General features: G+C 49.1%; 2 protein-coding genes and 1 long non-coding RNA gene across 3 annotated transcripts; 2 read left to right on the top strand and 1 right to left on the bottom strand.

The window, feature by feature from the left end:
- The first annotated feature begins 16,036 nt into the window (after positions 1-16,036).
- On the top strand, positions 16,037-19,293 carry LOC309834190. The gene is made up of 3 exons (XR_014297847.1): positions 16,037-16,295; positions 18,047-18,220; positions 19,171-19,293. It is a non-coding gene; the product is annotated as an uncharacterized lncRNA (long non-coding RNA).
- A 29,575-nt stretch (positions 19,294-48,868) lies between these two features.
- POMC (proopiomelanocortin) lies at positions 48,869-52,121 on the top strand (the record flags this gene model as incomplete). The annotated part of the gene is made up of 2 exons (XM_082672435.1): positions 48,869-49,000; positions 51,296-52,121. 2 exons carry the CDS (start codon positions 48,869-48,871, stop codon positions 51,950-51,952), a joined length of 789 nt encoding a protein of 262 aa, XP_082528561.1. The 3' UTR covers positions 51,953-52,121.
- A 6,207-nt stretch (positions 52,122-58,328) lies between these two features.
- EFR3B (EFR3 homolog B) lies at positions 58,329-104,287 on the bottom strand (the record flags this gene model as incomplete). The annotated part of the gene is made up of 21 exons (XM_082671944.1): positions 104,160-104,287; positions 95,329-95,479; positions 82,802-82,923; positions 77,922-78,071; positions 76,588-76,722; positions 75,854-75,932; positions 74,970-75,105; positions 74,529-74,690; positions 73,679-73,790; positions 73,245-73,296; positions 71,119-71,291; positions 70,521-70,596; positions 69,894-70,055; positions 68,339-68,470; positions 66,845-66,912; positions 65,601-65,728; positions 64,754-64,845; positions 61,534-61,582; positions 60,250-60,356; positions 58,877-58,926; positions 58,329-58,434 (listed from the first exon to the last, which is right to left on the bottom strand). Exons 1-21 carry the CDS (start codon positions 104,264-104,266, stop codon positions 58,329-58,331), a joined length of 2,349 nt encoding a protein of 782 aa, XP_082528070.1. The 5' UTR covers positions 104,267-104,287.
- Between the last annotated feature and the right edge of the window lie 33,062 nt (positions 104,288-137,349).

Raw genomic sequence — 137,349 nt, 5'->3', positions numbered from 1 at the left:
TTCCCCAAAGAGCACGCAGGACTGCTTTGCTTTTGAGACGGGCCTGGGAGTGGCGGCTGGCGAAGATGCCTGTGGGTTTTTGGTGAGTCGCTAGAGTGCAGACTGGGACAGGCAGACCCAGCAGGAAGAAAGGCTGGTGGTGGACATCGGACTGGTCTAATGAGGGCCGGCTCCCCTTACTTCCTGCATAGCTGGCAATTCTGGGGAAGCCTGAATTGATGGGATGGGAATTAGGTGGGAATAGCCCACGGTCTCCAGCACAGGAAGGTCTGTAACAGGAGCAAGGGAAGGAACTATTTCAGCAGAGCCACCTGGGGAATGTTCTTAGCCTTCATCTCGCTGATGACATCATTATACATAAAGTGGATCTTGGAGGCGCTTTTGAATTCCTGTCGCTGTTCTGTTTGGGGCAGAGAGGCTGTGGCACTGGTATTTTTCAGAGGTGTCGTTTTCAAGAAACTTGCAGGGTTAGGGCCGTGGGTCCTGCCTCGCACTGTGATCTGATGAGGGCTGGTCGTTGCCTGTGGTCAGGGTAGCAGCAGAGCCAAGATGCTGGTGAGAACTGGGTTTCTAGCCAGGCCCCGTTTTGATCGCAGGAGATGAGGAATCTGAATTTGTCATCGGGCGTGGTCTAGTCTGGCCCCTCCCAGCGCTTGTGATTAGCGATGACACTGGAGTTGTCCTGCCCTCTTTCCTCCACCTCTGGAGGGCTGGCGTGGAGCTGGAATGGCTCTCCCGGCCATTCCTTGCTGAGGCAGGGATTAACCATGAGTGTTTGGAGGATCTAAGAGGAAAGAGAATAGATTTCTATCCAGGATGGACTCCACTGTTCTAGCAGAAGCTCTCGAGTCTTTACGTTTTGGTAAAGGAAGGCTGGGGTCTTCAGGAAGCGAGAGCAGCCCCTCTTGCACCGGTGTGTTCCAGAGACCCGGCTGAGTGGGCCTTGGGTTGTTTATCCAGCTGATCCTCAGCAGTGGAGCCTGGGGAGGGGGAGAAACAAGCAGGTCAGAAGCAGTGAGGGCAAGGATGGAAGGTCCTTAGCTAGTCGTGGCCGGCCGAATCGCCCGAACGGAGGCCCGCAGATTCCTGTAACTCCAGTAACTGGAAAACGCCCCGCAGGGGCATGGGAGGGCGGCTTTCTCAGCCTCCAGTCTCACGGCCTCCAGCCCTGGGCCTGAGGACATGAGCAGGGATCCGAAAGCATCACCTGAGTCCCATTTCACTTCACAGACTGATCTGGTTGCACAGCCCTAGAACCCAACCAACCACAAAAATGCCGAAATTCCTTAGAATACGCAGAGGGAGGAGGTGACTCAACAAGGTGCTAAAACATTTTATTAAAAATATATATTGTTAAATTAAGTCTGCTGTCTGGACAATGACTGTTTGTTTTGTTTTCTTGTAGTGGAGTTTAAAAGAGACTATTATTTTACTCTGATATATTATTATTAAAAAGGCATTTTAACTTTGTACTTGAAAACTAAATGAGCGATTTCATGTGTTTTAGCTGAGGCATTGAAGTAGCGGGTGCTTACTTATTTGTGGGAAATCATGTATTCATACTGAAGAATAAACTCCGTAGCTGATTTGGTAATAACTTTTACTGTTACAGACGATTTCGCTTTGACCCCGGCGGGAGAGCACTTTTACTGCACATTCCACGCAGCTAAATGCAGGACTTAACTCCCCAGACCCTTCCCTTCCCAACCCTCTTTCCTTTCTCTTCAGTTCCTCTTCTGACTCTTTGTTGTCGTTGTTTTTTTTTTTCTCCCTGGTTCCAGCATCCTTTCACCACTGTATTTTTTTTAGGGTTGCTTCTCTATTTATTGACAATAATAATGTACATTTCACAGTCTGGTTCTGGGACATCGGGGAGGGGCAAGTGTGAAAGGGCCCTGCACGGGTCCCCACCCCCATGCCCTGGTGTTCTGTTGTATCTCTGTGTAAGTGATGCTCGTGACATAGCTGTTATGAAATAATTATAAAGAGGTCAGTGCGTACAGCAGATGTAGAAAGTCTGTCAGTTCCGCCTTCATCACGTTTTTTTTTTTTTTGGTTTTTTTTTTTTTTGGTTTTTTTTTTTTTTTTTTTTTTGTGCCCAGAAGCATATAATAAAGCTCCTTTCTAATGTACTTGTGCTGGAGAACACTTGAATAAATGGACTGTTTTTGTGCAAAAAAGAAAAACGGAAAAAGCACCGTAATAATGTCCTTTTGTCTTGCGTCTCCTTTCCCCTGACATGACTGTTGGCAACCTTCTTCAGAGGGGTTAAGTGCCCAAACCGGGAGGTCCTAGCACTGGGTCTAGACAGTGCAGCTCCTCCCTTTAAAAACATCACCTGCATGAACATTCAATAGGGACTGTAAACTGGGTGCAAAAAAGGGTGGTTTGGTTGACAGGAAGCTCGAAGATAAGTTAGAGTGAGGCAAGGTTGCAGGAAGAGCAGATTCTGTCCAAGGCTGAGCTATAGAAATTTTCAGACTAGAGCCGGGAGAGGAGTGGGCCTCGTGCCTGTGTCAGACAAGCTAGAGGGCTTTGGTTACGGGCACCGTTCCTCTCTGTGTGGGGTTTCTCCAAAACACAAGGGCATCCAGAGGAGAGCAGCCGGGTGGTGGACAGTCTAGACTGTGCAAGGGACCCTGGGAGACACAGGTGTTTGGCCCCCAAAATGGGAGAATTTAGAGAATGGTGCAGACAATGACAGGGAGAGCCCAAGGGGCTGGGATGATTCGGGGCAGTTCCACGTGGCAGGCGGAAGTGGGGCCAGTCGGCCGAAGTCGGTCTATTTCAGCTCAGCATAAGAAGATCCTTTTTCACTACTGGCCAGCAGTCCGAGGGCTGCCCTGAGTACAGTGAAGCCCTGGTCAGTTAAGAGGCGCTGGACAGCCACTGGGGCTCCTGCTGACCTTCCTTGAGACCCCAAGTCTGGGTTATCCTGGCTGACCCACCCCTCCTCAGCACTATCTTGCAAGTGGACGGTGCCTTGCGGTTGGAAGAGCCCGTTCACACATGATGTCCCCTTTGTCCTCGTGACTCTTTGCCTGGCAGTTACTAGTTCCCTGTTGTCCCATCTAAGAGACTGATCTGAACACATAGAAGAACTGGGCTTTTCCCATCACGTCTCCTCTCTAAGACCCCTGGCATTCCATGCTGCATTTCCATTTCCTAAGTGCCAAGCAGATCCCGCCAATGATTTCTTGTCTTCAGGGAGGATTATTCAAGGTTTCTTTCCTACAGCAGATTTTGGGGGAGGTTTAGGACTGCACCACTTTGCTGGCAGCTTTGAAAGAAATTATAAGGGGGAAATTTGAGAAAAAGGGGAAAATAACAGGCTTTTTTTTCATGGGCACTTTTTATTTTCTTTACAAAATTGTAAATGTATATTTAACTGTTATCCTACTTTTTTCTCAATATTTTTCAATGTTGATGTAGAATTCTTTTTTAAAAAATGGCTGCATGGCATTTTCTTGTTGGATGTTTGTTTCTATATATATATATGCATTTTATTTTAGCTATAAATAGAGCTGCAATAAATATCTTTATGTGTTGGCTTTCCCCCCTATATTTTGTATTTTTTTCTTTAAGATAACATTACCAGAAATGAGACTTACTGGGGCAAAGTAGATGAGCATTTTGGTTGGCTCCTGACATGTTCGCCTGATCTCCTCCCAAAGGTCAGCCAACAGTGTATCTTCAGCTCTGAGACTCTCAGTTCAGAAAGAAACAAATGTAGTCTTTAGTTTGACCAATTCAGAAATGTGTTAATCTCAGTGGGAAAGTAAAGGCTCAAGACACTTTGTGTGTGTGAGAAGCTAAAAATCTGTAGCGAGAAGCCAGAGGTGGAAGCAACACTATTTGGTCACTTAAGTTTTGAAAATTAGCTCACCTGGAGTGCCGGCCTGGAGGAAGCATGGTGGGGGGTGGAATTCGGACTGAATCCCTGAGACTCTAGCTCCAAGTCTAAGGAGAAATGGGAGGGTATCTTTGGTGTCCTTTGGCTCTGAGAGCCAAGGCTGAGCACCCCAGCGTCGTCAGAGCTGAGGGTGGGAGGTCTGGCTAGAGCTTATGGGAGGGAGCTGCTAGGGCCATTTCATTAATAAAAACCATCCTGTGAAGTTCCTGGGTTTAAATGAGGTGTCACTTGATGGTAGAGGGGTTGGGAAAGACAGGGAAGGGTCAGGGCTGGGCAGGAGTCAAGATAGATGGGGAGTGACAGGGTTGACTGCCCAGGTGGGTCGGCCCCAGGCGGGGAGGAGATGCCACACACCACCAGGCCCGGGCTGGCTGGTTCAAGAGAACCTTCCCTGGGCTCACCATGTTTGACTCAGTGGATCTGGGGTGGAATAGAGGAAGGAGGGAGAGAAGAGGCTGCCTGGGGGCGCTGGCTGGTTGGGGGAGCCAAAGCCATAAGTAGCAGGGCCAGAGGCGCAGGCATGGGCACTGGGTGTAATTCCTGGGGGATGTGGGTGTTGGAGGAGGGGCTGCAGTGAGGGGAAGAAACTGTATGTTGGAGATGGGGACGCGGGGAAGTCACGTGCAAGGGGCACGGGGGCTCCCCTTGGACAGTCTCCTGGCATCAGCCCAAAGCTCCCTTTCTCTTAAGTTTCAACACACCTTCTTAAAAGGCCATGGCCCACTCACCTCAGTGTACCTTTTCCTCCCCTCAGCTAGGATCCTAGGAGGGGGTGCGGCTGGGTTGGAAGTGCCTGGGGGCTTGGGGGCGAAGGCCTCTGAGAGGTGGACAGCTCACAGCAGTTTCCAGAGATGGATTCAAACCTCAGAGAGCGACACTGCCAACCCCTCACCCCTTCTCGACCCCGAAGCCCCCAGTGCCCTGAACTGTCTCAGAAGAAAGACCACCATTCAGAACCCACGGATCTGGATCCTGTGTGGCCTCGGGCAGGTCAGCTACCCATCCTGAGCCTGGGTCTTCTCTTTGGAAACCTGGGTTTTGTCTTGTGGTCAAGCATGTGGCCTCGGGTGCCCTACCCCCAACCCCAGCGTGGGTACAGCACGGGCGCTGGGTGGGGAGGGCCCTGCCCGTGGGACGCGCCACCACGCAGCCCCCCTGAGCCCAGGGCTTTAGCCAAGGTCAGTGCACTTGGCTGGAGGGAGGGAACCCGGGGCCTTTGAGAAGCTTCGCCTCTGATGGAATCGCAAGGCCTCCACTCCATCGGAGGAAGGAAAGGTACCAGCATAGAGAAATATACCCCGATCTCTCACAAGGCGTCCCTCCCTTGCCTGGCCCTGACTTGGCTCATGTAACAGCTACGTGAGCCTTAATCCATCACTGAGGTCCTGCCTGGCCCAGTGTGAGGACTTCTGTTATCTCCTGTCCTCGCTCCCCCAGCCCACCGCTCTTGCCTGTCTCGAGAGGGAGCTGACCTGCTGTGCTGCGCCGCTTCCCTCCACCCGGCTCTGAGTCCCACTCTGCCCTCCTGCTCGGGCCACAGCTCCCTCTGTCTTCTCCGTTTCTCCCCAGGCATCTCCTTAATGCCGCCCATCATCTCACACATGCACACTGTCCCTTGACCCCCATCCAGATGCCCTGTTTCTCTGCTCCACTTTACAGCAAAACTTGAAAGCACTCCCGGCCCTTGCCGGCTCTGCTTACTCACTTCTGGTTCCCCTCCAACCGCCCCGGCAGGGCCTTCACCCCCATCCCCACGACCTCTCAGGAGCTGGACCGACGACTCCCCTCCTCCCTGAAACCTTCTACCTGGGCTCCTGACATCACACCCCGCATCTTCTTATGCCCCCGGGTCCCTTCCTCCTCCTGTTCTCTGCATGTGGGAGGGTCCAGGACTCCCACACCCGCCCCAACCCTGACTTCCCTCAGAGACCCAGCTTCATATATCCAGCTGTGATAGGCGCCCCCCTCTTGGAGGTTAAATAGGCACCTTAAATGTGACCTGAAAATCTGAATTGTGACCTGAAAACCTGAATTCTTGGTCTCCTCCCAACTGGCTCCTAGGCTTCTACATCTTAGTAACCGGCGCTTAATTGGCATCAAAACCCTGGGGCTCATCCTCGATTCCCCCCTTTCTGTCACTTCCCGTATCTGGTTCGCCGGCTTGCTCTGACAGTCCTCACCTCTAAATATATCCTCCGTGCAGCCATCTTTCACTACCCTGCTTCTGCCGCTTTAGCCCAGGTCCCCATCACCTGTCTCCTCACTGGTCTCTGGCCCCATCAAACCACAACAGGTCTCTTTGCTTCTCTTCCTGTCCCTTCCGGTCCATTTAATACACAGAATAATCTCATGAAAAATCAAATCCTCAAAAACTCCCATCAGCTGTGTGCCATTGCAGCTAGAATAAACCTTCTCACCCTGGTCTCCAAAGCCCCACCAGCCTCAGACAGCACCCCAGTCACACTGGCTTGCTTTCCCGTGAGCGCGCCAAGCTCTTTCCTGTCACAGGGCCTTTGCGCAAGCTGCACCCTCTGCCTGGAAAGCTTGTTCGTCTCCCTCCTCTGTTTCCCCTCATTCGGGTCTCAGGGCAGAGAAACACTCCCTGACTACTCTCTGTCTCAGGATATCTTGTTTCTACTCCTTCCTATTTTATTCCTTATCTTTGTAGCTATCACCCTCTGAAATTCTGACTCATTATTTTGGCTTACCTGTTCATTGTTTATCTTCCCTGCTAAAAGGAAAGTTCCGCAAGAGCAGGGACTTTTCCCTGTTTCAGCAGGATCCCTGCGGCCCAGACCAGGTCTGGTACGTAAACGTTCTGTAGTTATTATAATCGCTGTTATCATTAACATGTGTTGAGTGCTCAGTATGTACCGGAAATCATTCTGTACTAACATCTCCACAACCCTCTGTGCCAGGTACTATTATCCCATTTTACAGACGGGATACATACTCTGTCATGGTCACAGGGCGCATAGTGGCAACGTCCGAATTTCAAAAACTTGTCTGCACACTCAAGGCTGCAGGTTGCAGCCTGAGTTACCTGCCCCCGCTTTGCCTCTCACATGTCTTGGGCTGGTCCCCTAGGGTCTCTGTGGCAGCTCCCCACTCCCTCCTCAAGGGTCTGGGTGTGCAGCCCCTCACCCTTCCCTGCTTAGTCCTGGCTCCTTCTCCACCCACCGCCCCAGGGGACTGCCTCTTTGGAGTCAGGGGCATGCAGGAGCTGGAAGCCAGGGCATAGGGGTACCTCAGGGAGAGATCTCCTATTTTATAGTTCCAGCTGTGTGCAGACACTCCCACTGGTACCTCCTCCCCAAGAGAGGCTGTCCAGGCTCAGATTTGGATGCCCTCCTCCCTAATTTTCTGTTTCAGCCCCTTATTTCCATTGTGGTTCTTACCACAATTGGTAATCGTTTTATTTACTCATTTATTGTGACTCCCTCACTAAAATGGAAATCCAGGAGGGCAGAAACAGACTCTGTTTTGTCCTCTACTGCAGCGGTCCCCAGCATTTTTGGCACCAGGGACTGTTTTCGTGGAAGACAATTTTTCCAAGGACCGGGGAGGGGGGATGGTTTCAGTATGACTCAAGCGCATTACATTTATTGTGCACTTTATTTCTATTATTATTACATCAGCTCCACCTCAGATCATCAGGCATTAGATCCCAGGGGGTTGGGGGACTCCTGCCCTAGAGAGTGGACCATGGGTTTTTTTTTTTTAATTAATATAACGTGACCCTTTTTCTCCTGCAGCCTAAAATTATACTAATTGCACCAAATTTTTAAATAACCAAAAAAGGGAAAAAGCAAAAAAATTATTCATCATCTTATATCCCAGAGATAATTGCTGTTGGAATTTGTTTCACTATTTTTCTTTTGCATTAGATACATACACAGTTTACTAATTTAAAATTGTATTATTCATTAACATACCATTTTGTAATAATTACTAACATTTTTTGAGAGCTTACTGTGTGCCAGATATTATTTTTCTGTCAACATTTTATTGTGAACATTTCCCCACATCACTAAATATTATTTGAAAATATCATTTTTAAAGGCTGCATACTATTCTACCTGCTAGATATACCATAATTTATTTAATCCATCCTCTGTTTGGGCATTTAGATTGTTTTCTTGTCTTTTATTTGGAGGGTGCTAATTTTATCAAACTGTGTTGGAGTGAGCATTCTATCGTGTTCCCTCACTAATCAGCAAACTTTTACATATATTTTTGTAAAACAAAAAACACAGCATAGTTACCAGAAAAGCAGCAGAGCGTGATGGGAGGGGTGCGGTGCGCTCGGGTATCTGCAGCTTGGCTGGGTCGGGGTGCGGGGGGGGGGTCCCCGGTGTTGCCTGACGATCCGGACAAACCTGGCAGCTTTTCCTCCAGCAGGCCCCGGACGCCGCTCCGCACAGCCTGGGTACTTCCGGGAGCGGGGTGGGCCTCTGCCTCGCACGCATGCGCGCACCGCCTTCCATGCCTGCCGGCCGCCCTACTTTCCTAGCTCTGGCTTCCTTGAGAGCAGAGAGGGCCCTCCCTACCTGGGTGGGGCTTGTGCCCGGGGGTGCGGGAAGGTGGGGGAGGTAGCGGAGGTGGGCGTCTTCACCTGCTGGGATGCCCCAGGTTCCCCTATGACCGAGACAAATTCCTGTCTGCAAGGGACACGCAGTCTAGTGGGATCATGTTCAGCCTTGTGCCCATAGCTGGCCATTTTCTAGCATAAACGTTTTTGTGGTTTTTTTGCCCACCCCCAGTCCCCCGCATGTGGAATCTTAGTTCCCTGACCAGGGATGGAACCTGCGCCCCCTGCATTGGGAGCGTGGAATCTTAACCACTGGACCGCCAGGGAAGTCCCTCTAGCATTAAACAGTTTGAAGTGTAATTTCAGCTGAAAGGGCTCACGTCCTATGTTAGTAAACTGGCCCCAGAAAGACCGCGCGCTCCCATCTGCAGTGAGTGAGGGTGCGCGAGGGCCGGCCCTCTGAGCTTGTGTGACAGGTGGAGCAGCAGCTGGAGAAAGGGCAGAGGCGTTAGGGGCTCACCTTTCCTGGGGGGGCTTGGGGCTGTCTCCACGCAGTTGTCCGAAGAAGCACTCTTGGATGCCGCCGCGTGTGGTGATGGGGACGGGGTCTCCGGTGGTGGCCGGTGACAGGAGCGTAGTGGTTAGGGCCCCTAGAGGATCTGGGTTGCAACCCTGGCCCTAGGAAGGTTATTTCATGCTCTGAGCCTCGGCCACTTAGGAAAATAGGGGCAATCACGGGGTTATTGTGAAAATTACAGGTGATAACTGTTGTGTAAATGCTCAGCACAGGGCTGGGCTGGCCTATACAGGAGCACAGTAAATGCTGTCTATACCAATCGTGTGTGTGTGCGTGTGTGTGTGTGTGTGTGTGTGTGTTGGGGGAAGGGGTAGTGTCCCGGAATGGACAGTTTGGGATGTGCACAGGTTGCCCTGGTCCGCAGCCTCCTCCCAGGGAAGCCTCAGGTTGCGGTGCACTTTCCCCCATGTTAGTCCTCAGCGCTTGGGTTTCTAGGTTAACTGAGTCAGAGGAGGGGGCCTTGATGACTCCTGGGTGTGCAGCCTGAGGGGAATCAGCTGTGGTGGGATCGCTCCCCGGAAGCGGAGAGGACGTGTGTGTTGGGGTGCGGGGGTTAGGGGGTGCTGCTCTCCCTGTCCTAGCTGCCGTGGAGCAGAGTTCTGACCGTGCTGGGGACTGGGGCAGGAGGTGGGTCCTCCTGGCAGGTGCTCACCTGTTCTGAGTGTGGATGAGGTGTCAGTGGGTTCCCAGAGGAGCAGGTCTCCTGATGTGGGCCAGCTTTCACCATCCCCCACCTGAATCAAATTGGTGACTAAAGAGAGGGGGTCGTTGTCCTTCAGGGCCGGGCTCTGAGGCTGCTGTCTCTAGACAGGCCGATGGCCTCATTCCCTGCAGCTCTGGGGAGCCAGGGACCCCTGAACGCACCTGGAGAAAGTCCAGTCAGGCTCCACACACCTAGCTGAGTAAGGCCTATGGAAAGAGGGTGGGACTCGGGGTCCAAGACCATCCCTTATTGGCTCTGACTCTCCACATAGTGGGGGACAGAGTCGCTGACCCGAGCTGTGGTTTATTCATCCAAAAAATGGGTTAATGTTCTGCTTTAACCAGGTCCTCAGACAGTGGCTGTGGAGAGCCCTCGGGAGCGATGGTTATTGAGACCCCCAGTCAACCTGCCCCACCCAAGGGCTGGCTTCCCCTAGAGCGCAAGGCCAGAGACCTGGGACCTAGCTCTCTCCATCTCTCTCTCTCCCTCTCTCACAGTACATGTTTTTATCCAATTACTCAAGTCATACTTGTCCACTGAATTAAAAACATTAGAAATTAAAGAAAGGCACAAAGGAGAAAATAAAAATATCATGTGGTAGTTACATGGGTGTATATTTTTGTCAAAACTCATTTAGCTGTACTCTTAAATACAGTGCAGTTTATTGTATGTAAATTATACCTCAATAAAGTTTTTATTTTTAAGACTCCCACCATTATTGACATTTTAGTATATTTACTTCTAGATTTTTATTTATATATAGTATATATTCTATTGTATATACATATGTAAATGTGTGTATATGTATAAACCTATGTACATAAACTCTAAACAACCCTCAAATTCTAAATGTATGTGTGTGTGTGTATATATATATATATGTATATATATTTGTCTTTTAAATAAAAATGGACCGTGACGTGTGTGCCCTTCGTGAAGAAAGGCTTTCCGTGCAGGTGGCCGGCAGCTGGTGTTCTCCACCTTCAGGAGGTCTTGCCCACTCTGTGGAACTGGGCTGTGCACGCTGGGCCCCCGCCCAGGCCACGGTGCCGCCTGAAGCAGTCACTCGGGGTGGGCAGCCCGAGAGCAGCTCTCCCTGGACTCAGCCAGGCCTCTCTCATCCGCATTTCTGGAAGGGCCTCTCAGGCCCTGTGAACCCCGGGCAGACGAGGTGCCAGGCCTGTGTATGAGCCTAGGGAAGGAGGCAACACTGACCAGAGGACTTTAAAGTGAGAACGTCCAGGAACTTGGGGATGGCCCAGGCAGGGAGGGAGGCCCACCTGAGGGGGCAAGGGATGGCAATGGGGTAGGCTAGGTCACAAAAAGAAACAGAATCCTGTCTGACTGACAGAAGGGGGCTTGGCAGAGCTTGGACTAGGTGTGAAGGGTGGAGGGTTGGGAGGCGAAATGCATGGACTGACATGGGGTTTAGGAGAGAGGCAGGGCCCCAAGAACTGCTATCCAGGTTTCTGTATGGCTGCAGCCCACACTGGGAAGGTCTGATAGGTGTTCTGGATCTCCAGGTCTGGCTGTGTAGAACACACCGTCTAGTTCCAAGGGCAGAGAGAGTGGACAGATCAAACAGTGGGGCAGAGCTCCAGGGGCTGTCTTTATTTCCAACAGGAAGATGTGGCCGGCTGTCACCACGAGAGAAACTTTCTGATCAGCTCATTCTCCACCCCTTGAACCTCATGGGGTGAATCATACTGCCTTCGTCATGGTGACATATTACAGAACCATGTGCTTAACAAAAAGGAAACAGACCCTTTCAGTTAGGTAGGATGCGGGTTGATTATTCACAGCGTTGAACAGACCTCGAGACCCGGCGCCAAGGCTTGGTGCCTCTGCTCTCTCTCTGTCTCTCTCTTTGGCTTTCTCTCTCCCAGCTCTCTCGAGCTCTCTCCACTTCTATCACTTGTTTTTGTTTGGCTGTGTCTGGCTTCCCTCTGTAAACAGACTGATTCCAGATGGGGGAAAGATGGCCACTGACAGCCCTAAATTTACATGCTCTCAGCTGACAGCCATCTAGCTCAGGGAAGAATTCTGATTGGTCCTGCTTAATGCTGTACCATCTCATTACTGGGTACAGTCACTGTGTCCAAGGAAGCTGGGTACCTTGATTGGCCAAGTCAGAGTGATATGGCTGAAGGGTAGTGGGGTGGGGGAGGTAGACCCCCTGGTACCAGAAGGACATGGAGTTGAAAGGGGCCGATCAACCCAAAACAAGAGCCACCAGATGCCATCACACATGGTTTCCAGGATGGAGAGGGCAGAGGGTCTACATCACGGAACACACAGTCTACTCAGGCAGACGGGAAGGCCAGAGAGGTCAGTAGAAGGTACCCATGGCTGGTTGCCCTCAGACCGCCGGGAGACTGCTCAGCTTCTGGAAAAACTAGAATAGAAACACTGACACCCCTATCCTGCAACTGACTGACTCACATTTCCAAGGCCACAGAAGCTGGAGGAATCAAATCTAGAACTGTGGATCTTAATAATGGTAAGGATTCAGGGCAGCAAAGCAGAAAAGGCAGACGGACCAGAGTCAGAATCCCAGCTCTTTACCAGCTGTGCGGCAATCAGCTCAACCTCTTCAAAGACTCCGTTTCCTCACCTGTAACGTGGGAACAACGGATAGCCTCCTTCCCAGGGCTGTTGTGAGGATTAAGACGTGTACGCCAGGTGTTCAAGAGGGCACGTGTATGCGTTCTCAGTCAACGAGATCTAACGTTATGGTATTAGTCTTTGACCTATGCTGCCACCAGTGAAATTGCTGGAATCCCACCTCCCTCCCTCTTTTCTGGGGGATCTTTGTTTCCCAGAAGTCACCCCAGATGCCTTCCTCGGGCAGAAGTAAGGCATCCCAGCCCGAGAAGGCAGGTGGGACCTCCCTGGACGGGGGCAGGTGCTCTGAGGACCTGCTCTGGGCCGCCCCGTCCCGCCTTCCCTGTGAGCCTGCCTCAGGGCAGCCGGTTTGGCGAGCTGCAAGCCCCCTAAGCTACTTAACATCTAGGGGGCCCTGGAATCAGCAGTCAGGCATTTCAGGACACCCAGCTGCAGGAAGCAGAGTACGGAGGGACACCCAGACAGCGGCCCCCTCCAGGATTCCTTCCCTGGGGCCATGTGCATGCTGCCCGCGGCCCCTCCTTGTCTGTTTCCTTCCCTTACCTCTGCCGTGGCCCCTCTAGAGGGCTGGTGTCCCAACCTTCCTAATCTTCCGTCCAGGCATCATGCCTGGTTGACCCAGTCTCTCACTCCACACCAGGTTTCTGGGACAGAATCTGATCGCCCGGCTTGGATGGGGGTCGCTGCTAATCCAATAAGCTGGGATGGAGAACGGCTGTGTGGTGCTGAAGCCTTTATTTGTTTTAGCAAGGGGTGTGGCCGGCTGTCTCAGAGGCCCTGAGAGAGGGCTCAGTGGAGAGGCACGGTCTTTGGGGGAAAGGCCAGACAGCCCTCGTCCCAGGCTCTTACCTGCCTACTTGTGTCTGGGCCAGATCCCGAGGCTGCCTTGTGTTCTAGCTTGACTAATGACACCTGGAGAAGAAGTATTTGGTGACATGTGAACACTATGTCAAATTCAAATTTCAGCTCTCTATGAGTTTCTTAGGCCTGCCATAGGAAAGTACCACAAACTGCATGGCTTACAACAACAGAAACTTACTGTCCCACGATTCTGTAGGCTTAGAAGTCCAAAATCAAGGTGTTGGCAGTGCCAGGCTCCCTCTGAAGCCTTGGGGAGGATCCTTTCTTGCCTCTTGAGCTTCTGGTAGCCCCAGGTGTTCCTTAGCTTGTGATAGCATCACTCCATCTTTACATGGCCATCTTCTCTCTGTGTCTTCAAATGGTGTTCTCTCTGTGGGTATGTCCGTATCAAAAAAGTCCCTCTTCTTATAAGGACACCAGTCATAGTGGATTAGGGCCCACTCTAATGACCTCATCTAAACTTGATGATATCTGCAAAGACCCTATCTCTAAATAAGGTCATACTCACAGGTACTGGGGAGTTAGGACTTCAACCTATCTTTTGGGGGACACAGTTCAACCCATAACAAGTGTCCATAAATAAATGTGGCTAGCGGTGACAGAGACCACATGCCAAGTGTGGAACACTTACCATCTGATCCTTTACAGAAAATATTTGCTGTCCCCTCCTTAAAGGATCAGGGGTGGGGGGGAATCCACAGGAGGAGAAGGCCAGGGCTGTGGGGCGTCCTGGGCTGAGGGGACAGGAAGGCTAACCGTGATGAAAGTCAGGACGTCTGAGGAGTTGTGAGTCTGGAGCTGTCTCAGAAAAGGCATTTGAAGGAGCTGGAGTTAAAACACAGAGCATCTCCTTTTGAAACACCTTCAGAAACGCGCCTTCGGTTCTTCTCCCCAGTGGAGAGGGTGTGGGACCCCTTCAGCACAAAGCAACACAGGGCACGTCTGGACGCCTTAGGGACCCCCCTGGGGAGAAAGCCCAAGTCAGGCGACTTTCTCGGGAGCATCGGAGGAGGCCAGTGGGCACTGTTTCATGAGCTCCTTTCCTATCAGGCGTGTCTTCCTCCAGCTGCCCCACGGGAGTTGCTCTTGAGCCTGACAGTCCAATTCTACAGACAGGGCCTCTTCAGCGGTAAATATTTGGGAAGCCCTTCAGCACGTTGTCTGCCTGCTGGAGAGATGGAGGGTGACGAGATCTCCCTTTTTGGTAGCAGCTGGGCTGTGAGTGGTAAGAAGCCTGCGGGAGCTGCCCTTGCCACCCCGTCCCAGGCTCATCTTCTGGCCGGGCTGGCGAACTGACTGTGCTCAGGCCCTGGATGACATTGCCTGAGTTTGGCAAAAACAACCTCACAGCAGCCCTGTTAGAGAGCGAGGGCCCGGGGAATGTGCGCCACTCGGCTGCTGACAACTGCAGCTCCAGGGATGTTGCTTGATTTGCCCAAGATCACAGAGCTAGGCCAGGCCCGGCCAGGCCCGGCCAGGCCCGGCCAGGCGGGCATCTCAGCCTCCTGCAGCCCTGGCCCAGGCCCCCGCCTCTCTCGACCTGCCTTTGCTGTCCACGCCTTCCTCTTAATTGATAACATAGCAACATTAATGAGAAACATTGAAAAGAAAATCTCTCACATCCCACCACCTTCACACAGTTCTACACATGGACACGTTCTTTAAAAAAACCATTCCGATGTGCTAAAATTGTACAGAATACACACACACACACACACACACACACAGACAGGAGTATAATAAAATTGGGGAAATCTGCATGAGGTCAGTGGATTATATCACTGTCAATATCCTTGTTTTGCAAGATGTCACCAATGGGGGAAACTGTAAAAGTGGTAGCTTTTTGTATTCTTTCTTTTTTCTTTTTCTTTTTTTTGCAGTACGTGGGCCTCTCACTGCTGTGGCCTCTCCCGTTGCGGAGCACAGGCTCTGGACGCGCAGGCTTAGCGGCCTTGGCTCACGGGCCCAGCCGCTCCGCGGCATGTGGGATCTTCCCGGACCGGGGCACGAACCCGTGTCCCCTGCATCGGCAGGCGGACTCCCAACCATTGTGCCACCAGGGAAGCCCTTGTATTATTTCTTACAACTGCACGTGAATCTACAATTATCCAAATAAAACATCAATTAAAAACAAAGTACTTCTAAGGAGCTGAGATCCATGAGTAGCATTTCATGTTACACTATTTTACACTAAGATGATATTGTAAACATTTCCTGTGTTTCTGCAACCCTGGCAATAATCACCTACTAGCTGTGTCATCTTGAGGGTGTAAAATCGTTTTCTTAACCATCCTTCTTACTAGATCTTAAGTTGTTTCCAATTCTTAGGCACCGTCAATAATGCCGTAACGAACATTGCTATGCGTATAGCACTTTTATTCTTTTGAACTATTTCATTAGCATAAGTTCCCAGGGAGTGGGAGCATCGGGTATAAGGAAGGCTGGAGCTTTGTGGCTGTATTGTGTTTTATTAATTTAATGTTATGATACCTTTATTATTGTCTTTTCCAACCTACAGATTGGCTTTCTCCCAAGTGAGTGAAAATTCTCTGCTGTGCCTTTCGGCATTCAGATTCGTAGGAAAAAAACAAGGACACCTCCACCTTTTTCTACCTACACAACTTCACCTGGGATGTGAGTGGCAGAATGCAGGGGCAGCAAAGTTCAGCGAGAAGAGCTGTCACCGGCGTCACCTCCCACGGGGCCTTGGCGGGCGTCCTAGGACCTCGCCAACCCAGCTGGCGCCCACCACCTTCTCCCCGGCGAGACAAAGCAGCAGAGGCGAGGCGGAGCCTGCGACTTTCCGGAAAACGGAGCGGCATTTGCTCCCTCTTCGGGCGCTTCTTTCTGAGCGGCAGAAAGCCATTTCTAGAACACACTGGATTAGGTTAAAAAGCGGTTGAAAAACCGCCGCGTCCTTCGGATGCCGTGTTGGGGGGGTCCTGAGTGACAAGCCCCCACTTCTCCGGGGCGATCGCCGCCTGGGAGGCGCAGCAGGGCAAGCCCTGGGCAGCGGCTCTTCCAGAGCTTTCTGCGGGCCCTGCGTCACCCTCCGGAGTGAGCCGCCGCCTCGGGTGGGCCGCAGGTGAGCGCTTCAAGGGCGGGGCGGGCGGCCCGGGAGACGCCAAGGCCACCGGCTAGACAGCCTGCGGGGCGCCAGGGGCCAACCTTCGCCCGCTGGGGTGTGTTATTTTATATTATTTTATCTTTATCTTATTTTATTAATTTATTTTATTATTCAAAAATTTGTTATTTTATATTTACTTAAAAATTTTTGTAGGGCCTCCCTGGTGGCGCAGTGGTTGAGAGTCCGCCTGCCGATGCAGGGGACACGGGTTCGTGCCCCGGTACGGGAGGGTCCTGCATGCCGCGGAGCGGCTGGACCCGTGGGCCATGGCCGTTGAGCCTGCGCGTCTGGAGCCTGTGCTCCGCAACCGGAGAGGCCACAACAATGAGAGGCCCACATACCGCAAAAAAAAAAAAATTTGTATTATATTTTATGTTATTAAAAAAATAATTTTATCATTTCACTTTCTTTTTTATATTGTACTTTATTATTATTTGTTTTGTTTTATTTTATTCTTAATATAATTTAAAGTTTTCTTAATTTAATTTGATTGAGGGGGCAGTTAAGATGGCCAGATAAAATACAGGATACCCAGTTAAATTTGAATTTCAGATAAGCAACAGATAGTTTTTCAGTGTCAGTATATCCTGTTTAGTATGCCCTGTGTAGTATATGTATGTCCCAAATATTCTGTCTTGTATTTTTATTTAAATCTGGCAACGCTATTTGCAGTAGAACGCCTTTCTTTGGAGGGAATCTGACTGAGAGCCCCAATAACTCACACAGAGAAAGTGACATATTTTGTGTGGACTTGGGGTGGGCAGGAGGCAGGAGTGTGTGTCACCCAGAGCCTCTGTGGCCGGCCTGAGGAGCCCCACTGGACAGAACTGATGTGCCCAAGCTCTCTGTAGGGGCCAGAAAGCAAGATAGCAGGAATCACAGCAGGAACCCAGTACTAGCCTCTGCGGTCACTGTTTCTGTCCCCTCAGATTTTATTTTATTTTATTATTATTTTTTAATTAATTAATTTATTTTTGGCTACGTTGGGTCTTCGTTGCTGGCGTGGGCTTTCTCTAACTGCAGCGAGCAGAGGCTACTCTTCACTGCGGTGCAGGGGCTTCTCACTGCGATGGCTTTTCTTGTTGTGGAGCATGGGCTCTAGGCGCGTGGGCTTCAGTAGTTTTGACATGCAGGCTTCAGTAGTTGTGGCTTGCGGGCTCCAGAGCACAGGCGCAGCAGTTGTGGCTCACAGGACCAGTTGCTCCACGGCATGTGGGATCCTCCCAGACCAGGGCTCAAACCCGCGTCCCCTGCATTGGCAGGTGGACCCATAACCACTGCGCCACCAGGGAAGTCCCCCCCTCAGATTTTAGAAGAGGACTAAGTGGCACTGCAGAGGGAACACATTGGATTTTCCCAAACACAGCCTCTGAAAATGTCCCTCGGGCTCATCTCCTGTGAGCCTTAAGCTCTGAGGGTGGGGCCCAGGTTGGTGACTGTGGGATCTGGGCAAGAGACAGACACCTCGGTTTCTCCATCTGTGAAATGGGGCTATGGCCGGGATTACACGAGATGAGTGATGGGAAAGTGCCCGGTGAACTGCAAAGCACAGGTACTCTGCTGTTCGCTTATACTTTCTCCTGTCAGCTTTACTGTGGTGTAATTTACAGACAGTAACATTCACCAATTTTAGGCATACAGTCCACTGAGTTTTGACCTATGTTTATAGTTGTGTGATCACCACAATTGCAAATATCCCTTCCTTTTAGGTCATCAAACATTTGTTGTGCATCTATGCCCTAGGGCGTGCGAGGTACTCTGGACAGAGATGACAGTCCTTTCTGGAGGAACTCAGAGTCTGGTAGAGAAGATGGATCACACATATACCTGTGTGAGAAGCACCCTCTGAAGGGAGCACACCAGGGCATGGGGGGTCCAGCAAGGTATGAGGTTACAATTGTGACTATAACTCCCTAGAGCATTTAACAATCTGGCTGCCTCTAACTCAGCCCATCAAGCTCTCAGTCCCACCCTACAAGAAGCCTGCTGGGTCTTGAATACCCCGTGCACACCTTTTTGTCCTTTTTTATCTGCCAGAAGCTCATTCCTCTTCATGCTTCAAAGCCCAGCTCAAATGTTGCCTCCTCTGAGAAGTCATCCTGATTTTCCCGGTGGTTGTAGGGCAGAGTTTCGACTCCCTGCTCAGTGGATTTGGGGCCTGCAGGTGTTGAAGGTTAGAGGGAGGCCTAGTTGGAAGGGCAGCAGGGTAGGCCAGAGGATCACTTCCTCTAAACGGCAGGTGCCGAGGGCAGGGAGTGTGGGGACCGGGGCTCAGGGATGTGGTGGGGAAGGCTGAGTACCCTTCCTCCTGGACCAAGTCCACCCAGCCAATAAAGTCATGCTTCCCGCCGGGCAGGAACCAGGGTTCGGGCTGTGGGGAGTGAGTGGCGGAGGAGGCAGGTGGTGTACCTGTCAGGAACGGCCTCTGCTTACACACCCTTCTGAATCTAGGGTAGATGGTACCCATGCAAATACTCGTTCAGCAGGTGCCGAAGCTCGTACTTGTGAGGATGTGTAATGGGGGTCGATGGGCAGAGCCGGCTCAGACCCTGCCGTCTTCCCCGAGGTTCCCCCGTGCTCTGTGCCTTTCCCTGCACTAGCTCCATGGGGCGTCTCCCACTTGGAGGCTCTGAGCTCCTAGAGCCAGTGCTGGCACACCGGCTTCCTGGGCTCCTCCAGGCTCTGTCCTCCCAGAGCTGATAGTCTAGTGGCTGTAGGGCAGAAAGGTGAGACAGGAGAGTTGCTGTGGGAGCGCAAAGGGGTTCATTTCTCACCTTCCTTCTGGTCGGCATTGCCTTTTAAGTAAATCTGGAATCCATTTATTTCTTTTCAGCTGCACCGCCGCCATCCCAGCCACCATCATGTCATATCTGGATGGCCAGATGTCTCTCCACAAGCCATGACTTGTGACTTTGGTCAGTTCACTCCATGGCAGCCTGAGTGATCTTAAAACAACAACAACAACAGCAATGAAACAATTTGGTACTATTACAAAAGCTAATACACACTTATGGTAAAAATTCAAATAATAAAGGATATATGGTGAAATGTCCAAACCAGATCCCTCTTTCCCTCATCTGCAACCTCCAGACCTACTTCCCAGAGGCAACCGGTTCCTTCCGTGTACTTCCAATTTTTTTCGAGGCATATAAATGCTTTTTTATATGTGTGTGTACATAATTGCCTATGTATGTATACAGGTGTGTATGTATGCAACCTTAAAAAACAAACAATGCGGACTCCCGTACCTTGCATTTTTCACTTGCAAGTGCGCCAGAGCTTTTTCCTACCGCCAAATCCGAGGACTGCTGCCCTATTGTTCCCAGTGATTTGCTCTTATAAAAATCGCTGCAGTGCAATCAGTTCCTAGAAGTGGAATTGCTGGCTTAATGGAGATGTGCAATTAAAATGTTGATAGCTATTGCCTCTCAGAATGGCCTTCTGATTTCCATTTCCAGAGTGCGACTTCTCCTCACCCTCATCAACACTCCCCCATATCTTTGTCACGTGGATAGGTAAAAATTGGCAACTCCTTTTAAATTGTATTTTTAAAATTACGAGTTAGGCTGAGCTTCCAGCATATCTGTTATCCACATGAATCTCTCTTTCTGCTGAGTTGCCTTGCCTGTTCTTTCTGCTGCGTTCTTTATCTTTGGCTTTTGAGTTCCAAGCATTCTTTGTAGTTAAGGAAATAGGCACATTGTCTCTCATATTGTTGCAAATATTTCTCCCAGTTTTCCAATGGTCTTTTGACTTTATTTTTGCCATGAAAGAGTTTTATGCTTTTTAGAATCAAATTAATTAATCCTTTCCTTCTCAGTTTATGGAATTAGTACCATGATTTTCTACTCTGCTGCTGCAGAAGAAATCTATTCATGCTTTCTTCTCATGCTTTCATGGTTTGATTTTTACATTTAAATCTTTGACCCATCTGTAATTTATTTTGATGTGAAGGAGAGAGGTATAGATCCACATTTAATGGTTTTCCAAATGGCTAGCCATGTTCCCAATACCATTTACTGAGTAATCCATTCCCCCCGTGTAGTTCCGGCTTTATCATATTCTAAATTTCCATGTATAGTTGGGTCTACTTCTGGGCTCTGTATTGTGTTCTATTGATCTTTCTGCCTATTTTTGTATGTGTGCCAAATTGCTTTATTTACTCCAGCTTTATCATGTATATATTTTTACCTAGTGAGGTTCTGTTTTAGAAATTTATTGGCCATTTGCACTCGTTTTTTTTCCAGATGAATTTTAATGTTATTTTATCAGTGTAGTGGGTAAGCAGCCTGAAATATGTAATTACAAAGTAATTTAATCACACTGTGGTATGTGGTGTGGAGGGAAGGTACTAGGAGTTGGGGAAGTGTAATATACTGGCCCTATAGTTCAGAAGGTTATATTATACGTACGTGGCAAATGTATAGATAAATTTAAGGAAACTTCACATTTTCACAATACTGTCTTTTTGTTCAAGACAAAATGTGTCTTTCCATTTATTCGAGTCTTCGTTTTTGCTCCTCAGTGAAGTTTACAGCTTTTCTTTAGAAACATATTACCTACATCTGGGTAAGTGACTTTCTGAATAGTTTGCTCTTTGTGTTACACTTATGAATGGACTCTTCATCCAGTGTATTTTCTTTTTTCTTTTTTCTTTTTTTTTTTTTGCGGTACGCGGGCCTCTCACTGTTGTGGCCTCTCCCGTTGCAGAGCACTGGCTCCGGACGCGCAGGCTCAGCGGCCATGGCTCACGGGCCCAGCCGCTCCACAGCATGTGGGATCTTCCCGGACCGGGGCACGAACCCGTGTCCCCTGCATCGGCAGGCGGACTCTCAACCACTGCGCCACCAGGGAAGCCCCTGCCTGCCTTTTTCATGGCTGCATCCCCAGCCCCTAGAATAATGCCGGCAGGTGGTATTTAGATAGAAGTCGTGTGCCCTGACTTCAGGTCTGGAGCACTCAGACGTCCAGGACTGAGGACTTGCAGACAGTAAGAAACCCACGAGGGTGGCATGTGGCAGCAGTTCAGCCAGCAGCACCTGACTCTTGCAAAAAAGGAGACTTATCTGCCTCATTCTAATTTCAAGAAGAAGGTGCCCATATACTGGACAAATGGCTGAAGACATTAACTCAGTGGGCTGGCAGAGATTTTTATGAAGTGTGTGTGGCAACATAAGTTATGATAGAAGTGAAGATATCAGGATAAAAAATACAGACTGATTACAGGCAGGGTGTAAGCAGCACAAATACAGTGACTGATTTTTTTTACTTGTTTTTGTTCACAGCCATTGCCTGGAACAGTGCCTGGGACATGGTGGGTACTCCGTAGATACTTGATCGAATGAATGAACTAGGCATAAAATTGGCATAAGATTGGAAGTTCCAGTAGCATCAAGGGTATTAAGGTGATGTGATTACTTTTTATTCTCTTGTTTGATGTCTTCCCCGTTGTCTATAACGGAGTTAGGCAACTTGTCGATGAAAAAAATTTTTCTTACGTTTTTTGGGCAAAGCTTTTCCGAGATGGCACCACACTAGGTGGCCACCAGAGGGCAGGGTTGCCCTACTGTCGGGGGCCGTAACCACCAAACCAAGTTTCTTCTAAAACCCTTAAGTCATGTGGAGGTTTAGTTACACACCTGGGGACCTTCCTGGTGACAGGATTCAATCCTATTTCTCCCTCACCCAGCTCTCAGCTCCCCAGATTGGAGGCAAAAGCTTTTGTGTGAAGAACACAACCTGTCCCATTGGGCCCTGCACCTTCTCTGAACCAGCTTTTAATTTATTGAGTGCTGAGCCCCTTCTGAGTGCCGTCTCTGGGATGAGCAGTGAAGAGGACTTGGTTCCTACACTCACAAAGCTTGTCCCAGGCCTGCTAACCTTCAGATTCACACAGGGAAACTCAGGCCTGGAAAGATGCCAAGCTTGGCAAAAAAAAAAAAAAGTCTAGAGCTTAATTTAGCAACCTGTCTTATTTATTTGTGTGTCCATTCAAAAAGAGAGTGGTACTGGTGCGTGTGGCTGGGGCTGGTGGGAGGATTCATTCATTCTCCCCAAATATGCACCAGGTCCCTCTTCTGCACAGACACTGCTCCAGGCACTGGGGAAGCAGCAGACCCTACCCTCGTGAAGCTTACAGTTTGGTGGTGGTGGTGATGGGGGTACAGACAAATAAATACAGAGTGTGAAGGTGGCGATGAGGGCTGTGAAGGAAAACAGGCAGGATAAGGGGGTTGAGAGTGATGGGCTGGTGATGCTGTTTCTATAAAGAAGTCAGGGAAATCTCTGATGAGGTTAATTTTGAGCAGAGACCTTAGTAAAGTGAAGGAGCAGAACTAGTGGCCATCTGGGAGAAAGCAGAAGGGACAGAATGTGCAAAGGCCCTGAGGCAGGAGTGTGCTCAGGTGGGAATGTGTATGTGTGTGTGGGGGGGTGCAGGTTCTGGAGAGGTGCAAGATCCCACAGACCCTGTGGGCTGCTGTAGACTTTGCCTTTTGCTCTGAGCTGCTGCACTGAGAATAGTCTGCAGAGGCGCAAGGTGGCAGCAGGGAGACTGGTCATCTGGGTGAGCTGATGGTGGCCTTACACCTGGGACCCTCAGTAAACGCTTGCTGAATCGAACTAAGCTATTCTTATCAGAGCTTGCTTGAAATCATGACCTCCTGACCTGCTACAGAGAATGGAAAAAGCACCACAGGAACAAAACCTCCAAAGGAAAAACTGCCCCAATTGTGGTGGGATAAAAAGGAAGATTTTTTTCCTATTCTCCATCAGGAACCAGAATTCTGAAGGGGAAAGGCTCCTGGCCAGAAATGCCTGGCCAGACCTCGAATTTGGCAGAAGAGCGATCTGAAGCCCAGGGTGGTGAGGTGACTCATCCAAGGTCACACAGCAGCTTAGTGGCCACCTGGGATGCTGGAATGAGGACTCTTGCCCTGCACTGTGTACCTCTTGCTGCTTTGTTCCTTTTCCCAGGCTCTCAGACAGTCCCTTCTCTGCTCCCACAGTATGAATCGCCTCTCGCCTGGGGCTCCGCTCGTGGCTCTGGCTACTCGCCAGCTCAGCCAGGTTGCACCCAGCAGCCCCAGCCTCGCTGTGTTCTCCCAGGACCCTGAGCCGGCTCTGGTCCTCTTTCCACTTGGCAGGCCCCCTGGTTCTCTCACTCCGAATCCAGAACAGAAATAAATTTGATCTGTGACTGACGCTTTCATGCAATGTTGGTGAGAGGGAGAATTTGCAGTATCTATCAAGATTACAAGTGCCATGCCCTTAAACCTAGAATTCCACCTCCAGGGTTTATCCTGTGGAAACGCTGTGACTCTGCACTCTCCTGGTGGCCTCCTCTCTGGCCTTTCCCTCTGCCACCCAAGCTCTCGACGTGGCTGTTTCTGCAGGCACTAGACCTTTGAGGCCTCTCCCCCTCTGTGTGCTCTCCGGGTGTGACTCTCCGTTCCCTTGGTTTTAAATGCCGTCTCTACGCTGACTCTCCCTTGGTTAAGACATCTCAGTGGCTCCAGTCTCATTCAGCCAACTGCCTTTTTATTTTTGAGATGTAATTCATGTACCATAAAATTTGCCATTCTGAAGTGCGTATTTCAGTGGTTTTCAGTATATTCACCAGGTTGTGCAGCCATCGCCACTGTATAATTCCAGAACATTTTCATCACCCCAGAAGGAGCCCTGCCTCCACGAGCAGTCACTCTCCGTTACCCTCTCCCGTCAGCCCTAGGCAGCCGCTAATCTATTTTCTGTCTCCATGGATTTGCCTATCCTGTACACTTCCTGTCAATGGAACCATGCAATAGATAGCCTTTGTGTCTGACATTCTTTCATGTAGCATAATGTTTTTGAGGTTCACCCATGTTGTAGCGTGTATCAGTACTTCATTCCTTTTTGCGTCCAAATGAGGGTTTCATCATATACCATAGATGTAGACCATATTTTGTTTACCCATTCATCAATGGATAGATATTTGGATCGCTTTCGTTTTCTGGCTGTTATGAATAATGTTGCTGTGAACATTTGTGTACAAGTATTTGTGTGCCTATGTTTTCAGTTCCGGCCCATCTCTCTAAAGTTGTAACCCTTCTTCCCCATCCCGCCCTTCTCTCCTGCTTCCTCACCCCTCCCTACACCACCCCCATGGCACTTAGCACTCTGTATCCCACTTTGGATTTTACTGATTTGATTGATTGTCTCCCTTTCTCTCAATAGAATATAAACTGCATTTTTGGCTGTTTTGTTTATTTCTGTATTCCTAGTGCCTTGAACAAGGCCTGGCACCAAAGTAGCTCAGTAGATACGTGTTGAATGAATAAATGAAGGAAGGAAAAACAACTGTTCTGCTTCTCATCTCTTTCTGCTCCTCCAGTTCTCTAACTAACTCAGGGGTAACCACTCACCATTGTTTCCCAGGTAGTTAACTCGGTTTCTCTAAATAACATGCCACTGCTGCCTTGTTTTGATTTATCCATTTTAAACTTCTATCAGCTTCCTCTGACCCTGCTACCTCTTTTCCATTATCCCCAAATTGATGTTTTACATTTAGTTAAATCATTCGGACTATGGAAATATCGTTCGGCGCAAAGACAAATTTGCACTCTCATTATATTTCCTTCCTTGAACACCTTTTTGCTTTTCTTAGAGCTTCTAATTGCCTATGTCATCCCCTGCAATGTTTATTATTATTATCATCATAACTCTGATCATTTAAAAAATTTTTATTTATTTATTTTATTTTTGCCTGCATTGGGTCTTCGTTGCTGCACACGGGCTTTTTCTAGTTGCGGCAAGCGGGGGCCACTCTTCGTCGTGGTGCGTGGGCTTATTGCGGTGGCTTGTCTTGTTGTGGAGCACGGGCTCGAGGAGCGCGGGCCTCAGCAGTTGTAGCACGCAGGCTCAGTAGTTGTGGCTCGCGGGCTCTAGAGCGCAGGCTCAGTAGTTGTGACACACGGCCTTAGTTGCTCCGTGGCATGTGGGATCTTCCTGGACCAGGGTTCGAACCCGTGACCCCTGCATGGGCAGGCAGATTCTTAACCACTGCACCACCAGGGAAGCCCCAACCCTGATCATTTTTGAATGGTGTACCATATTAGAGAGTCTTAGCAGGTTTTTTTCCTCCATGGTGCTTATCACAACTTGTAATTATGCATTTACTTGATTGTTCACTTTCTTAAATGTCTCTTGTTGAAACATAAGCTTCTAGAACAAAGCCTGCTTTGTTTACCAGAGCATTTCCAGCACCCGGCACTAATAGATCCTCAATACATATTTACTGAATAAATGAACAGCAAAAACTGGCAACATATATGGCCACCAGTGGCTGGTTGGTTCAGCAAATTGTAGAATATCTCTATAATGGAATAGTATTCAGCATCTGGAAACAATGAGCTATGAAGGTTGAATACTCTCCTGTATCACCACTGTTTTGTTCTTATCACTGCTAAATCCCCCAAATTTTGCAGCTTCAGAGGAATCACTATATTATATTATGCTCAAGGATTCTGTGGGTCAGGACTTGACCTCCACATTTGTTTTTAAAACTTAACATAGGGACTTCCATGGTGGCACAGTGGTTAAGAATCCACCTGCCAGTGCAGGGGACATGGGTTCGATCCCTGGCCCAAGAAGATCCCACATGCCGCAGAGCAACTAAGCCCGTGCGCCACAACTACCGAGCCTGCGCTCCAGAGCCTGTGAGCCACAACTACTGAAGCCTGCGTGCCTAGAGCCCGTGCTCCACAACAAAAGAAGCCACCACAATGAGAAGCCCACGCACCGCAGTGAAGAGTAGACCCTGTTTGCTGCAACTAGAGAAAGACTGCACGCAGCAACAAAGACCCAATGCAGCCAATATAAATAAATAAAATTTTTAAAATGGTCAAATGGTAACTTAAAAAAATTAACTTGTGTTTTGTCTTATAAGATCGAAACATAGTTATTACAGAAAAGTCAGAAAATATAAACAAAAGATCAAATAGAAAACACTTTGTAATGTAACTCGTCTAGCAATGAGCACTGTTAAAATCTCCAACGTGTCCTTTCCAGACCCTTTGTGTTCTGTTTTCTCGTAAATCCTTCCAGGCTTAAACAAATGTATATACAACTCCATCGTGCTGGGTTGTGATCTGTATTTTCTACCCACCAACACATTGTGGCAGTCTCCCTGTATCAGTGATACCAACCTCAGCCTCTTTCTTCCAAAAGGCTTTATAACATCATATTATGTTTGTTCATTTGTTCTTCCCTTCATTGAACAAATGCCTGCCATGTACCAGACACCGTGCTGTGTTGTTAGGTGTATAGTGGGGGGTTTTTTTAAGTGGATTTTTTAAAATTTATATTTTATTTATTTGTTTTTGGCTGCATTGGGTCCTCCTTGCTGTGTGCAGGCCCTCTCTCCTTGCGGCGAGCAGGGGCCATTCCTCACTGCGGTGCACGGGTCTCTAACCACAGTAGCCCCTCTCATTGCAGAGCACAGGCTCTAGGTGCGCAGGCCCCAGCAGTTGTGGCACACGGGCTCGGCAGCTGTGGCTCGTGGGCTCTAGAGCACAGGCTCAGTAGTTGTGGCGCATGGGCTTAGTTGCTCCGCAGCACATGGGATCCTCCCGGACCAGGGAGCAGCTCAGAATTTCACTCGCCGGTAGGGCTTCGTGTCACCTGTAGCCTTGAAGGGCTGATGTCATTTGGCGCCCTCTCTTCAAGGTCATGGATGAGAGTGTTTCCAAAGACCAGTCCTTGCACAGATCCTGGAGCCCGACCATGGAGGCCAAGCCCTTCTTGCTGTCATGCCAGGGTCCTGTCTGTGACCACACACTCCCCCCCAGATGGTGACACATCTTCACTGAGTCACCTTTGGTGGAGAAGCCACACCTCAAAGTCCCAAAGTATGATGAAATGGGACTCAACTGCTCCGACACATTTTCCTCAAGGCCGCGTCCCTTACTCCTTAAGGCAAGACCTTGACCTGAAGGATTATTATGGGATCTGGGGGTATCAGATACTGCGGCTGTGTGAATGTGAAAGAGAGCTTTATATTTATTTTCGTGTTGTTCATTTAAAATTTATTATTAATAAAAATGCTTTCTTACAAAAGGGCTATATGTTTATTTTAGAGAATTTGGAAAATTTAGAGACAAATGAAAAGAAGAACACAAAACGCCCCAGTAATCCCTGGATTAGCACTGTTAGCATGTGGGGCACGTTTTCCGGAGGATCTAGTTCTCTTCTGTGTACTCTGTTAAAACAGCAAAAATGGGATCACACCACAGATATTGATTTGCCACTTGCTGTTTACCACTTAATAACAGCAGGAATGTCTTTCCACGGGATTACACATTTTTCTACTGTGGGAGAGACTTCTGGGTGCTCAGGTCGGCAGCAACCTTCTCACCCACGTGGGACGCTGGCCCTGCCTTGCCCTCTGGGGGTGGTACAGAGGAGACCCTCGCTCTGGGCCCTCGTGCCCCCCGACCCCTCTGGGCCCCATGCTATGGCCAGTCCAGGACAGGGGGACGGTGCGCATCCTTTTCCCTCCCCTCCCGAGTATAAGCCTTGAGGTTTTAAGTCTGTTGTTTCAGATGGCCAAGCAGACCCCCGAGTAGGCAGCAAGGGAGGTGGGCTGCGGAGCAGAGACCTCAGGGAGCCTGAGAACTTCTGAGAGGCCCCTGCACCCCAGCCTCCCGCCTCCCTTCCTCCACCCCTGCCCCCACCCGCCTGCTCTTCACATCCCATTACCCTGGTCTGACCATCATTAGCGTCTAAAACATTTGGGGGGCCGAGAGTCACTGGGCTCTGGGGCCTTTGTCATCCACCCACTTGAGTGGAGTACAGTGGGCTGAAGGCCGCAGAAACAATGGCAAATGGCTCCCCTGCCGGTGCTGATGCAGCCCCTCGGGCTCCCCTGAAAGCCTCTGCCTTCCCCAAGCTCCTCTCCCCTCCCCGAGCTCATCCCTTTCCAGCTCCATCTGGGAAATCGACCTCTTCAACTCAGTGCCCAGCAAACCACTTCTGCTCTCAGCTCCTGAGCTTTTTAAAAGCAGAAGGAGAAGATGAGACTCGACTACTGTTTTTGTCTCCCTGCTCCCTCCCCACTCCCCATCTAGGCCTGTGCAATGGAGGCAGCAAGCAAGCGGCTGCCCAACGAGATGCCACGACTTTGTTAGGGGAAGACAGGGCCTGGGGGACACTCTCTCTCCCAGGGGCTTCAGCTGAAAAGCCAGGGCCCCTTGACCACATTTGTTTCCCCTCAATGACAGTCCCCGGGCCAGTGGTCTCAAGGCCAGGCCACCAGCAGCCCTGGGGCGCAGTCACCACAGATGGGAAGTGGGGGATACGTGACTGGATGTGCAGGGAAAGCTGCCCTGTTCTGCCAGGGCTGGTGAAGAATTCAGAGACTCTTTGAGGGCAAGCATAGCCACCATTCTCTTCTCTTTTAAACTGGGGTATAATTTACCTAGAGAGAACTGTGCACATGGTGACTATAACTTTTGTTCTCTTTTGATACACCTGTGTGACCCACACCCATCAAAATATAGAGCATTTTCCTGACCCCCGAAAGTTCTCTCATATGTCTTCTCAGTCAACCCCTCACCACCACCCCCAGCCCTCCCCGCCAGGGGCAACCACTCATCCAACTTCTCTCACCTGAGATGAACTTTGCCTGTCCGAGGACAAGGTATAAATGGACCCACACACACCGTGTAAACTCTTCTGACTTCTTTCACTCGATCTCATGTTTCTGAGAGTCACCCACGTTGTTGCGTTCACCAGTAGTTTGTTCCTTATGAATACACCACAAGTTTTCATCCGTTTCCCTCCCAAATCACCCCCTCTTTTTTTTTTCTTTTTTGATGTGTATTTCTCTTCTTTTCTTCTTGGCCGTGTCACACGGCTTGTGGGATCTTAGTCCAGGGATCAAACCCAGGCCACTTGCTTTGGGAACGTGGAGTCTGTGCCGCTGTGCCACCAGGGAAGTCCCAGTTATCTCTTTATTTAGATATTTAGATATTGTCTCTTGATTTCCTAATGATCCCTAGTGACATTAGTTATGCATTACTTCTCTCTCTCTCCTTTGTCAACTAATTTGTTGCTCAGGGTTTTATCTCTGTAATCTGAAATAAGTATCATTCGATATTTTCAGTTTCAAAGGACATTGTTCTATTCTCCCCTAGTAACCAGGGGCAGTCAGAAGCCTTATTCTGGCTTGTACTCATCGCCTTTCTGGTTCTCCCATTTTCAGTCAGTTGAATTATTCCTGCAGTGTCAGAGCATCTGACACTTACCTGTAGCTTCGTCTCTTTTAGTTTCAGTTCTTCAGTTACATTTAACATCACCCCACCCCACCTGACCAAGAGTTAGGCTGAAGCTTCAGAACAATTTCACAGTTTCCTTAAATTTGGTCTGTGGTAGGTTCCTGCATGTTCATACCTGGTTGTTTGTGGCCTTTATACTTGAAGAGTAGTTTAACTTAATATTAAATCCTCGGTTCACACTTTTCAGTGAGAATGCTGTTTCCATTGAAATGTTACTGCCAAGAAGTCCGAAGCCAGTCTGATTTTCTTTTGCTTTTCTTTGATTCGTACTGGATTTGGATTTTTTGCATTATGATCAGAGAATATTTTCCTTAATACTCAAGCCCAATGATTGTATTGAAATTTTGTCAGTGTTGAACATTTTGAGTCAACTTTTCAAGTTATGAAATGCCCTTTTAATATAAGCATTACAATATATGTATGTCTATATTTTTTAATCTTTTAGTATAGCAATGTTTCCTTGAATTTTATTTATTTATTTAGTTAGTTATTTAGGCCATGCTGCACGGCTTTTGGGATCTCACTTCCTGGACCAGGGATTGAACCCGGGCCCTGGCAGTGAAAGCCCAGAATCCTAACCTCTAGGCCACCAGGGGACTCCCTTGAATTATCATTTTAAATGTTAGTTTGTTCTTTTCTGGGGGTTCCAATAAAATGTGGCTCAGATCTCCCTTGTCTAGCTGCTTTATGTATCATTTTCTCTAGAACCCTCTTATTTCTCTTTTTTCTATATGACTTTTCTTTTAATTATGTCTTTTAATACTTTATTCCTTTTCTGTGCTTTTAATCATGTTTATTTTCTCTTATGGTTGTGTTTATTTTTTCGTGTATTTCTTCTAGCTTAATCTTTATCTCTGAAACATCATTTTTTTCCTAATACATTTTTAAATTCAATAAGAATTCTTTCACATCTTTCTGTCCTTACTGCTCCACCCCCTTGAAATAACTCGTTAATTCAAGTTATTAGACCATATCCTCATTTTCTTTTGCCTGTTTATTTATTTATTTATTTATTTTTTGGCCACACCTCTCGGCTTGTGGGATCTGAGTTCCCTGACCAGGGATTGAACCTGGGCCCTCAGCAGTGAGAGAGAAGAGTCCTAACCACTGGACCGCAAGGGAATTCTCCTTTTGCCCGTTTAGATGGGATGGGTTTTCTTAGGCTACTATAGGAGGTTCCCATGGAAGGGCGTGAGATAATAGAAAGAAAAAAAAAAAAAAAATATATATATATATATACTGGCCTCTGCCCCCCAGTACCTGGCCAGAGCTCCTAAAACGCTTGTATCTTCCTTAGTGATAAGAGCACTAACAGCATCTCTTGTTCTACTGAGGCGACCCTGGCTGGGCTTCTGGATGATTCCTGGATGGGGACTGGTCACCAGAAAGACCAAGCCATGATCAGAAGCTTGGAAATTTCATCCCTGAGAGAAGGGAGAGGGGCTGGAAATGGAGTTACCTGCCTACGTGAAGAAGCCTCCGTAAAATCCCAATAGTGCAGTGTTCTGGAAGCTTCCAGGTGGGTGAACACATCCACACTGGGAGGCGACTGCACTCCAGTTCCGTGGGGACAGGAGCTCCTGCGCCTGGAGCCCTTCCAGACCTCGCCCTGTGTATCCCTTCATCTGGCTGTTCATCTGTGTACCTTATCATATCTTTTAATAAACTGGTGAATGTAAATGTTTCCCTGAGTTCTGTGAGCGGCTCCAGCGAATTAAACCTGAGGAGGAGGTCACAGGAACCCCCGTTTTTTAGCCAAATTGGACGGAAGTTGTGGGAAACCTGGGGACCCACTACTTGCGATTGGCATCTGAAGTGGGGTGGCAGCAGTCTTGTGGGACTGAGCCCTTAACCTGTGGGATCTGACACTATCTCCAGGTAGAGAGTATCAGAATTGAGTGAAATTGTAGGATGCCAGGCTGGTGTTGTAGAGAATTGCTTGATGTGGGGAAAATCCCCCCACATATTCGGTGACCAGAAGTGTCAGAAGTGAAGTGTTCAGTGTGAGTAATAAAAGGAAACACACAGGAAAGAAAGAGGAGGGGAAAAGTGGGTGATTTTTCTTGCACAAAGGGGTAAAATGTCACATCTTTGTATCTGGAGGATTCCCTCCTCTTCTGCTATGTTGAAAGACAATGCATGGCTTTCTCAGAGAAGTAGTCACTTTTCTGTCTCTCAAAAAGTCACCCCCTTTTTAAATAACAGTTATATTGAGATATTATTCACTTCCTATACAATTCATCCACTTAAAGTGTACAATAAAATGACACTTATAATATTCAGAGCTGTGCAACCATCACCACAATCAATTTTAGAACATCTTCATCACTTTAAAAAGAAACCTCGTACCCATTAGCAATCGCTCCTATTCTTCCCAACACGCCCAGCCCCTGGCAACCACAAATCTACTTCCTGTCTCTATGGATTTGCCTCTTCTGGGCATTTCATATAAATTGGATCAGACAATATGTAGGTTTTCATGTCTGGCTTCTTCCAATTAGCATAGTGTTTTATTTATTTATTTATTTATTTATTTTTTATTTTTATTTTTTTAAGCATAGTGTTTTTAATATTCATCCATGTTGTAACATCTATCCATACTCCATTTCTTTTAATTGCTGAATAATATTCCATTGTATGGATATACCACATTTTGCTTATTTATTCATCAGTGGATGGACATTCGAGTTGTTTCCACTTTTGGATACTATGAATAACGCTGCTACGGACATTCATGTATAAGTTTTGGGGTATATACCTAGGGGTGGACTTGCTGGGTCATATGGTGACTCTATGTTGATAATAGATAAGCCGAGGCATATTAAAATCTTTAAGAGCTTACCTGAGCAAAAACTGATTGGATTGGGCAGCATCCAATCTAGCAGATAGAGAGGAGCTCTGAGGAGCTGTGCAAAATAAAAGACTTTTATAGGCAGAAGGGATTGGGAACAAGGAGATTACACTAGCAAAAAGCAGGTTGGTTATTGCAAAGTTACTTTCCTTTAGGGGACGGCAGGGGTCTATCAGGCAGATGACCTAACTAGTGCGGGTCAGGTGATTCCTGAATTCCTGATTGGTTTGAGATCCCATTTCCGGGAGATTAAGTCTTGGTCTGGTGATGTGGGGCTTAGCATAAGAAACTCCATTTCGGGCCTGTTGTCTTGTTTTATTTATTTATTTAGTTATTTAGTTATTTAGTTATCTATCTATCTGGCTGTGCCGGCTCTTAGTTGCAGCACACGGGATCTAGTTCCCTGACCAAGGATAGAACCTGGGCCCCCTGCATTGGGAGCATGGAGTCTTAACCACTGGACCACCAGGGAAGTCCCTGTTGTCTTGTTTTTAACAATGTTTAACTTTGGGAAGAACTGCAAACTATTTTCCAAAGCGCTACATTATTTTACATTCCAACCAGCCACAAAACTTCCTTTTAAAAGCAAATATTCTGTAAGGTCTAATTTAATATATTGAAATGAAATTTATGTATAAGATGACCTTCCCACGTCCATCATAAATAGAAAATGTTTCAAGATAAAGACCTAACTATAATAAAAAGGAGAAATAAAAGGAACATAATTGGGGCTTCCCTGGTGGCACAATGGTTGAGAGTCCACCTGCCGATGCAGGGGATACAGGTTCATGCCCCGGTCCTGGAAGATCCCACATGCCGCAGAGCGGCTGGGCCCATGAGCCATGGCCGCTGAGCCTGCGCATCCGGAGCCTGTGCTCCGCAACAGGAGAGGCCACAGCAGTGAGAGGCCCGCGTACTGCAAAAAAAAAAAGGAACGTAATTGATACATTAAAAAAAAATGTGACCCAGGACTCAGAAGACTGGTCTTCTCTGGTGACTTAGAAACTGGTCCTGGAGGTGCCTCCCCAGAGGGTCCACCAATGGCTTGAGCCCCAGGCCCATCTCTGGCATTAAAGACACCTGCCCAGGGGATGTTTTGAAGGAAGTCACTTTCGTCTGACATAAAGGTGTTGGCCATTTTGTTAAAAACCAAACTACCTTCCAGATATCCTTGCACAGCTCACATCACATGCACACGCGTGTTCAGGTACAGATGCAGAGTCATGGGCTTTGGAGCTGCTGCACAACAGGTCACTGTGCACCAGCTCTGCCCGGGCCTGGCGTCACTCTCCCAGGGCAATGGGGCATGAGGGTGTGGTGTGGGCTCTCTGGACCTCAGGCCGGCTGCTTGAGTTTGCTGTCCTGGTTGCTTTGAGGAGGGCATGGAAATGGAAGTCAGGCACCCAGCAGGCGGGGCTCAGAGATGGCCCTGAGCTGAGTGCTTGTAAAAAGGCCACTTCAGCCCCCTCCACGCAGCCATTGTTGGCTCTGGAGGAAGGACAGTCTGGGGCTGCTGAATGCCTCTCCCTCGCTGCACTAATGGATGTACATTATCAGCGTCCCTCCTGGCCACGAGTCACTCTCCCTACCTCCACCCTTGGCTGAAGAATTCTGCATCCTTCTGGAAAAGTGGCTGTCATGCTGGCAGCCCTCACAAAGGCATTTCCCCACAAAAGGACCATTATGACCACCGCAGCATCAGAGGGTGGCTGCTGGTGCCTGGGCTCTGGAGAGTCTGCTGTGTTCTTAATGTCCACGATGTCTTCAGCAAGACTCCACCTCCAAGAAGTCTGCCCTGATTGCACAGGAACAAACCCTCCGTTTGAAAAAAAGGGATCAGGATAACGGAGTAGCTCTGGAAGAACACTCACGTGGTTCCACGTGGCGATACACCCGTGTATAGAGCGCAGGGGAGGAGAGCTTGACATTTCTAACACAGGACTGTAAACACAAACTCACAGTCCTGGGGTGTTGCACTGTGTAGAGAAGCAATCACAGGGGGCTCTTTGCCTGGGGCTGGCCACCTGCAGGTTCCCTGGACCCCCGACGTAGCTGCCTTCAGGGCTCTGCCCAGTAGAAGAGAAGGTTATCGGTCAAGTGACCCCACTGGCTTCCTTTGGAATTTGTAGTGGAGAGAACAGAGAACTGGTTGACTCATGTGAGGGGACTCAAGTAGAAATTTAGAGAAAAATAGGGCATGAGGGAGGCCCAAGAGACCGACGGACAGAGAGGGCTTAGCTCCTTGGCCCAGCGGGCTCTGCTCTCTCCACTCTAGGCCACATTCTCTAAGACTAGTTATTCTCTACTACAGAGTTTGACTCTAGATCTGAGCTTAAAACTGTTGCAGGAGGGGGACCCCTTCCAGGGGACACACGTGATGACAAAACAAGAGACTTTATTGGGAAGGGGCACCCGGGCGGAGAGCAGCAGGGTAAGGGAACCCAGGAGGATTGCTCTGCCACGTGGCTCGCAGTCTCAGGTTTTATGGTGATGGGATTAGTTTCTGGGTTGTCTCTGGCCAATCACTCTGACTCAGGGTCCTTCCTGGTGGTGCTTGCATCACTCAGCCAAGATGGATTCCAGCGAGAAGGATTCTGGGAGGTTGGTAGGACATACGGACTGGTGTCTCCTCTCTCCTTTTGACCTTTCCCGAATTCTTCCCATTGGTGGTAGCTTGTTAGTTCCTCGTTCCTTACCAGGACCTCCTGTTCTAAGACGACGCATGCAGGTAGCTACTATCTTGCCTGGCCAGGGCAGGCGGTTTCGGTCAGTGGTTCCCCTAACAAAACCATAAAACACCAGACCTGGAAGGACCTGAGGGGCCATCTCGTCCACACCCTGCCTCCAGGCCACCGTTCAGATACGGAGACTGAAGCCCGGGGGGAGGTGCCCCTCGGCAGCAGAGCTGGGGCTGGAACCCGGCTTGTCTGCCCTCCCACTGCCTCTGCCTGCACTCTTGACTGTTTTGGGCCCTCAGGGGGCTGTGGACCAGCTCCTGGGAGGGGCATGGACTCTGGTTCCCTGCCCCTCTGGCCTTGCACCCTGCTGCCCCCCCCCACCCCACATCCAGGGCATGCAGACGGAGGCCCAGGCTTTGCACTGGTGCACACATTAGCAGATAAAAGCAGTCTCAAGGGTCTCTTCATGAGGCCCCTCCGGCTGTAACAAAGCAAATTAAAACCCCATTCAAAGGTCAATTGAAATCTCTTCCATTCCAATTCTCTGCACAAATTGATTCCTCTTTGCCCTTGGGGTCAAACCGAAAGCCGTTGAAGTGGCCTGGCCACAGTGCTGAATGGGGTGTGCAGTGAAAGGGGTTGCAGATAGGAGTGTGTGTTGCAGGGGATAAATGGGGCCAGTGGGACCCTCCCCCATTCCCTGGGCCATCTGGGGCGCCAGAGACCTTCTCCTCCGCTGTGCTCCAGGCTTCAGGGTCCTTTTTTGGAGACTAGGCCTACCTCTGCCCCCCAAACCCCATCGGGCTCCCCTCGGGGGAATTTGTAGTTAGCTTTTCTATTGACAAGAATCTAATGGTAGTTAGGATTTCTTGCACCTGCTCATGAGTCTTAAGCACTGTGAGCTGGGGCTTTGGAGGTGCCCAGAGAAACTCAGAGAGGTTAAGTTACTTGCTCAAGGTCACAGAGCTCATTGTTTCCACCTCCAAACCTAGCTACCCCTCAGTCTTCCCCAGATCACTGAATGGTACCACCCCTCATCCAGCAGCCAGAAATCTGGAACCATGTTTAACCCCCTCCCCTTTGCCTCACTTGCACGTCTGCTCCAAGTCCTATTGGTTCTGACCCCCCAAAAGAGGCTGTTCGTTGCTTGCTGTCTGATTCGTTCTCCAGACATTAGCCAGAGCCATCTTTTCAAGAAATTCCACTGGATCCTGCCATTCTGTTGCTTAAAACCCAGCAATGGTTTCCCTCTGCACTTGGCATAAAATCTAAGTCGTCATCTGACGACCTTCATAGCCTCCAAGGCCTGGCGCCTCCTGTCCCTCCTCCCAAGGATTGCTCCCCTCCCCTGCTGCCACTCCAGCAGTGCTGAGAACCTCTTCTCTGCCCCAGGGCCTTTGCATCCTCTTCCTTCTGCTAAGAAGCCTTTCCCCTCCCCTCTCCCACTCTGTTTCCTTAATTGTATTTATCACAGCGAGTAATGACTCGTGGACTACCTTGTTATAGGTTTCCCTAGAGCTGAAGTCCTCTTGGGAGCACAGACCAGATCTGTCCCGGTACATGTAGGGGTCAATAAACATCCGTCGAGTGAATGAGTGACGGAACAAAACCTGGGCCCTCCAAGCCGGCACTTTTCCCACCTCCCAGTAAGCCCTGTGTGAGCACCCACTGGGGGACTGGCGCTGGGCAAAGGGCGCATTGAAGAGCAGCTGCTTCAAAGTCACTGTGTCTTAGCGATTCTGCACCCGACCCCACACGGCTTTCTAGCCCTGCCCTCTGCTCCCCCAGCCCCACGCCTAAATGCCTAAATCCTGCCTGACTTCCTTCTCTCACCCCCTCTCCCCGGCATCAAGTCAGACCCCAAGGCCTGGCCGTGGCCCTTTTCTGCCGCTCCCTCCCAGGGTCCCTCCGCTTGTCCTTTCCTCTCCAGGCTCTCTCCCTAGCTTGCCCTCCCTTCCCTCCTGCACCGCTGGGGCAGAGAGGCCCTGCCCGAAGCATGCTCACCTTCCCACCCTTCTGTGTGCCTCCCACGGACCTCCTCTCTGCAGCGCAGGGCGGCCCCGGGTCCTGCTTCCCGCCCTCCTCGCCCACTCCAGGCCCCACATCTGCTTTACTCTCTCACCGGGAAGCCCCTCTCCCCGGCACCCATAATGCACCAGGCAGGAGGCTCCCCTGTAGAAGGACACTGGTGTCCTCTCTTCTTGTCTCTGAAAGCGGAGATGCCTGGAAGGTGAGAAGCCTGCAGTGACTTAGGTCGGGGTCATGGGGGGCCAGAGCCACCCCAAAGCTGCCCGTAGTCCCTGGGCTGCTGCAGCCGGGGAGCGGTGAGCGTTCCCCGCCGTCCCCAGCAGGCACACACATAAAGGGGCGGGTGCTGGGCTATTTCTAATCCAGACACATTGTGTGCAGGGAGATCACCTGTCAGTTTTAGGTTCATATATCGTGCAGAGGAGGTTTGGAGAGAGTTTTAGAGGCTCATGCATGAGCTTCTGCAAATGCAATCTTCAGAGGGTCTCCCTTCCGCAGTCACTCCCTCCAACCCTCTCTCTGCAGAGCCTCTTGAGTACCCGTTCTTCTCATACACTGACTTGGGAGCTGTCCCCTTGCCGGCAAGGGGCACCAGCGGAGCAGGCCTGAGGCCCGTGCGACCCAGACAATAGCAGGAGTGAAGCACTCCCTCGGGCAGAGGCCCTGGCTGGGCCCGAGGAGCCCTGAGAAGGGACAGTTGTTCTGACCTGAGGCAGGGCTGGCAGCCTCCCTGGCTTGTCCCCTGAGACTTGGAGCGGCCAAGATGGAAGGCTCGGATTCCCTCGCACCCCACCTCCACCCCTCACTCCAACCCTCAAGGCTTGAGTGTTGGCTTGTCCCAGAGTCTGCGGAACACAGGCAAAGGGCAGCCTCATCCCTAAGTCTTCTCTTTCCCCAGTGAAATGTCCCCTGTTGCCCGGCCCCAGGGCCTGGAAGCTGAGGGCTAGTCTACCCTGCCCGTGTCCCCTCCCGTGAAAGCTCTCAGCCACCCGGCCTGCCCAGCACTTCCTCTCCCCCAGGAGTCTGCCTCCACACCTGTCTTTGTAGTGCATTCACACCCTGGTGACATTGCTTTTCCAATTAAACCCTCAAAGGTGAAAAGCTGGGGTGACGAGAGCAGCCGTGGCCCTGGCCCGCAGCCAGGTGTGGATGCCTCACCCCGGCCCCAGGCCCTCAGATGAGCACATCAGCTCCCTGCCAGAGTCATGTCTGCTCCTGTCTCCTTCCTCCTTTCCCTCCTTCCCTTCCCCCCACCCCGCCCCTCTCCTTCCCTCCTTCCTTCCACGCCAGGTGGGCTCTCCTGGGACCAGCACTTCCATGATAAGAAGAACAAGGGCAACCATAACTAAGGCCAGGCCCTGCTCTCCCATCTTTACATGTATTACCTCATTGCGTCCATATGGCAGCCGCAGTCATTTCCCTCATTTCACAGATGGGACAACTAACACAGAGAAGTTGGGAATTTGCTCAGAACCACACAGCTAGGCAGTGGTTGAGCAGGATGAAGACCAGCTGTCTGGCTCAGAGCTGTGCTCTTAACCATGACATCACACTGTACCATCCACGCAGCCACGGTAACCTCAGATGGGGAAGTGTTCACGACACCTTCCCCCACATTCATGCCACCTCTTTAGTAGTTCATGAACCTGCCTCTGCCTCCTCTCTTGCCTCATTGCTCCCACTGTTGGCTGGACTGGCCTCCAGGCCCTGGAGGAGAGCATCGGGCTTTGGGTCACCCCGTGCTGGCTCCAGGCTCCCTCCCCTCTGATCATTCTCCTCACTGCTGCAGAACGCTGGTCCTACGGCCCCTCTGACTCAGTCCCTGAATGGTCCCCACCTCCTTCCCTCTGACCTCTGACTGTTTCCAGTCTTCTCTCTCTCCCTCTACCACCTGTACCAGCATTCCGTGAACATAAGGTTTTTCCTGCCTTGAATCCTTTGCACATGCTGTTCCTTCTGCCTGGAATTACTTTCCTCTCTTCATCCTGGTGACCTATTGTATCAAGACTCAGCCCAACTCAGCATCCCCTTCTCTGGGAAGCCCTTGCTCACTACCCACCCCCTCGACCTGGAAGAGTAAGTCGCCTCCAGATGCATACATAGACCTGTGCCTATGTGTAAGAAGTCTAGCTCCCCTGAGGCTGCATGCTGAAGACGTCACGTGGCCAGGCTGCATGGAGATAGACAGAAGTGTCTGAGGAGCCCCAGCTCTCCTTGCCCCCCGCTGAGTCTTCCCAACCAGGAGCCAGTCGTGTGAGTGAGTGGCTTCAGATGATTTATAGATGTCGGCCTCTGAGCTGCCCGAGCCGCTGCCAAGTAGAGGAGGGACGTGTTGGCCATACTTGGACGTGTTGGCCAAACCTTGGCCATACTGCAGATTCATGAGCAACGTAAATGCTTAAAACCATCAAGTTTTGGGGGTAGTTTGTGATCTAATATTAGATAACCAGAACAACCATTATTAACACTTTGGTATCTCTTAATCTTTTTCTCTATTTCTATCTCTTTCTGTATTTACAGTATCCCTCCATACTCACGAGAGATTGGTTCCAGGACCCACCTTGGATACCAAAATCCACAGACGCTCAAGTCCCACAGTTGGCCCTCTCTAGCCACAGTCCCACGTCCGTGGTCTAACCATGATCATGTAGGACAGCAGTATGTATTTACTGAAAAACATCTGAGTGTAAGTGGACCTGTGTAGTTCAAGGGTCAACTGTATATCTATATTTTATCAGTGGTCATTTTTTATGTCTAGAAATAAACCTCTATTTTATTTTGAATGGCTGCAAAATATTCCGTTGCATAGCTTTACCATAATTTTTATGAGTATATTTTACTGTTTTTATAATTACACTCAAGATGTTTAGTTTATTTCATTTTACAGCTACCATAAACTATGTTGTATGAATAGTCTTGAACATTATTTAGGGTAACTGTTAGATATTTCCTCAGGAAATTCTGGATCAAAAGGTAAAGGCTTTGGTACAGACAGAAGTCACTCATCTTCCCATGGCTTATCCTGTGTCTATACCCCCTTCTTTCTTGGAAGAGGAAAGCTTTCCACTGTTTGGAGGCCAGGTTCTTCCTCTGGACCCCACCTCACCTCTACTTAAGACTTGGATCATTTGGTTTCAATTTCCCCTTCTCCACTGGATTATTTCCATCAGCATGCAACCATGCTCTAGTAGCTTTCTGCCGTCTTCATCCTTGATTCTATATTACCCTCCACCACTGCCCCACATTCACCATTAGATTTCTAGAAGGAGTTGTTTTTATGCCAGGACCAAAGGGAGAAGTAGCTAAATTTACGAAATGAACGGGGAGATTTAAAAAACATACATCAAAAAAAAAAAAAAAAAAAAAAAAACATACATCTATTAGTAACTAATGGATTAAAATGACAAATAATCAGAAAGGATAAGGGTATAGAAAGGATATAGAATATTTGAGCAATCATAGAATACATATTCTTTTTAGTTTACAGGAAGCATTAATCAAAATGGACCATATGTGCAACCATTAAGCAGTCCCGCAAAATTTCAAAGGACTAAAATCAAAGTATGTTCTTTGACCACAGAACAGTTATGCTAAAATTTACTTTCAAAACAGAACTAGAGGGCTTCCCTGGTGGCGCAGGGGTTGAGAGTCCGCCTGCCGATGCAGGGGACACGGGTTTGTGCCCCGGTCCGGGAGGATCCCACGTGCCGCGGAGCGGCTGGGCCCGTGGGCCATGGCCGCTGAGCTTGCGCGTCTGGAGCCTGTGCTCCGCAGCGGGAGAGGCCACGGCAGTGAGAGGCCCGCGTACCGCAAAAAAAAATAAAAATAAAAAATAAATAAAAATAAAAATAAAGTGTTTTAAACTCAATGGTAATAAAAATATGACATATCAAAACTTGTGAGATGCAACTAGAGCCATACTTAGAAAGAAATTTATAGCCATAAATACACATGTCAAAAAGAATAAAGGTTGAATATCAATTATATAAGTAAAAGCATTTATTTACTATCCAACTCAAGAGAATAGAAAAAGAATAGCTAATTAGAAATTAGGGCTTCCCTGGTGGCGCAGTGGTTGAGAATCCACCTGCCGATGCAGGGGACACGGGTTCGTGCCCTGGTCCAGGAAGATCCCACATGCCGCAGAGCGGCTAGGCCCATAAGCCATGGCCGCTGAGCCAGCATGTCCGGAGCCTGTGCTCCGCAACGAGAGAGGCCACGACAGTGAGAGGCCCACATAACGCAAAAAAAAAAAAAAAAAAAAAGAAAGAAATTAGAAGGCAAGAAATAATAATACAAGTAGAAATTCTGGAAATAGAAAAAATGTACATGCAATAGAGAAAATCAACAACATCAAAATTCATTCTTTAAAAATACTAATAGGACTTCCCTGGTGGCACAGTGGTTAAGAATCTGCCTTCTAATGCAGGGGACACGGGTTCGAGCCCTGGTCCGGGAAGATTCCACATGCTACGGAGCAGCTAAGCCCGCGCACCACAACTGCTGAGCCTGCGCTCTAGAGCCCATGAGCCACGACTACTGAGCCTGCGTGCCACAACTACTGAAGCCCGTGCGCCTAGAGCTCGTGCTCTGCAACAAGAGAAGCCACCGCAGTGAGAAGCCTGCGCACCGCAATGAAGAGTAGCCCCCACTCGCTGCAACTAGAGAAAGCCCGCGTGCAGCAACGAAGACCCAATGCAGCCAAAAATAAATAAACAAACAAACAAATTAATTAATTAAGTTGGTAAACCCCTAAGAAAATCAGTCAAAAAAAAAGAGAGAGGACATAAATTACCAATATCAGCGATAAAAGAGGACCATAAGTACAGACTCCATAGGTGCCAAAAAGATAAGAAGATATAATAAAAAATTTAAGCCAATAAACTTTAAAAATTTAGGTGAAATGGACAAATACCTAGAAATACACATCTTACTAAAACTGACACAAGAAGAAAGAGACAATTGGAATAGTGCTATTTAAGTAATTGAATCTGTAATTTAAAACCATTCAACAAACAAAAAACCTTAAAAACCTAGATAGCATCGCTAACAAATCATCCCAAACATATAAGGAAGAGATAAACACCATTGTACACAAATTCTTCTACTAAATTAGAAAAAATGGGGGTGGGTGGAGGGATTTCCAACTTGTTTTATGAAGGCAGCATAATTTTGATACCAAAACCTAATAGGAATTCTACAAGAAAGGGAAATTACAGGCTGGTCTCATAAACATGGAAGCAAAACTATTAGATAAAATATTAGCAAATTTAACCCAATGCTATATAATGGTAGCACATCATAATCAAACTGAGCTCAATCCAGGAATGCATGGTAGGAAAATCAACAATGTAATTCACCACATTATCAGAATAAAGGGGAAAATCATATTATCATCTCAATCAGGGGCGCCTGCTCCAGGCTTTCAAAGAGGAGCTCGTGATATAATGAAGCAAGGGCAGTGGTCAGTCCTTTCTGGTAATATCAGCCAAAGTGGGAATGACAACCTCCCAACCTGGTTATAGAAGTGACATCTATGTCCAATGCCTGTGGTGTTGACAGTACAGCTTGTGGCCTCTTGGTCCCAAGAGTGGTCTGGTTTTCTTTCTCATTGGATCCAATCAGTGACCATGATTCCAGCCACCTTTTGTCTCTGCCCATTTTTGGATCCTGGTTGTCCAACCTTCCCAGTGATTCTAAATGTGGTTCAATGGAGCTTCAATTCACATGGGCCAAAGTCGGTTTTGCTGCATGTAATTAAGAACTCGACTGACAGAGGAGGACAGAGGCTGGGTCAATCTGAACTTTTCCTGGTCTGGCTTTTCTGCTACCATCAGCTGCCTCTTAAAGTTATAAAAATAATACGGAGAAAAATGAGATTAAAAATCACAATCTGAGAGGGCTCGTAAGCCTGGCAGTGGTAGGGGCAGTAGCGGGTGGAAGAGGGAAGATGGAAGACCGAGTGGAATTTGTTCCAGCTGTGAAAGCTACGTGTACAGGTGAGATGGGAATGGGCTTCTCTGGAAAACAGAGATTGCCGTGTTTCATGCCCTGGTCGGACAAGTGACCAAGGAGGGCTTCAGGGAACAGGTGATGAGGGATGAGCTAAATCTTAATGCAAGAGTCTAATTTTCCCAGGTGGCTGGAAGGAGAAAGGGTGTTTTAGTTGAGGGAATAGCATGGACAAAGAGATGGGGTTTTGAGAAAATAGTGGTTATGGGAATGGGAATGTTGTGGATGGTTGATGTGCCAGGACACAAAATGGAGAGGTTGGAGATGACCCTGGAAGGAGGCCAAGCCCAGGTAGTAAAGTACCTTATTTACTATTAAGGAGAGTGAATCTCTCCTGTGGCCCAAAAGAAAAGGATTGCTGAATATAAAGCCAATGTCACCAGCCAGAAATTCTCAAGGGAGTCCTGGAGTCTAAAAGGGCGTCTGATTGGGAATAAAGAAAGTTCCTGCAAATGACAGGTGAAACAAGCACCTTGAAGTTGTTTAGTCCCAACACTCCTGCTCACCCCTGCCGCTCCTCACAATTTGCTTCTGCTTCTTTACTCCAGGTTAAGGTAGAGACTCTTCCCTTGCACGTTTGAGCGCTGACCTCTCCTCCCTGGCCTGACGTGTGAGACTAGCACCAAGCCAGACCTCCAAGACCGGGTTTGGGGAAGACTGAGAATCCCCAGACCACTCTGTTAGCTCATTGGCACAGGGAAAGTACTTCAGCCGCTCTTCACAGAGGACTCTCTCCTCCCTCCATTAATAGGCTAAGGTTAACAGCACTTTTTCCTTGGGGTTTAGGGCACAGGAGGGAGCCTGCCAGGGACTAGGCTTCGCAGAGGAGGCCCCAGTGGGACAGTGCAACACACCTTCACACCCCCAAGAAGGCAACGTGTCCTGGGTCTCAGGTGAGGGACTCCTGACCTTCTCTGCCCCTGGTCTCTCCAACCTGTAACAGAGGGATTGTGACTGCTTGTGACATTTTCACATCACAGTTTCCAAATGCTGGGGAAATCTGAGGCATCACAGACGTACTCCCTGGGCGGTGGTATTTACCTCCAAATGCGAAGGAGGCAGATGCCAGGCCAAGCACGTACACAGGTAACTTCACCCTCTCCTCAACGACCTCAGCGGGCGCGCTAGACCTGCCCCACACCAGGGTGCTAAGCCTCCCGCTCGTCCTAACTACAGACCCAAAACCATCCTTAATTAAGTTCTTACCTGCCCGCTGCCAGGTGTGCCCTTCAGCAGGACAGTGTTAATTCCAGCCTCCGGGGGCAGGGATCCAGCCCCCTTTCCGGGCACGTCTGCTCTCGCGCTCAGCCCCTACCTGGAAACCCCCTCCTGCGCCCCACGGCCCCCCTTCCTGTGGACGGGGGAGTTGCCTGTTACGCTGCCGCTGCCGGGAAGTTCACTCACGTCCAGCGCCCACCCAGGCGAGCCCCGCAAGTATATAAGGACCGCGGAGAGCGAGCGGGACAAGGCGGCGCGAAGGAAGAGAAAGAGGGGAAGAAAAGTGACCGAGAGGCCGCCGAGCATCCTCGCCCCGGAGCAGCGGGAGTCGCCCGAGAGCAGCCTCCCCGCGACAGGTAGGGGCGCCACGCCGCGGAACCTCGCTCTTATTCCCGGACCCCTTGCCCCTGGGGTCTCGGGATGCTCTCGCCCAGCTCCGATCTCAGAGGTATCTTTGACTTGCCGCGGTCCTGAGTTCTTTGAAAACTTTCTGTACTGGGTGCAGCGTGGGAATCCGCCGGCAGCGGGGCGGCGAAGCCCAGCCTCTGGACGGTGGGAGAGCGGCTGCGACGGCTGAAAGTGGCGCCTTCCTCGAGCTGGCAGCCACATCTCCCCCGGGGAGGGGGGCTGCTAGGGTCCCTGAGGCTCCTACCGCGTTCTGGGGAGATCTCGGGACACCCAGTCTTTCGGGTTTTCTTCTGCTTTTCTGGGTAGGTGTCACTTCTTAAAAGATACCATACGATGTTGGAAATGGGGGCAGAAGAGACGAGGCTAAAAGTCACAATAAACTCCCTGCATTCCAGACTTTTTTGGATTCAAATTTCTGAATCCTCGTTTCCCTGTCCGCCTCAGCGCACCCGACGGGGCCGCGCTCTGATACAGACATGGCCTCCCCTACGAAAAGCAGCTGGTGTTAAAAAGAGGTGGCCCGGACGGGAACTGTCCACGGTCCTGAACCATCCCGTCTCTTCCCTCAATAGGACCTCAGAGTGGACCTTCTATCTCGCAAACCCTAGGTTGCAGGGCAGAAGCGGCCGTAGGAGCCGATGGAAGCCCAGGCAAGATGGAGGCTCAGGCGAGGTGGGTTCCCAGGAGGGAGAGAGAGTCTGCAGGGCATTTGGATTCCCCAAATTCTTCCTGAATAAATGGTGATGTGGTGGTTCCCACAGAATGGCTGGAAGGAGCCAAGGAAAGTAAAAGTGTGCATTTGTTCTGTCCATTGTTGAGATATCTACAGACTATGGCTTATGTAATGACTTAATGTTCCTTTGACATTCTGTTTTAGGACTTGATACGTGTGTATCATGGTGCAAGGACAAAGCTCTGCGCCTCTGGTCCTCTAATCTTTACAGAGGGCATGGCCAGTGTGCAATTTTATACTAACAAACAAAATGTTTTGGGTGGTGCGGGAGGGAGGGACTGGGAGTTTGGGGTTAGCAGATGTAAACTAGTATATACAGGATGGCTAAACAACAAGGTCCTACTGTAGAGCACAGGGAACGATGTTCAGTATCCTGTGATAAACCATAATGAAAAAGAATACTTTAAAAATAAAATAAAATTTAAAAAAACAAAAAAAGTTTTGTTTAGCTCATAGAGAATTCACCTACACAAATGAATTTCTAATAAGTGTAGTTCTATTATAAAGTTAATGTCAAGATTAGCAAATTCCAAATTTCTACTTATTTTTCCAAGCTTTCAATTATTGGACACTCCCTACTTACAGAAAGCACTTGACAGTTCCCCCTTGACAGTTCCCCCTTACTTTATTGCTTTAAAAAATAACACAATTATTGGACACTCCCTACTTACAGAAAGCACACTTGACATCTCCTCCTTACTTTACTGCTTTAAAAAATAACACAATTATTGGACACTCTCTACTTACAGAAAGCACACTTGACAGCTCCCTCTTACTTTATTGCTTTAAAAAATAACACAATGTAATATTTGTTTTTTGTTGAAAAATAGAAAATATACAGAAGCAGAAAGAAGACAAGTTGCTTTCAGGGAGCTATCTAACTTTTTAGCAGGAGATTGCAGCTCTGAGAGGGTGGGGAGTGAGAATGTCACCCTGTTGTACACATAGCCAATGGAGCAGGAGAGGAAATGCTCTCTGAGGCTTTTCAGGAAGGTCTGAAATCATGAGGTAAGTTTTTAGAAAATGAAATCATTCCAGGGCTTCCCTGGTGGCGCAGTGGTTGAGAGTCCGCCTGCCGATGCAGGGGACACGGGTTCGTGCCCCGGTCCGGGAGGATCCCACATGCCGCGGAGCGGCTGGGCCCGTGAGCCATGGCCGCTGAGCCTGCGCGTCCGGAGCCTGTGCTCCGCAACGGGAGAGGCCACAACAGTGAGGCCCGCGTACCGCAAAAAAAAAAAAAAAAAAAAAGAAAATGAAATCATTCCCGAATGGCCAACTTTGAGAACTGAAATATAGTTGAGGGTACTGTCAGACCTGCATGATTTTACTTCCTTCTTTACTAATATGTTATTTTACAGTTGCCCATAGTGATATAAAACTGTCATTTTTCTGCTTCTCTTGTAAACCTAGGCGTTTTTTTCTGACCAAAATGCGTTGTGTGGTCTCAGAGCTTTAACATAAATTGCCTTGTCCACCAAATTCAGGCTTTGTACTTGAACTGGAGCACCAAAAGTCTACAACAGGAGCAGCCTGTCCCAGGTCTCAACTGGACACCAAGGTTGACCAATGTTCTCCCAGTTGCCCTGAGACGCTGATAGGCTAGGCCACTGGCTGCCAGCACCACCTAATGGCTGCTCTGAAAACACTCAGGCTGTGCTTGGCAACCACTCAGAAGGGAGCCCTTTTGGCTCAGCTTTTGGGGGAAGGAGTGGGGTGGGACAGAGAGAAGGAAGTGGCTTCCTGAAGTAGACAATGAGAGCCAGGGGGAACTTTCACTTCCAGAGCCTTCCCTATAAAAAAGATTTGGCCTATGCCTCCACAAACAGGAGATTTCTTTAGGCAGATATTTTTAAATTACGAGAGAAAATTAGTCATCCACACCTTAATGTGAATTACTTTTCTTATCTAATTAGGTTTCTTCCTAACAGCTGGTTGAAAAGATCTTCTGAAATCTAAAATGGTTGTGGAGCTGTTGGTGAGCTGATGACAGAACTCAGGGTCATTTCAGAGGGCTGACCTTCATGACAGGGGACAGGGCAGTGTGAAAGCTAGAAAGCTGGGGAAAGAGTCAGATACATGGGGCAAAATGCAGCCTTGATTCTTCCCTTTACTGCATCCTGACCCCTTGAACTCAGCATCTGACCAGAGGTACTTCCTGACTTCTCTGAGAAAGAGTCTTTGGTAGGTGTTCACAATAGGAGGTAATTCCCTTCTGCCCTGTGTGACCATCTCCTTCCCTTCCACACCTACAGCATCTTCAAGTCCAGCTATTTCAGACTACATTTGAGAGACTCATAGAACAAGAGGAGGTCTGACGTGTAATGTGTTCAGGAGATGAGCCAGTTTTAAAAGAATGGGTCTGATTTAAACATAAATCTCGGGCTTCCCTGGTGGCGCAGTGGTTGAGAGTCCGCCTGCCGATGCAGGGGACGCGGGTTCGTGCCCCGGTCCGGGAGGATCCCACATGCCGCGGAGCGGCTGGGCCCGTGAGCCATGGCCGCTGAGCCTGCGCGTCCGGAGCCTGTGCTCCGCAACGGGAGAGGCCACAACAGTGAGAGGCCCGCGTATCGAAAAAAAAAAAAAAAAAAATCTCTTCAAAGTTACAGGGGCCTGAGAAATAGTGATCCCCTGAGTGATGTGTGTACAGGACATCAGATTGGGTCGGCTGAGGTTTTGGCTTAACTGGACAGAGATTTTATTTGCCTTTATTTAAACCTACTATTCATAGGAAACAGGGTTTCTGAGGAATGATAGAATCCTGGTGGAGAGGAGTAGACCATCTCAAGCAGGAGTTTCAGAGTGCTTTGCCTTTCCCAAGTTACTCCTTCGATCTGGAGTGTTAGAACTATAGTTTCCTGAAGATGGTAAAATAGAAAAGCTCTGTGCTGGATCAGGAGGACTTAGCCTTACCTTGTCATGAGCATCTGAGTCACTGTCTCTCCCTGGGCCTTAGTTTCCTCATCTCTCAAATAAGGGGCCAGACCAAATGATCCCTAAAATACCTTCCAGCTCTAACGTCCTTTGGGGTCTGATTTTTAATAGGAGATAAAGGAGAAATTGTACATAGTTTCCCCAGGTCCCACTGCCCTCCTCTCTATCCCAACTCACACGACCACCCTGCACACCGCCTGCTCCTTGAGCTTGTCCTCGAAAGGCCTTGAGCTCCACAGATGAGTATATTGTTAATGTTGGCTCACGGTCCTTTCTGATGAGTGGCCAACATTGTTCTGCTCCTTGCAGGGGTCCCATTAATCTTGTTTGCCTCTGCAGAGCCTCAGCCTGCCTGGAAGATGCCGAGATTGTGCAGCACTTGTTCGGGCGTCCTGCTGCTGACCTTGCTGCTTCAGGCCTCCATGGAGGTGCGTGGTTGGTGCCTGGAGAGCAGCCAGTGTCAGGACCTCACCACGGAAACTAACCTGCTGGTATGTGGGCTGTGGTCGCCATCTTGGTTTGGGTATCAGATGGGACTGGGGCTGGGACAGCACAAAGAAAGGGGTATGGGGAAGGGGAAATTCATTCCCAGAGATATGGGTAAGTCATCCAAGGGCAGGAATAGACCTCCAGAGTGAAGTCAGAATTGGGCCAAGGAAGGGAGGAAGCAGCTTCAGGGAGATGGGTCTGGTCTCCAAGTTTTGATTATCTTTACTTCCTGTCCTGTCTTCTTGTATAGAGACCCACTTCATTTAAGCTATTTAGAGACAGTGCCATTAAAGCAAACAATACTAACAATGATGATAACAATAATTGCTCCCTCAACTGATCCTATACTTTCAATCTTTTAGCCCCCAAATTATTCCTTTTTATTTTATTTTTTTTGCGGTACGCGGGCCTCTCACTGCTGCGGCCTCTCCCGTTGTGGAGCACAGGCTCCGGACGCGCAGGCTCAGCGGCCATGGCTCACGGGCCCAGCCGCTCCGCGGCATGTGGGATCTTCCCGGACCGGGACACGAACCCGCGTCCCTTGCATCGGCAGGCGGACTCTCAACCACTGCACCATCAGGGAAGCCTCAAATTATTCCTTTTTAAATAACCTCATGTCACTTGACATTTCCATTCCATTTTTCTTCCCTTTCTATCTACTACAAGTTACAAAGCCAGGAAGGTAGTACTATAAACCATCTCTAGAGGGAGAAGGAAAAAACCCTTCAGCAGCCTTTCCAGAAGCATATAAAGGCCCTTTTTGCCAGGCTGGAACTCCCTCTAGGTCACCACAGTGTGTGTTTGTGTGTGTGTGTGTGTGTGTTTATGTGTGTGTGTGTTTATATGTGTGTGTGTGTTTATGTGTGTGTGTGTGCGTGTGTGTGTGTATTTGTATTGGGAGGCATACATGAGAAACAATACCAAGTCAAGGCAAAAGACACACTGCTAGTGTCTGTGACTGAGTTCCATCCTTCTGCCTGTAGCTGCCTGGTGAGGGTGCAATGCACATCACTACATTCTGTGTATTTTGTCAGTAGAGAAGCTGAGTTTAGGTGAGGAGAGAGACTTTCTCAAAAACAGAGCAGGTTGCACGTGGAATATAAAATAGAAATAAAGAGCCTAGGGAATCCTGTGAGCTCTAGTTCAGAGACCCAAGAGACTCTTGACACCCATTGCACAGCCTCTTCCATTGAGAGCTCACCAGGGAACGAGCTCTGGCCGTGGTCAGGCCCATGGGTTCTAGTCCCAGCTCTGTCACCAATGGGCTGTGGAACCTTGCCAAGTTCCCTTCTCCTCTCTGAGAAATTGGGTGTCATTATGTGTCCAGGGGAGAGGAGTATGAGATAATTTTTGTTTTCCACTGTTAATATTCTGCAGTGTTATAATTCTAAATCCCTGGAGTATGAAATCCCCAACTCAACAGAGTGGGTGCGATCATTCTGTTCCCTCCTTTGTTGTTCCCAGTAACTAAAAACTCAAGGCTGCAGCCCCAAGGTCATTTTCCTAAGCAAATGTGTGCCACAGTTGTCCAGTTACAGGGAGAGGAGATACAGGCTCCATGACCCCTGCAATGGAAATAATCCTGACTTTCTACCCTTCCCTCCAGTCAGAAGGTGACAGGGAAGTGAGACACCTCTTCCCAAAGCTCACTGATTGAGGAAAGTATAGGATCAGCTCAGAAGACTTGAAAGTGCGTGCCAGATGGGTGTGGGAAAGTTTGGAGGGAGATGGCTAGGGGAGGGTATGAGGTAGGTTTGCAGACCACTGGGGTAAGGTGGAGGCATTATGGAAAATACAGGCCCTAGAAGCCTGGACTTCTTTTCCCACGTTGGGAGATTCTCTCCCAAATTTCAACCCGATGCCCTTCCCAGACCAAACTGAACCATGTTCATTTATTCAGGATTCACTAAGTGCCAACAACTACCACCCACCTGCCGTTTACTGATGAATTCCTATATATCTGGCTTATAAGGTTTAAGACGTTGACCCTGCCCACAAAGCTAGGGGACAAGTAAACCACCGAGTGGGACAGGATTTTGTTGTAGCTGCCAGGCAGGGGTACCAGGGGACAAACGAGGCGCTGCCCGAGCTGAGTCTCAGATGTCCGTGGGTGCCCAGAGGCGGGGGTGGGCAGACGTCCTCGGCAAGGAATCCACAGGGCACTGGGGCCGCTTGTGCGGCCCGCACGTGCGGAGGGAGCAGAGGCGCAGGTGCGGCTTGTCGGTGGTGAGGGCGCCGCGACGGGGGATGGGGGCCGCGGGGAGCGGGGTCCTGACGCGCTCGCCGCTCTCCAGCAGGCGTGCATCCGGGCCTGCAAGCCAGACCTCTCGGCCGAGACGCCCGTGTTCCCCGGCAACGGCGACGAGCAGCCGCTGACCGAGAACCCCCGGAAGTACGTCATGAGCCACTTCCGCTGGGATCGCTTTGGCCGCCGGAACAGCAGCAGCAGCGGCGGCGGCGCGGCCCAGAAGCGCGAGGAGGAGGGGGTGCCAGGGGGCGAAGGCCCGGGACCCCGCGGCGATGGCGCCGAGCCGGGCCCGCGCGAGGACAAGCGCTCCTACTCCATGGAGCACTTCCGCTGGGGCAAGCCGGTGGGCAAGAAGCGGCGCCCCGTGAAGGTGTACCCCAATGGCGCCGAGGACGAGTCGGCCGAGGCCTTCCCCCTTGAGTTCAAAAGGGAGCTGGCCGGGGAGCGGCCCGAGCCGGTGCGCGGCCCCGAGGCCCCGGCCGAGGGCGCAGCCGCCCGGGCCGAGCTGGAGTACGGCCTGGTGGCGGAGGCCGAGGCGGCCGAGAAGAAGGACGAGGGGCCGTATAAGATGGAGCACTTCCGCTGGGGCAGCCCGCCCAAGGACAAGCGCTACGGCGGTTTCATGACCTCCGAGAAGAGCCAGACGCCCCTGGTCACGCTGTTCAAAAACACCATCATCAAGAACGCCCACAAGAAGGGCCAGTGAGGGCGCAGTGGGCAGGGCTTCTCTCCCTGGGAAGTCGACCCCAAAGCCCCACCTCCTGCCCTCCTGCCGCCTCGCGGCCTGGGTGAGGCCTCGCCCAGGCGGTGATGGCGCCAGGCATTCCACCTTTTAAAGCTGTCTGTAGTTAGGAAATAAAACCTTTCAAGTTTCGCATCCGACTCTGACTTTGAATAGTGACTGGGCGAGTAAAATAAAAATGCATAGCCATCAAATAAAGAGCAACACATATTGAAAGAGCGATAGTGGTTTCCATGTGACCAAGTGGTAGTATGTTTCATAGGATATAGTGGGAATGAAAAGAAAATATTTCCCACCCGTGACAAATGGGGCTTCAAGGGGTCAAATAGTTTGGGTGATGGCTCAGTATGGCTACATTTCCCACTCTCCATTGGATGGGGAAGGACTGCTCAGCTGGCTGATGTGTCAAGAGGCAGGATTCCTCCAAGTGACCCTGCTTCCCATCCAACTCCATGGGCCAGCGGGAAGCCGATGAAGCCCAACCAAAACTGGGAGGACGCTCTGGGCTCAGGTGGCAAGCTGTGGTAATGCCTCCGTGAATCTAGCCATCTGGGACCTTGGGCAAGTTTCTGAACTTCTCCAAGATTTAGTTCTCTCATCTACTCCTTTCTTCCTTGCTACTGTGAGGGTTAATGAGAAAATGGATGGGATCATGTTATCACTGAGAGGCTAAATGTGAGAGCTGAGGGTTGGTATCAGTTCAGATTTGACTGCCTTATCAGACTACTCGCAGATATTCTCAAACACAGGGTCTCACCCACATAAACACACACCCATGGAGACACATCTGTCTAAATACAACACAAAATGCACAGATGCTTCTTCCAGTCCCTAGGGCTCAAGCCTTGAGGTGTGACTATCTTTTCCCCCTTGTCATGCCCAAGCTCTCTCCTCATGTCCAGCTGCAGCCTTCTCTTCATTCTCAGCGCTCGTGGCTCAGGCCTTAACTATCCTAACAGCTTCCTAACCAACTGGTGCCCTTGTCTCCAGTTGCCTTCTTCCCCAACCCATCGTACACATTCTTCATATTAATGTATACAAAATCTTGCTTTCTCCATATTCCCTAACTGGACACAAAACAATCGCCCCACCCCCACTCTTCCATCAATTCCAAACTACTGGGCACGGCACACACAAGGGCCCTTGTCCATCAGTTTCACTCTCCTTACCAAACCCCACTTCCCCTGGTCTTCTCACTCTTCTACCATCCTCCTCCACCCTCTGCCTGGAATTCCCCACCTTCCCCCTCCATTTTGAATGTTACCCTTTTTTCAACATGAGCCCAGGCTGAATTCCACTTCCACTGGGAAAGTTGGGATCTCTTGCAGCTGAACCTGCTCATTTTCAGGGTTTCTGCAGTCAGCCCCTCTGCATTGGGGGGGGGGGGCATGCAGACCAGCTCAGATGGCAAGTTTCTTGCTGCACATGTCTTGTGCTTTTCTCTCAGGGAAACTCTAAGCTCCACAAGGGCAGAGGCCAGGGGTTGGGCTTCTCTTGTACGTCCCCATGATGTTTTCACGATGTTGGGGCCCCTGGTTTGCAGTCACACACATTTACAATCCACAAGAGACTCACAGACACTGATGCACAGAGATGCACATCTCCACATCAATTGCATCAGACATACCAGGGGATGATGCAGATCAAAGCCAGCTGGGGAACGCTTCTGTGTGGCACTTCCATATTTACTCCCATATATATATATATATATATATATATTTTTGGTACGTGGGCCTCTCACTGTTGTGGCCTCTCCCGTTGCAGAGCACAGGCTCTGGACGCACAGGCTCAGCGGCCATGGCCCACGGGCCCAGCCGCTCCGCGGCATGTGGGATCTTCGCAGACCGGGGCACGAACCCACGTCCCCTGCATCGGCAGGCGGACTCTCAACCACTGCGCCACCAGGGAAGCCCTACTCCCATATTTTGATGATCTTAGAAGTTCACAATTAAAGAAAACTGGAATGCACCTGGGAAGTCCTGATGGAATCAGAAAGCCAGACTTTTAAGATAAAGTCTCCCTCAATGAGGGTTATATGAAATGGGGCTAGATTCTAGTCACTGTAATGAAGAAATGGCCCAGGCCTTCCCATCTGAGGATGCTCCTATGCTGGGAATCCTGGGCCTTGTGTTTACATCTTGGTAGCATCCTTTCCCTTACCCTCCTTCCTTTTGAGGCAAGTAAATAATGCTAGGCGGGGGTGGCTAAATGTCAGTGATTAATACTGGTGGCATTTTCAGATCCTGTTTGCATCTCAAAAAACCATTTACTTTAAAGAAATCAAATAGACAACCGTGTGGTGACAACATTAACATTTATTTGAAAAGGGCATCATGAAGGCTCATTGGGAAATCACGACTAATAGTCCTAAAGAATAATCTTGCTAAGAGTCTTTCTTCCTACGTTCCACCCCCGCCCCCCCCATCCTCCTTCCTATCCCTTAAACTAATTTGATTCAATGAGTTCAAAATACAGAAAACCGCCACAGGCACTAATTCTGCACTCACATATAAATACGTCAGCTATTATATACATACACTGTCAACTATGAACTACACTATACACACTTGCACGCGCACGGGCACACACACACTCAGCCAGGTCATGAACGTCTAAATGGACACAGACATGTCACAATGTATGTGTAATGCTGCAGCATTTGTGGATTTACAGCTCTGCTCTCCACAGGCCAGAATCAACAGCCATGGAGGAAGAGCTCAAAAGGGGAAAGTGATGGGCTGGGGTCCCAAGGGCTCCTGAAGGAGAAAAGACCTGGTCAACCTGGTTGGTGCTAAAGGAGAGCACGGAAAACAGGCCGCAGAGCCCCCTCCCACAGGCCTGTGTCCCCTCCCTACTTCCCCAGCTGGCAGGCCCCACCAAGACCATCCTTCGGCAGGCTTCAGCCCTAGGCTGGATTTGGGATACGGGGTATTTTAACTAGAAGATTTCTAGGCTTAGCGAGATGAAGAGGCAATACACTGCCCTAAGCCTTCTCCCCAGACATAAGGAAGGTGCCTCGTTTCAGCACAACTGCCTGCCAGGGTCTTTGGGTCTGGAGAAGTGGGCGTGGCCTGCTCAGAGGTGCCCACTTCCCTGTCTACCATCAAACTTACTATTCAGCCTGACAGCTCAGGTCTAGTCTTTTCCCACAGGCCCCAGCAGGCCAGCTGCCATTTCATGGTCATAAAGAGGAACTGGGAGAAAGTCTCACTTCTCAGTGAGACTCTCTGTACCCAGGTGAGAAGCCCCAGGGACAATGGAATAGCAACTGGAAGGTGTCATGACCCAAGGGCCCCTAGTGAAGCCAGGAGGTCTGGCCTTTGAGGAGTCTAAACAACTGCAAGGCTGTTCTGATTCTTAGGCCAGTTGAAACATATCCTCTGGGACTGAGAACACCCAGGGCAAAGGACAGTGCACCTGGGACCCCTGCACTTCAAGCACTTCACATGGTCCCAGCCCCACCTTTTCACTTCTCATCCATCTATGCTTATGCTTGAGGCGGAGGGCTGGACAGAGGGGAATGTCTGAGGACTTCTCTCCTTCTTCTTCTGACCCACTCAGGCTACTTCTCTGGGGAGGAGATGTGTAGCAGCCAAGAAATCACTTATTTCTACTTTTCAAAAAGAGGAAAATGGGAACAGGCACAGGCCATGGGGGACCACTTTGCAAGGAAAACCGTAAGGAGCCTCCAGGGTCACACTGGGGCTCTCCTCTCATCTGCTTCTTATGCATTTATGTGACGCAACCAAGTTCACTGAAATTCCAAATATATCCATGCTACTGGGTTCTGTCAGCAGAGTGCTAACCGACCCTACCCCTTGCCCACGAGGAAGAGTCTTCAGCAGTTTTGGGGAGTGACTGGCTTGGGTGGCCTTGCTAACTGAAATTCACAACAGAGGGGGGAAAGCAAAAAGGGCTGGTTGCTTGACACGGTGACGCCAGCGGGCTTGGAAGGCAGGAAGAGTGGTGCTAGGCTGAAGGCTGGGGCACCCACCAAACTCTGCTTGCCTTCTCTCCCAGGGCTCGGGAGGGCAGGGGTGGGGTGAAGGAGGCTGCTTAATTTACCAGGTAATTGTTCCAGTTAATGTTCATCATGAACTTTCTGATTCTGAGGCATCTTTGGCCAGAATCCGTATTCTACTCCATGTCAGCAGGCAAGTTAATACTCTACTGAGTGTAAGTTTAAATTGAAACCGAGAAGGAGGGCACTCAAAATGTGGCCATGTCTCCAAAGGAAGCACATCTTTGCTATGTAGCGGTGACACAAAGAAAAAGCTGCTTCAGACAGAGGAAACAGCAGTGAAGTATATGAAGAATGGGAATCCTGCACCTTGTTTCTTCGATCTGTTCCCAGGGTGGGGATGAGGGAGAGACAGCTGATGGACATGTAGGTCTCTGGTTCTAGTGCTGGTTCTAGAAAGAGGCTCCAGGGAATGACTGCCAAGTCCCAGAACCAGGGCCCCAGGGCAGTGCTCAGGGTGCAGTTGCTATGGGGGTGGACCCTACAGTCAGAGAAGCACTAGAGAGAAACAGGGCTTCGCGTCAAAGCTGAGCAGGGAAGAAAGATGGGAAGATCCAGTGAGGAAAAGACATGTTTGTGGCTCAAGATTTACATTTTCTCTGAAGCTCCTTCCAAAGGTCATTTGTCTTCAAGTTTGTTTCTAGTTATTTTATTTTATTTATTTATTTATTTTTTTCAGTACGCGGGCCTCTCACTGTTGTGGCCTCTCCCATTGTGGAGCGCAGGCTCCGGACGCGCAGGCTCAGCGTCCATGGCTCACGGGCCCAGCCGCTCCGCGGCATGTGGGATCTTCCCGGACCGGGGCACGAACCCGTGTCCCCTGCATCGGCAGGCGGACTCTCAACCGCTGCGCCACCAGGGAAGCCCTGTTTCTAGTTATTTTAAATTTGGTTTCTTAATAAAGAGATATTAAAGTAAAGAGAAATCTCGGTTCATGCCTGTAAAGTTGGGTTGAGTATTAGCCAAAAGCCATAGAGCAGAGCCAAAGGCTGTGGTGGAGGGGCGGGAGCCGGGCCCCCTCGGCCCTGTAGTCATGTAGACCCTCTGGAAGCCACAGGCCCACAGCACAGAGGCAGCAACCAAGGGGGGAAACTATAGGAACGAGGGTCAGGTAGCCCCCACACCCAACAAGATTATTGCACACGCAACAGGAGAGTTCCATGTGTTAAGATTCTCCTAATTTGGACAAATACACCTATCAGCCCTGATAATCAGGCTCTCACAGTGCATCTGTGCAGGGCCACGCACAGAGGTGTGACCCGAGGGTGTCCTGAGAAGACTGCCCTCCCCTTAGCAGAATCAGCCCGCTTCTGACCCCACCCCACGCTGCCGAAAATGGTACCCTCAAAAGGGGTTCCTTTGGGTCAAGAAATCTACTCACCCTCCCTCTTTTCAAGAGCAAATTCTCCAGGAAGGAATCATGTGACTATTCTCACCTTCCTGTGAGTCATATCAGCTCAGAAAAGTTATGGGAAGTTAGACTGGAAAAGAAGAAGGAAAGGGCTCTTCTTGGCCAGAGGGAGCTGCCTCAGGAAGAGGCCCAGGTGAGGTTCTGCCAGCTGCTCCTGGACAGGAGGCTGGCCCGTGCTTCTGCTCCCTGGCCCAGCCGGCCAGCCTGGGGACACGGGCTCCCTCTGTCAGCGGCCTGCTGCCCCCCACGGTGTCTCTACCCCAGCTTCCGTTATACAAGCTCAGTATTAATTAACAATAGAAACAATTCACGAAGAGGCAATTGGCAGGGTGAGCAGGGGAGTGGAAAAGACACCAGAGACTTGAAGGCCTTTGGACCCTCAAATGGGGAAGGAGGAGGGGACACTCTGGAGGAGATCAGCGTCCCATCTTCCAGCTCTCACAGGCCACTGCTTTACGGGAGGAGCTGGCCTTGCCTCCTCCTGATTGCAGTCTACGGCTTCCTTTGACCAACTGTGTCTCTCTCTAGTTCCCTCCCGGGGGAATGGCAGCTGCACACCCACCCCCGTGAAAGCCCTTCACTTACTACACTAAGCAGGAGTTTCCTGGGACCTCAGCCTCTCTCTGGAGACCCCCAACGACTCCTGACCCCAGGATGACACAGAAGAGGAGACAAAGGGCACAGGTAGGATGCTTATTAGCCCCAGCGTGGCCAGATCTCCCTCAGGGAAGACAAAGAGGAAGCAGGGAGGCCGAGAGGGGGGCAGGGGGGCCCAGGGCTCCACCTTGCTTAGCTGTCCAAGGTGCTTTTTCTCTGAGATCCCAGTTAGATCTCCATGGTGTCGGGGTGGGCGTGAAGGCGAGCCCCTCCCTCAGGCCCCACCCCTCCGAGAAGCTGTGTCTTGGAATTCAGTATACGCACAGATCGGGAAACTTCATCTCATAGACGGGGATGGAGTGGCTCTGAGGCTGGCCATAGGCTGCAGTGATGGTCCCTGATGGGCTTGGTGGGGGCCTGGGACAGAAACACAAGGAGGGGAAAGGCATGAGGACAGTTCTGGGATCCCGCCCCGTGCAGCAGAGCAGCTGATTGAGGTTTCTCTTTGAATAGGGACCAGAGATTATGTCACTCCGTGGTTCCCAGGTTTCAAGTTGTTCTAGAATCTTCAGCTTGAAGTCAAGCTTTATTGCAGGCTCTACAGCGACTCTGTTGCTCTAGAAAGTACCAGCTTGTGACACTAGGACCCCCGGCTCTTTTCCAGGGTTCACTGAGCTGTCTCTTTCTCCCTTCAGTCTCTGTTTCCTTATCTGGGGAGACTTGGTGGCCGACTCCAGCCCTGGAGACAGAGGCTGGGGGCAGGGAGGGCTGAAGACAGGTGCAAGAGGAGGACTTGGGGGGAGGGGTACCTACACTGGGCCACAGAAGTGGGGATCCCCTGCCCAGGGCTGCCACTTACCGGATGGTGATTTCAAAGATCTGATTGAGTTTGCTCTGCAGCAGTGATGCCTAGACACAAACAGAGGGAAAGTGAGCCAGGGGTTGACTCCCAAGCCCCCCTGCCCACCATGCACTGAAAGTGCTGGGCAGTTGCGGCCTTAGGAAAGAAACCGGTGTGAGCTTGTTTCCAGCACTTATCTGTGGACCCTGGCGGTGGGTTCAGATCAGAAAGAGCCGCCCAGCAAAGGCCTGTCGGGGACAGCACAGAGGCCAGGAACCCCAGGAAGGACTTCAGCCAAAGTTCTGGAAGAGCCCTTAGCTCCTCCAAGTGGGGCAATAGGGCCTGCTGGGCAGAGTCAGGAGGCTCAGAGCTGGTTCCAGCTCTTTCCTTAGCTCCCAAGGAGCAGTTGTACAAAGTTGGTGCATTAGGGAAGATGTTCTCTCTGGTCCCTTCCGGCTCCACCTAAGTCCACGTACACAGAGAGTGAGATTGTGCTCAACTCTGAGCTCACGAAATGAGCAGCCTCTACCTCTCAGGATGGAACTAGAGGTCAGCATAATATAGGCCCAGAAAAATCTATATTATACTTACATGTATTTTTATATATAATTTATGTATTTTTTATATATTACTATATATAATTATTATAATATATGAGAAGTTTATGTATATATATTTGAAATATATATAATAGAAAATTACACGTGTTTTTATTGAGAGGAAAAAGTACAATAAAATGTAAGTTATTTGTAGACTTTGGATGTTTACAATTATGTTTCATTGTTACGAAGATGGACACTGGGGCTAACAAATCCTGGAATATCATTTTCAGGGAATGTTTGTGCTCTTCCCTTAGCCATCTACTCGTCTGGCACCCTCTCATTCAGATTTCTTTTCCAAGGCCAGGCCGTTCCATTCCACCTGCCGGGGTCCCCCAGTTGGAAGCGGGCCCTCTAGCAAACGCTGGCCATCTTTCCTGTGCCCTGGCCCCTTCCCCCATCACTCCATAATGTGACGACCCTAATGGCAACAAACTGGCAGAGTTGTCATGAGAAGGAGATAAGCTGATAAATATAAGATGCTCTGATGAACAGCAAGTGCTATTTCCGTTCCTGCTCTGATGATTATAATTATCATCATCTATCTATTTGGTACAGGAGATCCTGAGGTCAAGGTTTCTCCCTTATATGAAAACTGTGACCTCTGGAGGGGTGTATGACTAATAGCCTTAGGTTCATGGGAAAACAATGTAGTGCCAAGGCACTGTTGGGATCTAAACCCTAATTTCTGGATGACAACAGAACCACGATCTCCTAGAAACTCAGTCCTGCCCTGGGCCCCCATCCAGGGTCCGTTTGATCCCGGGAGGGGCACCGTTACGTCTCACTTACCCGGGCCCCGCAATGCGCTGCAATCTCCTCAAAGGGCGCCTTCTGGAACTTCTCCACCACCTGTCGCCGCCGTTCACGTTCCTGCTCCTCGACGGCCACGCTGTCCACTGCGCCACAGAGAGCCAGGTCAGCCCTCAGGTCCTACCCCAGTGATGCAGTCTGAGATTTCCCCCCAGATCTCCACTCTGCTGATGAGGGGCAGGGTAGCGTGGAGGGTGCGATGCCATCACTCAGCCCTGGGAGGGCTAGACCCTTTTCTGATTCTGCCTGGGGGCTCAGCCCCCTTCCTTGCCTAAGAGTTTGAAAACTAGTTGAGTGGACCCTTAAGTGGGGCTAAAGCCCCATGTAGCTGCATTGACACTGGGACTCTTAGACGGAAGTTCCTGGAACAGGAAGTACTCTGGGGGAATATGAAAAGGGACATCAACAGTGGAAAAGCCACAAAAACAGCGAAGAACCCCTACGGCAGAGCAGTCGGAGGCCATTAAGTTTAAGGCTTCTGCGTACTCCTCTTGGTAGCCGAAATGAAAAAAAAAAAAAGGAAGGGTATGAAATATGTTCATCATGCCCAGTTTAAGAAGGCAGAGCAGTGGGAACATTTAGAAAGTGTACCATCAATGACAACAAAGATAAAGACTTGTTATCAGTTATCGGAAAAATTCTCTAATTCGGGATACTTCATTGCCCAATAATCTAGACGAGGTAATACTGCATTTTAAAATCTATTGCCATTATTAAATAAATATTAATAGGATTTGTTCTTAATGGCTTTCACTAAGAACTTTTTCAACTTTTTCTTTTGTATCACACTCCACCAAAAAATTGTCAAGGTATTTATACACATTAAAATTGCAGGTGGGAGGGAGGGAGACGCAAAAGGGAAGAGACGTGGGAACATATGTATAACTGATTCACTTTGTTATAACCAGAAACTAACACACCATTGTAAAGCAATGATACTCCAATAAAGATGTTAAAAAAATAAAAAATAAAATTGCTTTTTACTTGTCTGATTGGCTGTAACCCTCAACTGACCACTTTTAATGGCAGCAGTCAGTAGAAAAAGGGTTCCTGGCATAGGACATGGACACCCCCCCAACCCGTTAAGAGAGGGGGACTTTTAATTGCAGCTTCAGTAGTTGTGAAGAGTTTAGAGGAAGCCACCAGCCTCTCCCCTCACACCTGTGTGAATCACACTTGCGAGGGCAGCAGACAGCTGCACACACCCACACACCTCTCCAGGACCCAGCCCTGTGATCCCCTCCCTGGGGGGCTCCCACTTACCAATGGCCTTCTTCAGCGTCTCATAGGTGATCTCCTCGGCAGGCACGCGCTGAGGGAGAGGGAACAGAAGTGCTCAGAAAGGGGGAGGGGGGAGCGGGGGGTGGGGAGGCAGCCTTGGCTTCCTCAGTTACCTGGCAGCCACTTCACTTCTCAGAAGAATGTCCTGAAGGGAGAAACTCCCTGAGGACACCCACATTCTCACTAGGGTCACTGGGAGCTGCCTGAGCAGGCACAGAGCCTCCAACTGAAGGAGAGCAGGGAGAGAGAGAGGAGGGGAGGCTACTGCCTCATCAGTCACAAGTCTGGCCTGAAAGAACTCACTGGCCCCTCCCCCCCTCGCCCCCCAGCGGGTCCTGTTAAGCTCCCTGGGAAGAAAACACTGTAATTCAAACAAATCTTCAGAGGACTTAACAGAAAATATTCGAAACAAGAGAAGGCAGTTAGCAAATATAATCTCATATGAAAATTTCAAGAACATTTTTTTTTTTTTGCGGCACGCGGGCCTCTCACTGTTGTGGCCTCTCCCGTTGCGGAGCACAGGCTCCGGACGCGCAGGCTTAGCGGCCATGGCTCACGGGCCCAGCAACTCCGCGGCATGTGGGATCTTCCTGGACCAGGGCACGAACCCGTGTCCCCTGCCTGCATCGGCAGGCGGACTCCTAACCACTGCGCCACCAGGGAAGCCCCTGACTAACATTTTTGAAGACTCCTGATATTAAATTATCCACCAAGGTGATGTGAGTATTCAGTAAAGGTAAGGCATACTGAGGTTGGTCCAAGGACCTGGGTCACAGGATCTCAGTGTCCTGGGAACCCATAAAAGGAGGTGGAAAATAATAAAACCCAAAGCAGGGTGTTCTATGGATGTGTGGCCTTAGGTCAGATGCTGAAAATTGTGAAGGAGGTTGGACTAAATTCCAGGAATTCCCCCCTAGACTGTGAGCTCCTTGAGGCAAGACCCATGATTTCTTCATATTCTATTAGTTAAATGTAATATTACATGAACGAGGCAGACACAGGAGAGAATGATTTCATTGATATAAAGCCCAAGAAGTGACATAAGCTGGGCTAGTGGCTCCCTCTGGGGAGGGGGTGCAGAGGCAGGGCTCCTGGAGGACAGCATTTTAGTCCCTGATCTGGGTGTGAGTGCATCCGTATATCCACTTTATATACTCAGACAATGCACTGAGCTTGGAATTCCATAAATGCTTGTTCGAGTAGGAATGGACAGAGTTGTAGGTCTGGGATAAAGTCATCCAACAAATATTAAGTGAGCACCAATTATGTGTAGGATTCTTGGCTAGTCACTTAGTTGAAATTGCAAAATGTATTACTATAGGAATGGCACGCAAGAGAACGCTATCATTCACTCTGAAGATTCATTCACTGTGAAGGTTCATCCTCTGTAGGTCTGTCTATCCACCCATCCATCCATCCGTCCATCCATCCACCCATCCACTGTCAGCACTGACCAACATCAGATATTCACGGGTAAAGTGACAGGAAACCATGTGGTGGTGGGAGAAAAAGGAAGACAGGTCACTGGGTAAAGGCAGGCAGAGAGGAGCTGATGGAGGAGATGGACCACAGGCTGGATGTTGATGAATGGGCGATTCAAGAACGTAGAGGTGGAGAGGAAGGGTGATTCCGACATGGGATTTCACACTAGCAAAGACATGGAGGTGAATGAGATAGCATGGGGGAGACTGAGAGCAGACCAGCCAGAGAGGAGGGGAGATGAAATGAAATGGGAGGGCATCCCTGACTACAAATGGCTCTGAATGCCAGGCACTGGGCTTGGAATTTAACCAAACCAGCATTTATTGATCACCTGTTATGAGGCTGGCATTTGAGGCTACAGGGAGTTACCGAGAGATTCTGGAGGGGTGGGGGGGGCAAGGTGGGCTGGAAGTGGAAAGAAGTACAGCACGGCAGAAGGGTGGAGGCTCCCACACCCCTGCTTTCGATACCAAGCCATCCCCAGGCTAAGCTGACTCTCTGAGGGGGAGGAACCCATGATGCTGACCGAGAGGGGCCATGAGGGAGCAGGCAGCTGTGTACCCAGGTGAGCATTTCTCTTCCTTCTTCTGCTTCACTTTACTTATCAATTCCTGAGGGTCTCTCAACTCTCGGGAAGGAAGAATTACAACTATTGAGGGGATAGCAGTCAACTCACGCTGTGCTCCTAACACGTGAGGTTCCCATCCCTGCAGAGCTGGAAGGGCCTTGGAGGACCCCTGGCTCAACCTCATGTTGCTTCTCCAATTAGCCTGAGTCAGAGCTTCCTTCCTTCCATGGGAAGGTTCCAGACAAGCTTGGGAAAGCCCTGCCCTGGAGGTCTGCCCTAGTAACCGAGGAGCTGTTGGAATGGCTGAGGACACAGTTAGGGGGAGGCTTGACCTTTACCCCACTGACTTCTCCTTGCTCCAGGCCCATCTGGGGAAAGGCTGGGTGTCCAGGCTGTCCTGCACAGCTACTCCAGGCTGTCCATGCCCAGGGATCTCACAAGTCTCCTTGTCCCAGTCCCACCCAGATGTGCATCCTCCCTGCTTCTTGCTAAGGTTCCCCTGGGTCTCTGTCTCCATTAACTCCCTTAATTGGCAGTTACCATTTAAAACAAGGGTACCGCATCCTGAGGCTTCAGTTCCCTCGGGATGCCTTTCTCCCTCCTCACTGCCCCGCCCACATTTCTTTTTCATTTTAGTGAGTAAATTTGGTATTTCCACTAAAATTCTCTATTCCCCCTTACTTGTGGGTACACCTTCTTTATTTTCTGAGGTAGAAGCACTACCGCGCAAAAAAAAAAAAGCATTTTTCTTGACATATCTGGAAGAAACATTGTAAAAGCTATTCTTGCCCTCCTCTTTTCTGTGAGGCCTTCCAATTTCCAACATGGAGCACGTCCGCCTCCATCATGAACAGGGAATGACTACCAGCGAGGCTTTCAAGACTGACTTTTATAACATGCTCATGGGAGTGTACGGGGTGGGGGGGATTCGGTAATTTTTTCCAGATGGAAATGTCTAGGATACATATGATGAGAGTCCGTAAGAAAACAGGACTTACTTGAGAAATTTACTTTCTGTGCAACTTTAAATGTGTGGGGTGGCTAAGGGAGTCTAGATCGTGGAGTGTCTGACCACCTAGGAGGTAGGAAGAGTCCCCTCCCGGGAGGACGCTGAGCTTCACCAGGACAGTGGATCAAGAATGAGACGCTCACCTCCTCCTTCTCTGGGCTGTTCCTCGATTCTACCTCCACCTGCAGGGAAATGGTTTCTCCAATGCTCTTCCTCTTGGATAAGCGATCCTCATCTGGGAAAGGAGGATAGAGAAGCTGGAGTCCCCAGCCCCTGCAGAGCAAGCCAGGATCATGCCTCCAGCACCATCTCCCAACCCCCCTGCCTTTGCCTGGTCCACAGTCCTCGGAGGGCTCAGAGGGAGTTTATACGCTGGGGCTACAGCTGGAGTTTATGGAGGGCTGCGGGCCTTCACCGCCCATCTTAGGGTGGTGAGTTTTGCTTTTTAGGGCTAAGATTTTGAAATTACTGATGAGCACAAAGAAGCCGCTTATGACCAGAAAGCGTATCTCAACTTTCACAAGGGTCATCTGCTAACAGCACCAGCAGCTGTCATTTGCGTAGCATTTCCTACTACGGGCATCTGCCTCTACCCTCTAAGGCAGGTATTGCTAATATCCCTATTTTACAGTCAAGGCAACTGAGACTCAGGGATGCCAAGGGACTCGTCTAAGATTCTTCAGGAAGTAAGCTACAGAGAACTGGGTCTCAGACTCCACAGCCCATGTGTGCTCTTTCCGGCACCGTGGGGTCTCTCCCACGCACAGGCCAGGCTATCCCGTGGGCCAGTTACTCCCAAGGACCCTGCACTGAAGAGGAGAGGTGGGAAAATCAAGGATCTCACCATGGATTTCCACTGTGTCTTTCAGCTCTTGTGTGACATCTAAGGTGCCATGGAAGGTGACCGAAGGACCCACAAGTCCCTTCCTTTCAGGCCCTGGCCAAGAAAAGCCAGAGGCAGGCTCGGAAGTCCTCAAGCAGGGCTCCTACCTGTCAGCTGAGGGATGTAGGGCAGGCAGAGCCTGTCTGCATTGTAACCACTGCCCCCCAGGACCTCACTGATGTTGCTCTGGCGGAAGAGAAGCTCAATCACCACTCCATCGACGTTTTGAGACAGCCTGGGAGACAAAGGAGGGAAGAGGCAGATGAGAACCATGGGGGACTAGAATGATTTCCTGATGACCTTCCTTATGTTTTTTTTTTTTTTTTTTTTTTTTTTGCGGTACGCGGGCCTCTCACTGTTGCGGCCTCTCCCGTTGCGGAGCACAGGCTCCGGACGCGCAGGCTCAGCGGCCACGGCTCACGGGCCCAGCCGCTCCGCGGCATGTGGGATCTTCCCGGACCGGGGCACGAACCCGTGTCCCCTGCATCGGCAGGCGGACTCTCAACCACTGCACCATCAGGAAAGCCCGACCTTCCTTAATTTTAAAAGTAATCCTCAAGGCAGTTCCCCGGTGGCCTAGTGGTTAGGATTCCCGGCTTTTACTGCCGTGGCCTGGGCTCAATCCCTGGTCGGGGAACTGAGATCCCTCAAGCCACGCGGCAAGGCTGGAAAAAAAAAAGTAACACTCATTATACAAAAGTGACAGAGGAGCAAAAGGAAAACAAGCCACCTACAGTCCCACGTTCCACATTCAGATTTTGTGCAGAGTCCCTCAGTCACACACATTTTTGCACACACACAGACATCCCCATGGCCCCCACTGCCCTGTTCTAGGATCTATTTTATTCACCTATTGTACAGTGAATATCTCACATGAACTATTCTTTAAAAACACTTTGGATGGGCTACCAGTTGTCTAGGGTGTGGATGGGCCACCATTTATAAAGCCATCCTCTATCGTGGGATATTTTGGTTTTTTCAGAGTATCTTTCCCTTGAGTCCCTCTGATGCTGAGGTGATGTTGGCCCACACTGCAGGCTGAGAAGGCCACTTGGATTGGCGGCACTGTCTTGTCAGGAAGGACTCCTCCAGGATTTGTTCCCATGGGCTTGGTCAAAGTTCCCAGAGGCTGCATGCAGCCCGTATTCTACGGTACAACACGCTGAGATGGCTCAAGGCATGAATTATGGTCAGGTGAGGGGATCACACTTGACCCAGGACTTCTGGGTCATAGGCATAAGGTCCACTTTCTGCCCTTGAGCCCATAGAAGCCCAAGTCCCTGGCCTCAGACCATCCACTTCCTTGCTCAGCTGCTTGGGTTGTCCTTGAGCACGTCCTCAGTGTTCTCACCTGGGCCTCTCCACAAACACGTCCTCAGGGAGCATGTACGGAGCCTCTTTCTTCCTGCTCTCTATCACCTGAGGTTTGGGAGGAATCGTGAGAAAAGCTGGGTTCAGCAGGGAGAGGGAAATCCAAACAGGCCAGTGAAAGAGTTCCCACTCCCCTGAGCACTTCCTCCCTCCCACGAACCCCCTGGAAGAGCACCCATGGCTGGGCTTCTGAGGGAGAAACTCAGACCAACAGGGACCTCAGGGCAGCCTGTGAAGCCCAGGAGGACTGCTCAGGCTGTCTCCAGTGACACACATGCATTAAGTGTCCTCCAAAGGCAGGGGACTTAGCTCCCAAGAGAGTTCAGTTTCTCGCTCCTGTGTCCTATTCCTGTTTTCTGTTTAAATGCAAAAAAGGGAGCATAGGTCCCACTGTTCCCCAAACCCAGGTGCACTGCAAAAACACCCTGATGGAGAGTGACGTGGTGAGTTTCCCTCAGCATCCTTTGCAAATTTTTGACAAGAAAGCTGACAGTTATTAAGATGCTGAGAAGTGGGAGGACGCTTGGCATGAAAGTATGTGCAGGAGGTGAGGAAGCCACGATGCTACTATTTTTACTGAAGAGGATGTGGGGGCATTGCCTTTCCTGCCCTCCTGGATCAGCCCAAGGCTGGGAAGATCCTGCCTCATTCAGGGTGGTCTCTGGCACAGCAATACAGCACCTTCCTCCATGCCCACAGCCAGCCCAGGCCAGCTGAGACCTGAGCTTTCTTGTTTAGTTTTATTTTGTTTTGCTAGTGTATTTTAAAGTTAATCCTACGTATTATATCATTCTACCTATACATAGTTCAGTATGTCTTAAAATGCCTTTTTGCAACAACTGAGAACATTTGATTATAGACCGGGTATAAGGTAATACCAAGGCATAACCGATAATTTAATTAGGCATGTAAATAGCATAGCAATCAGGTAGAAAGGTGTCCATAATTTTTTGGACACACACTGATATATGCAGAGGTGAAACGACATGATAGTCAAGGTTTGTCTGAACACATTTCAGCAAAGAAAAAGAAAAGGAGACAGATGAAGCAAATGTGGACGAATCGTTATAACTGTTTAGTTCATGTGACAGCTGTGCAGATGTTCACTGCCCTACTTATATTGCTTTTGTGATATTTGAAAATTTTCATAACAAAAACTTTCCTTAAAGTAGCTTTAGTCCCAGATGACCTGAGAGATGTGGGTATGTGCGCTTCCGGGAGTGGGGGGAGCATAGAGGGGCCGGAAGTAGAGGAGGGCAGGTAGCAGGTTGGGAAGGGGTACAGGATACTGCCTGTGCCTGACCCTGCCCTGCTATGTCATGTCGTACAGGAGGAGTCACTACCGCTGAGAATCTCTCATCGTTAGTTCTCATGCCTAGACTAAGCACAGGGCTCATGCAATTAAGCAAAAGTTGTTCTGGGGAAACCCCAAGTCAAGGGCCTCCTGAGCTCTCAGGGTCATGAGGACACCAACCTCACGGATGTGCTGGCAGAAGGCAGGCACTGTCGTGAGTTGGCTGATGAGGTTCAGGTAGGCGGCACCCAGCGCGTAGAGGGCACAGCGGTTGTAAACAGGCAAGTTCTCTTCATTGACCTGGGCCACGTCCTGTGGCAACACAGAGGGAACAAACTATGCTGGTGCCCCACCCTCCAGCCACCCTCTACCAACCTCCTTTAGACGTGGCCCACTACTCAAGGCAAAGCCTTTTCTAGCATTTTCCCCGTAACTCCCTGGGGAACAGGGGTCGCCCTCATTAAAGCTGAAGCAAATGGTCCTTAGAACAATCCATGAGCTGGAGGCTCGTATCCTTGAGTGGAGAGGCGATGCCCTCAGGGCCCCGCTCTGCAGTTCCCGCTGTAGGGAGCTGGACTGTCCAAACCCTCATGAGTCCCACCTCCAGGAGGCCGTCACCTTCACCACAGACCCTGGATGATTCCTGGAGGACTGGATTGGCTTGCTAAGCTGGGTTCACATGTTAAACCGACAAAGCTGTGTGAGTCACTAAGGGATCGGGACACAAAGGAATCTCAGATTCTAGGATGAGGACGATCGGAGCATCTGGGTTGGCCTTGCAGGACTTAGCGCCATCAAGCAGGTGGCTGAAGAGTCTCCACCACACAATTCCAGGGTCGCCACCATTCAGGATACGATGCCCACCTAGCCTCGGGGCCCTGCTGACCCTGGCCTTTGAGGTCTGAAGGACCTGCCCCAATTCCCAGCATCCTGAGCAGTGGACTTCCACCCAGGCAGACCATGAAAGTCTAAAGCCCTATCTAGTGCCACGCTGGCTGCCTGAGAGTCATGAGGGGAGCTTGTTGAATCTCCAGATCCCCAAGCTTGGGGACAGAACTGGGATTATATATTTTTATTTATTTATTTATTTTTATTTTTATGTTTTGCGGTACGCGGGCCCCTCACTGCTGTGGCCTCTCCTGTTGCGGAGCACAGGCTCCGGACGTGCAGGCTCAGCGGCCGTGGCTCATGGGCCTAGCCGCTCCGCGGCATGTGGGATCTTCCCGGACCGGGACACGAACCCATGTCCCCTGCGTCGGCAGGCGGACTCTCAACCACTGCACCACCAGGGAAGCCCTATATATTTTTAATAAGTGCTTAAGGCAATTCTGAAGCACAGCTAGGTTTGGGAACTAGGTAATCTTTAGACAAATGAGTTTGTATGGAGATCACTCCGGGCTTATGGGTACCCTCTTGGCAATCCTTGGAGTCTCATTCAGACCTTGCAAGAGACCCAGAATACTAGGGTGAAGGGATATTTTTGAAAGACCCTGTTTCCCGGGTCTCCTTTACTCTGAGGATGGGCCAAAGCCATGAATTCAGCATCGTTTGGTGGTCCCCAAATAGGACCACGGTTTGTGGTCTTCATGGAGGAATGGCCAACCAAGGGTGCAATACTCCTGGGCTCCAGAACAGGTGTTAAGCAGTGGCTACTTGGCTCTCTCACTAGTGCTTGGCCAAAACAGGTGCCTTCCCCCGATCCCAACCCCTATGTCCCGCCCACAGGGGGCCCCACCTGGACAGCCAGCACCAGGCGGATGAGGTCTACCACCACCTCCTCGTTGGCCAGCTCAATGCTGATGAGCGCCAGCAGGCCGTAGAGCGCCTCGTAGTGCTTCTGTATGTTCGTTTCCTCCTTACAGCTCAGGTAGATGTGTCTGTAGAGCTGCTGGGAGTGCTGGAGACGGGGACAAGGGTGGAGGCAAGGCCACGGCGGGCAGGGTGGGGACAGGAGGGGCAAGGAGAATGGGAAGAGCAGTCTGAAGGGGGCGATGCAGCTGTGTGTACCCCACCTCCGCCCTCAGGGACAGGATGCCTTTAAAGCAGACCCCAGTGGAATCGGGCAGTGCGGGAGTATGTGCTTAGGGAAGGTGGGCCCAGTGAAACCAGCAACAAAAGCTGCTGCCCAAATCCAGTTTTAGAACATAGTCAAGGGATGCTCCTCACTCTGGCTCGGTGATAAGTATGACCTGGGGGCTTGATCCCCTAGAGGGGTCGGCTGGTCATCCGGACTAAGCATAGTCAAAGAGGAGGAAGTGGGTTCTAGGGGCATGGCCAGTGGCGACTTGGGGGCTGGAAGACTGGGGTCCGCAGGGCCTGACCCACCCGGGGTTCACTGTGTCTTGAGGTCACGCTTGCTAACCTTCTTCATGAAGATGGTGTCCTGCCGGGAGCACTTGTCCACTTTCAGCTTCAGGACAGAGATGTCGCTGAGGGTACTGGGAGGGGACGTGAGGGGCCACCTCAGTCAGCCCTTGCGCGAGGCCAGCAGAGCTCACATGGTATCACTGGGCTCTATCCCAGTGTTGTTAGTTGTACCAATGCCTCCCTGTGTCCTCCTGCCCTGGTTCTTAGCCTGATCTCCACTTTCTCCCAAGTTCTCAAGCTCCTGTCTCTTTTTTCTTAAATACTGATCCAGATTACCCTCTTCCTCCCTTTCCTTCCTCCCTTTCAGCCCCCTAGTCTCAACTGATAACCCTGCATCCCCTTCTTTCCTCCCCACCTGAGAGCTCCCGTGGGTACCTGCTCTTTACCTCCCAAATCTCCCTCCCTTGCTCCACCAGGCACAAATGGCCCTTCAGTCTCTCCTTCCCTTGTAGGACCCCAGGGTCCATGTCCATGATTAGCTCCCTGGGGGGTTCCCACTGAAGATCTGAATCGTCTTCCCACCTGAGTGCGAGGTCCTAATGGGAGTCTCCTCCCCCATCACACACCAAATAGAGGGGAGACCCCAAGTTCACCTGATGGTGGAGAACTTGTGACGGTTGCCATGACGATCAATGAAACTGATGAGAATCTCTAGAACGAAGAGACGGATCTCTGCGTCCTCCATGAGGGCGGTGGAGAGAAGGCGGTCAAGGAAGTTGCTGGGCAGAGCTGACATCATGTTGTTGCACTGGAAGCCGGTGGATACCTGCAAGGGAGCCCGGGATCACGTGCTTACGAACGCCGGCCCTCCTGGCAGCAGTGAGGAGACTGAGGGGCAGTCGGCAGAATTTGGGTCTGAAGCATCCATCCTCTCTAAACATCTCCCAGCCCAGTTTCCCTGTCCTCCACCTTAGGCAGCTTTTGGGAACCCTCCAACATCTACCTAGGCAACCCGCCCAGCTCAGCTTAGCTAAGTGGATGGGGACAGTATGCAGGGACATTAAGTTACTAAAAGCAAGCAAAGGATGAGCCCTAGAAGAGAGCAAAAGCCAGGGAGCCTCTGAACCTAATGTTTCAGCCCATTAGGGCACAAATGGCGAACATTCACCATGAACACGCTTCATTAGAAGACGAACAGTCACAAAGAAGGAGAGACAGTGGAAGAACTTACAGCTGGGCTGAGGAATTAGAACCCACGGACATGGCAACAGCCGAGAGCACACACAGCATTTGCTTACATCTCTTCTAGCACGGCCATAATGAGGGTCTTCTGATTAAAGCCAGCAGGCGTAGAGACACCTCACCCATGATGGTGTCAAAGTAGTTAAAAGCAGCAAACCAGATTTACTGTTAAGTCCATATTGCAAAACAATGCCTTTGATGATTCAGCAGGCCCTTGAGGCTCTGGTAAAGCCTGGTGGCATCGGTAGTAAACGTCAATGTTCACTGAAGGGGGATGTATTTGAGTGTGCCCCAAACTGTCACCTTGGTAAGACGCAGGGTACAAATTAATGACGGTAAGCTCAGCAAAGAAATGGCAGGAGTACACAGACAACGGAGGTACCAGATGTGGGCAGTGTCAGCACAAAAAACCTTTATAAAAATAGTGTGACATGAAAGGTGTGGGCTGGAGAGAGGGGAGGGAGGGCGTGAGCGGGAGTGAGGCGGCTGTGCAGAGCGGCAGGTTAGAACAGAGACGGGTCGAGGGGTCACATGGGGGGTCTACGGAGGGAAAGGGGACTGAGGACCTTCCAATTTCAGTCTGAGAAGTTTGAAATCTGGATGCACATCAATTAGAAACTGAGATGTACTCTTTAACAAGGAGCAACACGTGAAGAACAACATTTCTAGAAAATTCTTCCTGGTTGTATTTATGATAGGTGAGGAGGAGGGAGCAACTATAGAATAATCTAGTTCTGAGATGTCCAGAGTTTAGGCCGGGGTTGTGCCTTGGGAAGCTTGTTACAAATACAGATTCCAGGACCTCAGACTAATGGCTCAAAATCTCTAGGGAATCTATACGTTAAACAAGTTGGTCATAGGAACAGCATTTGAGAACAATAAATCTAGCCTCCAGTGATGGCTGCAAAGAAGGAAAGAAGACAAATGTAAAAAAATTGATAAAGCGGGGAATTCCCTGGCGGTCCAGTGGTTAGGGCTCAGCACTTTCACTGCCGGGGCCTGGGTTCGATCCCTAGTCAGGGAAATAAGATCCTGCAAGCTGCGTGGCCTGGCCAAAAATATTTTTTAAAAAAATTAAAAATTAAGTTAGATAAAAGAATTATGGCTATTATTTTTTTTTAAATGGATAAAGGGAAAGACAGTGGCTAGGGGACTGAGGTGGTCATAAGTACCAAGGGAGAAACAGGTGGAAGGGACCTGGGGAGACACTTGGAGGGAAAAAGGGCAGGAACCAATAGAGTCCACCTCAATACAGAGATAATGTTTGAGTGACAAGGCCATCAGTAGCTGAGAAGGTACCTTTGTGAAAGTTAGAAACAGGCATCCTGCCTGCTCTGGAAGACCCAGCCCTGTGGGTACCCAGCCTGGCTAATGAGTGGAACACAGGTTGGATTTCAGCCCCCTACTCACCCCTTTGGCTGGGCATGTTTGTGCAGTGTGCAACCTGCACAACTGTATGTAGTAGCCTTCTCTTGTTTCCTTGGAAGGAGCTGCCTCCTACAGAGGCAGAGCAGGAATGGGGACAGGAGAGGCTCACCTGAAGGAGGGATTTCAGCAGCATAATCTGGGTCAGTCGGTTCCTGTTCTCCCTATAGACCAGAGACACAGATGATCACCAAGATGGTGATACAGGCAAAGACCCCACACTTGCCTGCCCAGTTCTTTCTCCTGATTAGATTCTCCATGAGGCTTATCTTGTTGGGTTACCCAGGACAGTGATTTCCAGACCAGGGAACTAATGGCTCCCCCCAAGGTGGGAGGTTGTTATTGGTGGGACAGCCTGAGGAACTGTAGGATCCAAAGGCCCACTAAAGGCTGCTGAGGGATTTGAGAGTAGAATGAGAGAAGACAAGTAAGGACAGAACCAGGAAAGTTGAGGTGGAGAAGGGAGAGAGCCCAAAAACGTGGGACGGGGAGTCAGGTGGAATTTAGGCTGGGAGAGGAAGGGGGAGGAAGGCATGGCAGACTCACCCGGTCCTCCCCATCTCCATGGGGTGATGCAGGGAAGGCAGTGGAACCTTGCTCATGATGAAGAGGATCACCTCGGAGCGCTGGTAAGTAGGCAACGTGCTGGCAAAGGAGCCTTCAGGAAAAAGACAGAAGAGAGGGTTTGAGGCCGGCAGCTGCTGGAGTCTCCGCTCAAACTTTCAGCTGAACAAACTACTGTGAAGAGTGCGGGCTGCTTCTCTAGGGAGACGATTAAGACCCAGAGGGAGACACCTAGATGACGGCAGAGGACTCTTCCAGGCTCCCGTTCCTTCACGTGTTATTCCGGAGGCTGCGGTTAAGGTCTCCGGGATGGCGAAGCTCCAGTGGCGCTAGGACCAGAGGGCTCTGAAAGTGATGAGCCCTTACACGCACATGGTGGCTTTATGGTTCTCCCCTTCCACATCCACGTGCATATCCATGGCCTTCTCCCTGTCCTCTTTCCTTCCTTTTCTCTTTCTTTCTCCCACCTCCCCTCCAATCGCTCAAACGTGGAAGCAGCAGGCGGCCCTAATGGGGACTGGGGTGCGGGAAGAGTTCGCCTGTCTCAGCCTCTGATCTGAACTTCAGGCTGAGAAACCCAGGGAGATTGTGCTGTGATCTAACTCGGGCCTGGCCCAGGCCACTCTGTGAGCTGTGTGCGCCATGGGCTGACTCCATTTCCCCCAGTGTCCGTGAATAACACGATTTAAGTGGATGACAATCTTACACTCCCCTGGACTAACATCCTCGCGGAAGGGGCCCCGCCTTCCCGCCCGCCTGCCTGGAGCCTGCCCACCTGCCTGCCCCTCCCACCGCAGTTCCGGCCCCGGGCCCCGCCCCTCCCCGGGCCCACCTATGGTCTTGATGACCGCCTCCTGGAACATGCGCTCTTCGTGCTCCTTGATGATCTTGGTGCCAAGGCTTATGGCCCCATCGTAGCTCCCGGTCAAAGCGTAGTCGATGCTGAGCCGCAGCTGCCTCAGCAGAGTGTTGAACATCTCCAGCACCGTGGGCCCTGAGCGCAGCGGGGTGGGAGACCTGAAATCCGGGGCTGGCACTCCTCCCTTATTCTCCCCTGCCCTGCATTATCGGGCAAGCCCAGGCCCCCTTCCAGCCAGGGGCTTCCTCTGCCCACTACCTTCCCCAGCTGATTTCTCCTCCTGAGGAAAGCCGGCTCTGACACCTCCCTATCGTGCCTTGCCCTCTTCTGGAAGGGGAGGCAGCCTACGGTTAAGGGCAGTTCCTTGTCCTTGGGGGGGTCCCCAGGCTCCACTCCACTCGGGATCCCCCTTACCCACAGAGCCCGTGGCGGCGATGACAGCAGCTTCCGACAGGACCTCCACGATGCCCGCCCGCACCGTGGCCGCGCTGCGGCTGTTGGCATCCAGGTGGCTCAGGAGCTGCTGGATAACCAGGTGGGAGTGCTGCGGCTGGGGGGGAGGGAGAGGTGCTGGTCCCCAGATAGCAGCCCCCATATGGCCTCTGAGCCAGGGCAGCCCTCGACGAGGACCCAAAGCTGGGTGGACAAAAGGGAGGTCCCAAGGCTAGCAGGCACTAGAGGTGGCACCCGGATACCCCAGTCCTTTTCCTGAGCCCCTCCCCCTCCTCGGTCCAACAAGGAGCTGAGTCAAATCCCAATGAAGACCTGGATTTCCACATTTTCCCTGGGCCCTTTCACTTCAAATGGGTCAAAAGTCAATTTTAAGATACTGTCTTCCTTTTCGGTTTCCCCAGATCCCAGGTCTTATTAGGGCCACAAGAGGCCCGGTGGTTTAGTCCAGTGGTGCTCAAAGTGTGGCCTGTGGTCTGGTGCCAGGTCAAGATCTGTCTGATGCCCATGTACATTGAGCTAAGTATGGAAATTGAGAGTAAGTGTTGAGTAAGCAACTTGACAGAAGCCATGGCAGCCAATTATGGTCTGTGGGCCTGTATTTTGCATGAGGTTGTCGTTTGTTTTTTCTAACAATTCTTTTTGTGTTTTATAAAGTATGGGTCTGTGACATATTGGAAATTAAACTAGTCCTTCTCCACGACTAGATTAAGCAGCGCGGGTTTAGACAACTAGGGGCTTAGGAGAAGTCACAGAGGACAGCTGGTTTTCTCCAGGTGTACACCGTTCCGCTCCGAGAGGCGCCACCTTGGCCAGAGGGACAGGCTGGACCAGGGGAGCCGCCGTACCTGAATTGAGTACATGATGATTTTAAAGCAACGGATGGCGAACACCTTGGGTTCCCAAAGAGAATGGTTATCCAGATGGCTGTGAGGGAGAAAATATGGAGAGTAACTATGAAACGCAAGTGATGTTAGGAGGGAGAAGCTTGGTGGGAGAAAGTCACCCCCCCAGAGACCCAGCCCCTCTCGAAGCTCCCAGGTAAGTAGCAAGGGCTTTCAGGTGTAGGTGAGAGAAGGGAAGTACGAGAAGTCAACGAACAGGGTTCCATAGCTGTGGGCTCAGGAATGAAGCCGGGCACCTTCCTCCTCCCAACTCCTCTCCTCAAAACTGTGCTCGCTCACCATGTGGTAGCTTTTTTTTTTTTTTTTTTGCGGTACGCGGGCCTGTCACTGTTGTGGCCTCTCCCGTTGCGGAGCACAGGCTCCGGACGCGCAGGCTCAGCGGCCATGGCTCACGGGCCTAGTTGCTCCGCGGCATGTGGGATCTTCCCGCACCGGGGCACGAACCCGTGTCCGCTGCATTGGCAGGCGGACCCTCAACCACTGCGCCACCAGGGAAGCCCACCATGTGGTAGCTTTTGATGCCACAGTGTGGGGAACATGGGCACAGAGAAGGGACCCACTTGGCCGAAGCACCACAACTATAACACCTCCTTCCCTCCTCCCGAGTCAGCAAGGAGATGCCGGACCTGAAACTGTTCAAAGCTGAAGGCGGGTGGGTGGGGAAGGGGAACACTCACACGAGAACAGGCTTGATGGCGTTTTTGATGTTGCCAAAGGCAGCCCGGCCCAGCAGTTCCCGAAGGCACCTCTCAGCCAGCTCTGCAGGGTTCTCCTTCTCCTTCTCTGGTGCTTGGAGGGGGGAGGGGGACCGGCTGTGGAAACACACAGCCCACGGGTGAGGGATGGAATGCACAGCTGGGCGTCGCTTTGTGCAGGCCTTCTGTGCTTCCCTCACGCAAATGGTCCCAGTAGGACAAGCAGGAATTTGACGTGGGCTGCACTAGGTCACAGGGGAGGTGTTGAGGCTGTCAGAAGTTAAATGGGGGTAAGGAAGCCCACAGTGGAGGAAGATTGTGGGAGGAGGGATAAAGTTCTTTTTCTGGACATCCTAGGGATAGGCCTGATGTGCCTCTGCGGGAAGGATAGATGCCCTGAGCACCATGGGCCTGGGGAGGCGCAGACCACGAGTGTCTCCATGCCCCCAAGGCTTTGGAAGGAACGACAGATGAGATAAGAAGAGAGGGAGGCCGACAGAGTTGGAGAAAGCAGAAGAGAAGGGGAGAGAGGAAGGAGGGGAAAAAGGAAAGGCACGGGCGTTGGCTTAGTTAGGTGCGACTCAGTGGTACCCACCCACCTCCACCTGAGACCACCAGGGAGCTTGTCAGTGAGATGCTATTCCAGGAACAACCACCAGAGGGCACACTAAATTTCCCAACCGGCTCTAGCAGCGCAGGCTCAACTGACAGAAAGTGGGGAACCCACGATATCTTCAATCGGCGTCATGCCCAGGCAACGTGGACAGCACCGTGAAACTCTCCCTCCATCCCACTTCACAGAGGGGAAGAGTGAGGGGCAGGGACAGGATGAATCCTTTCCAGGGGTTCCCAGATTAAAACTCAGTATCTGTAACTCGTGTCAAGTGGCTGCTGGCTGGTCAAGTGGGCATTTCTAAGGGACTGGAACACCACTAGGAAGTGAGAGAGAAGAAAGGTCCTCCTCAGCACCTGGAACCATGAAAGGCATTTAAAAACCTCCTTGGCCTGCTGCTTCTAGAAAGACCAAGGGAACCCGACTCTTGGTTCTTTGTGTTCAGTACACACTTACCCCAGGGAGCCCAGCACCATTACTGTTTCTCCTTCAGGAATGCAGACCTTAAGGGGTACAGCAGGCTGGTAGAAGGCCAGAGCCAAGGCTCCTAGGGAAGCAGCTTTGGACTCACTGCAGAACAAGCCACAAAAGCCAAGAGCCCTGACTTTGGGGCTGGGTTTTACCAACCAACCCAGCCGTGTGGTTGCCAAGTGCCCTGGGAGGGCTGCAGGGCCGCGTGCAAGCTCCCCCGTCTCCTGCTCACCTCTCCGCCTCCTCCACGTGTTGCAGATTGAAAAGCAGGGATGGGACGATCTTGTCCATGTGCTGTGGGTCCCAGATATTGGCCTGCAGTTCATCATTCACGGTCTTCCTCACCACCCCTTGTAGACCTTTGATACCTGACATTCGGATTCTGTAAGGAAAAGGGAGACATGGCGCCATGAAGTCTGCAAGCCCTGACAAGTCCAGCTTCTGTGACAAGGAGAGGAGCACAGCGAGGGGATTAGGGATGCACTCGTCCCTTAAAAGGCAGAACAGAGCCCACCTTCTACTCTTCATGTGACTTGGCCTCCTGGCTGGCCGCCTTCTTGTGCTGGTGGATGTGAGCATGAAGGCCACGTCTTCTGGCTTGTCTTGGAGATTCCCAGACAGCCCTTGCCCCGTACCACCCGGGCTTCATCCCTAGGGTGCCCAGCTTCTCCAGGCTCTTTAGTACCTAGCTGGGTTTTCTCCAGTTTGAGCCCAAGATATAAGAGCTCAAAGTGCTGCCAAGAACGGACGAGGCAGAAACCAGGGCTGTGAGCAACTTACAGGGGGAGGGGATCTGGAGGGGGAGGGATCTGGAGGGGGAGGGATCTGGAGGGGGAGGGGATCTGGAGGGGGGATCTGGAGGGGGAGGGGATCTGGAGGGGGAGGGGATCTGGAGGGGGAGGGCATCTGGAGGGGAGGGCATCTGGAGGGGGAGGGCATCTGGAGGGGGAGGGCATCTGGAGGGGGAGGGGATCTGGAGGGAGAGGGCATCTGGAGGGGGAGGGGATCTGGAGGGAGAGGGCATCTGGAGGGGGAGGGGATCTGGAGGGGGAGGGGATCTGGAGGGGGGATCTGGAGGGGGAGGGGATCTGGAGGGGGAGGGCATCTGGAGGGGGAGGGCATCTGGAGGGGGAGGGCATCTGGAGGGGAGGGCATCTGGAGGGGGAGGGGATCTGGAGGGAGAGGGCATCTGGAGGGGGAGGGGATCTGGAGGGGGAGGGGATCTGGAGGGGGGATCTGGAGGGGGAGGGGATCTGGAGGGAGAGGGCATCTGGAGGGGGAGGGCATCTGGAGGGGAGGGCATCTGGAGGGGGAGGGCATCTGGAGGGGGAGGGGATCTGGAGAGGGAGGGCATCTGGAGGGGGAGGGGATCTGGAGGGAGAGGGCATCTGGAGGGGGAGGGGATCTGGAGGGGGAGGGGATCTGGAGGGGGAGGGCATCTGGAGGGGGAGGGCATCTGGAGGGGGAGGCACAGAGCTGTCAGACTCTCAGGCACAAAGAGGTCTTGGCTGGGACTAAGCTGGCTGAGAAAGCAGAGGGGAAATGAGTAACAGCACAGAGGGGACCCCTTTTGCACATCCCCAGTTCCCACTCTGCTGACTCAGGGATCAGCACAGCCCTGCAGGAGGCGGCCCTCTTTACTGGCCATTTATTTCAACCTGAAGTTCCTTTTTTTAACCAAACCTTTTTTTTTTTTCCTGATTATAACATAATACATGCTAATTATAGAAAAGTGTAAAGATGATTTCCCATGCCATCGCCACTCAAAGATAATTATCTTGGCATTTTGGTGTCTTTCCTTTCTTCTGTGTATAATATATAAGAGGATCAAGAACCTGCTGCGTATGTAATTCGTATTGGCTTTTTTCACCTATAGCATTCTATCACAAGCATTTCCCTACATCATTAACTCACAAACATGCTGAATGGTTATGTGCTACACTGTTATCAGAACTTTCTGAACTAGTCGCCTATTGGTCATTTAAGTTGTTTCTAAATCTTCTTCTGTAATAATGCTACAATGGACATCGCTGTACAAAGTACTTTACTACCTTCCAAATCATTGCCATGAGTAGAATGACTGAATCGAAAGGTAAGGAATGAAAGGCTCCCAGTTCTGCCAGATTCCCCCCACGCCCACTGCACAAGCTGCAGGAGAATACCATCCTCACTGTGCCTGCCTCAGCACTAGGGATCTCATTCTAAACATCTGCTCTAATTTTGTGGCTCAGAAAAATCCTCATATCTTGTAGCGATTTCACTTCGTATCCTTTTGATGATTATTGGAGTTGAGCAGTTTTTCTAAATATTTAGTTGCCATTTGTCATTTCAGCTTCAGTTTTAAGTGCTGTTACCACGGCGCTACCCTGAGCTTTACGCGGAGACCATAACTGGGTGGTGAGAGATGCCTAATGCACCGTCATCCCCTGGCCCAGGACCATTAGGGCTGCTGGCAATGGACAAGGATTTCCCGGGCAAACACTTAGCTCCTCTAATCCTGAGCCAGGTCAGCACCCTGAGCTGAGGTTGTCCGGACTCGAGGACGAAGTAACTGTAATACAATTCTGCTAACTATTCCTGGCTCCAGGTTAAAGGTGCTCCCTAGTGCACTACAGAAATAAATCCCAGACATGCTGGACTCATGTCCCACTCAGGAGAGCCTGGCTGGCAGGAAACCAGGCCCAGGGGATGGAAATTTTTCTACCCAGGGCTTCCTTATGTGTGACTCAATTAATTTTTCTTCACTCTTTCAATCTCCCCAGAATCCCTTCCACATAGGTACACATTTCATTCCATGATGCCCAGAGCTGACTGATCAGGCCTGGGGGAGAAGCAGCCTCTTACTGTTCCTTATAATGGGCTCAGTGGAGGCCTGCCCACGTGCAAGGGACTGAGAAGTCTCTGAACCCAAGGGGACTACACACACACACACACACACACACACACACACACACACACCCCTATTCATGAGACCCAAGGGTAGTTCTTGGAAAGGAGCTCTGAGCTCTGCAAAGGCTGCGAAGGACCAGGGGGAGAGCTCAGGGAGAAGGGGTGCAGGGAGGTTAGGGATGGGAGACAACACAAAGGGAGAAACTCCCCTCACCCGGCAGCCTTGCTTCCATGGGCGGCAGGTGCCAGGCTGTGGGTGCTGATGGCACTGCCCGGTGGCCAGAAGCAAACCTCAGCACCCTTCTCCTGACCTCCAGTCGCTCCCCACACCATCAGGACACGGTGCGACCATGTCTGCTTCTGTGCCTCCTCCCCTGCTGTGGAGTGTGTGTGTGCGGTTGTACGTGTATGAGTGTGTGTAGAGCAGCATGGAGTGTCCCCTCCCCTCCTGGAGCTTGGCTCTACCTGCGGTCAGCACCTGTTCCAGCCACACCTGGTCACAGTCCCCCCCTTCCCCATCACCTGCTTCTGGACACACCCCACCTGCTCCAGCCCCTTCTGCCTCTTCACAGCCGTTCTGGAGCGAGGTAGCTGCTGAGGGAACCAGCGCTGGGGAGACAGGGGTTCCTTCCTCCCGTGACCCCCACTGGCCCCACTGAGGCACTGCAGCAGCACAGCCCCAGGGAGCCCCTGGCTGGTCCAGGCGAGACTGGGGAGCAGGGACACTGCCATCAGTCACACAGGGTCCTGCCCTGGAGCCGTTCCACAGCTTGGGAGCTTTGGGAACAGGCAGCCTGGGGGATGGAGGGGTTCACGTCCTGTTTCTCCAACCCAGACCAGCAGCCATAGTGAGGAAGCTGTAGTTTCGGGGCACACAGGGCTCCTGGACCGTGCCATTGTGTATCATGTGCACTCGGGCCCGCTGCAGTGCTGACGTGATGCAGGAAGAAGCCATGGGCTGAGCTCTGGAACAAAGCCATGGAGACCCAGTCTCCCGTGGGCATGTTGGCCACCCAGCCTCAGCCCCCAGCCCCTTCCTTCTCCGCCTCCTGCAGCTTTGCCTGGTAAGGACAGCTCAGCCCTTTTCCCTCCTTCCTCCTCCTTTTCCTGTGTTTCATTTCGCCTCCCCAGGTTGATAAGCACTCTTTGTAGGCAGTGGTTTACTTCTCATCCTTTATCTATCGGTATCAGCATATATTTGTGTGAATTTCTTTGTGATTTCATTGAGGGGTTTAATTTCTATGTCGAGGAATGTATTTCTGTAAGTTAAGTATTTTTGTGAGTGTGAGTATGTGTGTGTAAAAGTGTGTTCTGTAATTCAAGATGTTGATCTGAAAAGCATTCCTTCATTCACTTACTCAACAAGTATGTCGTGAGTGCCTGCTGCTCTCCAGGCACTGTCTTAGCACTTGGGATGCGTCAGAGAACAAAACAATGACTCCCGTCCACACAGAGCTTACATTCTAGTGGGGAGAGACAGACAATGAATGAGAAACATATGTACATTATGGAACATGTTTGAAGGGGATGAGTGCTATGGGGAAATAAAAACAGAGCAGGGTGAGGGAGAAGGCGAGCGTCAGGGGAAGGCGTTGTTGACAAGGGGACACTTGAGCAAAGCCTTGAAGGAGGTGAAGGAGTGAGCTGTACAGCTCCACAGAGGAAGCCTCCCAGGCAGAGGAACAGACCGTGCAAAGGCCCTGTGGCAGGAATGTCCCTGGTGTGTTTCCAAGGCAGCACGGAGGCCTGGGTGGCCGAAGGGGAATGAGGAGGGGAAGAGTGGAGGAGATAAACTCAGGAGGACAGCAGGGATCAGCCAGTGTGAGGACCTCGGCTTTTTATTTGTGGGTGTATATTTTGATGGAGAGTGGTGAGTGGGAGTGTTTCTAGGGTGTATAAAGGCATGTACTTATGAACAAAAGAGAGCACAGGTGTGTACATGTGTGTGTCACTGGCTCTCAAATTGGGCTCAGAGGACCGTCACCTTACGTCCCACCCTGTTTTCTGTCCCCAGAGGCTGTTCCTTTAGAAAGCATGTGCTGGGAGCCTAGCTCTGCCCACGCATCCACCTAAGTCCCGCCAGGTGCCCCTTCCCCACCAGCAACATCAGAGCCTCGGTAAACGCCAGTGAAATCAGACACGCAATCCGGGCTGGGAGCTCTGCAGGACCATCAATGCCTCTGCCATTAGAGGCACAGCCTCCTCCACTTCCCTTATACTCACTTAGTCTTGATCTCCAAGTCTTCATGGCCAGAGTGGCACATTTCACTGAAGCGAGACACGAAGAAATCGTAGCTCCGATGGTAGGATGGGGTGTCCTCCTCTATGTTGGCAAACTTCACAAACTGTGTGGGGGGAGAGGGGAAATGCATCGTGAGGTGACCCGCCATGCTCCTCGCCTTTGGGCTCGGGGACCTGGCATCCCCCAGGCCCTTTGCCATAGTAAAGCCACAAGAAAACACATCTTAGGAACCATGCATCTCAGGATCTGGCTATAGTCCACCTCCCAGAGCACACTCGGGAAATCTGAGTTTCTGAGTTCTCCTTTCCTTTCTACACAACAGAGCAGAACCCCTGGCCCTTCTCAGCCCTCCCCTGCTGGGTGAGCAGAGGATGGAAGAGAAGAGAAAGAGAAGGGGGCTCAGTCACTTAAGTTCCTCCTCCCATGTACATCCAGAGCTGCCCCAAACATACAGGCTGAAAGGCTGTGAGGAATAACGCTGGAAACTGAGCAAAAGCCAAGGCCACAGCACAGAGCACCACCCAGGAATGCATTCTGGGAAACCAGGACAGCGCTGAAATTTGATTTAAAACTGTAATTACGTTTTATTGTTAAAATTTTGAGTACACGTTTAACGTTTGCAATTTCGGTTCATTAAGCCTTGCTCAGCATTCTCAGCCGCTAGATTCCTTCTGTCATCACCAGGCCGCACACTTGCAGCTCTAAATAGGGACTTGATTTCAAATGAGTCTCTCAGAGAAGCAAGAATCACAGACTGAGTGGAGTTAAATGACTAAAAGTTAAATATAATTTTTATAGGTTATTTTGTTTAACGTTATGAATTTAATACCACAAACAATTCTAAACGGACTAAACTTAGACTACATCCTCCACTATTCTGCCTTGTATTATTATATAATTTTTACAAACCTTCGTTGGTTCAAAGAGGACATACTGTTATTCCTAAAATTATCTCATCAGCACACTCATAATATTCAGTATCAACTGTCAACCTGTTTCCCCATTTAACTACTTAAAAGTTGTGAATAAATTTTGGGGGGATGAAAATTAGCAACTTCCACAAACATCCTTGTTATTACAGTGTTTTGTTCTTGCAATAATAAATATGCATTTATTTTCTGCTGAATCATAAAACCTCAACATGCAAAGCAGATAAGGAAATCTTCCCTTCTAAGTTACATCTAAAATGCACACATATATGTGGAAGTATTCTGATATTAGCAATAAACCCAAATGACATTGCTTGCATCATTGATGGGGTTATGCAGAAGAGGCATAGTGGTAATCCATGTGATCACAAGATCATTGATTAGACCCAAGTTCAGGAGTTCCAGAAAGAACGGTAGAGCTGGCCTTTGGCTACGTGATCTTCCTAAGCCCCACGGGCTAGAACACAGACTTAGGCTGATACCGAGGCTGAAACTAAATTTGGGTGCACTGCTGCTCTTAACCACCAACAGGATGTTCCCAGGCTGCACTCCCCACGGCCAAAGCCTGGCTTGGTCCATCCACTGAGAGGGTCATGCAGCTATGCGGTTCTAACCGCAGATCTACCTCTAACTGGTGGGTGACCTTTGAGTGGGACATTTGACTTCTGTCTTGGTGTTCCCATGTGTGAAATAAGCAGGCCAGTCTTCGTTCACTACATTTCTTTATTTTTTTATCGATGCTATATCTACTTCAAATATGATGAGGCAGCTTAAGATAAGACTATGTGTATGCGAGAGTGCATGCATTTCAGAATAATCAAAACAAGACTGAAAAAGAAAAGAGGCCAGTAATAAAGGAGAAACAGTCAAAGACTTTGTCCCCAATATAGTGACTGTGTAAACCCAAATGTATGTCAGGAGCATGAATAATCAGACTTCATGGTCACTGGTGTAGGAGTTTATGGGCTAATAGCAACGATGTTTAGAACATATGTGTATCAGGTACTGCCCTAAGCATTTGACATACATCAGCTCTGTTGTTTCTTAAAATGACTCTAAGTTAGAGAAATATTATTATTCTCATTTTACAGAGAGACTGAGACCCACAGATGTTACATAATTGCCCAGGGTCCTGCAGGAGAAACCCAGGTCTCAAGCACGAGCCTCTCCAACAGAGCTCTGCCCAGAAAACCTCCAGCTCTGTTCCTGCTCCTGGCTTCCTCTAGCGCCTCAGGCCAAATGACCCAGGAGAGTTGCTCTGGGGAGGCGAGGGTGATGGATATTGTCAGGGAGAACAAACAGAGGATGAAGAAGCCGCCAGAGGGGACCTTAGTCTGGCATTTTTAAGAGGGCTGCAGGAGTGAGGCCACTGGTTTCCAAGCACTGCGGTACAACAGAGTCGAGGGGTCTCCGTGACCATGGAGATATCTGCCACAAGCCCCAGACGTGCTGAGTCAGCACTGGAGGAGATTCATCTGTTAGATGGTCTGAGGCTCACGCTTGAGAAACGCAGCAGGATTCCTGACAGGCAACCTGGCGGCCTCCCTTCCCTCTGGCCCCCCTCCCCACGCTGATACTTCACGAAACGATTCCTGATCTCTGTGGACGTGACATCAAGTCTCTTCACTTTTTTTTTTGTTTTGGCTGTGCCACGTGGCTTGCAGGATCCTACTTCCCTGAGCAGCGATCAACCCCCATCCTCGGCAGTGAAAGCACGGAGTCCTAACCACTGGCCCGCCAGGGAATTCCCAAGCCTCTTCACTTTCAACCTTGACTTTCCCCTTCCTCCAGTGCCGTGGAACCTCAAGGACTGGTGGCGCGTCAGGTGGCCTGGCCGGAGCCCTGTTCACGCCCAGTCTGCTCTGACTGTTTTCCACACCGTACAGGCTGCTGAAGATTTCGACTACGACGCCCTGGCTGCAAGGTTAAAGTGGAGATTACAATCAATTTCTTTTAATTAATTAATTTTATTTATTTATATTGGCTGCATTGGGTCTTCGTTGCTGCGTGCAGGCTTTCTCTAGCTGAGGTGAGCGTTGTAGTTAGTTGTAGTACGTGGGCTTCTCATTGCAGTGGCTCCTCTTGTTGCGGAGCACGGGCTCTAGGTGCGGGGGCTTCAGTAGTTGCAGCACACAGGCTCAGTAGTTGTGGCTCGCGGGCTCTCGAGCGCAGGCTCAGTAGTTGTGGCATGTGGGCTTCAGTAGTTGCAGCACGCAGGCTTCAGTAGTTGCGGCACACGGGCTCAGTAGTTGTGGCTCGCAGGCTCTAGAGCGCAGGCTCAGTAGTTGTGGCACCCGGGCTTAGTTGCTCTGCGGCATGTGGGATCTTCCCGGACCAGGGCTTGAACCCATGAACCACTGCACCACCAGGGAAGCCCCAATTTTTTAAAAATGGAACATTCTGTGATAGCCACAGAGGTAACGCAGGGTAGAAAACACGCATGGGGATTCCTTTCCTAGAACTACAGAGGCTTTTTTCTAGGCCGGCCCAGCAGTCACTCCTGAATCTCCCCCAGCTGGGCCAGCCACAGCTGCTAAGCTCACTGGAAAATTCCCTCACTCTTTTCTCTCGTGACTCTCTGCATCCCCAGATTTTTACTCTTCTAGAGTCTTCTTCCCTGGAAACTTAGTTTTGAGTCTCCTTCTCCATTTTCGATTTTAACATGATGGTGCTCTATTTAAGTGGACTATACTCGCCTACATCTGCCGGGCCCACAGTCAGACAGCCGTGTCCTCACTCTGCTTCTTGTCACCTGTGTGCCTGTGGACATCGTTTAACTTCTGAGCCACTGTTTCCTCATCTGAAAAATGGGGGTGATGGGGCCTATGCCACGGGGTGTCACCAGGGTTAAACGAGGGATGTATGCAGAGCCTGCCCGGAGGAATGCTCAGGGCTCTGCGCTGCAGTGAGCATGGTGATAGGGGCCTTTCATGGTCTGCTCATCAACTCCGGTCCTCGGCTCTGGTGCAGTGTGACCCTTGTCCTTTCCAGCCAGGCATTCACAGAGGAGGAGCCCAGATGGGCAGCGTGAACCATGCAGGTGACCATGCAGGATGCCGGGGGCAGGTGTGAATATGGAAAGAAGGAAATGAGTTAACAGCCACCCCAATGAACTGGTGCCCGAGGGTGGGAGTTGAGGACGGTGGCAGAAGGCAGGGAAGTTGGAAGATGAGGGCCAAGCCCCCTGAAGCACCCTTCAGGAACCGAAGGTCAGTTAGTGCAATAGGATGGGACAGAGCCCAGCACCGAGAGACAAGGAGGTGGGGCTCGGTGGGAGCTCTGGGCGGCCGGCACAGCAAAACCGGGAAGATGCGGCCGAGCATTTGTTTTCATCTCTTTAAAATGCATAGATCACGTCCTAGGAATGTGAATGAGGTGGAGATAATTAAGAAAAGCTCCCTGAGTTCCTGGGATAACAGGAACTGAGTGAATTCAAGGCTTACTGTAAGTGAGGTTCCTAGTTCTAAGAGGCTTAAACTTTTTACGGTCCGGCAGGATTCAGCACCGCATACATTCAAGATACTGCTTCGCAGACAGCACGCCACTCTCCACGCGCCTGCCGCTCCGCTCCACCAGAAAAACAATTTCGAATATGGTTATTGTGAAGCATGTTTGCTTTGTTTTGACTCATACTTTGTTCCGTTGGGCGCCTTCAAAATATTCCTTGAAGAAGCTATTTATAGACACGGGAGTTTGTGTCCGGAGGACCCACACCAGGCCCCGTGCCCCATCTCTAACGCCACGTGTGGATGGCAGCACTCCGGGAAAGAAGGAGTTGACGCCTATATGCCGAGAAATGACAACGTTAAATGTTTCTAAGGCACCTGCAGCTCAGGCATCATGTTAGTTTCCCGGGGCTGCATGCCTCCAGTCTCTGCTTCCGTCTGCACATTGTTTCCTCCTTTGTGTCCAACCTCCCCCTGCTTCTCTCTTCTAAGACCCTTGTGATTGCATTTAGGGCCGACCCAGATAATCCAGGATAATCTCTCCATCCCAAGATCCTTAACTTGGTCACATCCGCAGAGACCCTGTTTCCGTATCAGGTGACATTCGCAGGTTCCAGGGATTGGCACGTGGACATCTTTTGGGGGACCATTTTCCAGCCTACTGAAACATCCATTACCTGACGTAATTTTTGGCAAACCAGCGAGTTTAATAGGAGCGATATTGCTCCCACTGTGAAGATGAGGAAACTGGAGCTCTAAGGGAGCGACTGAATTATTTCAGGTCAGCCCGCCCGTGACAAGTGGAGCTGGGGCTCCAATTTGGGAATTCTGATACTTTGATGCTCTCTGCCCTCCACCAGTGGTTTTTAAATTTTACTGTGTATCAGAATGACCTGGGGAGCTTGCTGACAATGTAGACTTTTGAGCCACCCCAGGCCTGTTGAACAAGACTCTCTGTGGGTAGGACCTAGGCATCTGCATTCGGAACAACCCCCCCCTGCCCCACCAACTCCTACCCTGGAGATTCTGGGGCAGGGCATCTACAGACCCCACGTCCTTTGTTCTTTTACTGGAAAGCTGGACCAGTAGCTGTGGAAATGATCCGAGGCAGGCTAGGAGGAAGAAAGCTTAAGCAATATATTTTGGCCTCCTCCTGTCCTTGGTAACGGAGGCCAGTCAAGGCTGGAGAGATGGCCACCTCCTTTGAACTGGGGTGGCCTGGGGTTGAACCAAGGGGTCCATCTCTGAGGCCCGGGAGGCTGCAGCCTCCAGGCTCAGGCTGTCGACCAGCCAGGCCATTGCCTCGCTCTCCAGGACTCTTGCTCTGTTACGAGATCTGGTGATGAGGCTGCACTCGATGCCATCCAGAGGGACTGAACCCCGTTTATTACATTACGGGTGGCACCAGGGCTAATAAAAGAGGCAACATTTGGTACCAGGAGCTCTGAGCATCCTTGGGAACCCTTGGTTTGATAGCTTGTCGGGAGGAGCTTCCCTTCCCTGAGTCTGAAACTACGACAGCACAGATGACCTGCCCAGATGACCTGGTCAGGGAACGTTGGCCTGCAGTATCCCCATGGGGGCAGCTCCGAGGGAGCCCACCTCAAGCTGCTCCTGAGTCCTCCAGGGCTGACGGGAGGAGGCCAAAATGGAAACTTTGGTAATTGTGGTTCAGAGGTTCAAATCTGGGGGACCTGGTCATGGGACCACACCCACTGTAGGAGTCCACTTGGGAAACATGCCCAAACCTGGCTGAGATGGGGTTGAGACTCTAGGGTTTAAAATAGAGCCTTTGGGGCTTCCCTGGTGGCGCAGTGGTTGAGAGTCCGCCTGCCGATGCAGGGGACACAGGTTCGGGCCCTGGTCTGGGAAGATCCCACATGCCGCGGAGCGGCTGGGCCCGTGAGCCATGGCCGCTGGGCCTGCGCGTCCGGAGCCTGTGCTCCACAATGGGAGAGGCCACAACAGTGAGAGGCCCGCGTACCGCAATAAAATAAAATAAAATAAAATAAAATAGAGCCTTCATCCCTCCTATTAGAGGCAGAACAGTGTTATGATTATGAGAAGGGGTTTGGAACCAGAATGCATTTCTGAATCCCACCTCCCACTTAGTAGGAGGCTGATAGGAGGCACGTTTCTTAAGCTCCCCATGCTTCGGTCACCCCATCTGTACAATGGGGCCAGCAAGAGCAGCTGCCTCATAGGCTTGGTATGACCAGCCCATCAGAGTTAACAGTTATCACCTCATTTTCCCCCCAGTTGGCTTGCTGCCAACACTCCATACGTTTCCACTGGGCCCATTTACCTGTGTGACTCACTAATGTTTTAAACACTTGATACAGCAGGAACTTCCTGGCTACTTCACCCCTACCATTGTTAGGTCCTACCTTACAAATGGCTTTTGTTACAATGCTACTTGCCTAATGCACAAGACTGTGAAACAATAAAGTTGGGGTTTTTTGGTTTTATTTTTTTAAGATATTGCAATGATGAGGAAGGTCTCCATAGCAACAAACTGGAGACTGTGAAGATGTGACACTTCAAAGGCCAAGGGCACCACTAGGGCCACCCTTCCAAGACCAAAGTTTCAGTTCTTCATATACAACAAAGGGTGCCAAGTTTGCTGGAGGAGATTCCCAACCCTCTGGCACAAGCAGGAAGGAGACACAGTTGTGTGAAAACTGAGAGTTACTAAGGGGCTGGGTCAATAGAGAGAAAGCAACCTCCAAATATTGACATTGCAAAACCAGCTCTTCCTGGGTCTGGAGAAGAAGCTGAGCTGGTCGGCCTCACTTCAGCGCTAGCCAAGTCTCTCCAAGCAGAAGTCAGCCTTTCTCTCTTCTGTAGATGGGCATTCTGAACCCAACTCCCTGTCATCAACAATAGAACCACACTGTAAAATACTGGGCATAGGGATTCCCTGGTGGTCCAGTGGTTAAGACTCCACGCTGCCACTGCAGGGGCCACGGGTTCGATACCTGGTTGGGGAACTAAGATCCCACGTGCCGCTCAGCACGGCCAAAAAATAAAATACTGGGCATAGAGAGAACCCTAACTCTTTCATGGTAGGACTGCAGGCCTTTTGCTGTGTTAACCTACATAAGGAAAAATGGGAACGGTTGTTCTGTTGCACTAAGATGAACCCTAGCTGGAAAAGACCTTGTAAACCACATGGTTTTGACTTTAACACCCCCTACCCTGTTCTCCCAACTGCTCTTGTTTATAGCAACTCCCGGAAGCAGTTTTCACTAAAGCCAGAGGAACAGTCCTACTGTGACATGATCGTGCCCTGCAAATCGCCTGCCAACCTGGGCGTAGTGATTCCCTAGACCTAGGACATCCTCCCCTGTCTACCCATATTACGTCCTTCCTCCTTCAAGATTCTTCGCAAAACTGACTGTGGTTTTAAAAACTCCTGGGAAAGCTCAGTCTTGCTGCCCGAGAAGGTGATCCCTCTGGTCCCAAGTAGTCCCACGTGCTAGCCAGCCTCCAAGGCCTACACTTGGGAAGCGCGGACCCAGGGAAGCACTGGCTGCCTCTGCTCTAAGATCCCCATCGTTTGCTGGCGCTGACCCCCGTGACCTGAGCTCTTCCACTGGCATCACAGTTCTGCCCTGACCTCCCTTCATGGAACCCACTTCTAGGCTGCTGGTCTCCAGCAGTGCTGATTTCTGTCGTGGTGTGGAAGATGAGAGAATTTCTAGTCTATAGATGACAAGTTGCAACCACGAGAGTTGATAAAATCATCCAGAGGCAGCATATAGAGTGGGAAGAGGACAGAGCAGCAACCTTGGAGACCACAGACATTTCACGGGGACATGGAGAAAGAGAATCAATGAAGGAAACTCTATTAGTTTCCTATTGCTGCCGTAATAAATCACCACAGTTTAGTGGCCTAAAACAACACAAATGTATTACCTTGCAGTTCTGGAGATCAGAAGTCTAAAATGGGTCTGCAGGGTTGCATTCCTTCTGGACGCTTCCAGAGAAGCATCTATTTCCTTGGCCTTTCTAGCTTCCAGAAGCCACCTACATCCTTTGGCTCCTGGCCCCCTTCCTCCATCTTCATGGCCATCAGAGGAGCATCTTCAAATCTCTTCCTCTCTGTCTCTCATCTTCTGTCTGACTCTGATCCTCCCGCTTCCCTCTTATAAAGGTCTTTGTGAGTACATGGGGTCCACCTGGATAACCCAGGATAATCTCCTTATCTCAAGCTCCTTAACTTAATCATATCTTCAAAGTCCCTTTGGTCATGTAAGGTAACATTCACAGGTTATAGGCATTAGGATGTGGACATACTTGGGGGACCATTATTTAGCCCACCATAGAAACGCAGAAGGGTGGGCCAGGTGGGAAGAGCTGGGATGACAGGGCCAGGAGGTCAAGGGAGTGTGAAGAAGGTGCAATCAACGGGGAGAAATGCCACCAGAGATAGAAACATCAGCTGAAAAACGAGTGAGGAATGGGTTATTTGCGTGGTTTCCACAGATTTCTAACTGCAAAGACAAAAAAGTCCTTTGACAATGGAGAGAGCCAGCTGTCACTACCCTAACCTGGGATGGCACTTAGCATCCATAAAAGTGGGGCACCAGACACTTGTGGTCCTTTTGGGATGCTCAGTGCAGGGCCCAGCACTCCCCGTGAAGTGTTATGCCTCAAAGTATTTAACCGCAGCCAGTCAAACCTTCAAGTCTAATTCTAGTCTGCAGGAAGTATAAGAGACAGGAGAGCAAAACGAAGGACACCACAAGGAAATAATCAGACAAACCCAGACTGTGGGGCTTTCTGCAAAGTGGTGACCTGGGCAATATCATGAAAAACAAAGAGGGGCAGGAGAGGGGTTGGGACTGGTTAAGAGACATAAGAGACACAGAAAACAAAGTAAACACATGATCTTTACTGAATCCTGATGGGAAAGACAGCCATACAAGACAGTGTGAGGACTATTAGGGAAATTTTTATTTGGACCAATTTTTTTTTTTTTTTTTGGTGGTACGCGGGCCTCTCACTGTTGTGGCCTCTCCCGTCACGGAGCACAGGCTCTGGACACACAGGCTCAGCGGCCATGGCTCACGGGCCCAACTGCTCCGCGGCACGTGGGATCCTCCCAGACCAGGGCACGAACCCGCGTCCCCCGCATCAGCAGGCGGACTCTCAACCACTGCGCCACCAGGGAAGCCCGAAAGAGCAATTTTTAAAAACTCAGGTAAAGTTCACAAAGCATAAAATGAACGCTTTTACAGTGCACAATTCAGTGGCATTCAATACATTCACAATGTTTTGCAACTAAAGCAAACCCCCAAAGGAAACCCACCTCTTGGTCATTAATCGGTCACTTTCCGTTCCTCTCTCTCCCAGACCCTGGCAAACACTAATCTGCTTTCTGTCTATATGGACTCACCTATGCTGGATATCTCAGCTAAATGGAAATATAACGTATGACCTTCTGGGTTGTTTCCACCTTTTGGCTATTGTGAGCAGTGCTGCTATGAACGTTGGTGTACAAGTATTTATTTGAGTATGCATTTTCCGTTCTTTTTGGTATATACCTAGAGAGAACTGCTGAGTCATATGGTAATTCTATATGTTTAACTTTCGGAGGAACCACTAAACCGTTTTCCGCAGTGTCTATACCATTTTACATCTCCGCTAGCAACGTACAAGGGTTCCAATTTCTACACATCCTCACCAACATGTCATTTTATAGGATTGTTAAAAATATAGCCATCCTGGTGGGTGTGAAGAGGTATCTCACTGTGGGTTTTTTTTGACTTGCATTTCCTTAACGATTAGTGACGCTGAGCATCATTTCATGTGCTTGTTGGCCATTTGTGTATCTTCTCCTTGAATGTCTATTCAAGTCCTTTGCCCACTTTAATTGGGTTTTCTTTTTGCTGTTGAGCTGTAAGAGTTTTTCATATATTCTGGTTACTGGACCCTTATCAGATATACAACTTGTAAATATTTTCTCCCATTTGGTGGTTGTCTTTTCACTTTCCTGACAGTGTCCTGTGATGCACAAGAGTTTTTAATTTTGAAGAAGTCAAATCATCTATATTTTCTTTTGCTCCTTTTGTTTTTATTGTCGTATCTAAGAATTCATTGCCAGATTCAAGATCATAAAGATACACCCCTGTATTTCTTCTAATCTATAGGTTTAGCTCTTACATTTAGGTCTTCAATCTACTTTGAGTTCATTTTTATATATGTTGTGAGGGAGGGATGAAAGTACAAACTTTAAATCCGTGATCCTTCCTAATAATTTTATTATTTACACTAGGCTAATATATGAGATTGTTTATGTGAAGGACCTCGGTATTCTCAGATTTAATATTTTCGGCTTATCCTCACAGAGTGACCTCAGAAAGTCAGGGCACATGGTCATTGCCCTGTCCCTGAGACATACATTTGGACCTCTCAGGCAATAAGGCAGGTATGCAGAAGCCAATCCCTAAGCAAATCATTGAGCTTAGCTGGCTCTGGCTCCCCCTCATCCCCTGACTTTCCTGGTCTCTCACTGTCATCCCAAGTTCAGATATTCTCATTAAAGACCTGAAAGCAACACTTCAATTTAAAAAATTATACTTTACTGCATATGATGTGCAGGAATGGTATTAGCAAAACCAGACTTTTTGCTGACAGGTTTTACCGTAGCTTCAATCCTTGGGGTGGTCAAGTACAAGCTGGATAAAGACCCATTAAGGATGAAGAAAGAAAGAGAGAGGAGGTCCCGGGCTTAGAGAGCTGGAAAGAGCATCTGGTTGAGGGACACCGCCAGCAAAGCCTGCCTCTGAAGCTGAACTCTGAATCTATTGCAATTATCTGACTCAACTTTCTTATAATCACCTCTCCTTACATAATCTCCATTGTCTGCAGTACGGTAATCATTAGTCAACTGCTTTCTTGCTAATACTGTGATTCACTGTGGTGGGGAATCTAGGAATTGGCAGGATTCTGAATTTTCAAGCCTGTAGCTAACAAAATGCCTACCCTGGGCCAGGATGTGCTGTAGGGAACGCTAGCACTGACAGCCACATGCTTCTATGTCTCCCCCGCCGACCCCTGGGGAGATACCCTCTGGATGCATTGATGACTGGTTTAGTTTCCATGTACATGTTCTCTTCTAGACTATAGTTATCTTAAACAGGGCAAGTGAAACAGTAACTGAAGCTGTTGCCAGGGCAACATGACAAAAGAATTTACCCTCAGCTACTGTATATGTAATTTGTCAAAGGCAGCTGGCTCACAGAGAGACGAAAGAGGGGAATAGGTTGTTAGTTTTGGTCTTTGAAAGAAGAGTTGAAAGACTATCTTCTGGTTAAATCAACTTAAGTAGAACAGAAAAGCAGCTGTGACCTGTGCAATAAACACTCAGAAAAGTCAGGTTGGGAAGGCTAAGAAGGCAAACCTTAAACTTATTTTTTTTTTCCTGGTGATATTTGTAATATAGTTGCATGTCAGGGCTTTTAATACCAAGCTGCTTGAAGACCTGGAGCTGAAAGTATTCCCTGAAGGGGAAGGAATAGAGAGACAGCAAGAAATGGAAGAGAACAAGCGGGATATTCAAGTATGTTAGATACATGCAAAGCTGAGAGTTCCTGACACATCTGATAGCTCTTCTCTCCCAAAACTATAAGCCCTCATGATAGCCGCCACTTGTACTGAGACCAGTTACGTTACAAAGCTTGGACTGAGTTCAATCCACTCAGGGTATCAGTGAGAAGCCAGGCTCATGAAAGATAACCCGCTCGAGGTTACCCAGCTAGGAAAGGGCAGAACTAAGCCAGAAGCGCTGTTTCCTGCTTCCCTGTGATCTTCCCACTTATCTGATCCCTCTGTCCTGTGAACATCCGTTTACTCCGTCTTCGAAAGAAGCACAACCTGGACAGCTTTCAAAGGATGCCCCATGGAGTCAGGGGCCAAGCTCTAAGGGCACTGGGCACCCCCCACTCTCAAAGAAATACCTCCCTTTCTATTTTTACATCTATTGGGGCCTCACCTAAACTTATTTAAGGGAAAAATCATTTTTAAAAGTCAGAAACCAAATAGGAATGGATCCTCACCATGCTGACCCAGAGGTCCTACACCCCCTCCCCACCATCCCCACCCGCAAAGCCCCTTGGGCCCCCTTACCGAGTTGGTGCCAAGGATCTGCAGGTTGGGCTTCTCAGACTCAAGCAGCTTGGCCACCATCTTGAGGAAACTCTCCACGAAGAGGTTGATGCTCTGGCAGTGACAGGCCATGAGCAGCTGGTCCAGCGCCTCCATGGCGATGCACACGTACCTGGGGAAAGCAGCATCATTGCCATCACTCAGCCTCGCGCCTGCTCCACCCCCACTGCGTGGCCAGGGCAATCTAGACGGCAGTGCAGTGGCCACCTGGGCAACATCCAGCTAATGCGGCTCTCCCCCGGGTCGCCGACGACTGGACAGTTGTTCCAGCCCAGCCCTGAGAAGCAGAACGAGGCAGAGCTGGAAGGGAGCCTAGAGATGAATTCATCCAGCCCCTTATTTTACACATGAAGAACTTGAGGACAGACAAGGTACACCATTTCATGAGGAAATACAAGCAGAAAGAACTGATGCCCAGAAGAGCAGCTTCTGAACTCAAACCCAGTGAGGTCAGAGAATTACTCATCCAAGTCAAGACGTGTTTGTTGACACTGTCCTCGTCAGCGCAGGGGTGTAAGGATGAAGAAGTCCTTTAACTTAAAGAGCCTAGAGTGGGAGGGATAAGATAAATACACAGATATCTCCTCTAAAGGGAAAATAAGAAATGTTACCAAAAAAATGACATCCCACGAGGGTTCCAAAGAAGGAAAGAGGCTCTAGTGGGGAGGAAGCAAAGAACTTAATGAAGAAAGTTTAGGAAGAATCTGAAATGGGCCTGAGGACCAGCCAACTGCAAATGTTAAGGAACATAAAATTGCAATTTTTGTAGTTGAAGACCTCAGAAGTTCTATAATGAAGTCCTACTCAAACAATACGGTTGACAGTGTTACCATGTTTGGATGACACTCAGCTTGCCCAGGGAGCATTTTTACCTCATGGAGAATAAGACAGAATGAAAATTCTTTTCTCCTTATGCAGCAGGTGCTCTGTGTCAATTCTAAGTCTCTAACCACTTAATTATTCTAAAGACTAAAACCCGAGTGAATACTTTCACAAACTAGGAACGCACGACATCCGATGGTGAAGAGCTGCCCATCCCATTTTTTGACAACCAAATGAGCTCCTCTTTATATTTCAAGCAAACCCTAATAACCGCTATCCTTTATTCACAATTCTACTTTTAGAAGCAGCAAAAAAGAGAGCTGAACCTTCTCCTACCTGCCAGCCCTTCAACCACATGGAAACAACAATCTCATTTACTATGTTCCTCTCTTCTCCATGCTAAAAATACCCAATCCTGGGCATTCCCTGGTGATCCAGTGGTTAGGACTCTGCGCTTTCACTGCTGATGGCCCGGGATCAATCCCTGGTTGGGGAACTAAGACTCCCACAAGCCTTGCAGCACGGCCAGAAAAATAAAATAAAATAAAAAATTGAAATGCCCAGTCCTTTCCAGACTAGCCTTTGCAGGACAAACCCCAATTACTGTCTTCTTCAATGCCTCTCTTAAATCCCAAGAAAAAGGTCACAAATCAAATTCCTACTGAGAATCAGGAATACACATCTAAGCTCAAACCCAACATTTGTTCCACGATAGTGACATAATGAGCATTTGGTCAGGTAAGGCACATCATGAAAGATACATCCCCTACATACCGAGCATTTGCATTCTAAAGAAAGCAAGGCAGGGCTCCCCTGGTGGCGCAGTGGTTGAGAGTCCGCCTGCCCATGCAGGGGACACGGGTTCATGCCCCGGTCCGGGAAGATCCCACATGCCGCGAAGCGGCTGGGCCCGTGAGCCGTGGCCGCTGAGCCTGCGCGTCCAGAGCCTGTGCTCCGCAACGGGAGAGGCCACAACAGTGAGAGGCCCGCGTACTGCAAAAAAAAAAAAAAAAAAAAAAAAAAGAAAGCAAGGCAGACATTCATAGAAAAACGTTATCTTTTAACTTCTAATAAGGGAGACTCTGCAAAACTATTCTGGTTAAAATCTTTACAGTTTTCATTAAGGAGTTAGGTGTCTAGGACAGAATGCTAAATGTCTCCCCTGGAATCTATTTTTGCCCTTTTCACTAGTCATTTAGAAGTTTAGCTGAGCTGTGGCTGCCCACTGGGAACATTTCCCAGCCTCTCCTGCTGCTAGGTGAGGCCACGTGACTTACATGTTGCCATTAAAATGAGAGGGAGTGATGCGAGCAACGTCAGCATTGCTTGCTTGAAAGACAGGATTGTCCTCCGGGTCCTCTCTTCCCTCTTCCTGCTGGCTGCAGAGTGGCAGCAAATAGATGGCCAGAGGTGAAAGCCCCGGATGACCTCATGGGCGGAGCCCACCAACCCAGACTGGACTATTGCACGAGAGAGAAAAAATATTTCCATATTGCTGGAGCCACTGTATTTTCAAGTCTCTTTATACCCTAAATAACACAAGTATCTGATAATCAGGTTTAGGAGTGCTTTAGAAACCTGAGGGCACAAATAAAAGGGAATCCTGAGCGATCCAAAGCAACTCAAGTGACTGCCCTCACAGGAAAGAGAAGTGAGGGCTGAACATGACTCCATCCTGCAAGAGGGGAGATCAGGCAGACTCCATGTACTCGGAGTGTGGTCATGTGCCCATTACAGGGTGGTGACCCCTCTACTCATAGAGCCATGTGGAACACAGGAAGTACTTCCTGATACAAACAAAATGCAGGCAAGGTAGAGTGAGAAGAGAACTCCAAACCTACCTGGGCGCTAAGGAGTCAGGCTGATGCCTCTAAGTCAGAGCAAGTTCTGCTACTTGGCCTCTCTTTAAGACGCGGCCGAGAGGGACTTTCCTGGTGGTCCAGGGGTTAAGAATCCGCCTTCCAATGCAGGGCACACTGGTTTGATCCCTGGTCGGGGAACTAAGGTCCCATGTACTGCAGGCAACTAAGCCCTCACACTGCAACTACTGAGCCCACGCGCCACAACAAAAGACCCAGTGTGCCACAACGAAGATCCCATGTGCCACAACTAAGACCCGAAGCAGCCAAAAAGAAAAAATACAAATTAAAAAAAAAAAAAAAGAAGCTGCCTAGTGTCAGGTTTATATGCCGTGTACATAATAGCGGATGAATTAAAAGATTTTTTCTTTATGTTTTGATCCAAATCATATCTCTTTGAAGGTTAGGCAGATAGTACAAAACTCTCGATCAGCTAGTCTTTGTTTTAAAACAGAGTTCGGTTAAATAAAAAGAATGCACAGGAAGCATGACTATAGGATGATTTCTGAAGACACTACAAAACCACAACACAAAGCTCCACAAAGCCCTCGTGGCAGCCACTCAGTTTCAGACATTGTGCGTCTGAACTGCCTCACACATAAGCCAGCTTTGCAAATCCATGTGTATAAAAGTAACAGCAGTCATGACGTTTTCTAAATGTCCTTTTTTAAAGACATCAGTCACCATTTCTTCAGTACCCTTGCCCTAACTTCTTTACCTAACAACCATAAGTAAAACAGCCTCTCTACTCTGAAATTTTCCTTCTCACTTTTGTAAAATGTTTATTTCTTTTATTTATATGAACTGAGTCAGCTATTATTATTGTTTAATATTATTAAATATCATTAAATAGCTGTCTCTGGGCACATTCACAAATGGATCCGGTCATGCTCTTATCTACAGAGTGTCTTTCAAATACAAAGGCAGCATTGGGTGTTTGGGCTCGTTTGGTGAACTGGAGCCACGTTTTCTCCTGCTCTGGAGGGCCCGCCAGTCCTCGATAGCCTTGCCCTTCACAGGATGTCACAGCCACAGTTCAGGATACCTGTCGTGCCTTGCAGACCCAGGCCTGGCATGTTCCGGGTCCACTGTATAGGCCGTGAAGCAGACTGATTCCTGCAGGGTTGGGGAAGCAGCCTGGGCCGGGGCCCTTCCAAAGGGACAGGTTTTCCCTGCGGAGAAACCTGGACACACTCTGGCAACCAAACATGGCGGATGGGAAATGGGAGCAGGCAGCATGGAATTCTCTTCTTCTATGAATCATCCCAGCATCCTTCTGCATGAAGGGTTTCACCATTATTTTATAGAGTTTAAATGAGGGAAAGGAAGGGGCGGGGTGGGGTTTGGCAAGAGAAGAAACCAGAAGGCCTCCCAAACCCCAGAGCTTAGATTGCTGTTTTTCCCTTTCCTGTAAAAAAATTCCCAGAAAATCCTGATAAGGAAAACCATCCTTTGCTAGCCAGAAAAAAAAAAAAAAAATTGGCTACTGACCAAGAGAGGAAATTTTGATGGAAAGTGAAAATGATGGTAGAAGTGAAACAGAAAAGTAAAAAAGTTTAAGGCCTAGTTCTCTGAATACACACTCCTTCAATCCCCATCTTTGATCCCAACACTAAGGATGGAAGGATTATAATTGCGAACTTGAACTTTTCAAAGTATCTTAGAAGATTAGAAGTCAATGGGCTTTGGAACCTCCTGCTCACTGCATTGGTCCTATCTTATCATAACCTTCCTGGGTACATCTTATCCATTAAGTCTATACTTTCAAAGAGCACGGGCTTCTCAGGGTAATGTCCACTCAACAGGACTGGGGCCAAATAGGTTAGTCTCAGCAGAGATCTGCTCTGGGCTTGGTATCCTGAAAGGAGTCCAGTGTAGTAATAGGTCTGAGAAACTGGCCTGACTGGGTAGTTGGAACAGGATGGGGAAGAAAGGAGCTGGTGAGAACCAGCCCACCACAGGGGCCCAAGGGAGAGGCAAGAGTAGGGCATGGACCACAGCAGCAGGTGATGACCAAGGATCTTGGATCCACTAGTAGGGCTTCCCAGTAGGTGAAGAAGGCAGAACTCAGGGAATCTGGGATGGACTGGGGTTCACAGGCAGCAAGTGAGGTCAGGAGAGGCTACTCAGCAGGTTATAACAACAGGAACTCAGAGTCATGGGCCAACCACAGCAGAAGGTGAGTTACAACAAGTGAGGAAAATACACAGGGGGGGCCTGGTGCGTAGGAGTGAGGCAGGAAATACCTTGAATTGAATTCCAGAGCAGGCAGCTGCTTCTGCTTGAACACCTTTCACTCAGTCAGGAGTGGGCTTAGGAGCCTCCGGGAAAGGAGGAACTGGCAGTCAAAGTCTGAGAACCAGACTTGGTTGCAGAGGAAAGCAGACCTAGGGTCAGAGATGGGAACCAGCACACAGAGAGAGGGGGCAGCTTTAGCAGGGCCAGCCATTGCCCAAGAATCACTCAAAGAACCTTGACAAAGAACCTCTTATTCTGGGCAGTCTGAATGTATTTAGTCATGTCCCCACTGCTGGACAGAAACTTCTGGGTTTTAGCAGCCAGAAGTAGGGGTTGACCTCAGCCAAAGGAGGGAAGGATCAACTCGTCATCTAGTAGGAATCTGTGACATCTCTGTCTGAAGGGTCAGCTCCGTCCTCCAACCAGGTTCAGGGTCCTTCTGGGGACAGTGTATCTCTTGGGAGCCCCACCAGCTCAGCTCCAGGGTCAGGCTCCTCAGGGAGTAGCCCACCCCTCTTTGGCATGGGCGTCTCCATCCTCCAGGCACTGGGGAACCTGACAAATTCTAATGTGGCCTTCTGAACGTGGTCATTGCTCCACGGTCATTGTCAGCTGACCCTGAATCTCACCCGGCACTGCCGTTACCTCCCTTGATCTCCAGTTTCTAGGGGTGTTCTAGTAGTTGGGCTGAACTGGAAGAAGAAAAATATGAAGAATTCTCACTTTTTGCTGCTCTGCACATCACTGCCCATTATGGCGCACACTGAGTAGCAATGCCTTGAAATTTGTATCTTATCCTCTCTCTGCCCACGTTTGGTTATCACCCTTGTTGCTAAACACATACGAGCAGAGGAGGGTGGATCTGCCACGGGGTCCAACACCCAAGGTTCACGTCCACATGGTCAAACCATAAACACAGACACCTGCACGGCGGTAGGGAGACAGCTCCTCAGACTGTCTGCAGGTAAATATTTCACTCTTCCAAACCTGCCACCAGTGATTAGGACAATGATGATGAATGTGGCATTGGGTAAGGAAAGACAGGGAGGGAGAGGAGAGAGAACAGGAGTACAGATCTAACAGATTTTCCTTCTCCAAATGTTTATGATTAGAGCCCCCAGAGAGGCCATCAAGGCTTTAAATACTTAGAGGCTGCAATGGCTATTTTTAACAGAACGATACCAATTTTGAGTTGCAGTTCTAAGGGCAGTGGAATGTTTCTGAGTGGCTCTGCTGGCTACAGGACATTTTTACTCAGAGAACCATCACTGCAGAGAGGGCAGGAAAAATTAGTATTAAATGTTTAATGGTACTGCTTGCATATTAGTTTCAGGTTCAGTCTAGGATAAAGTCATTTTTACTTGCTTGAGCCTGCTTTATAATATGTCAAGGCGATTTATATAATCAGCACGTTCATTATATTCATGCCCTTTTGACTGAGTGTGTAACCTAATTTTATTATAGAAAGGGATCATAGAAATGAATCGTTTCCGGTCTTGCTTTTATACCGGGGATAGCTCGATGTAAGCGTGGCTGGTGGGTCCCGTGGAGGTGTGGACCTCTATACACCGTCAGCACAATGCAGATCTTTACACTCTGGTTCTCACTCCACCTTCCTCACCAGGAGGAAGGGACCTTGGAGGGTGATGGGGCTGATGGATGGTCGTAGGCAGGGAAAGAGGGTCCAGGGGAGAGATCACTGCAAAGGCTCAGAGGCCAGAAAGCCGGGGGGGATCGTCAGCTAGTCCATCTGGAATGGGTTTAGAGCAGCTGTGGCAGGTGTGTCTGGGTTAAAGGCAAGTTGGGGGCAGGTAGTGGAGGAGCCCAGAAATCAAGCTGAGACCTTGGATTGTACGCTAAAGAAGCCAGGAAAGTATAGCTTGGTCTGTGTTTTGAAGATCATAGTGTTGATCTGGAAGGGCCAGTAGAGGAAAGATGGGAAGAGGGGAGACAATTTTCAAGGCCACTGCCATAATCCGGAGCCTGCCTCAGGAGAAAGGTAGGAGCAGAGGAAAGTAGAGGATGGACATAAAAGGCTTCATAGAGAACAGAACCAATGGGACTTAGGAACAACTGCCCTAGATCTACCCTTCCCTTTGCTCCAACAGCCGTGCCACCAGGGACATCTTAGAGCTCTCTTTACATCCAGCCCCACTCCAGATTGTGGCATGACGGTAGTGTAGCAAACATGGTATGTCCTGCCGTTGACTTTTTTCATTTCAGGAAGTAATACACGCTCAATAGAGAATATTTAGGAAACACAAAAATGTAGATAGAAACCAAAAACCCCAGCCACCTTGTTCACAAAATATTAAGAGTACTCAATATTTTGGCATATTTATTTTTACTGTATTTTCCAGGCATTGAGATTTGTTATTGTTTTAACTTGATTTAAATACTGTGTATATAAGTATGTATTCTATTTTTCATTTACTTATGGCATTTTCCATATTATATGGAAAGTATGTTTATAAACACCATTTTTATTGACTAGGTAACATTTCCTGAAGCGATAAACACCATAATTTACTATTCTCCTTCAGTTGGGCATTTAAGTTACTTCCATCTTTTCAGTATTATAAAAATTACCGTAATGAACATCTCTGTGTGTAAAGTTAGATTATATATAAGATTGATATGGTGGGATAGATGAATAGAAATGGAATTACTGGATCAAAAGGCATAAGTGTTTTTGAAGCTCTTGACATATATTTCAAAATTACTTTCTAGAAAGTTTCAACCAATTTGTACTCATTCTAGAAAAGTATGAAAATGCCTCTCATTTTGCCATCCCTGGGTTAACACTGGAAATTATATATACTTTTTTAAAAAAACAATTTGATAAGTGAAGGTGGTAGCTTAGTATTTCAATCTACCTATTTGGCTGTTTAATCTATTGATCAGGGACTTCCCTGGTGGCACAGTGGTTAAGAATCCGCCTGCCAATGCAGGCGACACGGGTTTGAGCCCTGGTCTGGGAAGGTCCCACGTCTGGTGGAGCAACTAAGCCCGTGCGCCACAAGCCCATGTGCTACAACGAGCCTGCGCTCTAGAGCTTGCAAGCCACAACTACTGAGCCCACATGCCACAACTACTAGTTCCCCCACCAGGGATGGAATCCGTGCCGCCTGCAGTGGTAGGGTGGCGTCTTAACCACTGGACCACCAGGGAAGTCCCTCCTTGCTTTTTAAGAGAGTAAGCTGAATGAGGCAGGGTGGGTTTGGTGAGAGTAACGGCACATTCTGGGTTCAGTGGTGTGTGAGGGCTTCTGGATAGAGACACGGGGGTAAATGGAGGCTAACAGAGGTGCTCCTAGGAAGCCAACACCCCCTTCTTCCCAAATCTTGGCAAGAGCATCACATTTTACCTTTGGAAAAGCACAGGGAACCCACTCCTCACTCCCAGTCCCCATTTTCTCAGGCTGTTCAACAATCCAGTCTATTAACATTTCTTAAAAGGACCCTGGGACTTCCCTGGTGGCGCAGTGGTTAAGAACCCGCCTGCCAATGCAGGAGACACAGGTTCCATCCCTGGTCCGGGAAGATCCCACGTGCCGCAGAGCAACTAAGCCCGTGCGCCACAACTACTGAGCCTGCGCTCTAGAGCCCGCGAGCCACAGCTCCTGAGCCCCCGTGCCACAACTACTGAAGCCCATGCACCTAGAGCCTGCGTTCCGAAACAAGAGAAGCCATCACAATGAGAAGCTCACGCACCACAACAAAGAGTAGCCCCTGCTCGCAGCAACTAGAGAAAGCCCGTGCACAGCAACGAAGACCCAGTGCAGCCAAAAATAAATAAATAAAAGGACCCTACGTTTTGCCCTGAAAATATATAATTTCTGCAAATCTCTCTCCACCCTCCCATACTACTTACCCATATCGATGACGACCCACATCACGGATGAGCCTCTCAGAGAGGTAGGCGCCAATGCGATCGAGCTTTTCTGGAGCTGACAGGGCGTAGAAGGTCAGCTTCTCCATGTTGGTCTTCACCAGGCCATCCTGTAAAAGACAGATCATCCTCACTGTGGCCATGCGATGGCTAGAAGACTTCAAGTCTAAAGGTAAATGGTCATTCAACTTAATCAACACTTACCAGAGTGCCTGTAATGTACGCGACACACACATGTGGGTTTTGGGGATCTAAAGATGATTAAAACATAGACTCTGCTCTCCAGGAACTCCCAACTTCACCCAAAGTGTGCTAGCTATAAGCAAAAATAGTCAGTGATATAAATGTACATATGTGTGTGCATGTGTACACTATATGTATTTACATATGTATATGTGTATGTACATGGAGGTATATATGTGTGTGTGTATATGTGTGTATATGAATGGATGACAAGTCTTCAATGAAAGCAATGCAGAATTAAAACGTATTGGATATCCAACATCGAGAAGTGAACAGGAAGAAGGCAGCTCTGCAGCTTTCAGGGAATTGTCCAGAGGATGTTGGAAGTGTGACCCTCCACTGCCTATCAGGAAGAGGTCATTGATTTCCAGAGAAGAAGTCAAGTACATCAGACCCTTTCCAAAACCACATAACCCATAATGAAGCCTGACTGTAGAGTGGCAGCTTGGAAACCAAGAAGCCAGGTGTCCCCTGTGCCAACTTGACACCTGGCAGATACCAGAGGGAGCGTGGAGAGGACATGAGCTCCAGAGCCAAAACCCAAGAAGGGAAATGCTCACACCTGACAACAGCGAAATAGTAGCATTCTGAGTTAGCGGCTCAAGGAACCATCACCCAGAGAGACATGAGTGAAGACAATGCTCAGCAGTGGCCAGAAGCACCGAGCACCGAGACACACTTCAGAGCCCTCTGCGGATGCTGCCCGCAGAGCGGCCCAAAGCTCCTCGTTCTTCAGGCTCCCAGCTGCCTCTGGTCACCGATGGGGCTGTGGCAGAGGTTTTGGTGTGTCTGAGTGAGCCCCGGGGCCTGCCCTCCCTCGGAGCAGCCCCCAGGGCCCTGGATGGGGTAAGGTGGTGAGAGACATGCTGGCGGCAGGAGACGAGACCCACCTCGGGATCCTCAGGGAAGATGTTGTCCACCAGCCTTTTGTACCTGGGGCGCAGGGCACCGCAGCAGCCACATACACCTGCAACGGCAACGAGAAACACCGGGGAGCTAAGCCTCCTGGTCAGGCCGAGGGGACCAGGTTGGGCCGTTTGTGAGAAACCAGACCCAGGCTGGAAACAGAAGGGTCCCTCCCTTAGAGCGCCAGGGCCTCGGTCCTTCTCACTGCTTCCCCAGCCCCAGCCCCACTCTAAGACGTCTGCCTTTTCCGCTGGGTGTCTTTGCTTGGAAATCTGGCATAGGTGCCAGCAGACCAGCACCTGTTCAGGAAGCCAGGCCATAGAACACACACATGTGTGAACACGTGTGTACACACACGCACGCACACACTCACACCCACACCCCACACTCACACCACACACACCCACTCTCACACTCTCCCCCACACCCACACACTCACACTCCCACGCACACTCACTGTAACACACACTCACATACTTCCCACACACCCACTCACTGTCACACAGACACTCACACTCCCCCACACACACACCCCCACACCCACACACACTCACTGTCACACACACTTCCACACTCCCACACCCCCCACACCCACTCTCACACACACCCACACTCCCACACACACTCCCACACACTGTCACACACCCATACCCACTCACTGTCACACACACACATACTCCCCACACACACCCAAACTCCCACACACACTCACTCCCCACACACCCACACTGTCACACACACCCACACACTCCCCCCCACACCCACACACACCCCCACACTCACACACTCCCCCCCACTCCCCCCCCACACACTCTCACAGACACTCCCACACACACCCACTCACACTCACCCTCTCTCTCTCTCTCACACACACACACACACACACACACACACACACACACACACACTCTTGCTCTCTCTCTCTCTGGGAGAAGACTATACAACGGTCTCCTGCAGCCCAAGACTCTTCTCCAGTGTCCTGGAAGATGGACACAGCTTGGAAGAGCGGCTGCTGCACCTACCCGGCCCCCTCGCTTGATCCCCACTTCTTTTCTACTCTGGTCCTCAATCTCCTTTACCACCCTCTCTCCTGGGGCCATTTCCATTATAGAATGTTATGTGAAACTATGATAAATTAACACTACATTAATTATTAACATTTGAAAATGCATCTTTAATGCAGCGTGACTGCGGTGTGTGAAAGCCTTGGTGTTTGAGAGTTGGAGGGCTTCGAGGGGCCACCCAGTCGGTGGTTCTCACCACTAGCCCTCCCCCACCCCAGGAGGTTCTCACCCGTCTGGGGCAAAATGAAAAAAAAACTAAGAATAATGTACCACGTTTTCAGAAAGCTGAAGACTGACATGCGCTCCTTCTTTGTATTTTGGTGCTGTGAAATGACAGCGTTAGGAAATCAGTGATAATAAAACAAACCTGGGGAAAATAAAAAGTTGATGAGTCTAGGTCCCACCGTAAAAAACTTTCAGTTGGAACCACTGATCTCCTCCCTTCCTCCTGACGCAGACGCCTCCCCTGGCTCATCCCAGCCGCACCCTCCCTGCACTGGGGAGGGGAGAGGATGGCAGGGAAGGGCCTGGGAAAGTCCCCCCCCCAAAAGAAAAAATAATTGCCTCCTCATTCTACCAATTAACGCTTAAATCTGTTTGTACAAATTCTTTACTTGAAATGCAAATGTGCCCTGGAAGGATCAAGCCTATGGGTCATTCAGAAAAGAATGAATTACTTTAGTGGGAATTACTTAAATCACACAAAGAGCCACAAAGAGCTTTACAGCGGCGAGCACGGCGGCTCTCCGGGACCAGGATGGGGAGGGCATGAGGGCGGCACCACCAGGAGGAGAAAGGAACCGGGATCCCGGCTCCAGGGGAGACTCGGTTGTTAGGGGATGGGCGTGTCCTTGGAGAAGCCAAGGGGCACCCTGAGGACAGGATATCAGATTTGCGATATCCAGGGACTACTGTGCCCTCAGCCTCCCACCCACCCCGGGCACAGGGAGGATTGTGGACCTAGTCCTCGGCTGCAAACCGGACTCTGGGTTCGGTCTCTCTGGGTTGGGCTGCTACTGGCGTCTCCCCATCTCCTCCCTGCCTCTGCCTGGGAGAAGGTGTCCAGGCTCCAGCTGGCTGGCATCCAGGGCTATTTGTGACAGGACAGCTCCCTGGGGCCCCTGGCCTCAAGCCCCAGGATTTAAACCTGCCCTCCTGCCCTCTCTCTGCCCACTGCGGCTGTCGGTACGCTCCTTCCCAGGATGCCCAGTGGCACGTGCCCTACACGCTCCCTGAAACAGGAACACCGGCCCTTTGCATTTTAAGGGAGTGAGAACTAGAGAAAATGAGAAATTAGGGCCCCCAAACCCCACTGTCAGTCCCTTCTTCAAACCTTTGTGAAGGGCCCGCGAGCTGGGACCTGCCCTGGACAGAGGACAAGCTCAGGGTTGTTAGAAACCCCAACTGGTCGAGAAAGCACAAGCCCATTTTGGGTACTCAGGGTAGAAACCTCTGTGCAGGGGCTCCCCATCCCAGCACAGAGGCCACGACGCAGGGCCTCCGTGAGAACCCATCGCATTCGAGGCCCGGGCGTTCTCCTGCCTGTGGGGAGAGGTGAGAAGGCCAGAGAACAAGAGATGGGAGCAGGTGCCCCTATCAGCAGAGCTGCACTGCTTTCGGGTGCTTCCTGACCTACACCCTGGCGGTTCCTTCTAGTCTGTTCTTTCTTTCCAACCTCCTCAGACCCTTGGAGGGCAGGGGCTGGGGAGGCAGAGTGGGCAGCAACATGGGTTTCAAACCAAATCCTGGCACTGCTTCTTCCTAGCTGTGTGGTGTTGGGCAGGTAATGACATTCTGTGTGTGCGGTGTCCTGGGCTTAGCACACGGGGCTGCTGTGAGGCCACAGCGAGTTTACGCAGCAAAGCACTCAGAACAGGGCCGGCCTGCTAACACCCAGTGCAGGTCCCCGCCAGCTGCTCTCCCCTCTGCATTCCCCAGCCCAGGGCAGCTGAGCCCTTCCCGAACTGCTAGCTGGTCGGTGCTGGCTGGTACATCTTAGCGTGGCTTCCCCACTGACCACTTACTCAGCTATGGTGAGCAAGGTCAAGGGGCAGCTGAAGGCCTAAGAAGGAAGAATCCCAGAACGTTCCCAGAAGATCAAACTTCACTAGCCTGTGGGTCTGAAATGATAATCTGACCTCAACCTCCAGTCACTGCCTGGTCACCTTCTCAAAGCCAGCATCCCTGAACTTTCCTGCCTCAGCGTCAGCTCCACAAGCGCACACAACAGACTGGAGTCAAATGCTGTCGAGAGATAAAGCAAGAGGCTCACTGGGGAGCACCCATAGGACTGTACGTTGGAGGGTCGCCAGGAGAGTAGTTACAGTGGGTAACTAACAAGCGTTCATCAGAAAAAGGGTCTGTGGACAAATAAATCTATGAAACCTTGCACACCAAATCCCTCATTTCAGATTTGCAGGCAAATAAGCTTATTACAGCCTCTGAAGAGTCATAAGGTAAAGAAATCTATTTAAATTTGTTCAAATCAACATCTCCCCATTTTTCACTGTTACAAAGAGCAGCATGATGAATACTTTTAATCGTCTTTTTTCAAGGCATGTGTATTGGCTACTGTGTGGGAACAGAAAGGTATATGCTACTATAAATGGAGCACATTGGAAACTGCTAATCTTAGAGTTTAAAGAGTCCTGGGTTCAAGTCCTGGTTCTGCCATTTGATCTTTGAGACTCAGTTTCCTCATCAATATAATTAGAGGAGGGCTTCCCTGGTGGCGCAGTGGTTGAGAGTCCGCCTGCCGATGCGGGGGACGCAGGTTCGTGCCCCAGTCCGGGAGGATCCCACATGCCGCGGAGCGGCTGGGCCCGTGAGCCATGGCCACTGAGCCTGCGCGTCCGGAGCCTGTGCTCCGCAACGGGAGAGGCCACAACAGTGAGAGGCCCGCGTACTGCAAAAAAAAAAAAAAAAAAAAATATATATATATATATATATATATATATAAAAATAAAATGAGGGGAGATTTTCCCTAAGGTACAATTCTATGATTGAAGTCCGAGACCATTTGCAATAGACTCTGGAAAGGGAGAAATCACCTTGAGCTCTGCTGGTTGTGGGAAGGCTTCCCAGGAGAGGAAGGACAAGAAGACGTGGGGCAGGATTCACAGAGGTGAAAAGGACAGTGGGTACTTTATTCGTTATGTGCCAGACACAGTGCTAAAATACTTTACAAGCATCAACTCACTTAACCCTTACAATAACTCCATGGGGGAGGTATTGTTTTATCCCCATTTTACAGATGTGGAAGCTGAGGCACCAAAAGGTTAAGTTACCTGCCTAGAGCCACACAGCTAATAAGTGGCAGGATTTGAACCCCAAAATCTACCTCTAGGGGCTACGATGTTCTTAAGTACTACACCAGGGAAGGGATGCATTAGCTAGGGAACTAGGGAAGGCTTACACAGAAAGGGAAAGACCACTAGGGCAGTGCATTTTGAGGGAAACCACAATATGTCAACCCCAAATATGCCTCTTTGACATAAAAATTGTCTTGAGCTGAAGGCAATTAACTGGCAGCAAAAGGCAGGAAAGGCTCCCCCTTTTCTGCCTCAAGAGCGGAAATAAATGCTCCTTTTACTGGAGACAGACTTTAAGAAGTCAGCAGAGGAATCTGCAAACAAACCTTGTTAAGCTAACCCTTATCTTCCTAGTTCTTTCCTCACCATTCACTACCCATAGCCCCAACCCCTTTGTCTGGTCAGTTCTTCACAAATGTATTATTTCTTTGTCTAAAAGGTATAAAATCTTCCTGCTCTGGTTACTTCTTTGGGTCTTCACTCTCTTGTGAAGGCTCCCAGGCACATGTAAAAATTCAATCAAATTTATATGCTTTTCTCCTGTTAATCTGTCTTTGTCAGTTTAATTTTCAGACCCAGCCAGGGACCCACAGAGGGTCAAAGAAAACTTTTTCCTCCTCTATAATTTCAAACTGTAAAGTGCACACTCATCATTTGGGGATCTTATTAAAATGCAGATTCTGCTTCAGCAGAGCAGGGGTGGGGCCTGAGACTCTGCATTCCCACCAGACTCCAGGTGATGCTGATGGCCGTGGCCCAGGGACCACACTTTGAGTCTGCAAGCCACCAGAGCACAGTGGCTAAGAATTTGGGCTCTGGAGTCAGACAGGCTTAGGTTGACATCCCAGCTCTTCCAATTTCTTATTGTTTGATCTTGAATAAGTTACTTAACCTAAACCCAAGTTTCCTCATATGAAAGATGAAAATGATAATGGTTCCTTCTCAGAGGGCTGTGGTGAGGATTAAATAATAACATCCCCCTGGCTCCTTTTTCCTTTCTAACTCCCTTGAAGGAAAGATACAGAGGACCAGGCGGGGGCCAGACTGAGTACAGCCTTAAACAACAGGCTGAAGAGTTTAGGCTTTGCCTACATTAACCGAGAGCTCTGGGAGCCTCGTGAGCAGTGGGTGACATCAAAGATCAGTCCAGAGGTGGCATGCAAGATGGGATTGGACAGAGAGATTTAAGGCAGAGATGTGTGAGCGAATCGCCCCAGGTCAGGGGCAAATACCTGAACTGAGTGATGTTATCAAGATGGGAGAGTAAGGGGCAGAATCAGCAAGACTTGAGGAGCTCTAAAAGGAGGAACAGGAGGAAACTACAAAAGAGGACTGTGGGCTTTTCGGTCCCGCGACCAGACACCACAACCCCCTTGACTGAAATGGAGAAGAGACAGGTAGCTGGGGCTGGGGGGAGTGGGGACATCTAGGTGGGATCATCCAGGTAGTTGTGAGGAGGGCTCAGACTCATGGGAGAGACCAGGGCTGGAGCTCTGAGGGTCACTGGCCCTCATTGCCCACTGGTGTGTGAGAGAGGACCCGACTGCTCAGGGGAAAGGGGCAGTAGGAGCGGAGCCCCAGAGGATGGCTGCCTTGTCCACTCCCTCTTTCTTTCTGTCTTCCCCACCCACTACTTTTCTGTAAAGCCTTTCACCTTTCTTTGCCTCCTTTCTCTGCCCATCCCCTAAGGCCCTCCAAGCTAAGGCATTTGGGGACTTCATGCTGTTCACACTGATCCTGAAACAGGAGGGAAGGGGGCAGGGCACAACCCCTGAAAGAATGACATAGCCCGAGGACATGACATAAACGGATTAGAACCAAAGGAGTCCAAGTTGACTTCCACTAGACCTTGAGCCTCAGTATATGCTCACTGTAACACATCAGAAGCTAAATGACACACCCACAGGCGCCATGACAGTCCTAAGGCGACAATAAGGATCAAAAAGTGGGCGGTGGCCCAATTCCTGGAAGTCCCCGCCCCCTCCCCAAAATAGCTGGAATACTCCTCCCACTCATTAGCCTATGAAATTACCCACCCCTATAAAAACTGACAACCCCATACCCTGGCGCCTTTCTCGCCTTCTGAGATGGCCCACGCTCTGTCTGTGGAGTGCGTTTCTCTCTAAATAAATCCACTTCTTACCTATCACTTTGTCTCTCACTGAATTCTTTCTGCAATGAGACATCAAGAACCTGAGCTTCATTAAGTCCTGAAACCAGGTGTGTGATCTCAGTTGGAAGACTGTGGGTTTTGGCTGGGTTTGAGATCAAGCCGCGTGGGTTCAAATCCCAATCTGAGGTGCACGGTTTCCATCCCAAAAACATGCCCTTATTGGCACACCCCCCACCCCTGCTAAAATTCAAAGTCCCCCATCTGATTATCTAATTCACGAGAGGCTAGTAGCTGATCAATAGTCTTTCAGAGGGTATATGCATTAAGGCTTAAAGGCTGAAAAAAATAATCTCTAATAGTTGAACCTTGGAGACATTTGGGTGAGGAGGGTGTTTTATATGAGGAAACCAGTATACAAGTGTCTACAAACTGTTCTGATATGTTGAGCTCTGGAGTTTGTTTGCTTGTGTTTTAACCCTTTCACACCCAGTTTTAAGGAAAATAAGGTAGGGAAGCAAAATTAATAGGCTTGTTTGGGGGGGGGGTGGGGAAAGTATAGAAAAAGTTAACAGTTTTTTGTTTGCTTTTAAGCAATCACAGTAACTTTCAAAAGAGAATGGGGCAGACAACTATGAAGCCATATAGGTGACCACGTCCTGATTAAAGGAAAGAAACACAAGAAAGGATCATTGGGGAAAATAACCTAAAGCTATTTACCATCTTATCTGCTCTACTTTAAAAAGGAACCGATCATATGACTAAAGAGATTTTTTGGAATCTCAGCCAGAAGTCAGAAAAGCTCCACACTTCCTGCGTAGGTAATCAAAGCAGCAAATAAAGGTCTCCTCTCGATATGAGGACATATGTATATATATAACTGATTCACTTTGTTATAAAGCAGAAACTAACACACCATTGTAAAGCAATTATACTCCAATAAAGGTATAAAAAAAAACAAACAAAAAAAAAACCAAAACAAAATAAAACAAAAAAAAAGGTCTCCTCTCTGATAAGGCAAAGAGCCAGAGGGCTTGGTCAGGAGCCCACCGCCTCTGGGTGCCAAAGCAGTTCACGAGGTGACAGAAACCCACAGGCACCCCTAGAAAGCTTCCAACCAGAAAAAGGTGAATTCGAAGTAGCCACAAACAGGCCAGGAGGGAAAAAAAAACAAAGAATAGAAGACATTTAAAAATAAATTGAAAACAGTTCCTTGTTACGAGAGATTAAGTAATATATTTTCATGTATTTCTTTAGTCTTGCTTCTAATGGTATTTATTCTTAATGTTTGTACATAGAAGTATATGGAGTTCAACTCGCCATTTGCCTGTAAGAGAACCTATTAAATTATGAGTCATTTTATTTCTAAGAGAGAAGCACTCTCTACCAGGGCCCTCTCTCACTCTCTGGGGATCATGTCTGGCATATCCAAGCACAGATGCCAGAAGTAAATTTAATAAGGATCCTCTTCTGTCACTAGGACTTGTCTTACCTAATATTTTTATACTTATTTTAAGAAAAAGAGGGAAATGTGATATGGTCAATTTCACTAGTATGTATGTAGCTGCTCTGGTTACTAAAAGGTCATATCAGCGGGATTAACAGAGTGTCCAATGACACTCAGTGGCTTCCTCCAACTTCAAAACTCTAAGCATGGTTAGACCTGCACCAGTGGCCCATCCTGCCATCTCCCAATAATTCATCTGCCCCAGCCTCAGGGGCCTCCTTGTACCATCCTGCCTCAGGGCCCTTGCACTGAATATTCCCCATCTGGAATGTTCCTCTCTGTATCCTCCAGGCTCCCATGCTCATTTCTCTAAAGCGTCTGCCCAAATGTCACCTAACTGTGGAGAACTTCCCTGACCATCATTCTCCTTTAATTTTCTATCCCTGATCTATTCCTCTTCGTAGCACTTTTTACCAACTGACATACTTTGTATGTGTCCACACTCTGTCTCCCCCACTCAAAGGTAAGTTCCTGGAGAGCAGAAGCCCGGCCTGTTTGTCCCTGCCTATCCCGGAGCCTGAACAGGGTCTAACCTGTGGCGAGGAGGAGGGAGAAATAGTCATACCCATCTGTTGAATGAACAAAGAGTGTGTGATTGGGAGGAAAGCGATCGTGAATTTCAAAGTCGGTAAGAGGCTGACAGGCATTTAGCAAAAGGTCTCTGGGTGCTTGCAGGACTTTCTCCTAGGAGGACTCGGGGAACGTTTCTATTGGAGAACCGTTGGCTCCAGTTCCTGAATCCTGCCCGGGATTCTGGGGTTGCTGCCACCTGTGGCTAGGAGCCAGGCTCACTGGGGCCAATCCCCCTCCAGGTGTGTGTGGGGGAGGGGGACTTTGGGCAGTGGGTAGCCTGGAATCAGGGCTCCTTCTGCCCTGCCCCTCCCTCCCTCTGACCCCCTGCCTGCTGGCCCCCAACCCCCTAAGCCCCGTTTGCTGTCTCCTGGCTTGGCCTGTGGCTAGTCCTGCATCTCCGAGGAGGGGCCAGAGGTGATCCTCTGTGGTTCTGGTGCGCGGCCAGGATAAGAAGCGCTGGCCCAGCTCTTTGCCTGGCAGCATGTGATGGCAGATCTCACAACTGCTGGCAGCCTCCGCGGACTCTGGACCGCTCACTCGGCAGCAACCCTGTCTTCACACCTCCTGCACGCTGCAGCCCTGTTTCTCCTTTGCTCTGCTTGCCTGATCCTAGTTTCTCGACTGATCTGTCCGCTTGATCGGAGCTACCCACAACCTGGGGCGACTGGAGGTCTGTAACAAGCAAAAACTCTCAAACACTAAACACATCATGCTTTTCAACATCTAGGCCACTTCCCCCAAATTCCCTATTTCTAACCCAGCATCACCTGCCAGGCCCCCTGAGATATAATATTAGTTCCTTTAGATTCCTTCCTCTCCTTATCACGGATCCAGCCTCTGTCATGCTGATCTTTAATAACTAAAAAATCCACGGTTTACCACCTCCTCTGTGCAAAGCACTAGGCCAAGCAACTTTATACATATTTTGTATGTATAATACTCAAAACAAAACACTAAGGTTTGTACTATTATTTTATAAAGAAGCAGGATCAGAGAGGTCAGATGCCCTGCCCAAAGTCACACAGCATGTGCCTTTCTTCAGTGAGGCTCCCCTAATTCTCCCATCACTTTCCCCAAAATACAGCCTCAACAATTTCTCAGGTTCATCTTGTGCTCTCCTTTGCCACAGCTACCATACTAGGATCCCTCTCTTACACCTGGTATCCAGTCTTGTAAATGCCACTCGGCCAGTCTCCTTGCTTCAATTCATTCTCTAGGTAGTTTTGAAGCAAATTTTTGCTTGATTTAGTTTGCTTCACAGCTAAGCCGTTTGTCTGGCTCGCCATTACACTACACGTCAACCCTTCCACTTGGCATTCAACAAAGGATGCCCTGTAAAAGTGGGGGTCGTTCCGTCTTCATGTCCTTCCTCCTGGCACAGCTCTTGTCCAGCAGCCAGAAGCCACATCAGAGTCCAGCTGTGAGAAGGGCTGGGTGGTCTGAGGAGCAGACTGGGGGAGCCATTCAGCCACGGAGAGCCCCACAGCTGCAGAGGAAAGGATGTTCAGGTGACAGGGACAGGGCAAAAACTGGAGACGGTAAAGGAGCAGGAAAGTCAGAGTCACGGTCCTGGGGGTCTTGAAGTCATCACACTGCGGGGGACGGGGGGCGCTGGCAGACCCCAGCACGTGCTGAGTCCTCATTAGAAGACATCCAACTCTAGGCATTACTTGCCCTCTGCCAGCTAACTTCTGTTAGCTGGTACAAGGTACCCCTTGTACCAAATTATCTTACCCAATCTTCTACCACTGCTTGCTCAGGCTGTTATTTCAGTGAATGGCATGTTCTACCCCCCCAGATAAACTGTAAATTCCTCGGGTCTCATTTTCTTCTAACCTCAGTACAGTATTTGGAGCTCAGCAGGACTCGAGGAAAACTGTCATGACATGTGATGCCTTTGATCAGCGTGAGGTCCAGGGAAGTCACCTCCTCTCCTAGACCTTGGTTTCCTTTTTATAAACATCAATGCCATTATTCCCATTCACCAAGAAAAATGCCTTTTTGCTTAAAATAGTTCATATTTATTTTCTCAGCTTTACAATCCCCTTGTAAAGGCAAGGGCTGGACTTGCTCGTCCCTACCAAAGCAAACTGAATTCTTTTTAAACAATTTACAATAAAATTTAACCCAAGGCTAATGGCACTGACACTCCTTTCAAATGAATTGGAGGAAACAGAACAAAGTTCAGAGAGAAAGGGGCGTTAGGTTCAAGTACCTCCCGTGAGGACCAGGTCTTGTGTCCAGCTGATGTGAACTGAACTTCAGCACTTTGTACGGTACTCGCTGGTGGGGTGGGGAAGAGGAAAAAGTTTAAATATATAGGTTCTGCCATCAAAGAACTTACTCTCTAGCTGGGGACATAAGACCCACCCACATTTAAAGTTGATGATGTGTCGCAATGAGACTAAGAAGTCCATAAAACTGAAGAAATCTCTGGGAGTTTGATGAGTCCAGGAAGGCTTCCTGGAAGAGGCAAGACCTGAGCTGGATCTCTATCGGTGGAAAGAGCAGGTAAGAACTGATGGACCCATGAAAGGAAAAGTCAACAGGACTTCAAAGGGAAAAATTTTAAGAAAACCATAAAGGTTCCCTTTTCTCTTTTTCCTTATTTCTGATTTTAAAAGGAATACATGCTTATATGTATACGAGTGTAAAATAGGAAAAAATAAAAATGAATGTAAGCATCACTTATAATCGCACAATTTGTGATTATTAACCTTATAATGTATTTCTTCTGGTTTTTGTTTCTGTGTTTATACATATTTTGAAAATATGCACATAAAATTGGGATCATACAGTAAAGCATTAAAACCTATGTTCTTCTTATATTGTGAGCATCTACTGTCTCACTAAATATTTTTCAGATCCTCATTTTAATGGCTACTTACTATTCCATCTTTTGACAAGACCCTGATTTATTTAATCATTTCCCATTGCTGTTTCCAATTTTTCATTATTTTGAATGATGCAGTGATTTGCCCTTGATAATTCAAGCCAGGAATCGTACAGGCAGAGCCTGGTCTGGTTTTATTGGTGATAAGGAAACCAAATGGCGCCATGTGGCTGTGGGGACAGTAGTGCGGTGGAGGGGACATCTGTAGGGCCAGGACCCATCTCTCATTGTCCAGGGAAGATTCGGGATCGAAAGACCAAGAGGAGGTGCTGACACAAATGTGTTTGGGGAACGAGGCAGAGTCCGAGTTTCCAGACAGATTTTATTGGAAGTTGAATTAAACAGTAGCTGAATTCTCCGTGGGGAGATAGTTTGGACCAGACTGTGTCTGAATTCACAGACAACCAGTAGCTGTCAGTAGCCTGACCTTTTGGAACTCCCTCACTTCCAATACACTCACTGCTTTCCGGCCAATCTTGGCTAATCTGATTGCCACCTTAATTGAGGGTGGGGATTGAAAAACAGAGAAATGTGTCCAACTGATTTAATGTCAATGCTTCTATTCTTTCCTAACTGTAAGCTGCCCTGGGCTTGGGTATCACACTTCCAGTGAGTAATAGGTAAAAATAAACAGAATGTTTTTCCATTTCTTGTCTCTTGGAAACACTAACAGCAGGAAAAATGTATCCCAACTATTTTCAGGAACCAGACAGCCTGACTTCCAACCTCAGTTCCAGCTCTCACAGCTGTGCAAACTTAGGCAAGGTCTCAAGGTCTCTGCGACTCGGGCTACTCATCTGCAAAATGGGAACAACAGAACCTACTTCATAGGGCTGTGGTGAAGACTTGAGAAGTTAACACAAGTGAGTTCTTAGAACTGTGCCTGGCATCTAATAAGCACTCAAAAAATATTAGCTGTTATCATCATCGATATTACTATGGTAACTGTTATTAAAATCTCTTCCCTAACTTAGGAGAGAGAAGGCAAGATAGAATAAAATGGCATTTCAGAGCAAGAATGGCCCTTAAAGCCTGTTGGTTTCATTTTATACTTGGAGTGTGAAGCATAAACAGCTGTTAAGAAATCGAAATCCAAATCCAGGTAGACACACATCCCCTCTCGAACGCCCAAGGACAAACCTCTGAGTAGAAACACAACTGAGCAGGGGTCATCCTGACCAGCGGCAGCAGCTACCGTGTTTTCAGTTGGTCTGTGCCAGGCAGCACCCTAAGTGATTCACCTGCATTCATTCATTTACTCTTTACAAAAGTCTATGAGGTCGATACAAGTATTCTTGTTTTACAGATGGCACCAAACAAAGGCTCTTATCCAGCTTGTTGACTTGTAAATTAAAGCACTGAGGTCTCAGTCCTCAAATACCATATACTGTGGATAGGTAAAAATAGAAACGAAAATGTATTCAACAGGAATGTGGACCATGTAATCAGCAGCATTCTAATTAAATGTCACACATGCACAGAGCAGGATTGCTGAGAGATGCAATTGGAACATGTCAGAGGAGACTAATTTTGAACATTATTTATAAAAGGATTCCATTCAGTTGTGAGAAAAAGAGGGCTTTCCATGTAGCAAGAGGGTAGAAAGAAAACACTGACATTTCCTGAGTGCCTATTTGATCATGTGCCTAACTTAAGCACTACAGTTTTTAAAAAAATCCCATGAGGTATTATCACTCTACAGGGGAGAAAAACAGAGCTCAGAGAGGTTAGTTAAGTTGCCCAAGAGCGCTCAGGGTGCAGGGAACAGGGCCAGGAACAGAACAAGGAAGGCCCTCTGACTTCAGAGCAATAGTATGTATGACGATTTGAAGCAAGAGTAATTATGGTAGGCAGGGATATGAAGAAAATGTGCTCAAGTAGAAAAAGATAATTTCTAAGATGGATTATTTTTTAAAAGTCATGTATAACTGATGATGAAATCTGGACCAGCTCTGTGGATTGTACCAATGTCAGTTTCCTGGTATTGATACCGATCTATTGTTGTACAAGATGGTAACATTGGGGCTTCCCTCATGGTGCAGTGGTTAAGAATCCGCCTGCCAATGCAGGGGACACGGGTTCGATCCCTGGTCCAGGAAGATCTCACATGCCATGGAACAACTAAGCCCATGTGCCACAACTACTGAGCCTGTGCTCTAGAGCCTGTGAGCCACAACTACTGAAGCCCGCGTGCCTAGAGCCCGTGTTCCACAACAAGGGAAGCCACAACAATGAGAAGCCCGCGCGCAGCAACAAGGACCCAATGTGGCCAAAAATAAATAAATAAATAAATAATTTTTTTTTAAAAGATGTTAACGTTAGAGGAGGCTGGGTGGAGCATACAGGGGCCCCACCCTGCACGTTTCTTTGCAATTACCTATGAATCTATACTTCAAAATAAGAAGTTTTTTAAAAGGTGGCATGTAACAATGAGTGGAGGTGGTAACTGGCAGAAGAACTCGACAGAGAACTCTGATCTACTCATGGGGGGCACAAGAACCAGTGTCATGCCAGAGCCTCTCCCACAGCCTCAACTGTGGGAGAAATAAGGTTTGCCAACACACATATTGAATACCTATTATGGGCCTCAGTTGTACCCAGGGCTTCCTGGGGATATGAAGCATTAACAAGACATAGGTCTGGCTTTCGGGGCTCTTACAGTCTAGCTGCAGAGAAAAGGCACAATCGCTTAATAAAATATAAGCCGGCCTAGGTGTACTGATGTTTCTTAAGGAAAGTTTCATGTGTTATAGCGACTCAAAGGAGAGTGCATGGGCTTCCCTGGTGGCGCAGCGGTTGAGAGTCCGCCTGCCGATACAGGGGACACGGGTTTGTGCCCCGGTCCTGGAAGATCCCACATGCTGCAGAGCGGCTGGGCCCGTGAGCCATGGCCGCTGAGCCTGCGCGTCCAGAGCCTGTGCTCCGCAACGGGAGAGGCCACAACAGTGAGAGGCCCGCGTACCGCAAAAAAAAAAAAAGAGAGTTCATAGTGCATGCTGCTTAGGCTGGTTGGTTAAGGAAGACTTCTTGGGGGCGGTAGGATTTAGGTAGAGCCTTAAAGGATGTGTAGGGGAGGGGGAGGGACAGTCCAGGCAAGAGAAACTGTTAAGTAAAAGATTACGTGTAGACATGGCTTTGGAGCCTAAGCTTGCCTGGGAGCTAGCTCCTTGCCATCTAGCTGTCAGTGTAGAATGGGCATTCAAAAAAATTGTTGAATAACTTAAATAATATTCACAGAAAACAATTTTAAAAGATTCATCCTCAGTATGGTTACTCCAAATAGGAATTGTATCACATAGATACAGTTTTGTGTTTTATAGCATAGAAAGAACATGCTTTGGAATTAAGCAAAACTGGGACTATGAGCTGTGTGACCTCAGGTCATCCAAGCCCTCTGTCGGTTTCCTCATCTGTGGGAGATGAGTAAGGCACCTAGCATGAGCTGGTACACAGTCGGTGCTCCATAAATGTGAACTCTCTGGTCCCTTCACCCTATTTCATAAGCATTTTTCCTGTTGCTGAATTGTCGTCATAATTACCATTGTTAATGTGGCTTAAAATTCTAGGGAGAAGATCTATAATCATTTACTGAACTGTTTCCATATTATTTGACATTTATCTTGTTTATACTTTGATGCTTTAAAAATAATGTTGGGACTTCCCTGGTGGTCCAGTGGGTAAGACTCCGTGCTCCCAATGCAGGGGGCCCTGGGTTCAACCCCTGGTCGGGGAACTAGATCCCGTATACATGCCACAACTAAGTCTGCATGCTGCAACTAAAAGATCCCACATGCAACTAAAGATCCCACACGCCTCAACTAAGACCCAGCACAGCCTAAATAAATAAATAGATAAATATTGGAAAAACAATAATGTTGAAATGAGTGCGTATACATTACAGCTTTTTTCACTTTCTGGATTATTTCCTTAGGATAGATTTCCAGAAATTGAGTCAAGAGGTATGAATATTTTTAAGACTCAAGAATGTGAACTGCCTCTTCAGGGACAGGAAATGGCCAAGGGTAGATGGAGAGGAGGTTCCAAACAGAAGGCTGTCAAGTCCTTAGGACACAAGAAGCTCTGACTGCCCAGTAAGGACTCCAGACTTTATCTTGTAGGTGAGAGAGAGTTATTTAAGGGTTTGTTGAAAAGGAGGTATAAGAGGCTGAAACTAGTGTATTCTAGGAAGACCAAGCAAAAGTAATCTGGCCATTGGAATATGTCCCCAAGACTTAGGGAAATACGGGTGGTGGGAAAAGAAAGAGAAAGGAAGAGCCAGATGGGCCAAATCTGAATGAGAACAGCGCACAGCTGTGAATGACAGCACAGAGAGGGGACAGGAGTCCAGAGCTTAGAATTAGTGACAGAAATGGGGATGCCTCACCCTCAATGGTGGCTCCCTGCCCACACTGGTCCTGGAAATGGGATCAGAAACTCTTCCTGCCACTGTGGAATGACTGTGGAATAACACCACATCACCACAGTGACTCGCGAGGTTTGGGACCAGCCATGAGAAAGAAGGTAGATTGGGGCCAGAGTCTGAAGACTGCCCAGTAAAATCAATACACCAAAAGCCGATTACAAATCTGGAGGGCAAACAACAGAGAGAAGCCTTCCAGAATCAGCATTCTGTTTTTCAGATGTCTACTAACCATAAGCCCAGCATACACTGCCACCACGACGTCTGTCAACAAAGGAACGCAGTGAAACTTAGCCAGCTGGCTGAAATGTATTTGAATAAATAATTTAAGTGCAAACCTCACTGGCATACTTTTGAAGACTAGGTGACAGCACGGAAAATTTCCTAGGATGGAGTGTTTAATAAGAAAGGTATATATGTGCTAAACTATATCCGCAGTATGGCCCAAGCTATGAAAATTATGATTAAATTAGGACAAGAGATGTGGAGAAAAGAAAACACCTTGACCTGTTGGTGTATCAAACCACAGTGAATTTTCTCCTTTGTTTTCATTTCCACGAATGCTGTATGGATATTTGCAATTCCCCCTGCCCTGATCTTGTCTGTAAGCCTGGTGAGCAGGGCCTGTTCCCTCTGAGCCTCTGCTCCACTCTCCTGTGCTCACCTGCACTCCTCTCTGTCCCCAGCTCTTTGTTGGACAGGGGCCCATTCCCACTCCTGGCTGTGGTGGGACATTTCTAACTGAAAGGGTGTTACGGGCTGTTTACCACTTTCTTCCTCCGTACTTCATCCCAGCTCAGCCATCACTAACTCCTCCAGGGTTGAATTTTAAATCACCACTGGGAAAAAAACTTGGTGTGGAATCTTTAATAATTTTTATTTCAGGGCTTCCCTGGTGGCGCAGTGGTTGAGAGTCCGCCTGCCGATGCAGGGGACACGGGTTTGTGCCCCGGTCCGGGAAGATCCCACATGCCGCGGAGCGGCTGGGCCCGTGAGCCATGGCCGCTGAGCCTGCGCATCTGGAGCCTGTGCTCCGCAACGGGAGAGGCCACAGCAGTGAGAGGCCCGCGTACCGCAAAAAAAAAATTTTATTTCAGCATGCTTTGAAATTGGGGGTTGGGGGGAGTATTGCATGAGCTACACTGTGACCACCAGAAGCAGGCAACGGTTTCTCTTCTCACTTTAATTTACACTGACTCCCAGCCATTCCCAAGGCCTGGACCTCCTTTCCCTCATTTCCAAAGTGACTCTGATCCAGATCGTACAATGAATCTTTGTTTTACTCATTGCTCAACATCTAATATCCAACGCAAGCAAATACATGGACCTTTAATCCCATTTATCTTATATTTGTGTCCCAAGATGGGTCTAATGATCACAGTTTGGGAACTCTAGATATGAGGCACTTGACATTCCAGATTGTCCTCAAGTCTGCAGTGAACTCAGCTCGCAGAGGAATGCTGTCTGTGTCTGTCACCTTCAAATTGTTATTAATGTCTCAGTATTTTCAGAGCTCATCACAGCCTGTTGGATAAAATCTAGGTTTCAGCTTCTCAGCATGGGGAGTGAGAACAGAGATCAGAGTAGAACACGGCTGCCAGCTTCCTACAAAAAAGTAATAATATTAACGGCTCCCCTGCACTGTCTCAGACACAGGGGCTTGTAGGACATGTCGGCCCTGACCCTGCATGTTCAGTCCAGGAGAACCAGGGCTGGGAGGACCACAGACGGAATATTGGTACTTTTCCTCCCCTTGGTTCACAAATCCCATTCTCAGTACCTGCACCTGCTCAGATGCACAAGAAAGCAGGTAAGAATGGATTGGTGGCTTTGTTTGGAAACAACCTAAATGTTGATCAATAGGAGACTGGCTAAACAGACCAGGGAGTATCCATGCAACGGACACTGTGCAGCAGCTGAAATGAGTAAAGCAGAGCTGAGAGCACCACTGTGATAGCTCTTCAGACACACTGCTAATTGAAAAGGAGGCTGCAGAACTCATGGCATGATGACATTGGTGTGAAACACTTACTGGCCCAACAAACTTGGCACATATGCAAATATGTGTGTGAAATATACGCTGTAAATGCACAAAGAGAGACCCGTAAGGACACACAGTGCGGGGTCATCAGTGGTTACCTCCAGCGTGGGATGAGGAGATGAGGTAGCCACCAGTCACTCGTGGTTATTTAAACTAATCAGATTTAAAATTCAGTTCCTCGGACACACTAGCCACACTGTATGTGTTCAGTAGCCACAACTGGCTAGTGGCTACCTTACTGGACAGCGCAGATAAAGAACATTTGCATCCGACTTAGAGCCTTAGTTTTTAGTTGAATGTCCTCCCCCAACAAAAATGTTTTATGTACTCCTCACTTAATTTAAAATAGATACAATTTAAATTTTTTTCCCATTTTCTCTTCGGGGTGAAACACCTCACAAAGTCTGATGCGAATAATTTTCTGTTCAAAGATTTGGAATCCAAGAGTTTAAAACACACACACACACAGAGGGACTGTTTTCCGTATTTGGTTCTTGCTGGAGCTGATTCAAGACCCGGCAGTCATCTCATTTATTCATGCACCCACCAGGCATGCAACACAAATGCATCGAGTCCATTAGATGTAGATGAAGAAAAAATAATAATAAAACCAGGATGCGTGAGTCCCTGTCCTCTTGGGCATGGGTTCGAGCAGCCATAACAAAAGGACAAGTGTCACTTGAGTCAGAGAGCCAGCGTGCTGGGACGTCAGAGGGTGGAGGTGTCATTTCAGTTTAGGTGCTTCCCAATGGAAATGAGGTACAGATAATGTGTTGACAAAGAGGAGAGAGGAGGGCTTTCCAGGCAGTGGGAACAGCATCTGCAAAAGCTCGGAGGAGCGATGTCCAAGGGAGCCTTCTGAGAGAAGTCAGCGGGCCAGTCTGTCCAGGGCAGTGTGAGGGCAGCTGGGGTGTCAGGGAGGGGCCGGGTGGTGAGATGCCCTGGATGCCAGGCCAAGAGGGGAGAACTGTCATTATACTAACAGCCACGTCATCTTTGACTGTGCCTCAGAATGTGTAAGGAATCTACTTCCGGTGGATAGATGGATGGGGCGTTGCTGGGCGGCCACAAAGAATGTGACAGCCCTGGCAGAGGAGCAGGACGAGGCCTTGAAGTAGGAATGTCCAGCTGGAGGTGTGACAAACGTGGGGAAGTCACACAGGGTGAGTGTGCGACCCGGGTCGGCGGGGTGGGGCATATTCAGTCTCCAGCCCGTGGCGAAGCAGAAATAAATGGAAAGGGAAATCAGGAAGAAGCAGAGGCTTCTGATGGGTGTCTCACCGGCCCCAGAGCCAAGGGATGATATTTGGGATCAAGACCAGAGATGGGGTGAGTGGAACGCAGGCTAAGCTCGGCCTCCCTCCCTCCCTTTACACGTGAGGGCCACCAAACAGAGTTGACAGCTGAGGGGCAAGTGGAGGGGCTTTCTAGGGGCGACGATAGAGACAGGAATGGCCGGGCCTCACGGCATCTGCACAGCGCCCGCGATCACAGAGGGAGGCGAGGACCCGGAGGGCACCGTGTCCCGGCAGTTTGAGCCGGGGAGGTGAGTTTCAAAAAGTGAAAATGGTCATGAGAGGAAAAAAACAGCAAGAACTGAAAAGGCGAAGGCAAAGGGCTCGGTAATCAGGCCTCCACTGGTGACCTTCTGGACAGGTTTTCAGTAGAGGTGACCTTGGAATCTCAAATAGAGCGAGTCAAGTGGGGAATGATTACTAAGGGAAGAGGAGAGGCGTAATCTCAGCTTCCGTGATTGCGGGTTTAGAAGCGTCAGAAAATATTATATGAAACACTGATTTAAAGATGACACCACCACCGGCAGTGCTTGGCTTGCCTCTGCCTGGGTCACGGAGACACGTGACTTTGACAAGCTCAGCCTCCACCAGGTGTGAATAATGGACAAACTCCAGGCTGCTTCTACTATCAGAAGCAGCGCAGGCCCCCAGGCCACGCGGGTTAACTTCCCAAGCGGCCCTGAGACCTCCTGCTTCCAGTGTAGCCTTAGGACCCTGGAGGTATTCTGTAACTTTGATGATAGAATTACTGCTAACAGAGCATTGTTGGCATTTTATAATTTAATTGGTTCTCACTTTATAAACTTTGTTTATCAGTATAAGCAGTGTATTGTTTACATATATGGAAGGAAGTAATTTGTGGGCCTTCAAAACCCAGGGAATCCTAATAAATGAGATCAAGGGTGGGGTGGGGTGCGGTGGGAGGTTAATGCCTATGTGCGTGGCTGTCTGTAAGGTGTTCTGAGCTCATTGTGGGAATTCCTTCATCTGAAATTTATCCAGCGAATACCTACCACCTGGCATATTGAGGCATTCAATTTTTTTTTTTTTTTTAAGAACACATGAACCAGGGGAATTTCCTCGTGGTCCAGTGGTTAGTACTTGGGGCTTTCACTGCCAGGGCCCGGGTTCAATCCCTGGTCGGGGAACTAAGATCCCAAAAGCTGCATGGTGTGGCCAAAAAAAAATAATAAAATTTAAATAAATAAAAAAATAGAAAAGGATTTTAAAAAAAAAAGAACACATGAACCGTGGGGGTAAGGTTTCCAGTGGATAACTCCCGCCCTCAAAGAGTCTGCAGCATAGGGAGTAGAACCCATCACATGAAAACAATAGAGTGCTTGAAATCTCACTGCTGATTTGGTTTAAGTTTGGAGCTAAGAACTGGAAACCAGGACTCAGGATTTATACCATGAATGCTTTCCCCATTCCCATAATATGTCCAGTTTCCTACTGTGGTCACCAGGCAGCCTATAAAAAGCAAGGTTACTCACCTCTAGCTTTCCAAATGAACACAGTATCAAATATAGAAACCAGAGGAAGCTTCATTGTTATGGAGCCAAAATGATTGAGAGCAAGTGTGAGTGCTTTAAATATACAGATGAACTAACAGATTTAAGACACAGACTCTTAAAGGCTAAGAGTCCAAGATCAATCATTCAAAAGGTCAAATATATAATCAGAGAATCTGTCACAGCATGAGCAGTGGTGATAGAACACAAAACAGGCACACCCCAGAGCTGCTAAAAGATAAAGTCAGGACCAGGGTGACCATGGTGCCAGAGAGGACTTTCAGAAGCAACACTTTTGAAATGCAAAACAGAATTAGGAGCAAGCACCAGAATTCGGCCAAAAAAAAAAGCAAAACAAGTGCTAGGTTGAGCCACACTAAAAATGCCAAGTAAGCATCAGGCCAAGCACAGCCGAGACCCATTTTTAATGAGGCAGTTCTAGTGCGCATGGGCATACTGAGTATATACCTGCACAAGGAAGAAAGTCCCTCCAGCAGGTTCTGCCCACATTGCAAGAAGCAAAAAGCAGATAGTCTGAGAAAGCAGCTAAGCAGAGTGGGTCCTGAAAGCAGAAACCCAGCTGGCCAGGGACAGCTTCTTAAAAAGCTCTGAATGATGAGTGGAGATTGCGAGCTTCAAATCAGATCTTCAGCCTCTGGAGGGGTGGCTCTGTTACTGCTATGTTGTCATTGAAAAGGATCTGTTGATAGTAAAATACGTATTACAACCCCTCCTATTAACATCAACATCAGCTAACATTAAGCTCTCATTATGCATCAGGAACTGTTAAGAGGTTTGAATGAATTGTTTTATTCAATCCTCCCAATAGCACTGAGGTGGAATCTATGTCCCCATTTTACAGATGAGGAAAATGAGGCTTAGTACACGCAGTTGAGAAACTTATCCAAAGTCACACAACTGTTACTTGGGGTAGTGGGATTCAAACCTAGGCCTATCTGACTATAGCATCTTCACACTTAACCCCAGGGCTGCAAAGGAGACACTGAGATTTATTCACTTCCATGTGCCATTGGAAAAAAATCCATTTTTAGCTAGGGAGATGTAGGTCTTTGTGCAGAGATATCACAAACGAGCACATTATTAAGAAACAGGTGAATAATAAGGCCATTAAAGGCTATGCATTCTTAGGAGAACGACATCACTGCGAGGTCACAGAAGCCCCAAGGAGGAAATGGAAAAATCAATCCTGCGCACACACCCAGCTCTGCTCAGCCACCCTCCGTGCTGGTCCTGGTGCTGAGACGGGCACCAGCAGGCCTGGTCAAGCCAGGCTTTGTTCTGCCATTTAAGGTCCAACAAGAGTCAGCAGTGCCCATGGCAGTGCTCCAAAGGCCTTGCACCAGATGGCCCTCCTTACGAGCCCTCTGCCCCCTGCCCTGCCAGCACCATCAACCTCCCAGCTGCCAACGCCGGCCTGGACTTCCTGGGTCAGCTTCTTCCGCTCTCTGCTCAGCACAAGTTTTCTAGCAGCATGCGCCCCACCCAGCAGCTCTCAATGAGCACTTTTCCTGGGGTGCTGGGGACCTTGCTGGGCTTCGGATGACAGCCCGGTGCTGGCTGGCACGGGTCCCTGGCTGTCTTCTGGCACACCAGCTGCCAGCAGTGCAAAACAGACCTGCGATTGTTTGCATGCATGTTTTCTTTCCCTGGGTTTCCTGCTGTCTTATTGCAATATAATTAACATGCAGTAGATGCACAGATCTTACCAGTTCAGTGCCTTGAGTTTTGACAACTGCCTATACACTTGTGTAACCACCACCCAAACAAGAGAGAGAACATTTGGGATGTCCCCAGAGTTACCCTTCCCAGTCAAGCCCCTCACCCAACCACTATCTGATTTCTAACTTCTATCATCACTGATTTGTTTTTGCATGTATTCTTGCCTAATTGTACCTAAAACATAATGAGAAGATGTTAGATAACCATCCACAGGCCTTTGATGGTGAAAAACATTTTGGATTATATTTAGTTCTGCCATTAAAACACATGCTCACTACACAAAACGTAAAAAAATACCAAACAGTTTTTTTGTTTGCTTTTTGTGTTTAAAAAAATTTTTTTTAAATTTTTATTGGAGTATAGTTGACTTACAATGTGCTTTTAATTAATTTATTTATTTATTTATTTTTGGCTGCATTGGGTCTTCGTTACCGCGCCCGGGCTTTCTCTAGTTGTGGCGAGCAGGGCCTACTCTTCGTTGTGGTGTGCAGGCTTCCCACTGCGGTGGCGGAGCAGGGGCCCTAGGTGCGCGCGGGCTTCAGTAGTTGGGGCATGCGGGCTCAGTAGTTGTGGCGCACGGGCTTAGCTGCCCCACGGTATGTGGGCTCTTCCTGGACCAGGGCTCGAACCGTGTCCCCTGTATTAGCAGGCAGATTCTTAACCACTGTGCCACCAGGGAAGTCCCTGACTTACTATGTTGTGTTAGTTTCAGCTGTACAGCAAAGTGAATTGGTTATACATATACATATATCCACTCTTTTTTAAGATTCTTTTCCCATATAGGCCATCACAGAGTATTGAGTAGTTTCCTATGCTATACCTAGGTTCTTATTAGCTATTTGTTATATATATAGTAGTATGTATATGTCAATCCCAGTCTCCCAATTTATGCCTCCCCCCCCATCCCCTGGTAACCATAAGTTTGTTTTCTACATCTGTAACTCTACTTCTGTCCAAATAGTTTTCATTTTTTGTTATTTTTTAATAAATTTATTTATTTTATTTATTTTCGGCCGCGTTGGGTCTTCGTTGCTGCGCGCGGGTTTTCTCTAGTTGCAGAGAGCGGGGGCTACTCTTTGTTGCCGTGCACAGGCTTCTCATTATGGTGGCTTCTCTTGTTGCAGAGCGTGGACTCTAGGCACACGGGCTTCAGTAGTTGTGGCTTGCGGGCTCTAGAGCACAATCTCAGTAGTTGTGGCGCACGGGCTTAGTTGCTCTGAGGCATGTGGGATCTTGCTGGACCAGGGCTCGAACTCGTGCCCCCTGCATTGGCAGGCGGATTCTTAACCACTGCGCCACCAGGGAAGCCCCCAAATAGTTTTGGAAAGAAAGTTTAAAAATCATCTGGGATCCTATCACTCAGAAATAACCACTGTTAGTATTGTAGAGGGTTTCTTTCAGGGCTATTGTACCTGCATTGAGGACAGGCTGGCTTTCTAGCGTGGCATTAGCTTTTTTTATAAATAAATAAAGCTTGCTGCTGCCCTCAGAGCAGGCCACTTAGAGTTGCCTGTAGTGAGAGGCAGCTTCACCAAAAATCAACCTGCAATTTCAAGCGCCAACTCTTGTGGTTCATTTGGGGCCGACATCTGAATTCATTGCTTGTCTTCTGCAGAGGAATGTGTCTGGCACTTTTTTTTCCACTGGCAGTCACATGACCTCTCCTGGTACCTCAGTTTCACTGCTCAGAAGGACAGCGTCTAGCTCCTTGAGACGCACCTTCCCCCACAAGGTGAATAATGCATTTGCCATTAAATCAGACCATTTGTAACAGAACCTCCAAATTTGATAATCATTCCTCCAGCCACTTTCACAAAAATGCAGCCACAGACCTGCCCCTGATATTATTCAAATTTTCTTCCTTTGAAAGATGGCACTTTAATAATATTCTTAATTTAAGTTGGAGTTTTCTAAAGATCCCAAGATTATGATGGTGTCAGTTTCTGGGTCTCCTTTTATATACACCCCAAGCAACAAGGTGACTAATGCTAGGTCATCAGCCTAGCCTTATTTATGCTCCAGAACTCTTTTTATCTTGCAGAACTCTGTACCCATTAAACAACTCTCCATACCCATCCCCCTCAGCCCCTGCTGACCTCTATTCTATGAAGTTGACTACTCTAGGTACCTCATATAAGTGAAATCACACAGGGTCTGTTGTGTTGTGACTAGCTTATTTCACTTAGCATAACGTCCTCAGGGTTTATCCACTTTGTGGCTTGTGTCAGGATTTCCTTCCTTTTTAAGGCTGCATAATATTCTACTGCATGTGTGTGTGTGTGTGTGTGTGTATATATATATATATATATATATACCACATTTTGTTTATCCATTCATCTGTCAAGATATAATTAGGTGGCTTCCACTTTGGGCCATTTTGCATAATGCTGCTATGAGCATGGGTGTACAAATATCTTTTTGAGGCCCTGTTTTCACTTCTTTTGGTATATATCTAAAGACAGAATTATTGGATCATACAGTAGTTCTGTTTTTAATTTTCTGAAAAACTGCCACAACGTTTTCCACTCCCACCGGCAGTGCGCAAGGATCCCAGTTTCTCCACACCCTTGCCAACATTTGTTATTTCCTGTTTTTTTGGTAATAGCCATCCTAATCAGTGTGAAATAGTATCTCATTGTGGTTTTGATTTGCATTTCCCTAATAATTAGTGATATTGAGCATCTTTTCAGGTATTTGTTGGCCATTTGTATATTGTCTATGAAGAAATGTCTATTCAAGTCCTTTTCCCATTTTTAACCAAGTTGTTATTCTGTTGTTGAGTTGCAGGCATTCTTTATATATTCTGGATAGAAATCCCTTATCAGATATACGATTTGCAAATATTCTCTAGGTTGCCATCCTGTGGGTTGCCTTTCCACTCTGTTGATAGTATCCTTTGGTGCACCAAAGTTTTAAATTTTGATGTGGTCCAATTAATAATGGCATTTTAAACGAGTCCACTTGGACTAGAAGAGAAAACAGTGTTGGGAAAAAAACCCAGACCTCGTTCTTTTCTTAGTTATGCCACTCAGTGAGCTGGATGACCTTGGACAAGGCATTTAATTTCTCTGAACTTTATTATCTTTTTTTTTTTTTTTTTTTTTGCATTACGTGGGCCTCTCACTGTTGTGGCCTCTCCCGTTGCGGAGCACAGGCTCCGGATGCGCAGGCTCAGCGGCCATGGCTCACAGACCCAGCCGCTCTGTGGCATGTGCGATCTTCCCAGACCGGGGCACGAACCCGTGTCCCCTGCATCGGCAGGCGGACTCTCAACCACTGCGCCACCAGGGAAGCCCTGAACTTTATTATCTTTATATGAAAATTGGAGAGGGGAAAAGAACACTTACCACACAGGATTTTTGTGAAATGTGAATGTACATAGGGCAAGAATCATAGCATCCAGCACTTGGAAGGCACACGCCTCTTATCCACGCCTACCCCAGCATACTTGTCAGGAGCATCGTTTCATTCAACAGGACCCCAGGACAGACACTGTTTGAATTAACAAAGGGATCATTATCCTGGTCTTATCAGTGAGGAAATGGATGCTTGGCCAGGTTACATAGAGAACCCAAGACCCCGGTGCCTACATCACCACTGGGATCTCCTGCTGTGGATGCACCCACAGTCCCTGCTGTCTCACCCACAGGACAGACCAGTCACCCCAACCCAGGTGCAGACGTAAGAACTGGGAAACCCTTCAAGACCATCCAGTCCGGCTCTCCCAACTTACAGATGGTGAACCTAAATCTGAGGGAGGTTGAGAATCTTGCCCAGATTCACACAGCAACAGAGCCTGAATCACCCTGACGGCCAACGCTCCCTCCCAGCGCAGAAATGAATGTCCTTGAGAAAACAGAAGGGAGGCCTTGTATGATGTCCAGCACCACCCACTCCTCTCCAGAACACTCAGCCCTGTTCTGCTCCGACAGTGTTGTCTGGGGGAGAAGAGGACATTCCCAGCAGTGCTAGGGAATATCTTCGGGGTGATATTTCTCAAGATAGTCAGACAATCAGACATGTTTACTCTATTTAGCAGCCCCTGGGCCCAGGCCTGCTACAAGGACCATGCCCCTATCAGGGGTTTGAGGGAAGCAATGGGACGACCCTGGTATTTTTTCCCTTTTCTACTCTACCTGTATAGGAACCTCAGCCAAAGTCAGCACACCTGCTATTCCAGGTGCCCCCGAACTCTAGCCCTGAGACCAAAGGTGCACAAGGATGCAGAGTGCTTTATCCAGGAACATTCTGGCCAAGTGCTTCGAGAAACAGACATTTCGTTGCCTTTGCCTCAAAAGGCCTTTTCATCTTTCTTGTTTTGTGAAAGAATACTGCACAGACAATATGAATGGAAATCAAAATAAAGATTTACCCATAATTATGCCACTAAGTAACCTTCCTTTTTGAAGAAAATGATTGTAACATTTATTCCGAGCTCTACAAACCAAGAAAGAAATATGTAAGAATGACTCTCTAACTGCCCTAACCATCTCATTGGTAGGCCAAGTGGTTACCTCTCATCATTAACACCATTAAAGTCTGGAGGAAAAGCCAAATGGTCATATTCTGGCATATTCTTTATGCTCTACAAAGTTACGATCGATGCGGAAAGGCACCGTAAGATGGTAAAATATTATTGTCACTACAGGATTCTCTCTGTTCTTAGAGAGATTCCCCAGCCCACCATCACTGGTACCTTGGAAACTTGGGCTGCTAGGTATGTACCTATGGTTGGATGAATGACACATACAATTATTTTATAGTTCGATGCAAATATCTGAGGTCTTACTACATACCAAAGATCTCCCCTAGATGCTAGGAAAAACGAAGATTAAGGTAGAGGTTGTGTCCTCAAGAGGTTCACAGATCTAGTGTGTAAAGGAATAAATGACATTCAGTTTGACAAATACATGAAAAAAATAACAGCCAAGTATAAGATACAGTGGGGACACAAAGAAGGCTTGGTGAAGGCTGCACAGCTCTGGGTTTTTTCAGCATCCATCCTGTATGACTCAGCTCTCGGAACACACCTCCTGCACAAGTAGTAAGAAGCTAGGAGGTGCTGGGAATGCATCGCTTTATTACAAGCAGTGCCTTTCTAAGAGATCTTCATCCAAGGTCTTTATAAATGTTCTTGTAACTTAGGACTTATGATTTATAAATGTTATTTCACGTATTAGTCACCTGAAAAGAAAGTTGGGACATGGAGAGAAATTGTTCTGAATAGTTAAGACGAAGCTTGGAGCCCTGCCAGGCTAAGAATCTAAGACTCCTGGTTCCCAGATGCTTGAATTTATCTGGGTCCTTCTGTAGGGTAATGAGAAAGTTAGCATTTGAGCCCAGGAATTCTAATTCTCAGATTTATAGGCAAACTACAGCATGTGAGTTAGGGCACTGAGCTTCAAAGTCCTCATCAGGCACCCATATTCCTAGACGTAAAGCCACAACTAAACTATGTAAAATCTACTGAAAGACTCAGTTTGGAATTCTCTTGTGGTGAAATTTGCCGTTTGGCATAAGGCACATGTAATCGCCATCAGGTACAAAAGCAGTGTTTTAATCTCACATGCAGTTCTGTGAACACTTGCTTAAGAGACAATGGAGAATGAACTTCAACCAGCTGCATGACCTTGGGCCAATTATTGGTCTTCTGAATCTCTGTGTCCCCAGCTCAACCACAGGTGTAATGACGTCCACCACCAAAGGGTTGTTCTGAGTGGAGGTAATGAACAGCATGACACAGAATAAACATTGCTACATTTTAGTAATGCATAAGAATTTAGCGTAGTCTAAGGACTTAGATGAAGATGTCACACCTGTCCTCTTTGTGGTCTAAGAGATTTTCTCATCTTTCTGGTACAGGGATGAGAGGGACCCAGTCACGGCCCACCAGTCTGTGCATGGTCCTCGAGGAGACAAGAAAGTGCTCGACAGAATCAGCGTTATGGCTGTCCCCGTTCAGGGTCCCCATCTGACAGGTAGGCTTCCCAGAGGCAGGGGCCCAGCTTGCCAATCCTGTAGCAGCTCTCTGGTTTGACATTCTTATTATCAGACCCCTCTGTCTAAGGATTTTAACAACTACAGTCTAAATATGACATACTCATCCTCGTAAGCAGGTACTGTCACTGTTTCTGGAGAGGGCATGGCCTTGCCGGAGAAGCAACCACGAGAATTGCTCAGATGATGATAATATCCCCTTTCATAGGTATGATGTTCTATAACATAAATACATGTATGGGGACATTTTCTCATTACAAAGCAAACTATCCCCGTTTTATAGGGGAGGGAATGGGCTCAGAGAGAGAGGAAATAACTGTCCAGGGTCCTATGGCTAGAAGGTGGCCACTAGGGACTTGGACCACCGTCCCTCTCTAACACACACAGCTCAGTCCTAACCCCACCTCTCAGAGGCAGCAATCACTGCTTCTAGGCTGGCTGGACCTGAAGATGTAGGGAAGGAGTTTTAATTCACAGACAAACTATCAGAAAAACAGAAGCTCCTCCTGTGAATGAAGGTCTCAGTCTCTGGGGTCCTTCTGGGTCCTCTAGGCCAAGCACTGACCATGGACCATGTTGTTAAGAACACTGCCAACAAGGCATGTGTGTGACTCAGTGCTGGTTGAATGACGGCCCCATCCGCCTGCCTGCCAGTCTCTCTCTCTGAGATGCACGCCCAAGCTCCCTTGTTTTTCATGCCACCACTGGTGCTTACGTTGTCTTCCGCCCTCACCAACCTACTCTCCTGAATCCTCTCTTACTTACCTTTTCTCATCTAGGTCCCCCAGACTATTCCTGGGCCATTTCTCTCTCTGACAAAGCAAAACGATGATAAAGGAGGCGGGGAGGCTGCCAAGAGGCAGAGGCTCCAACCTGAAGCGAGCTCCCTGCTTCCCTGCTGGCGGGCCTGGGACCAACGAGAAGGTACATCCCCCTCAGCAGTTCATCCCTGACGCGCACACTCTCCTCTCTCCCCAAATTGACATGTGCCAGTCTCTGTGGTGCAGTGAGCTCTGCAAAGGAAAGACCCATATTCTCTGAAATATTCAGAATATTCTAGGGACAGCATTGTAGGAGGGGGGTGAGTCCGCACTGTGGAGCTGGAATGCCAAGGTTCAAATCCCAGCCCAATCACATAACCATGTAGCCACGGGTGGGTCACTAAAACCCTTAGCTCCTCAGTTTTCTCATTTCTAAAGTGAGAATAATAATTACCAACCCCTAGAATTTGGGGAGGATTAAATCAGTAAATACCTAAAAAGTGCTTAGAACGCTGCTTGGCACATAGTGGTGCCCAACGAATGGAAACGAAAGTCAGCGTAATTGCACTGTTATTCAAAACACAGTTAAGGCTGAAATACAGAGAGGGTCAGAAGTTATAAAGAGGTAAATTTCAGAAAAGACATCTAGCTCAGGATTCACCCATTCAACAAGGATGAATGAGTAGGTTTTTGAGCACCTACTCCATACCAGGCAGTGCTCTGTGCCCTAAAGATGCAGTGGGGAACACAGAGGAGAGGAGTATTAGATTGTGGTCCATGGCTGTACAGTGAATTAAAATAAGGCATGTGAACGAGAGGGACAGACAGGCCTCCCTGGATTGTGGAGACAGGAAGAGCTTCTCCAGGGAGCACACTCTCAAAAGACTCCCATTCATCCGTAGAAGGAGAAAGTAACATCCACAGCTGCGAAGCGGGGCAGGAGCCTCGGCAGGTCCTGGCTCATCCAAACCAGGAAGGAAGCCGACGGCAGAGCCCGTGGCCATTTCAGGGAGGAATCAGAATCCACAGACTTGTATTTGGACCAGTCTTCATACTCTACAAACTGGGATAGAGCTGATTAAGGGAACTATATTTTCAAAAGAAAAATCTAATTTAGGCCAGTATTTTTGAAATATCTCCTTTTTAAGGAGGAACTCAGGGAGGAATTTCTTTCAGATCTTAGCATCTCAAAAAACTGTATTTGTCCCAGGCAACTGCATTTTTTTAAAAGTTTTAAAGATGCTATGAGTTTTGCAAATGACTTTTCTCCTCTTTTTTTGGCCTACAGGAAGCTCAAAACTGAATTTGCAACAGGGCTGTTTGATAGGTGTTTTTTCCCTGATACAACTTTATCTTTGGCTTTTTTTTTTTTTTCTGTTTTACTCTTAGATTTTCTTTGCATTGATTGATTGATTGATTGATTGATTTTTTTGCGGTACGCGGGCCTCTCACCGTCGCGGCCCCTCCCGCTGCGGAGCACAGGCTCCGGACGCGCAGGCTCAGCGGCCATGGCTCACGGGCCCAGCTGCTCCGCGGCATGTGTGATCTTCCCGGACCGGGGCACAAACCCGTGTCCCCTGCATCGGCAGGCGGACTCCCAACCACTGCGCCACCAGGGAAGCCCGATTTCTTTATTTACTGTAGCACAGGTGTGTGTGTGTAACATATATGCTCCAAATCCTCTCTAGAATTAGATTATAATCAATTTACTGCTCTAGGTAATTTAGCACCTATTTCACAATCAACTATTTTTTATATCTGCTTATATAACCCACATTTTATGTACCATGGGAATTTTTTTTAAAGTTTCAGTTCACCTTATCCCCACCCGGTCCTACTGCTTTTTTTTTTTTTTCTTTTTTTAAGGGGCAAACATCTTCCACTGCATATGCACAATTGTAACTGGTCCAAAGCCTTCTCACTCCTTAGGCTACTGCCTGCATCTTCAGCATCTATCTCCTCTTCTTTCCTTCATTTCCCCTCATCCCCCCACCCATTCTGCACAGTGCCCCCCAGTTTCATTTCTTTAAAACATTAATTGAGCAAATCAGCCATTTGACAGTTTTCAACTCTTCACCGGCTCCTACTGCTCGTAGGGGTAAGTGAAAACTCCGTATCCTGACAAAATCTCCTACTCCATCACAGAATTCACCATCTAAACTGCCCAATCCCTGGCAGTTTCCCTAACTATCCCTGGACATGGCTTTTCTTTCCCCACCTCTGTGCACTTACCCTGGTGTGTCTCCCGGCATGCTCCCCGGCCCCATACCCCCCAGCCCTCAGAACGTCACACAAATGCCTGCTGTCCTGCGAAGCCCTCCTAATGGCTCCACCTCCCAGTGGGCTCTTCCACGTCCAAATATTGCTGGCTGACCATCTGAAGAGTAGCTCCATTCTACCTCGCGAAACTGTGTAATCTTACTGAACCTGTCTCTGTATCGTTTAATTTTTTGCAGGTTTTACAACTCGTTTGCGCACTGAAACTGGAAACTTCTTGATGCAAGGAACTTTTATACATTTTTTATCCCTCACGATGCCCTGTGTAGTATCATATATAGTTGACACTCCACAAATACTTGATAGTTTACGTCTATTTCCCTTCAAAATACAAAGCATAAAGCAAATGACAGACCAATGGTTAAGTCCTCAATAAATAAACTAATCATACTCATATGACAATTCACTAAAATGCAAAAGATTAGAAAATATAGGAAGTGTTTAACTTCACTAGTAATAAAGAATACAAGTTAAAATTATATAATGTTTCTTATCAAATTAGTAAGATTAGGAAAAAATCTCA

This window comes from Grampus griseus (genome assembly GCF_964374135.1).
Source record: "Grampus griseus genome assembly, chromosome: 15".
In the NCBI taxonomy this organism is placed as follows: domain Eukaryota; kingdom Metazoa; phylum Chordata; class Mammalia; order Artiodactyla; family Delphinidae; genus Grampus; species Grampus griseus.
Note: the sequence above shows the minus strand (reverse complement) of the source record. Positions and strands in the feature narration are given on the sequence as shown.